The sequence below is a fragment of the Pseudorca crassidens genome, chromosome 2 (assembly GCF_039906515.1).
Source record: "Pseudorca crassidens isolate mPseCra1 chromosome 2, mPseCra1.hap1, whole genome shotgun sequence".
NCBI lineage: Eukaryota > Metazoa > Chordata > Mammalia > Artiodactyla > Delphinidae > Pseudorca > Pseudorca crassidens.
This window is the reverse complement of record NC_090297.1, coordinates 58,454,810-58,598,988: the sequence shown is the minus strand read 5'-3', so window position 1 is coordinate 58,598,988 and position 144,179 is coordinate 58,454,810. Positions and strand designations below refer to the sequence as shown.

General features: G+C 41.0%; 1 protein-coding gene across 5 annotated transcripts; it reads left to right on the top strand.

Moving 5' to 3' along the window:
• The first annotated feature begins 34,201 nt into the window (after nt 1–34,201).
• WLS (Wnt ligand secretion mediator) lies at nt 34,202–140,189 on the top strand. Of its 5 annotated transcripts, none has more exons than XM_067726532.1 (12): nt 34,202–34,568; nt 71,229–71,501; nt 99,774–99,898; nt 104,724–104,885; nt 106,603–106,739; nt 109,687–109,855; nt 111,981–112,078; nt 112,431–112,494; nt 114,220–114,363; nt 115,568–115,651; nt 122,247–122,400; nt 138,801–138,967. In XM_067726532.1, the coding sequence occupies exons 1-12, from the start codon at nt 34,463–34,465 to the stop codon at nt 138,950–138,952; spliced, it is 1,668 nt and encodes a 555-aa protein (XP_067582633.1). In that variant the 5' UTR covers nt 34,202–34,462; the 3' UTR covers nt 138,953–138,967. The 5 variants fall into 5 exon arrangements, with proteins under 5 accessions (XP_067582633.1, XP_067582632.1, XP_067582629.1 ...); XM_067726528.1 differs by lacking the exon at nt 138,801–138,967 and adding an exon at nt 139,248–140,189 and having other exon boundaries at nt 34,204–34,568; XM_067726529.1 differs by lacking the exons at nt 34,202–34,568; nt 138,801–138,967 and adding exons at nt 34,972–35,207; nt 139,248–140,189.
• Nucleotides 140,190–144,179: the final 3,990 nt, after the last annotated feature.

Here is a 144,179-nt window from a genome sequence, read left to right as displayed (position 1 = left end):
TCACCTCCTTGCCAATAATACTGTCCTCTGTTAAGAATGCATGCTCTAAGGAAAGTCTGTAAGACCTTTTGTACTGTCATTGTCTATCCACATATTACAACACTGTGGTATGAAACAAAAGCCTCCATGTAGGCTGACTTCACAGGAAATGTAGTAATGGAAGAATTTGGGCTCTTTCTCGCTAGCTTCTGAGGTTGTGTGTTTGAGGGTGGCTGCCGGTATGTTTTGAGAGAACAGGGAATGAGTAACACCAAAGTAACTGCCTCCAAGCTGGAGATTCCAGTTGTCCTTATTATATACAGTCAGTTTTCAATTACGTGTGCTAATGAGGTCCAGCAAGAGGATGGGTAATTGAAATCCACAAAGAATTCCCAAATCTCATTTAGGAAACAGTTTCAAGCTCCTTTTTGAGCCTGTGAACATGTAAGAACCACACTAGGATAACTATTGTTTCTATTGTTTCCAGCCTCAGATGGAGTGGGAATAACAATGGATGCCATGTTCACCTTGTATTCATCCAGTAGAGCCTTCTCTTTACCAGGTAAACTTTGTGAGTTCTGTTCACTGAGGTATCTTACTTAAGCCCGCAGGGTCCATATGTGGTAGGTATCATCTTTCTATTTTAAAGAAATGAAACTGACTTGCTCCAAGTGCTGCCAGTAAGAAATGGCAGAATCCGGTTCAAACTCAGGTATTTCTAATTCCAAGTAAGTTCCTTTGTAGTATCATCAAAACCTTATGCAAAAGCTAGAAAGACCTGGAAAATGTTCAATTCAGTTGAATTCAGTGCACTTTGAATTGTTAATCAATTCAAATGCTAATTGTTTGAGCTTTAACGTTAGACAACTTGGATTTATTTCTTTCTAATTACGTGTCTATAAGCAAGTTTCTTAACTACTCTTGTGTTTCCATCAACATTCTAATCAGTAAAACTGTGTTGTAGGGAAGATTAAATGAGACAGTGTTTTCAAGCACCTAGTACATCATCTGCATCAAAACATCCTGTTTCCTGTCCCATCCATCAGTTTAGTCCTCATGTCACTTATTTGGCTTTTGTGCTACACTTCCCTGCATTGTTACATGGCACTTTACAGTATCTGTCTGGCCTTTTTTGCTGTTCTCATAAAGGTTGTTGTCAAATTTCCATATTTATATCTTTTCAGTGTATGAAATTGTATACATTGCACATTGATACTCCTAAAAATGACTGTTCTGAGCTAATTTTAGACTTCTTTACATCACCCAGTGAGCAAGAATTTGAACTTTGAAATGGAAGCGCCTCCAGGATGGCCACAATTTTTGTTTGTTCTGTTATATGAAGAGTTGATTGCATTTGCCCTTGAAATTTTAGAATGGGTGAAAAACGGTGATGAATAAAATTGTGAGATGATAGAAGATATACTCTAAGTGGCAGATCTATGGCTTCAAATGGATGTTTATTGAACTTCAGCCTATATCTGTGTTCAGTTGTGAGGGTAAGAAGAAAATGAAAGGTCATCCATGAAACATCGAGGTCTATCTTCTCAGACTGCCTCAAAGGAGAGGAGTTGGGGATATGAAGAGATCTTTAGATTATGAATTGTGAATCTATGTAAAAATTATTGCTATAATTTGAATGCCCAGAGGAGTTCAAGGCTGAGAGAGATATTGCCAAAGGTAGAACTCACACAGATTCCTCCCTCGAGGAGAGAATGCCAGAGTTCAATTCCTTTTGACAAAACTTCAAAAAGAAAAAACCAGAAGTTGCTGCCATAAGGTCATCTTTATAAACTCCTGCTCAATGTTCTGCACAATCTCATTTTGCAAATCCTTTTCCCCACAATGAAATGATGTGTTTTTTCTGTTTATAAGATGCCATCTTTAGAAAGTAAGTTCCTTACAGGCAGAAATATATTTTGTTCACTGAAGAGCTCCAAGCACCCAGATCAGGACCTGGCATGGAATAATCACTTAATAATTATTTACTGAATTTAATTCAAGTAAAGTCAAGTTGGAATAAGATATTACTTTATAAAATTATTTGCTATATTCAATTTTCTCTGTGTTAAATAATCATGTGTACCTGGTGTCACCCAGGAGTTTAAGGAAAGCTAAAATGGAGAATACAATTAGGATTTTATTATTTTAGCTCTTTCAGGTCCAGAAAAGTTAAGCACCAGGTTAGGTTCTGTCTTGCATGAAAGGTGTAATATTGATCAAGTCACTAAACTTCCCTGAACCTGATTTAAGATAGATAAATAATGACATATTTATGTAGCAAACTATTTGTTTATCTATGTATCTGCCTCACAGAATTAGGACACCTTCTAAGAATACATACAATGGACCAAAACAAATTAGATAAACTGAATAAAGAAGTGTATAAATACATGTGTAAGTTTCAAATAAACTATAGGCTAAAGGAGAAGATATGACAAAGAATAAAGCTTTGTTTTTTTCAGTTTTAAGTTAAGAAATAGCACCAACCTTGCAGATTAATGTATTGAATGATTTTATGTGATATTAACTTGTAAGGTTAACACATTTTAGGTCTTTTAGTTGTAATAGTAATTGTAATCTTAAAGATGAGTAGGGTAACTTCATGTTTCCTACCTTCATACCATTTGTGGCATGAATCTCCCCTCTGCACTGTAATCTTTGTGACAGTTGTGGATGCTCAGTGGGTATTACTGAGGGTGACACAGTGTGTGGTAGATTATATGCAAAGATGGCCATTAGCAACACCTCCTAGTCTTATATGTCTGCTGGGCCTCTCCTCTAGAACCGCAGTTTATTTTCCTTTCTCTTAAATCTGGGATGACCTTGTGACTTGCTTTGTCCAAAAGAATGGAACGGAAGCAATATTGCACCAAGCTTTGTGAAGTGTTGAAACTTGTATTTTCACTCTCTTGGGAGCCCTCTGAGACACCGTATAAAGGAGTCCATCTACCCTGCTAGACAGAGAGGCCATAAGGAGAGAAACAAGCCCAGTCATTCCCAGCCATTCTAGCCACCCGCTCTAGCTGGAGCTCCAGTCATGTGCGTGAAACCATCTGAGATCCTCCAGTCCAGGGGAGCCACCCAGCCAAGACCACATGGGGCAGAGAAGAGCTGTCCACCCAAACCCTGGCCAATTTGGAGAACTGTGGGCAAAAACGTGGCTCTTGTTGGAAGCCACTGACTTTTGGGGTGGCTCTCTACGCAGCAATAGATCAACAGCATGGTTTTCCCTGGGCAGAACACCAGCCTCAGAAGTGCCCTATCCAATAGTAGTTTGTTTTGTTTGTTTCACCTGCTATCTCCCATCCTGAGCAACTTCCTCTTTATTTCTTCAATTACCACTCCATTAGCTGTCCATGGATTTTCAAAGAAGATCAGTGATGCTGTGAAAAGGGCCTTGACCTTTGATTGGTACCCCAGAGAAGACTCTCAGGTGTGAGGACTAAGTGAAGATATTTAAATATTTAAAACTCAGAGTTGTTTAACAATACAGAAATGGAAATCTAGGCCTTCTATAGGCCAAATACCAGAAACTGGATGTCACAGTGGCTTGTTTGTGTAAGGCAAAAAGGAAGGAAAATGACATTAATCAGTCCCAGTGGACCGCAATAAGATATTGGTATCGCACAGGAAATGCAACCTCACTTCCCTTATAAAGTGAAAAAGCAGCGTAACACACACAAACATGCCCTTTTTATTTTCAATTTTAATGTATTGTACAATCAATATTTTAATGACAAGGAAAAGAATAAATAAGCCACAGTCTTACCACCAAATGCAACTATTTCGCCAAGTTCTTTTCCAGTCATCTTCCATGTGCGTTAACTGTAAGCCCTTATTTTTAGCTGGTTAATTATCCAGCTTCTCTTGCACAAGGATAAAGACCAATAGGAACTGAAAGCAGTGAGAGAGGCAGGGAAGGGAAATAAGGGAACTGTGCCCCCTGTCTCCATGGAGGCATGGAGAGAAGGTGTTAACGGTTAATTTATTTCTTCATTTATTCAGTCAATGAACATTACTGCAAGTATTTTAAGTACTTTCCATTTCTTAACATTCTTCAGCTGTGTAACTACTTGTTCATTGGTCTTCTGCCCAATTAGACTGTGAGTTATACATGGCAAGATCTGTTTTTATTCACAACTATTTTTCTAGCATTTAATATAATGCCTAGCACTTTGAAGGTATTAAGTAAATATTAGTTGGATTGAAGCACGGGAATGGCAAGTCTAGAGAATATATTTACCAAACCAGAGATGGAAGGAAAGAAGTAAGGAGGAATGGTAGTTGTTAAATAGTGGGTAAGAGACTATGTATTAAAAGGAAAACATGCATGGCCTAATGTACTTTAAAATGTGGTCTATTTGATTAATGCTGCTAGTTAGGATTTGGGTCTTCTGGAAAAAAAAATGATGAAACCATCTCCAGAGACATTGTGTATTCAGTTCATTTAATATTTATATCGAGCTTCTTAACTCAGCATCCTCAAGGAGACCGAAAATGATCTTTGGAATGTGCAGTGATACTCAGGAGGATGGGGTAAGAGCGCTCCCCACTCTCCCAGTCCCAGATAAATCAACATAGAGTGAGTTAAATTTAGGTACGTTCCTGAAGGGCGGAGGAAGCACTATAGAATATTCAGAAAGGAAATATCCTTTCTCATCTCTATCTCCACAAGACTCTAGCAGAGGTTTAAAAAGTAGGTTTGCTATTACAAGGAATAAAAAATATAAGTTAGGGGCTTCCCTGGTGGCGCAGTGATTGAGAGTTCGCCTGCCGATGCGGGAGACGCCGGTTCGTGCCCCGGTCCGGGAAGATCCCACATGGCGCGGAGCGGCTGCGCCCGTGAGCCATGGCCGCTGAGCCTGCGCGTCAAAATTCAGTGGCTTTCAAGAAGATAAACTTTTATTGTGCTCTCTCATAGTAGTCTACAGGTGGGCAGACCAGACCAGTAGACAAATTTGCTCAACAAAATAACTGACATTTAGATTTTTTTTCCATGGATGTTGACCCATCATCCGCTACTGAGGCAGTACTTCTCAAATGTTAATGTGCATTCAAACTACCTGAGGCTCTTGCTAAGATACAGATTCCGGTTCAGCGGGACCAGGATGGGGCCCAAGGTTATGCATTTCTAAAAGGCATCCAGGTGATGCTGATGCTGCTAGTCCAAAGACCGCACTAGGGGTAGCAAGGCCCTAGGGCGGCACCGTCATTATCTGCATTGTCAGAGCTGGGTGGCTGGCATATTTTGATTCCAGTTTTCAGGAAAGGGAAAGAGAACAAGTCCAGGGCAAAAAGTTTCCTTAAAGTGAACAATGTAGAGATTATATGCATACCATCTGTTTATATTCAAAATCAAAGTCTTAGTACGATGGTCATGCTGGGGTTCCAGGGGGCTGGCGATGTGCTTAGTCTCTAGTTGGCAGCCATGTTGCCAGCAAATATGTGGAGTGGAGGAGAAAAGCACTATTACCCTAGGAAAAGAGAGAATGGCTGTTGGGGAACTTTATCAGTCTACACACAAAAACAAAGGAGGCAGGAACGTGTAATGAAGCAATAGAGATGAAATGGAACACCAAGAAATAGGATGTATGAGCTAGATATTACCCTGAAACCTATGAAGACAGCTTTAGCAAAAAGCTATTGGATCATAAGTCTATGGGCACTGACAGAATCCCATTTTAAGTTTTCAACCCCCGGTATGCTTTGCTTGCATGTCCTCTGTGACTTATTCTTGGGGGGTGCTGACAATATGATAGGTAAGTGGGAATGACTCAGAGACTATTCTATTTTATTTTTGGCTGCAGTGAGTCTTAGTTGCTGTGCGCGGGCTTTCTCTAGTTGTGGCGAGCGGGGGCTACTCCTTGTTGCGGTGCACGGGCTTCTCATTGTGGTGGCTTCTCTTGCTGTGGAGCACGGGCTCTAGGCATGTGGGCTTCAGTAGTTGTGGCTCACGGGCTCAGTAGTTGTGGCTCGCGGGCTCTTGAGCGCAGGCTCAATAGTTGTGGTGCACAGGCTTAGTTGCTCCGTGGCCTGTGGGATCTTCCCTGACCAGGGTTCGAACCCATGTCCCGTGCATTGGCAGGCAGATTCTTAACCACTGCGCCACCAAGGAAGTCCCCAGAGACTATTTTAGAGATACTGAGTAGACACTGACATCTGCCTATGGTTTGAGAAAATAGATGTAAACAAAAATCAAGAACATAGCTAAGATGTCATTAAAGACATTAGGCTAAATATTAAGAAAATCCAAGCATAAATTAGGAACTTCTGGACATAGTTAACATGACTTTTTATCCCTGTGACCATCAGTTTACCCGGGACATATTTTGAAATTTGCTTCTGACAGCATCAGAAACAAAATTCATTGCCTAGCCCTTTGATATGACAAATTTTCTCAGAACATTCAGTTGCATAATGAATTTGAGAAGCTTCCAGCAAAGAAAATTACATAACCTTTTCTGATAGTCCCACCTCATTTCAACATTTAATTATCCTGTCTTACATAAGATCTTGTTTGGATCTAACGTCGTTAGAGTGACCATGTTGGAACACTTCTGAAATTGAAATGGGCATTGTTAACAATTATGCCAGAACAATAGGTATAAACCAGGACTGTCCTGGGTAACCCAAGAGATATATAACTTAGTCTAGGTAATACCTATCATATCTTCTTTCTCTCTCTCTCTCTCTCTCTCTCTCTCTCTCTCTCTATATATATATATATATATATATATATATATATATATTATTTCTTCAGTAAAAGTAGGGAACATTAACTGTATTAATAAGGTTCTTTAAGATTGTAATGAATAGTCAGTTGCAGATTGTCTTTGGTAATGAGAGTTTGTTCCAATAAAAATAACAAGAAGGTGTGGCTGGGGAGCTGTGCAATCAGTCACTGTTGACTCTAATCCTATACTTTCAAGAATGGGATGTTCAGCATCATTCAGGATACAGTCTGGGTTCCACTGTCTCTTCCTCTCTGTGTGCCTTTGTTGGGCAGAGATATTGCCAAGTCCAAAGCACTTGGCCTTCATTCACATCAAGCACATTCAAGTTTGCCTTGTTCAATCAATAGTACCCAGGGAACAAAGACAGTTTACCTCATTGAAAATGTTGTGAACTTTAGGTGGGCTTTTTGTAGGAAAAAAACCAAAAAACAAATCTGTTGTGTTGTATATTTCCACTTATGTTTTTTTGCTTTAAATGGAGGAAGCATACAATTGATTGGGATATTCAAAAAGGAAATAACATTCTTTCCTGTCTCTTTTTCCATGTGACTTTGTAAAGGTTAAAAAAGTAGATTGTGGATTGTGGTCCATTATGACCATAAAGCTTATCTGGTCATTTGATTACTCCTTTGTAGGATTCTGTTACCAGAAGAAGTGGGGAGAGTGAATGTGATGGGCAGACAAAAATACAAATACTATCATGCTGGACAAGTGATAAAAGCTGATAGAGTGAAGTAGAAAATGTGTGGAACTTACCCCAGTGATACTGGCAATCTGAACAGGAGCTGCCCTCCAAGATGAGGTTTTAGATTGTGTCTGGAGAGGAATGCTATGTAGAAGGTGTGAACTCAGAATCACATAGCCCAGAGAGGGTTTGATAATGAAAGAACGCATTATGCAGGAAAGGGAGCTAAGGTTATAACCTGGAAAAAATCAGATGTTGCCTTAAGCCACAGAGACTCAATTGGAAGTATAAATATGGTAATGCATATGATAAAGACAATTAAGTGAGGGATGAGGGGATGCAGGGTCAAGGTCAGGGATTTTTGTATATGGCTTCTTGAATTTTGCATATCTGGTAGAGAATATTTCTTTTAAATGTGGGTCCTAGCTTGTTTCACGATAGTGGAAAATAACTCTTAAATAAGTTGAAAAGAACCAAATTAGATAAATTTCTCATTTCAAGGAAGTACAAAGCACTGAGATAGAAATTCCCTTCCATAGACACCCCACTGCCTGGGCGAGGAGCATGAAGCCAGCAAGGAGGCCACGAGTGGGCGAGTGTGATGGTATTTTGGAGGCGAGAGCTCCTTGAGCATTCACTCTTTCCTTGTTGTACCAAGTGCCAACACTATCCATAGTTTTTTGGGTTTTTTTTTTTGTGGTATGCGGGCCTCTCCCTGTTGTGGCCTCTCCCGTTGCAGAGCACAGGCTCCGGACGTGCAGGCTCAGCGGCCATGGCTCACGGGCCCAGCCGCTCCACAGCATGTGGGATCTTCCCTGACCGGGGCACGAACCCGTGTCCCCTGCATCGGCAGGCGGACTCTCAACAACTGCGCCACCAGGGGAGCCCTATCCATAGTTTTTAAATGTGCTCTTCCCCAACAAAGTGGAGACATGCAATAAAACTTTATTGGATGAATGTATGATTGATACTATTCTTTCCCTTTTCCCCCTTCAAATACAAGCGAAGCCTGAATGTCCAACCTTCCCTCTCTCTAACCACTGTGAAGGAACCAAGCCTAGAAACAGAATCAAACCTAAGGTGTTCCTTTTAGTAGTTTCCACACGCTAAATAAACTTTAACCTATTCAACTTGCTAATGTCTAGACCCAGTGTATTCTCTTAATTATATTCCTTTTCAGGGCCAACAGGACCAGTTACTAAGGTATAAGAAGGAGCATGTATAGTTAACCAACTTGAATCAGAGACAGGGATACAGAACCCAGCTACTAATCATGGGTCAAGGGCTTACTATGGCAGAGACTGAGTTGGTATTCACCAAATCTATTTTCTCTTCTCCCTGAAACGTTTTTCAGTCTTGTTTGCAATTAAATGTGGTTATGTTTTAGCTAATAGAATGTGAAAAAAGTGATATGTGCAAATTTTAGATCTGCTCAATAACCTTCCATCCTTCCATAGCATACAATCTTTGTTTTCTTTTCTATTCCCCTGGCTTAGTGATAATAAGCATGGTGACCTGGGATGCCATAGTTTGAAGATAACAGAATCACAAGATGAAGGAAGTCCCAAATCTTCACTTGGAGGAGAGCCACCTGCCTATCAGATGTCTGTTTTGGACTTTATATGAGTAAGAAATGAACATCTTTTGTATTATGTCACTGAGATTCTGGTGTCTATCTGCTGTAGCAACTAGCATCACCTAACTGATTCCTATACACATGAAGAAAGAATCATGGAAATTAGAGCTGGAAAGGGCCTTAGAAATCATCAAGTCCAACTCTCTCAATATTCAGAAGTGTGGCCCAGAAAGGTAAAATATTTCCCCAAGACTAATGAGCTAGTACTAGAATCCATGTGTTATTTATTAGTCAGGATGAACTGTAACTGTACTAAACAAAAAACAGTAATGTATTGGCTCACATAACTGAAAAACTCATGGGTAGGGCTTCATCCAGAGGCTGAGACAATATCATCAGGATTTGGCCTTGCCCCCTCTCTCTGCTCTTCCTTCCACTGGGTGAGCTCTGTTCTTAGGGAGACTCTCCACTTCCGGCAGCAAAATGTCTGCTGGCAGCTCCAAGATACACCCCCAAAAGAAGGAGAGTTTTTCTTTACTGCACTTTAAACAAAAATCCTGGAATAATTGCTTCTGATTGACGTAGCCCTGTCGTATGCCACTCTCAGGACCAAATGCTGCAGCCACCAACCTAGATGACTTGCTAGGTGGCATCGACCCCACGCATAAGATCTAGAAAAGCCAGAGGTCAGTGTTCTTACCTTACATAACTAAATGCACCATCTCTTCCTCACGAGAGCATTGACCATGCATTTACTCATTGTACATTTGCAGTATGCCAGGCTCTGTGCAGGATGCTATAATGGATACAAAGATAAACAAGACACAGGTCCTTCACTCAAACAACTACCAATCTTGTGTGTTTGATAAAACATATACACAAATAATTACCTGGCCACCAGGCAACCATACGAGCAAGCTATCAATCATAACTAGGATATGCTTAGAGCTTATGATTGCAATTTCCTACCATGGGACAACATGTTTGTTAAAATCCACAATCAGTGCCACTAAAAAGAGGAGAAACAGTTGAACTAGGGAATTAAAGAAAGGCCAGTTGAAACATACTTGGGGAAAATAGAATAAAGCTGGTTTTCCCTTGTAATTCCAAATTCCAACTTTAGTTACTAAAACAAAAGCCCAATTCATCAAAAGTAGTTTAAACAAGATAGAAGTGTATTTCTCTCTCATAGAACATTTTAACAATAAATGATAATAAGGCAGCTTCATAGTGTGAAAGGTCTAAATTCCTTCCGTCTGCATCATTCCTGATGGTGCTGTCTCCTCGTGCTTGAAGATGGACTGCCAACACATCTCCTCAATCAGCTTTCGGCAAGCAGGAAGACTGAAAGGTTCAAGGGAAAGACAGGCTTTTTGCTTCTAAAGGTACAACCCAGAAGTTGCAAACATTACTTCTGCTCATATCCCATTGACTACAAAGGAGACTGGGAAATAGCTTTTGTAGCTGAGAGTTCTAATAAGGGACAAAGGGAATGGGCACTAAGGGACGGCTAGCAATCATGCTGCACGGTAGAAATAATGATTTACTATCCATGAATGATTAGGGAGAACTTGTAGGTATTATTTAGTCAACTTCTATTATAGGAAACCAAGATTCAGAGAGGTTGAATGATTTAGCTAAGGTCACACAGCAAATTATTGAGGGAGCCAGGACACAAATTGGTGTTAGTTGACTTCAAATGGTAAATTGTTTTTATCACCCTGTGCTGCCTGTTATTTTATTATTTTTTAAAATACATGCACTTTTTTTAAATTTTTAATGCTTCTAGTACTCTTTGTTTTTAAATTTATTTATTTATTTATTTTTGGCTGCTTTGTGTCTTCGTTGCTGCGCGCGGGCTTTCTCTAGTTGCAGCGAGCGGGGGCTACTCTTCGTTGCGGTGCATGGGCTTCTCATTGCCGTGGCTTCTCGTTGCAGAGCACGGGCTCTAGGCGTCCGGGCTTCAGTAGTTGTGGCACATGGGCTCAGTAGTTGTGGCTCGTGGGTTCTAGAGCGCAGGCTCAGTAGTTGTGGCTCACAGGCTTAGTTGTTCCATGGCATGTGGGATCTTCCCGGACCAGAGCTCGAACCCATGTCCCCTGCGTTGGCAGGAGGATTCTTAACCACTGTACCACCAGGGAAGTCCTGTGCTGCCTTTAAAAGTGCTTTGTCACATAAAGTTGTAAAAAGAAAGTAGTAGTGTAAGTTGTCAATGAGAGCTTTTATAAGAAATGTTAAAAGACAGAAATACTGATTTTTTTTCATTGCATAGTTGATAGAGCTTATATAGATTTTAAGATATTTGGTTGTGTTATTTAATGCAAATTAATATGCAGTCATAAGAATTAAAGTATCACAGAAGTGGTTAAAAGTAAAAATCTTTCCAGGCATGACCGCTGTTAACAATTTGTGCAGAGATCTTCTCAGGTAGATTTTCAAAGGTTCTTGCGTCTATTCCCAAAGTGATGAGACTCCCACCAATATTTTTTTAAGTAGAGTCAAAGGAAAAAGGCAAGTAGATCAGCAGAACCATTCCCAGTCACTGCAAAGTGGGGTGATTCTTTGGTTAGGAGACTTCGGAGGCACCTGGGGTCAGGCCACAGAGAAGTAAAGAGCCAGTACAAGAGGTGGGCACACCTGCAGTTGTCATCTTGCCAACACCAGGACTGGTTGCTTGGCATCAATTCCTCCCTCCATCTCCATAACCCAGCGCCCCATCCAAGCTGATGTTATCCCTGAGGGCACTGCCTTCCTTCCTCCCCAAAGGCTGGCTTCCACAGCCACATTCACTTGGTGGAAAATATTAAGTGTAGGGGCAAAGGGAGAGGAAGAGCACGAGTTTTTTGTGTGATTTTCTGACCATTCAGAGTGACAGCCCAGAACTATATTCCCATTCATTCTGTCTGTCCAAGAGATAGTGTGTGCTGAAAGGCAGAGAGCTCAGTTCAAGGCCTTGTGCCACTATTTACCATACATGTGCCTTGTAACCAGTCACTTAGCTCTCTGAGCCTAAATTTCTTCATGGTGACCAGGGACAATTAATCTTACCGGGTTGAGAAAATTAGTGAGATGCTGTATAGAACACTGTTGTAACTCTAAGCCTTTGTGGAAGAGAGGTTTAAGGCCCTGCTATCAATGGGCTACACTACCTTCTTTCTTGATTCAAGTAATTTCTGATATTAAAAAGAGTAAACATGTGCATATACCATTGAAGTTTGTGTTGAAAAACCCACAAGTTCTAATTTATAAAAATATTTTGAGAAACAGGACATAACAACAAAAATATTAGACTAAAATCTAATATCGTAATTCTTTAGGGACTTAGCAAGCCTCAGGTTATAGGTTTGAAGTGCCCTGGATATTTTTAGCATTAATAAAAGGATTCTTCTTAATGAATAGGCAGTAATTCTGTAACATTATTCTTAATCCCAGAACTAGATCAGAGGGGCTAGTCCTTTTATTCTTTGTTTTTATTGTGACTTCTATTACTTCCATCTTTAGTTCTAAACTTCATACGAAGATTCTCTGGGCCATTACTATGTTGGCCACAAGGGAAATGGATTGAGGAAGCCTAAAAGGTAGGGGTGATAGCCAGCAGGTACCATTAATTCCGGCTAAAAGTGGTGGTTTAAGGCTGGCCTTTCTTCTGATTAATACCTGAACCAGTGCTAACAGGAACCTTTTCATTAAAGAAGCAAATGTCAGTTTGAAAATCAACTCGTTCTTGAGGAGAGGAGAGCAAACTTAAAGCATCTTTACTTTTGGGCAGAAAGGTTTAAATCAAAGGCAGATATGGTTTTTTCTTGGCAGATATGTTTTTCAACTCCCCAAACAAATGTCATTTACAAGTTGACTGAATTGCATAGATTTGCCCTTGAGCTTTGGCCCTGTTTTAAACATAGTTTGGGGTTGCTTATAAAATAAGCAAACAAATGAATCAACCTCCTCCGCTGCTCCCCTCTCTGCAAAGAAACCCAACAAACAAAATCAGTGGTGTCAGGAACGCACTAACCCTTCTTGCTCATAGACATAGCAGCATGTGTGTCTTTCTTCCCAAGATCCGTTTTCAACCAAGAATACAAGCAAGTGCATATCCTAATCCTTACCCTTCCCTTGAAGGTATTCCTGAATCTACATTTTCTGTTTAAATTTGAAAAGCTCTAAGCGGAGATTTTATATATGTGTGTGTGTGTGTGTGTGTGTGTGTGTGTGTGTGTGTGTGTCAGCCCCAAAGTGTTTGAAGACAGCAATTTGTGAATTGGTTATATCTGTTTTCCTTCTTTATTTCTTTCTCTCTTTCTTTTGAAACATTTTAAGCTAGTGACTAATAAAACTAAGATTTTCCAGCTTTTCAACCAAAGATTAGAAACCCTACCCATTTCCTGGCCTCTGATAATTTTGCTTCCATTTATAGGACACAAAGAAAAGACAGCATGGGGAAATCAGTTAAGTCAGAAATTACTTCTCTGTCAGTTGTGCATATTGAAATAAGATATATAGACATATAGAAAGAAAATTATGAGGAAAACAAGAAATTCAGAGAACTCAGTCATTTCTATGATGACTGAATCAAAACAATTATTTAAGCCACTATATCTATCAAGTCTAAGCATAGCTTATATAAATGAGGAATAAAGTTTGAATTACTCCAAACTATCAGGTTATTCTATTGATACTTTTCTACAATACACTGAAATATTCATTATCTGTATTTTAGATTTGCGATTGTGGGTGATCAATTGCTTTCTTTTTTCTTCAAAAAAATTTTGACTCACATATACTACCAAAATTGGTGTTACTTTTTAAATTAGAAAAGTGAATAAAATAGTCAATTTTTATCATTAGAATACTCTTTTCTGTTCTAAAATGTTGATTCCACTGTGAAAAGTAAGAATTAATAGTTGTTGACTTTGCTGTTGTCCTCTACTGTTCAATTAATCTTAGAATTTTTTTTGATGGAATCTTTGTTGGCAAGATACCACAATTCTGAAGTCAGTGTACTTTCATAAAATTGAATATTTCTCTTATGTAATAAGTCTCAGGGAGGTAACAAAATCTAAATTATTCAACCTAGAAAGAGCCTGAATCACCTCTAGTAGAAGCTAAAATTTATAATTTTGTTTAATTTTGCCTTATGCTTATTTTATGAACTTTAGTTTCACCTAAAGAAGAGTCGGGTACCTGATTCTGACCAGAAAATGAAACAAAGACTTAGGCACATTTGCCTTAAACAAAGTAAAGTTTTGAATTTCTGACAGTAATATAACCATTAATATAATATATTTTTTATATTTAGCAACCAGATAATTTCTAAAAAAGATTGACTGATGAGTAACATTAGTAAGAGGAAATCTAATAGTCAATGAAAATTCCCCCAAAGGAAATATCACAACAGTCTTCCTTGGTTTAATTTATGAAATTTTTGATTAATAAACCTGAAATACAAATTTGCCTCCATGACAAAGATGAGCAGTTTATTGTGACCTCTGAATATTAGCAGTCAATCCACAGCAACATTAGACAAGGAACAGTTAAAACATGTTAGCTTTCAGCAATTTAATGTGTTCCCACCATTAAAATGATTATTTCAAACCAGTATCCCTTCTAATGTTTTAATGTCTTAGGAAAAGAAAGCTTCTATTGACTATCTCAACAAATTCAGATGTTTATGATTTTTTCCCAAATTGAGGTTAAGAGTTATTGGAAGTTTTTTAGCAGTAAAGATAATAGGTATGACTGCAAATAAATCATTTTTGTGTATGTGTTGCATTTTTTACTAGAAATGAATTCCGTCTATGAAAAGCAGAACAGTCTGATGTTTAAGAATACAGATCTGTGTCAGAACCTTGGAGTCAAATCTTGCCTCTGCCAATTACTAGTGGTAAAACGTTCAACAAGTTATATAACCCACCTGACAGTTTCCTCATCTGTAAAATGGGAACATCTCATTGGAATGTTGTAATGATTATACAAAATACAAAACTACAGTTTCTTATCCAAAATCCTAAGGCCTAATGTGTTTCAGAATTTAGATAGTATGTTTACAAAGGAAATATGGTGAACATACTGTATATTATGCAATACCCCCACTGGAGTCTGGGGTGGCACTCCAAAATCAAATATGTTGTGTTAGTCAGCTCCTGCCTCAATAATTCCTCATAACAAAACACACCAAAATTCAATGGCTTACAAAAGCAATCATATGTATATGTTTTTTATTTATAGGTCTGTGGGTCAGTTGGCATGACCACTTCAGCCTGTGGGTCACCTGAGCTCAGCTAGGATTGGCTGGGTTTGCTCCAGAAGGGAGCTTGTGGAGGCTGTTCTGCATTTCTTCTCATTCTTCTCAGACCAGCAATTTCCTGGGGCAGTCTTTCTCAAGGTGAATCATAGGAAGGCCAGAGGCAAACCAAATTCAAACCTCACAAGCAGATTTAAAGCCCCTGCTCTCATCACCTTCACTCCATTCCACTGGCCAAAGCAAGCCACATGGCCAAGTCCAGAGTTAGGGAAATACATTTCAGAATGAAGTAAGTGAATTATTTCTGTAATATACTCAAATCTATCATACATATTAACATTTCTTCAGTAAAATATACAAATATACTCATATTAAGTGGAATAAACACTAATTATAAATAACCTCATTATAGTCTGGTTTTCAGAACTTTTTGAATTTTATATTTGTTACTAAGACATTGTGGATCAGTAATGTAGGCAAAGAAAGCACTTTTACAGTGCCTGATAATAGATAGTCTTCTTCTGTGCTCACAGATGATGTATAATCTTTACGGTACCTAGGGACTTAACTATTGAAAACTTTTCCCCATGTCATGCCAAACATATTAAAATGTATTTCTATCCCCTCTTGCATATATGAATAAAATTTAACTGTAACTAGAGGACATAATTCTAGATTGTAATGATGCCTAAACGTTTATTAAGTTTAATTAATTTATTTTAGTTTTCTTCTTGAAGATTGAAACGAGTAATATGTCTTTAAATCTGAAGTACCTACATGTAAACACAACATAGAGCTTACCATGAGCCAGGAACTATTAAACTTCACATGTAGAGCTAATTTAATCCTTATAACCACTCTGTGAGTTAGGCACTATTGTTATCCTCAGTTTGATATCCCCAGATAAAGAAACTGGAGCATCTTAGATGCTCTAAAACTTAAATCAAGTTCACATACCTAGGAAGCTGCAGAATTGGGATTCAAATCCAGGGGGTGCCCACTCTCTTCTCCTTTCTCTAAACCTGTGCTAAGTGTTTTTGTAAACACAAAGAAGCTTAAGTTTTTCAACAGTGGACCAAGAATCCGTTGTGGATAAAAAAAAGTCCCTGTTTGCACATGAATCTAGGACTTCTCCAGCTATCTTTTAAGATTTGGAAGATCTAGTCACTAGTTTACTTTTTGTCAATACCGTTTATCTGTGAGCTCCTGAAAGGCAGGAGGGCCGTGTGCTATACCATCATATTTCCAGCGTCTGGCATAATGTCTGGCATGTAATAGGCACCAAATATATATTTGTTGAACAAAATGAATGACCAAATGAGTAAGCTATACGTAATTAATGCATTTTAAACATGGACCTTTAAGGTAATAGTGTGTATAATTTCCATCAAATCACGTGGTATTTCCACTCATCCTTTTACTCTGCAATTCCTACTCCTGAGACTAAGAGCTGCAGTAAGGATGGCCTCCCCTCTGCTCAAGGCAGGCAAAAGCTACTGCTGGTACCTGATTCCTAATGTTCTCCATGGCACCTTGGCTCTTTCAGATTTCATCTACTTCTTTTGTTGCTCTCACAGGGCCTAACAAAAGCTTCAGACCCACAGGAGGTCCATAAAATAATGCTTATTCAATTGGATTATAACGTCAGTGAAGGCTGTAGATGATGCAAGCCAATTGTGAGAAGACTTGGGGAGTTAAGCCCCAGGGATGTTCCTGCCATTCAGCTAGTGTATCTCATCCACTCCTATTCTGTAATCACTCTGCTTAAAGAACATCTGAACAATTTTCAGGTGGGTTAATTAAACTTCACATTTTCCATTTATTTACTAATTCATACTGCCATGTTTTTAACCAGAATGAGATAGTTACTTAGACTTCAATAATATTCTCCTAAAATAAAGAAAACAAATCTTGGCAATAAAGTTATACTTAACATTTAAGGCCAGCTAATAATTAGTGACTATACCATTTATGTATTCCCTTAGTTTTCTGAGAATCATGTTTCTAAGGGGATTTGAAGTAAAGCTATGGACTTGTATTTAGAGTGGAATATTGCCCAGTAACAGTGCTATCTACCATATATTTATCCCTAACCCTTTTGGCCTAGATTGTAATTAAAAGAGAAGGTTATTACAACAGCGTGGTTATTACTTGTTTCATGTTACAGTAGGTTGGTTGATGTCTTCTTGAAAAATAAAGAACTCAACTTTAAGCTGAGGGATTTTTCTAAATACCCTGATGCCATTCTTGAGTGCACAAAATTATGATTTCTCAGGTTTCAAAAGAAGATAAATCCAAAGATTTATGAAAGAAAAACCATAGAAAACAATACTGCTGAATTACTGGCAATTGAACCAGACAAAAGAGTCAAAATGAATTACATTTATTTTTAAAGCTAAATCATCAAGAAATAGCAAATCAAAAATAAATAAAACAAGAGAAATTTTTATGCTCACAAAGGAGATTTCTTAGCATTTTTCTGGGACTTCAAAGATTCTCACACACATTCACAATTGACAAAAATTTTCCATTGCTTTTTATTTTTTCAAATTTATTTATTTATTTATTTTTGGCTGCGCTGGGTCTTCGTTGCTGTGCGCAGGCTTTCTCTAGTTGCGACGAGCAGGGGCTACTCTTTGTTGTAGTGTGCAGGCTTCTCATTTTGGTGGCTTCTCTTGTTGCGAAGCATGGGCTCTAGGGTGCGTGGGCTTCAGTAGTTGTGGCATGCAGTCTCAGTAGTTGTGGCACACGGGCTTAGCTGCTCTGCAACATGAGGGATCTTCCCAGACCAGGGCTTGAACCCACGTCCCCTGAATTGGCAGGCGGATTCTTAACCACTGTGCCACCAGGGAAGTCCTCCATTGCTTTTTAAAATTAACTATTTTATTACAATAGTAATATAGGCTCAATATTTTAAATATTAACAGAATAGAGAGGTATAAGTAAAACAAAATTTCCCTGCCTTCTGTCCTTCCTACTCTGTAATCCCACTTTCTGGAGATAACTACTGGTAACATTTTCTTCCTTTTACAGCCGTTGAAAAGGTTTCACTTTTACTGTTTGTATTAGTTTGCTAGGGTTACCATAACACAGTATCACAGACTGGGGGCCTTAAACAAGAGAAATGTATTTTCTCACAGTTCTGGAGACCAGAATCCCAAGATTAAGGTGTTTGAAGGGTTGATTTCTTCTGAGGCCTCTCTCCTTGTGTCATACACAGCTGTTTCCTCCCTCTGTCTTCTTGCGGTCTTTCCTCTGTGCATCTCCATCTCTCTGAGTCCTAATCTCTTCTTCTTATGGGGACACCAGTCAGATTGGAGTAGGGCCACCCTAAGAGCCTCATCTTAACCTAGTCATCTCTTTAAAAGTCCTATCTCCATATACAGTCACATTCAGGGGATCTGGGGGTTAAGGTTTCTACATATGAATTTTGGGGAGACACAACTCAGCCCATAACACCATTAAAAGCAATACTACAACAAAATCGTGAAATTCCTGTACATATATCTTCAAAAACCTTTGCAAGTATATGAGTAGGATAAATTTCAACATGGAGGTCAAAGGATATGCTCATTAGTAATTTGGAAAAATATCGATAAATTTCTTAAAATGGTTTATAATAATTTATACTATCAGCAATACATAGAAATATCAGTTTCCCTTTAGCCTTGAACTGACCTAATCTTTTAATTTTTAATTGAATAGAAAAAAATGACAATTTATTCTTGTTTTAATTTGTACAATTTAAAATATGAATATGGTTGGGTATCTTTTCATGTATTAATTGTCTATTAAGATTTTTTTCCATGAACTCCCTTGTGCATTTTTTCTCTTGGGTTATTTATCTTTTATTTACTTATTTGTGAGAATTTCTTGTATATTAAGGATGCTTTTTCATATGTATTACAAATATTTTTTCCAATTTGTTATTGTCTATATTTTTGCCCTTTTTTATTGCATAGTCTTAAAATTGATAAAAACTTAAAATATTAAGGTATAAATTTGGATATTAAATGTTCTTGAATAGCTTGAGAGCTTTGAAAAGTGCTTTAGAAAGGCCTTTCCCATGCCAAAATTGTTTATGTATTACTATTATCTCAAGTTGTCGTCCAGGTATTTTATGGTTTCTTAGTTCACATTTAAGTTTCTTTTTTCACATTTTAATATAGAAGGAGAAGAAGAATACTCAGCTTTATGTACGTCAAATGTTCAACCATTCTCACCAACATTATTTATTCAACAATTCATATTTTCCTAATTTATTAAAGTTGGCTTTTATCACTTATTAAATTCTGAAAATTATTCAAGTTTATTTATGAATTATCTCTTCTGTCTCATTGATCTGTTTGTCTAATCTAAGGTCAGGGAAATACAGTTTTAAATACTTTACTTGTTACTCTCCTCATGATTTTTCTCTTTTAGAATTTTTTCTTACGTGTACATTTTTCACATAAATTTTAGCATCATTTAGTTCAAGTTAAAAAAAAAAAAACAAAACCCAAAACCTTGTTCATATTTTTGATTGATTCAAAGATAACTGATGTCTTTTTAAATATTGACTCCTCTATCCAAATTAAGGTTGTCTTTTCATTTATTTAACTCTTTTTTTAGGTACCTCAGAGGAATTTTTAATTTCTGTGCCTTTCTTGTTATATTAATTCCTAGAATCTCAATATTTCATAGTAATTGTGAATGAGACTTTCCTTTAATTCTACTTTCTGATAGTTAATCATTATGGTAAATAACTGTCTTTTATATTAAATTTGTGATTAACCATATTAATGAATTTTTATTGTGCTAAATAATTTTTATTTGAATTGTTTGTAATTTTTAGGTTTATAATTATATCAATTACAAATTATTGTAAGTTTGTTTCCTTTTTGCTTCTTTTTTAATTCTCTTGTCCAGTTGCACTGGCTAGCATTTCCAAAATAAATATCAAATAATAGTGGTGACTTTTCAATTTTACATTGTACTGAAGGAATTGGCCATAACTATAAGGTAAGAAAACAAAGCTGTAATGTTTGGAAAGGAAGAAGTAAAATTGTCATTATTTGTACATGACATGATTGTTCATGAAAAATTCAAAAGAATCTACAAATAAATTATAAAAATAACTTAATTTTGCAAGGTCACTGGATAGAAGGTCAATATAGAAATATATATATAGGTACTAAACTAGAAAATAAAAATTTTTAAATTACCATTTATAATAGCACCAAAAAATCCAATATTTAAGAACAGATCTAACAAAAGAAGTGTAAGACCTCTTCCCTTAAAATTAAAATATGACTGAGAGAATCTAAAGAAGACTCAAATCATTAGAAGAGACCCCATGTTTATTGATTGGAAAACTTAGTATAGTAAGATGTCAATTCTTGCTAAATTGGTTCAATGCAATCCTCATCAAAACCCAGCGAGTTCTATTGTGGAAATTGACAAGATGATTCTAAAATTTATTTAAAGTTCAGAGAACTTAGGAGAGCCAAGGCAATTTTGAAGAAGAGCTAATCTGGTAAACTTAATTTATATCAAGTTTTAGCATAAAGCTTTAATAATTAAAACAATCTAGTGTTACCACAAATTGAGATAAATAGACAAATGGCAGAGAATACAGATCCCAGAAGAAGACCTGCACAAATATGTTTACCTGATTAGCTACACAGCAACTACTGCAATTCAGTGGGAAAGAAGTGGTGCTGGATCAATTGGCTAGACATACAGAAAAATTAATTTGAGGTGAATCTTAATCTTTTACATGAAAATAAAACAATCGAGCTTCTAGAAGAAAACACAGGAGAATATCTTCATGACCTTGGAGTTAGACAAGGTTTCTAAAAATGGAACATCAAGACAAACTGTAAAAGGAAAGATTGAAACATTGAACTTAAGAATTAACATTAAGAATGTCTATTCATGAAAAACACCATTTAAAAAGAGAAAAGACAAGCCATAGACCAAGAAATGATATCTGCAATACAAATCCTGAAGAAGGGTCTGTATCAAGAATATACAAAGAACTGCAAAAATCAACCAATTTAAAAATGGAAAGAAGACTTGAACAGACATTTCACAAAAGAGGATATCAAATGACCAAAAGTCAACAGCATTAGTCAGCAGGGAAATACAAATTAAAACTCCAAAGATATACTCATACATCCCACCAGAAAGGCTAAAATTAAAGAGCTGATAATGCTAAGTGTTGATGAAGATGTGGAACAACTGGAGCTTACATTGCCAGTATATGTTGGCACACCTACTTTGGAAAATTATTCTACAGTATCTGTTAACATTGAATACAACCATATATCTATAGCCTAGCAATTCCACTTTTGCTATATACCTAGCAGAAAGGAATGATTATGTCCACCAAAAGACATATATAAGAATACTTACAGCAGCTTTATCATAACAGTCAAAAACTGGAAGCAACTCAAATATTGTATAAATTATAACATATTTACACAATAAAATGAAATAAAATACTGCTATATGCAATAACCTGGATGGATCTCACAGACATCATTTGGGGGGAAAAACAGCAGTCAAAAAGATAACAACCCCATATTATGAAGTTCTGAAACAGGAAAAAACATCAATGGTGATAAAGATGAAAAGGGATTAGCACAGGAGGATTGATTGACTGGAAGAGAGCACAGAAGAACCTTTTGAGATTAAGGAAATGTTCTATACCTTGATCTAGGCAGTATCTTATATATGTATTTTCTACAGCTGAATTATGTCCTCCTTCAAAGTCATATGCTAAAGTCCCACCCCCCAGTACATAAGAATGTAACTATATTTGAAGATAGGGTCTTTAAAGTGGTGATTAAATTAAAAGAGACTGTTTGGGAGGGGCCCTAATCCAATATGACTCTTGTTTTTATGAGAAGAAGGGACATCAGGGGTACAAACACACAGAGCAGAGGTCATATGAAGAGACAGTAAGAGACTGGCCATGTTCAAGCCAGGAGAGAAGTCTCAGAGGAATGCAACTCTGCCAGCACTTTAATGTTATATTTACAGCCTCCAGAACTGTGAGAAAAAAAATTTGTTACTTAAGTCACCCCGTCTGTGGTATTTTGTTATGGCATCTCTAGCAAACAAATACAGTATTCATTTGTAGAAATTCATCAATGCGTATACCTATGACTTATGTAGTTTCCTGTATGTAAGTTATATACACATCAATGTAAATTAAAAAAACAAAGTTTCCTCTGGCAGACAACCTAACTTATCCCAAACACATCAGTCCTACTCATCATTGGAAACCTGTATCATAGTTTATCCAGGATTTTCTGCAGAGCTCATCACTCTATCTGATTATCTTTAGCTCCACCTTAGCCTTTTCAGCTACAATATTTTGCTCTATTTTTCCATGACAAGAAGAGGAATGGGAGGGAGAGTGTGGAATTAGCATGATCTTGTTATTTTGGACACTTCAGTGAGCTGCAATTTAGAGTCCCATTTCTAGGTCCATCAGTAACTTTTTGTGCAACCCTGGATTTCTGCCTTCCCTACCTTGTACTTCTGCTTTCCTGTGTGGAAAATGGTGATAATTATAATTGGCCAGACCTCCAAGGTTGTGAAGATTACTAAGATAGTATCTTAAAATTGTACAGAATTGGTGCTATACTAACACAGAAGAAGTGTTATTATTCCCAGTCCAATAACAAACATGGTTTAAAATGATAGCTTTTAAAGATCTATAATCATAATGAGAACATCACTTCTCCACCCTTGTTATGTTCCTATTTCCCATGGCTATAGGTCTCCAAAGCAATATGGTGGAGACACAATGACACATTATACTACCTCTTTTGTATGAGCTTTAGGAGTTACTGTTCTCTGATTTTAATATTGCCTATCTATCTATCTATCTATCTATATATTTTGCCTACTTGGAGAACACCTGCTCATTTTTAAAAACTCATCTAGAGTTATCTTTTTCTCTAAAGACTTATATGAACTCCTTTACTCACTCTTTGTTCTTGCTTCTCAATGCCCATGTTTCCTTATATGGTAATTCCATTCAAACAACAACTACTGCTACTACTACTAGCTACAGCTGCCCTTTACTTAGTGTTGCCATGTTCCAGGCAGTGATCAAAGTTCTTTATATATAGTAAAACTTAAAATCTTGATAGCAATCATATGATGTAGGCATAAGTAATTTAAATGAATTTCCTAAGATCACACAGGAGGTATGTAGCAAAGCCAGGCTTTGAACAAGCTCTATCTTGTTCTAGAGTCTGTGTTTTGTGTTTGTTTTTCTTTTTCTGGCCACACCACAAGGCATGCGGGATTTTGGTTCCCCGACCAGGGACAGAACCTGTGCCCCCTGTGGTGGAAGCACGGAGTCTTAATCACTGGGCCACCAGGGAAATCCCTAGAGTCTGTTTTCTTAACCTCTTTGTAATTCTACCTGTTATACTTCATTGTACTTGTTGGCTTCAATGTCCTTTTCATTTTCTAGATTTTTATTTTCTGAAGAGAAGAAACATTCTCTGGAGTATTTAGTGTCTTTCATACAGTAGGTATTCAATAAGTGTTTGCTTAATAGGTAGATGGTTGACTGAATAAAAGAGACCCTCACTCTCATACTGGAAAGGTACCTAAAAGTTTGTGTTAAATGATCTGAGAAATAGAAAATTCCAAGGAATTCTGAAACAAGCCTTTAAAAGAGTAAAAGTATACTCTTTTGCACTGAGTATTCACTTCAAGGTTTTTATGGGTTTCCAGTTTGAACTTTTATTCAGTTTTCTTTAAGTTTATCTGTATAGGTAATCAAGGAGAAAAATGACACCTACCTCACAGAGGGTGTTGTAAGGACTGAATGAAGTAATACATGTAATATATTCAGAGCAGTGCCTGGTACATAGAAAACCTTAAGGTATGCTACTATCACTGCTATTTGAATCAAAGGCAGAAGAGAGCATCTGTTAAGTGCAAGGACTTTGGTGTTATACTGATGGGGTTCACAGCCCAGCTCCAGTGTTTATTAACTGTGTGATCCTGGGTAAATTACTAATCCTCTCTAAACCAGTTTCCCTAGTGTCTAAAATAGCATAATAGCATGTATCTCAAATGGTTGTTGTGAGGTTAAAATGTTCTAAGTGATATGTATAAGAGTACACTTAGAACACTTAATCCTCACTACAACTATTTGAGGTATATATTTGTATTATACTCTAGTAGTTCTAAGTGTTATATATTTACACATTCTATCTATCTATCTCCCTAACTATCTCACTTCAAACAGGGTCTGTCTAATATACTCTGATATGAGTATTTTGTGTTATTATAATGATGCATTATTTATGATGCCTGGCAGGTAATATTGTCAGTATCTCTTGACTACATTTACAAATGAGAAGTCTTGGATAATTTCTAGGTTTCCATTGAGTCTCTGGATAGCCAGCACTTTTAAACAGACAATGCAACAGGAAAAATACCACGAAATCATAGCTTGGTGACATCGCCTTAGCGGTCAACTAGTCTATCCCAATAATTATGTCACAAGGAGAAAGACATAAGCTAGACTGTGAATTATACACAGTGAGGTACAAAGAAGTGCCTTGGTGAGTCCGGGAACAAAAGGTAGTACAAAAGAGCTATATCTTAGAGTACTCAGTGGAATTTTGCTAGACAAGGGCTTAAAAAGTAGGCTTTATTTGTAGGCAGTGGGAAAATACCATAGAATTATATTCAGAAAGTGAGCAAAACGGATCTGTGTTTTATAATGATCATACGTGGAAACTGTGTGCAGACTGGATTATCTAGATTAAGAAACCAGAGATTGGAGAATTGTTAAGGAAGGTCTTCAGTAGTCCCAATTTGGAGAGATAATGAGGGTCTGGAGTTGCAGAGAAGTGGGGAAGATGGAGAAGAAAAGGTAGCTCATTATGGGTAAGGAAGACAGAATCTGGTCTGGATAACTGATTGGATGTGGGGTAATGAATCAAGGATTGCCCTGAGACATGTAATTTGGGTAATTAGTTGGAAAGTTGGGCCATTAAGTGAGATACGGAAGACACCCGGTTGGTTTGGAGATCCATGTAGGCAGAGATGTCTAGGAAGTGACATCTATAGACTCTATGAGTCTATAGTTCAGTCAAGAGGTCAGGGCTGAAGATCCAGATTTGCCCATGGATTCTATGAGAAGAGATGAGGTAAAGGAAAGAATACTCAGGGATATTACCATTCAAGGAGTGGGCAGAGGAAATGGAGCTGGTGAAAGAGAGCGAAGGGGATGTTAGAGAAATAGGAAGAGAATCGAGAAAGCAAAGTTATTAAAGCTGAGGTACGGAGAGCTTTTCCAAAAGGAGTGTTACATTTCAGAGGCATCAAGTAGGGTGAAGACCAGAGAGGTCACTGGTGATATCTGTCAGAATAGAGAAGAGTAGAGTCAGTGGAATATTGGGTCTGGAATCTAGATCATCTGCAGTAAGTCAGGGTGGGAATGGGAAATGAGGTTATAAAGCCTGCAGATATGAACACTCTTTCCAGAAATTTGATTCACAGCCAAAAGAAAGAAGCCAGTGAAGATGATGGATTAAGGAGAATGTGAAGGATATATTTTAGGATGGAGATTTGAGAATAAGATTGAAGCAAGGTAGGAAAATAAGATCATTAAAGAAGCAAGTTGTAGAAGGTGATGGAAGGTAATTAATAATAATAGCTAACAATTATTGATTGTATACCATGTGCTAAGTACTCTATCTAGGAAGTGCTTTCCACAGGCTAATTCATTTAATCGTTATTCTCACCCTGGAGGCAGGGGCTAAACAGAGCACATACTCTTAACCCTTAGGCTGTGCTGGCCAGCTCTCTAAAATAGGCCGAAGAGCATAAGTAAAGGTTGATATGCACCAGTAAAGTTGTATGCTTTGCCCAAGAGGGGGCTCATTGCTTCTTTGGAGATCAGGCATCGGAAAATATTGATGAGTTTGGAGGCTAAGAATGTTTAAACCTGATGGCTCCTTCCCCCAAGTTCCCCAGTAAAATAGAGCAACTGTTTTGAGAGGGAGGTGAAGAGACAATGATGAGGAAGAAAGATCTGTAAGAATCACTACAGAACCTGGGTTTCTAATAGAATTAAATAAAAAGTCTTCTGAGTAAAACACAGTCCTTTTACCTTAAAAAAATGTGTGACTTAATAGAGTAGATATGACAAGTGCCCAAATAACTACAATATCAGGTAGCATGTGTGAAGGGACATAATAGACATAACTATATGAGGGTTCACCCAAAGGAGATACTGTATCTGCTTATGAGGCAGGAGAATCAAAAAGAATCTCCAAGTATATTTGTGATACTGGAAAAATAGAGTTTCAGCAAGCATTCCTAGAGGCTTAGTATCCCATTCTTTCCAACAGACAGCTCCACAGCTCCGTAAGAGCAGGGTTGTTCCATGAGAGAGTTTTCAACAAGGATTTCAGGGAATTGGAGTTGATGGGAACAAAGCACGGGGGAAGGAAGAGTCCCTGAACAGGAAAGGATGGGGAGGCAAGGGTTGAGAGCACTGAACCTGTTTTCCAACTAAAAAATGTCAGCCACCTCTAAGATTATTCTCCTCTTCTTCCTCCAGCTCTTCTCTAGTTCCTCATTATTGAGTGCTTATCAAATGCCTGGTACTTTACTAAGCTCTCTATACATTGAATGTATTCAATCTTCTCCATAGCTTTTGTGAAGATGTGATCCTCTCTGCTTTATAGGTGACTTAGCTGAGGCTCTAAGAGGTCATGTTACTTGCCCAGGGAATTCCACCCCGATCCATTTGATCTTTATCCTTGCTTCTCACACTGCCTCCAATAATTATACAAACAGCACCTGGCATATAGGAGATATCCCATACATTAATAATGATGATAATAATAATAATTATTAATGGATATATATCCAACAACACGTGGTGCTTTGGGGATTTATCAAGATGTTAAAGTGAACAGAATCCAAGGTACATTTGTGGGAGTGATAGAAAAGGAAAAAATTTATTTGTTTATTTATTTTTAGCAAATCCATTGAACTTAAAATCAGGCAGTTTTAAATACTTTACACAAATTATCCCATTTAATCTGCGTAATGATCATACTTGGGGAGGGTATTATTATTCGCATTTTACAGGTGAGGGTACTGAGTGACGAAACAATTACCCTAACTGGCCCAGGCACACAACCAATAATTGGCAAAGCAAGGATTCAGATCCCAGGTAATCTGGCCCCAGATCCATGCTCTTCACTGCTTCACTATGCCGACTCTGAAGGTTAAATGGAGCCAGAGTGTGGAGGAGCTCGTACACCCTGCCAAGGAAGGCACACCCGCTCTCAGAGCACATTCCCTTTCTCTTTCTCAGATCAGAGTTTCTTCCATGTGTCTTACACCAGTGATTATTTAGGACTTACTATCTTGGCTAATAGAGCCATTGCAGCACCAAGATCCTTGGACACACCTGAGATTATAAGCTTTACGAAAGTAAATCTGTCCTTTTTGTATTTGCATCCCAGCACTTGCCAGATGGTAAATATATAATAAATCTTTATGAAATAAGTGAAAAAAAGTATCATCAAATCATTCAGCCTTCAGGTATCAGATTTCCTAGAAAGGTAAGACATATCAGAAGTAGGAATTTTTACCCATAAAAATGATACAATAAGATGAATAATATTTATAAAGCAACTTGACACTTTGTGTAGAGACAACACAATATCAAACAAAAATATTTTAGGACTCAATCTGCAGCTTAGCTGAGCCAAAATTAATTTTGTTCATTGAATGTCTTTTCCTAATGTATGTTCTTCAAGGATGTTCTCAAAACACTGTGAAATCATGCTTAACAATTTCTTCCATGAGTCATTTGACTTGAAAATTGATCTTCAACTTGGAAAAGCCTTAGTGGCAGATCCAAGCAAGGAAAGAATTGCAAAGATTGAAGGCTTTATTGGAGGGAGTTTGACCCGAGTGAGAGTAAGGTGCTGAAGAAAAAAACAGAGTTGAGTGTGTGAACTAAGTAGTAGCTGAAAAACACTAAAACAGGGCCTGTCTCAGAATTGGCAGGAAAAGGGGTTTCTGAATGATTGTCTCCTGAGGGAAACATGGGAAAGCAGGAGTTAGGCCCCTCAGCCCAATGACAACATGATTTCTATTCACTTCCACAGCCTTATGGGGTTCTTTCTTTGATAAGTTCAAAGGGCATGGCTGACATAAAGGAGGTAAGAACCTAGGCTCTGAAGTGAGCTTTCGAAAGTAGGCTGCATGAGGGCAAGGCCTGTGTTGGGCTCACTGCTCTTCCCCAGGGTCTAGATCAGCCCCTGGCACTTAGAGGAGTTCAGTACATATTTGGTGATTGAATGAATGGAGTGTTGCATCTACTTTAGAATCTTAATTCCCCACGTTACTAGCTCTGTGGCCAAGGGAATATTCGTTACCTTCTCTGAACTGGCTTTCCCCTTTTAAAAATGATAAAAATAGTACCTACCTCAAAAGTTGTCACGTGCATTAACGGTGACAACATATGTAAAGCATTTCATGGAGTGCTTGGTACGTAGGAAGCAATATAAGTTCTTGTTGTTGTTGCTGTTATAATTATTGGTGTTATTATTAGGGGCTATTTGCTGCCATGTATCTGACATTTGGGGAATTACCTGCCCTCCCTCACTCCCAGTCATCCCAGTTTCCGTTGGCTAGTGGGAAGTAGAAATATGAAGTTCCTTGACTTTCACATATTTTATTCTCATACAACCTTTACTTTCCCACATTACACATAGATGCCTGAAGCTGTTTTTATTGGAGATTGTCCTTCATGCTGAGCTGCTTAGTGATGATTCTGAGCTAATTTACAATTAACATGGGGTAAGGACCGGGCTTCGGTCCAAGTCAGGGCCTATTCTCACCCCAGATGGTCTAGGGCTGACGTTAAGTCTGAGCTCCTCTTCTTGCCATTGGCCACCTGTGGGGGGCCTTCTTGAACCCCTGGACAGCCAGGGACTGGGACATGTTCATTGGTCATTCATTCATTCAGCAAAATTTGTGTGCTGACTCTGTGCCACAGTGTTGAGTGCTGTCCACACATCATAGGATCTCTGTCCAGCCTCTCCTCCCACTGCCACTGTCTCTGGGGAGGAGCAGATGGAAAGGAGCTTGTGAGCATGACAGAGCACAAGGTGAGATGGGGAGAGCAGTCGTGAGAGGACGGGGAGTGGGGGAAGCAGTCAGCTCAGACCCCATTAGGCTTATACAGGCTATGAAAACACGCTAAGAGAAAAAGCCCTTTCCTCCACCTCTGCTCCAGGAACCCAGCATGTGTGACCTCTGAGGTTTAAACACTGGAGGCATGTGTGCTCTCTGCCGAAGCTTCTTTCAAGCCTGGGAAACAGCAGGGTGCTGGCTGGCTACTTCAAGTTGTCAGCTGCCTCCCACCAGAGGTCTCTGGAAACCTATAAAGTTTCTTACCTGCCATTCCGGGTTGCAATTTCAAAGAGACAATTTCATAAGAGACAATAATTAGGTGTTTCATAGTTCTTTGGGTTTTTTGTTTGTTTGTTTTTTTTTTCTATCTGGGAACAGAAATCTCCTCCTTTAGAACATGCAAAATGTTTGTTGAGTGCCCACTTTGTGCCAGGCTCTGTGCTAGGCACTTTGTAACATTATTTTGCTTAATGCTCACCACAAACTATGAGGTTATATTATCACTTTTTAAAAATTTTTTAAGAAATAAGAAAAATAAATATCAAAAAGGTAAGTAATTTTCTCAAGTTTATTTACACAATTAGTAAGACTTAAAGTTGGGCATGAATAAGCCTAATGTCTGAAATGTATGAGGAATGTGAAAGAAAACGTGAAATGGAGAACTTCAGGGCAGGTGCTGATGTGTAAAAATGGAGGGGTGGCGGGGTATTTATTAATTAAACAAATTCATCTGAAGATCAGGTTGAAATACTGGTCTTCCAAGCTCTGGGTTCTACATAGTTCCTATCCAAGGTTAGCCTGTGAATGTGGGGGGGAGCTGGGAAGGGTCTTGTGTGTATACACGAAACAAGACAATGGGACTCAGAGAAAGAAGGGAAGGGTGGTTCTGTGTGGAAAAAAAAATAAGCATTTTAAAAGAAACTGAACATATATATATTCAGGGAGTATGTGTATATATATATATATATATATATATATATATGTATACACATTCAGGGAGAGAGACAGAGCAAGGAGAAAAGTGACGCTGAATAATAGAGTGTGAACCCCAAATGCCTGCTCGCATTCACAGGCACTAACTGTGAGAAAATACCAACAACGGAGGAGCTGCAGGGATGCCATTTATGGATAAAAGCTATTTATGAGAAAGAGAAGCCTCAGAGTGGGACTATTACTCTTGTTAGGTCCCTCTGAGAAGTAAATTACGTGTTGGAGTAGGTAGGTGCAACTCTTTTGTATTTCTATGTTACATTTACTGCGATGACAATAATGATATGCCACCCTTGGCTTCCAAAGGGGGCTTTCTCAAATTGAGGAACTGAGCCTCGCTCTGTGCAAGTTGCTGTGCTGGGGCTGTGAGAGACACAAAGGCTCAGGTCATATCTCCTTGTTTTTAAGGAGCTTGCCAGCCACGGGTGACAATACAGCACATATATAGAGATAGCGTGCAAACTTCAGCGCAGGAAAATGTGTCAGATAGGCATTTAGTCAGTGAACGCTATACAGGAATTGGGGGTTGGGAGAGGGGGAGGAATTGCAGTGAATCCACCTTCAGTTAGATATTCATTTATTCATACGTTCGTTCACTCATTCATTCATCCATTCAATAAATATGCACTGCAATCTTTATGACCTTCCATATGACAAACCCTTCAAATAAATCAATGGATAAATCAGGATCCCCATCTTAAAGTCTAGTGACTTGGAGTTGGAATGATCAGTTTCAGTTGGCGGAGTTGGACTGCATCCTTGGATTATCTGTCTTTTGGACAATGTACCTAATGACTCCAAAAAAGTGTTTTACTGGTGATTGGGTGCAGTTTTTAGAATAGAATATCTATATTTAAGGTTCACTGAGTGTTGTTCAGAGTTCAGTACTAGATGTTGGCCTTATTAGCACTTTTGTCAAATAATTAATCACCCAGACTGATCCTAAAATATGCTTCCAAACATAATTATAACATGATAAAATTTTAGAGCTGAGAACAAACCAATTAGTGAACAGTTTCTTCTAAGTGTTCCTAAATAGAATCATCATCATCATCATATCTTGCGAGAATACCATGAGGTAGGTACTATTATGATCTCCATTTTACAGATGAGAAACCTGAGCCTCAGAGCGGGTAAATGACTGTGGAATGGTTTATGGTGATCACGCATAGCAAGAGGCAGAGCTGGGACCTAGGCTACACCCCAGATCCAGCGGACTCAAACACTCATGCTCTCTTCTATGCATCTGTGTTATTCCCTTGGGAAATAAGGATCCGATAGTCACTTTTAATATTCATAAAGACATAATAGACATTGTGAATTTTTTAAAGCAGTTCATGGTGATGAATATTGCATGTTGTCTGCCCTGCACTCAGTTTGGCAGTATTGGTCATCTCAGGCAAGCTAGAAGCATTTATTAGCAATTAGAAATATCTCTTTTTGATAAAAATGGTTATATAAGTGCCTGTTCAAAATAGGGGATCATAGTTGTGGGGAACCAGTATTTTATCCCAAGCCTCTGGTTTCCAGATGTGGACACTGGAACATAAGGAGTTAAGCCAGTTACTCTGAAGAGATGCATTTGGGAGATACAGGGATGGGGTGTGTTGTAGCAGTTGATAGAAAAATGAGTTGAGGACTCATTAATCTTAAATGAGTAAACCAATGCAGCTAGCCAAGAATATCTTATGGATCCAATTCAAACTTGAAGTGCGTGGGACACCCATTTCTTTCTTCTTAAATTGTGAAATGTAATATCAAATGGAGAGTAAATCTTGATATTGAATCCTGTCAACCTTACTTTAGAAATATCCCTTGATATTAAAAAAAGGAATTCTAACCCTAAGGCATTATTATTAAAATGTGTGGAAGTTGCCAGGTTGTTAAGATGAGAACACGGAATGTGGAGTTGACTAGCAGTAAGGTGAGAAGGACATTCTTACTTCTTTTTATGATGCTCTGGAACCAATTCTGACAGGGAAAAAAAAATGATGTAAGATTCTGAACAGGTAAAGAAGGAATGCAAAAATAACCTACGCTGGTCTATCTATGTTTGGGTACCAAAGTGTTGACCGCTATTGTTCACAACAATTCTGTCTGTTTTTGACCATTTGCCATTTGATCTGCTGTTCTTTAAAGTAAAGACGGTTAATCACTATTCAGTGAATAACAGCTAGTCTGGGGCTCCTCCAGGTCAAGGGCAAGTGTCTTCACATCTTGGTATCCTCAAGTACTTAGAAAAGAAAACTTGGGACAAGTTATGGGCGCAATATATGCCTATTGGTTAAAGGGTTAAAGGAAAGAATAAATAAATAGCAACTGTATCCTCAGAACTGTTAAAAACTGTTAGACTCCAAGGAGATGGAATTTTATATATGTATGGTTTGGCACCTGTCCTTAAGGAGTTCCTGGTCTAGCTGGAGATTAGAATTGACTACTTCTATTAAGTGTAACCTGCATGGCATCTTCTATAAGGGCACTGAGAAATCAGGAACAGAGTAGAGGAGGAGACAGGACTTGGGATATTCCCTTGGCATGAAGAGGGTGTAGGTGGAGGCGAGGGACAAGAAACCAGGCAAGTAAGGGGTGGTGGGTGGTGGAAACTGTGTATGTGTGAGAATAGGGTGTTACCAAACCAAGGGTCTGTTGGGCAATGTGAGCTATACTGGCCAAGTGGCTAGTTTATGTAACGTGGAACAGCCAGGCCCAGGAATTTAGACTTGATGGAGCAGGAAATCTCTAGAGTCCCACTTACCTTTCCCCCTGGAAGTTAAGCATAAATATAAATATACCCTTACAAAGAGAGGACAAACATTGTAACTTAATATGTGTTCCCTCTAAGGCAAATAAGGTCTCAGGCTTTTGAAATGCACACCGTGGGCTTGCTTTCACATTCACTTATTTATTCATTCCACAAAACTTTACAGAGGACCTACTAGAGCTAGAATTTTGTTAAGCACCACGGGGGGTACAAAGATGAAGAGCACTCGGTCCCTATCCCCCAGGAGTTTACAGCTGAATGGTGGAGACAAACGTGTACACACAAGTCCTTGCAATAGGAGGTAAGAATGTAAACACAGGAATTGTAGGGGCTTAATGTCCGGAGATATTAAAAGGAGGTGATTAGAAAGTAAGAAAGATTTTTCAGGCGAGCTGGTTTTTAAATGAGGTTTAAAACTCCGATGGGGTAGAATATATTTTCTTTCAAGGCAAGAGCCAGGGTTAAGGCTCTGGAAACCTATGGAGTGGGGGGATAATGTGGTAATGAACAGTGGCCTGATCTGGCTGGAGCGCAGGGTTCCCCAAGGGGTGCAGTGGGGGGATTTAGCTGGCTATTTGCCTAATAACGAGGCTGGGATCAGGCAGAAGGAAGCCCAGCTGAGACTTTATTCCGCATCTCCGTGCTTTGACCTAAGCATCTATTGGGTCCCTTTAAAAGATTCTCCTCCTCTTTCCTAAAGAGAGTTCTAGCAGTTGGGGGTGGGGACCATTTCCTAAAGTCAAGGCGTAAGTTAAAGGTCTGCCGAGCTGCCCACGGGGGATTTAAATCTCGCACCAGAAGAGGAAACGTGTGGGAAGCGGAGTAGGGGGAACCCAGTAAAGAACAACATCAACCCCCAAACGACACGAGCCCCGGGCGGGACAGGTTGCCTTCCAGACCCGGGAGCGGGACACCAGCACCCGCCAGAGCTCGGAGCCCCGCACTGGCGGGCAAGAGGGAGTGGAAGAGCGGGAGGTAGGGAGGGAGGGAGGAAGCGCGAGAGGGAGGGAGGAAGAAAGGGAGGGAGGCGGCGTCATGTGATCCGCTTCCCTGCTCCTTTAAGCGTCCACAGGCGGCGGAGCGGCCACAATCACAGCTCCTGGCATTGGGGGAGCCCGAGCCGGCTGTGTCGGGGGAATCCGTGCGGGCGTCTTCCGTCCCGGTCCCATCCTCGCCGCGCTCCCGCACCCCTGAAGTTTTGCAGCGCCCAGAAAGGAGGCGAGGGAGAAGGGAGCGTGAGAGGAAAGGGAGCAAAAAGCACACCCTAAAACATTTATTTCAAGGAGAAAAGAAAAAGGGGGGCGCAAAAATGGCTGGGGCAATTATAGAAAACATGAGCACCAAGAAGCTGTGCATTGTTGGTGGGATTCTGCTCCTGTTCCAAATCATCGCCTTTCTGGTGGGAGGCTTGATTGGTAAGTGCGAGAGCTGCAAACTTTTCCCCCTTTCTCTCTTTTCGGGCCCCTTCCCTCTTTGCCTCTTCGGCTACTTGTTACAGTATCACTGCCTTGCTTCTATGATCTAATTAGTCCGGCTATTGTGCTTAAGAAAGCAGAGCTCCATGGGGCTCCGTGGGGCACAATCCAGTCTAGTGGCTAAGAGAAAAGGAGGGGGAAAAGTTTTGGCCTAGTTTCAGTATCCACTTGAAAGGAAGGAGGGGGGTAGCGGGGGTGGGAATCTTAAGCATGGCGACGGATCGCGCGAGGAAGCGCTGGGTTACAAAGTTGATTGCCGCTCCCCCCGCTTTTTCCCGCGTTCCCCCCCTTTTCCTCTCGCTTCCCTCCCAATCAGCTCCCGGAGGGCAACGTAATCGACTTTATTAGGAACAACTGAAGAGTCAGAGAACTGCGCCCGGCGCAAACCCAGAGAGCCCTGTTACAGGGCTGTGATCTCTGCATGTGTAAACGCTTTGGGTTGTCTCAGCTGGGGGCTGAGAGTTTGCATTTCGGGTCCTGACCTTCGTGCCCTCAGCTTCCTCGTCGCACTCCCATCCCACGCCCCGCCGTGGCCGTCCGCAAGGTCCGAGCCTTGGCCCGGAGCCTGGATGGGGTGAGGTACGGTGGGAGAGAGTCCTTGGATGGCGCTGCGGGAAGTTGGAGAGGTCGGAGGGGAAAGGCGTATCGGAAAGGTGTTGCTTTTGGCCTCCCGCCCTCTCGCGAATCTCCCCTCCCCCACTTCTTAGAGCTCCGAGAGCCGGTGAGTCGGGAGCCCCGGGTCCTGCCTTGGCGCCTAGGAGGGCGGCCTGCGCCCCCGCCGCAGCCCCCCGCAGGTGACAGCTCCCCCCCCGGGAGACCTCCCCTGGCGTGCACCGCCCGGACCTCTCGAGCCAAACACGCTTCCGGGTGAAGAAGATGGTTTCACGGATCTTCCACTCAAAAATACTCCCTTCTTCTCGCCGTGTCTCCATCTCCATCCATCCTCCCGCCTCTCCGCACACTCGCTTTCCCCTTACCCTCGAGATTTAGGACGTCCCGGCGCAAACTTCAGCGCCAACTTCGCCACGGGTGCGGATGGGAGGCTTGGCTTCCGTATTTCGCAGATCTGTAAAACTTTGCGGAGTGGAGAGTCTACGGAGGGGCTTTCTGCGCGCGTCCCTCTTCCGGAGCCCGCGCGGCGCGGGTGTCGTCGTGGTCGTGAGAGCTGCACAGGCTTGGGCACCTCAAGTCCTGTGCCTGGCGTTTTGTCTCCAGACTTGGGTTTGATGGGAACAAATGAAAGGGAGTCTGGTTTTGTAAATCACCGTAACATCCAAGCTAATTGTTTAAACAAAGGAGAGTGGGTGAACCTTCACCAAGGAGAGAAATTTCTGGAGGAGATCGTGCCTTTCGCTGTGTGTGTATCCACAAAGCAGAAGGAGGTTCGGAGTTTTCCAAGCTCATATCCTCAATTTGGGTCAAACAGCTTAATCTTTTTATTCCTGGAACCCTCCCTCCCACCCCTCCCGTTAGGAGCTCCTGTTTAGCTACGTGCAATCTCCATGTTTCCCTGTATTGGATTTTTCGAGGCTCTTAATACATTCTCTACTGGGAGCTGAAGGCAGCCTTCTCTGTGCCCTCACGGTGATTATGCAGCGGTTACAATTACACCTCTTGTCTCCCTTGATGAGCAGTTGCAGTTAGATGCCATTGGATCTTGTGTGATTTCAGTGGCAGACCATAATTAAAATTTCTTGCACCTTGTGCTTTCAGAATTAAATTGGCCTATTATCCCTGTCTGACCTTCATCCTCTTTGAGGTTTTTGCACAAGCAGTGAACCATTACACATAGTTCCCTGGTATTTGTTGGTGTGTGTTTCTTTTTCTAAAGTTGATCTCGCCCGTTATCCACTGTTGTGGGTTTCTTAGGGCACTTCTGGAACTAGCATAATTTCTGGAATCTTAGTACTGTGGAGAAGGTCCAAGGGCACTGGTGAATGGCTGCTGGACATTGGAGTTTCCATAGGATCAGAACAGTTGTATGTTCAAAGAGGGGTTTGTTTGGAGTAAGTGGTGCCAAGGGTTGTTTTTCCCTGAGAACTTGATTAGTGACCGTATCTGATAACAATCTCAAAAAGTTAGTGATAGGTCTCGATTCCCCTCAGTAAATCAACTGATTTAATTCCATCTTTACTTGAAAAAGAAAACTACCTCTGTATAACACTTCTTGGGGGAAATTGTTGTGTACGTTGACCTCTTACCTCTCCTCCTTCCTCAGTTGCCAAGGCTGTGTCCCTAGTTCTGGCCTGAAGGCTGAAAAGATCAGATCCGTTTCACCGCAACACTTGAATAGTGGCTTAGCCTTTACCTCAACCAGTTATAGAGTAATTTTTTTTTCTGTTAAACAAATCTAAGAACTTAGGTATGCTATAAGACCCAAACATGGGAAATAAATATCAACAAAAGGTAAGTGATATGTTTTCCCTCTAAACTTCCCTAAACTGGAAAGCAGGTGAAACTAAGCAAAGGATGGAACTTCAAGAAAGTGAGTGAGTGGAATCAGTAGCTGAAGAAGAAGTGTGTAGGCTGGAAAGTCTAAGTCCAGAAACCTCCTCTTCCATGCTCCGCAGTGAGAAGAGAACTTCTTCACTGCTCAACCCTATTGATGCGTAGGAAGTCCGGTGTCTTGGGTGTGCAGTGTCTTTCTAATTCATCAACAGAGGCCAAGTGAGAAAGTGAAATCTTCACTTTGAATTGGCCTCGGTATATAATGTTCCTTTTTGATCACTGTTGTTCTAGATGAAAGGAAACATGACAGCCTAGAAAGGGGAGGATCCGAATGGCAAAGCTCCTGATGGTAAGGGTGTAAGTACTCCACGCAGAGGCAAAACAAAAACAATCAACCACCACCCCCGAACAATAATGACAAACCATGCACCCAAGGTGACAGGCAGTTTTTCAGTTAACCAACAGGCTTCAGTCTCCTCATTGGTAGGTTGATGAGTTTGAGATTCCTTTCAGTTGTGAAATTGTATGAATTTTTCAGTGCTTAAGTTTTATGTGGCATTCAGGCTGGTGTTTGGTTGTAGCCTTCTAGAATTGATGGGGAAAAATTTAAACACTAGGTAAAAAGGAAATAAGAGGGATTGGGTTTTGGTTTAGTCAGCTTAAATCCTCCCCTGCTCCAACAGCCTTCTTAGAACCAAGGTTTTTTTTGTGTTTTTTTTTGTGCTTGTTTTGTTTGTTTGTTTTGTGCCAGGGTCTGTATACTGCTAAGCCTTTAATGGGATTTTTCAAGAAGTCTCTGGAAAGCAATATCTTATGTGGTAGAATTTGGGGTACTTAAGAATTCAATGAATTATGCCATGCTTTTGTAAAAACTTTGAGTCATTATAAAATCATGCATCTGATTGTTTTCTTATGTATTGAGAAGGTTTCTTAAGTGGCTAACTTATTTTGTATTTAGAATTCATTTAAAAATTTAAGAACCCCTGAAGGAAAAGAAAATATTTTTAGAGATATAGCTTAATCTTTAGCCTCCTTAAAAATAAGCCTGCAGAAAATTAAAAAAATAATTTTCCTTTGATTTCACGTTTGGTGAGTTTAGTTCATGGAGAAGCAGCTGCAGGGGTGGTGGAAGGGGGGAGGGGAAGGAGACCATGTGTGCTGAAACAACAGTGCAGCCGACTAAAAATCATGAACTTGATTCCCTGGCCTATTATGTGCAATTTGCTCAGCTTCAAATTAGTCATGTCTGGGAGATATAATGGTTGGAAAAGCAGGTCACCGTTCCCACCTGTTCTAAAACTGGTAAGAGTATAAAGATCAGGGTTGGATGAATAGAAAATTATTGCATTGTTTTAAGCATACCCGTAAATTAGAATATTCCAAACTTAAACCCAAATAAGTATCAACAAATTGCCCATTATTATTATTTTAGGAAGGATTGCTTTCTTTCAAAGGCTTAGTATGTTAGCAGCCTTTTCTTGTTTTTTATTGCTGAGAATATTATATGTGTGTATACATGTATAATACACATACATATACACACGTATAATCAGTTTTCTCAATTTTAGCATGGACTTATCTACTGCTTTTCAATGATATAGCCGTATTATTGGGCTATTATTGTTTGAATGGAAACTATGGGTGGTTTTGATTGTGGTCCATTCATATGAAGAGTTTTTGTTTCTGCTACTATCACTTATTTGAAAGGGGCAGGATTTTAAGAAATTTAATAAAATTACAGTTATGCAGAGTATATAAGTGTTTGCTTCTCAATATATTAGGTTTTAAACTCGTTGTGGTATTTATTACATTTTAACATATATTAATAATGCAGTACTTGGCAGTCCTGCAGTGTTTGGGTATCTGTTGAGAAAAGAACTAATGAACTTGCTTTTGGTTGATGTTACTCCACAGTTTTCTGTATTTGATTCTTATTTTGTAAAATTTCATATCTGACTAAACCATGTCATTTTTTTCTTTGTTAACTATCAGTATCTAATACGGTTCGTAGAAGTACTGTGCAACCTCAAAATTTCTTTTGTAAAGAGTGGGAAATTTTTTGTAATTGAAATTGCATTATTTGACTTTTAAAAAACTATCTAAGCCATCATGTTGGTTATTGCAACAAAGTCATGCTAGTGCTAACAGTCTCTAATCATGCTTTCATCTAATCATTCAGTACAGCCTGTCTAGGCTTCTGTTGGAACTTTCCCTTTTCCCTGTTCAAAGTGAGAAACATTTCCTTGAGATAATAGTGTGGCTTTGTAAGGTTTTCAAGTCCCCTGCCTGGAACCCAGATCTAGACTCAAAGCCTTTCCTAGCTAGTTGACATTTTGCAATAATGCAGCCTTAAAAAAAATTTTTTTTTTTAATCCATGTAGACTGAGGAAAGATTCTTACCTTATCTTCCCCATAAAGGTGTTTCTATGGAGATTTAGAATTTGGAATTGTGTGAAAGTCCTTAGCTTAGAGCTCATGTATGTTACCTACCTACTGTGCAAAATATTGATTAGAGCCTAATGTGTACCCAGCATAGTGCTACAATGCTGACTAGGGCTTAGGAAAGAGGGGACTTGAAGCCTGAGTAACCTCGGGGAGCCAGAGGTAGAAAAGAGTCCCTCTTAATCCAAGTTCACTAGCTAAAGATTTCTTATGATGAGGTTTTCAAGATCATGATAATTCTCACTCATTTACTGGGAATTTGAGAACATGTGAAATGAGAAGCCCTGTTAATTATGTCATCAAATAGTTATATTAGTATTTCATCTTAACATATTAATATAACAATATAAATAATACTAAACATGTGTTAAATATGTACTGTGTGCCAGACTTTGTTTAATTTGATTCATGCAAAGCCTTGCCACATTGGTACTGTTGTACCCATTTTACGTATAAGTAAACTGAGGTACAGAAAGTTCTAGAAAAATTGCTCAAGATTACCTAGCTAGTCAGGGTCAAAACTCGGATTGGATTCCAGTCAATCCAGAATTATCAACCATTAGGTGCTCCTGACCCCACTTCCCAAAGCCTTGCCTTCTAGGGCTGAATAGAAATGGTTTGAATGTAGACAGACATGATAAGTAACACTGTAAATGCAACTAATTTCTCATTTCTAACCAACAGGTAACATGTTAAAAGAAAAAGTATCAAATCTGATGATAAGTGAAATGGAGTCCAGCTGTACTTAATAAAGCAGAGCCTTGACCCAGCTAAGGGAGGACAACTTCTGAGAAGTCTATATATGCCAGTCCAACCAATTTCTTACAGGTTCTAACCAGTACCCATAATTCTATGAATAATCCAACTGGCTGAGCAGCCAAGTTCATTAGCCACAAAGTGTTTGAGTTCTGCTACCTTAAGGAAGATTACTCAATTTTATTTTCTCTAGTTAGTGGTTTTAACATATTTATACAGTTATATAAGTCTGGACTTTTTCAAAGGAAGAGGAGAGAAGAAATCAACTGAGGTTGGAGAGGTTTTTTAGAGAGTGTGGATTGGCAGTGAGAGCAGCTGAAAGAAGAGCCTCTTACTGAAAGTTGAAAATTCAGTTTCCCCAAAGGATAATTTTTGTTTATATAGACACCATGCATAATAATGAGGGCATTTCACACCGGAGGCTTCCATGCTGACGCTGTGAATAGGTACATGTCCCATTGGAAAAAATGTTGATGGATTTTCTCTATTGAGAGATTTACTACCCTCAGTTTTGATAGAGACTCTAAGAGATGAAGGGAGACAGAGAGCATCAAGACGTGAAAAGATCATGTCTATTTCATTTGTCTTCTGTTTTCTCTGAGGTGTTGTAGCGGTGGCACAATAGAATAGACAAGTGTGCCAGATGTGTATGGTTCCCAGAAAAAGTGCCTGGATGGGGATGGGAGTGGAGAGGAGGAGCTTGAGGCACTGAAGTTCTCAAACTTGATGATGAAATGTTTTGCGTTTTTCCCTTTTCATAATAGGGCTAATCAAAAAGAATTGATAAATAACAGAAAAGAGCAACTCATATGTTTTAGAATACAGAAATCCTAAGGTTCTTTAGCCCTTTAGCACTACCTCTCCCTCCCCTCCATCCCTCCCACCCTACCATGTTCCACCCATAATTAAATTTTGTTGAGGAGTGAAAGCAATAATCAGAGTGTCATCTGACCAGTAGTGAGGGATTTGGCTAATTATGATTTGTTGCTGTTTTGAAGATTTATTGGGTGACTATGGAAAACATTTTACATGTATTGATTCACTTAATGAACATAACAACTTAGAGGAGCAGGTACTTTCTCCAGTTTTCAGATGAACGTGAGGCTCACTTAAGGAACTTTTCAGAGTTAACAGAGATGGTAAATAAGAGGGCTGGCATTCAAGCCCATGATCCTGAACTGAATCAAGCCATGCTCTCAAGTCTAATGCCACTCTCCTCCTATTGTTCCTTCAATTTCTATGGGAAACAAAGAGTCAAGTGTGATGAAACATTCTACACAGATTCAATAGAAGATGAAAGCTCAGACTAGCTTTTTCTGCTTCTACGCCTTTCCCAGACCACATACTCCCATCACTGCCTGGGTACTATTCACTGACCTAGTTACTTCCTATACAAATGATCCCAATTCCTAAAATATATTAACCTCCTTCACCAGCTATTGTAAGTGTTGGCCAGTGCTTGCAGGCCATGCTGAAGAGGGCTAAACCTGAGGAAATTACACCCCAGCTCCCCCCCACCACCAAAAGAAATTATTACACACAGCAAAGAGTAACTGAGAGTTGTAATTGAAAACTTGTCAAAGAGTTGCTTCGACCTGAATGCCAGCTAGACTTAGTATACACAATAGGTCCTGAATATAGCTGTTAAATACAAGAGAGGGGAATGTGGGTGGGGAGAAGGGAGATAGGAGTAGAATGTGGATTCAGGAAAGGAAAATTAAGGCCCCTATAAACATATGAGAACGTCTCTTTGGGACATAACTTATGCCTGGATTTCCAAAATCTACTTCCTATGTCACCCACTCCTCCCAAGCTGAGCTAGTGTTTCTCTCTACTTGCCTGTTTAAATCCTGGGCCTTCAAGTGCAATTTCTGCTCCCTCTTTTTCTTTTCTACTCTATTCTTTTAATATTCCCTGGTAAAGGGTGTTCTTTCTTCACTGGCCCACAGGAATTATAAGGCCTTCTTAATCTTCTAGTTAATTCCCTGGGTTAACTAAGAGGCTTTATCCATAAACACACATTTCTAAGAAAGCAGAAGAAATTGAAAGAAGATGCCAAGTTATTACATTTGTTTCGGCAAGGCATGATGATTTTTCTTCATGTAGAAGGTAACTGGTCTGTAAATGATTGGTTCAGTTTTTTTTTTTTTCAAGCCCCAGATTAAGGAGGTTAAGCTCATGGGAGCTGGTTGGGGGCCAGTTATCTGCTGCTTTCAGTTTTGGACTGAGCCCCTCCCAGGGAGAGAGTGCCTGGTCTCAGGGCAGCATCATGTAGTGGAGAGGAACTTGGCTGTAACTCTGCAGACGATCTGTGGTCTCCGTGATCGCAAATAAGTCACAAAAGCTCCTTGGTTCTCCCCCTCAACTGTGCTGTGGGGCAGAGGCCTCCTATTTCATGGATGACTGTAGTGAGGAATCCACTATCATGAGGATAAGGCACCCTTTGGGTTTCTCATTGAGCCAGGCCCACCAGAGATCTGATTCCCAGAGGACATTTTGCTGAAACCATCTGCTTAACTTGTATCTGTTTCTCCTACTTTTCTTTCTCTGTACCTCTCTGCTCTTAGATCTGGAAGAATTTAGCCTTGATGTCATTTATTTTCTATTCTTTTTCTTTCTTGAGTCACCACCACTTTGTCAAACACCTCCAGATTCATGGATCTGTTTAGGCAGAGGGAAGTGGATTGACCCAAAGCATTACTCATTTTGGGTTTGAAGGTGCCCAGAGAGGTCATCCTGCTTTCTAACATGAATTCCCATTATAACTGTATGTCTCAGAATGAGCCTTCCCCAAATGGTAGATATTAATATTGTTGCAGATAACTAGCTAAAAAGAACGTGAGTCTAAATCATTGTCCTAAAGCATGCACATTTTGTTCCAGGTTAACTACTTTTGCTTTATAGGCAATTTTAATAGAGCTTGGTTATGCCATTTTCTAAGTCTACAGCAGTTGGGACAATTTGCCACAGAAACTCACTGGCAGCAGAGAGATGTAGATGTGCGGTAGGTACCATGAAGACACAGGAAGAGAAAGGGAGCATGCCCCGGGTTCTGGGGTCTCTGGATATAGGCAAGTCATTTCACACCTAGCAGTAGCACCCCTTCCCCCTCCAGTGGCATCATTACATTATAGGCTGGGGTATGTTAATTGATTCCACTCTAAAGCTTTGTGATCTTATCACTTGCCATGAGTGCAGCTTTTTGGATCCACTGTGTCTGTCCCCTTTGGTGGTATCTGGCCTGAATGGAAGCTGTGAAGCTTGTTGCTATTAAATTGTAAAGATGAAAGGGCCTTGGAGACCGTCTTGTCCTACCTCCGAGTCCCAAGAAAGGGAAGGGGCTCAGTTTACACAATTAGAGGCAGAGCCTTGGTTTAGACTCAGGTTCTAATGCCAGTCAGCCCTCCAAGCATATATCTCTTTCTGCGTTTCAGCGTGAAGATCATCTGATTTCCGTCGTATAGTTAATGTGCAGAAAATTCCCAACTTGTGGTTCTTAAAGCTCTATTGACTTTCCTGTTACTTGAAAACAAAGTAGCAATAAACTTTACTGTCTTCTGCTTGCCTTTGTGTACTTAATGTTCTTAGCTAATTTCTGATGAAGCAATGGGATTATATGGAGTGTTAAGCTGTTCTATGTGTATTCTAAAGAATACCACATAATAATAAAAAACAAAAATAAAGCTAAATTTCTTCCTTGTTTGCTGAGCGGGCGGTACATCCCCTTTCTCCTGCTTGAGAAAATGTAAATTTAAAACTTAAAACTGTGCACTATGGTCCTTACCAATCCAACCAAAAGTGACATACATCCACATGTTTAAAGACTTCGTCAGTCTAAAGCTTCCTTGTCTAAACGTCTGTGACTAACTTTTGTGCTTTCAGGAGATGTTTGTGGCAGGCATAATTCTGAAGTTGTAGTGAGTTTAGGAGAAGTGACATGCCCTGTATTTTCTGGGTCTGTTTTACATACAGAAGAAACAACAAAGTTGCTCATCCTTTGTGTCTGCCATTTCTTCACTCTGAAGGTAATGGCAAGTAGAAAATTCAAATTGCCGAAACAGGGCTTAGAATGTTGAAGGCCTTATGCAGTTGTGTCTGACAAGCATATTTTTGTGATTTCAGAGCTGCCAATATTACAGGGTAGATTCTTCTACTTCTTTTATTTTTACTGAAACTAAGCAGAGTCACAAAGCACTGTTTTTCTGCGTCCTCTGATTTAGCTGTGATGAATTTTTTTTTCTTTTAATTCTCTCTTTAACATGCTTGCCTTCAGGTGATCCCAACCAAAAAGTTGGCATCCATATTTGTGAAACCCAGCCCTCTCTCAAGGCAGATCAAGCCTTTTTTCTGTTCCCTTTACTCCGGGTTCTTATATATTTTATCTGCTGTCATTTAGGTTAGAACTCACCTGAGAACGAAATGCCTCAAATGTAGAAAAGACACATCCCCACATTCCTTTCTTTGCTCTGCTCTGTTGAGCTAGTTCTGGCTTGTGTGAAATGGGCTCTGAGTTCAGCCCCTGCGTGCCTGGGCAAAAGGAAGTTGTAGATAAGATTTTTACTGAGGCTTTGGAAAGAGACTGCACCAGGGGCCTTGCTGTCACTTAAAGAACACATCTGTACTTAGAAGGGATCAGCTTCTTCTGAATTGTGAGGTGGCAGTGGGTGAGGTGGGGAGGGGCTTGTGACAGGCAACTCCAGGGCCTTGGACATACGTTCAGTCACCCAGTCTCCTAACTGTACAGTGTTTGCATGTTCACGAGCCAGCCTGTGTTAAATCCTCAGCCGGCATCGTTCTTTGAACATGCCCAAATGGAACAGAGTTATGCTCTATGAGAATGTGGTGTTTCTGGATAATAGTTGATGAAAGCGAAAGAAACAGAATAATTTGTAGATGCCTAAGATTTTTAAACTTAAAGTATGCTAAGGTCCCCTTTCAGTTAGCATCTTAGTTTTTTCTAGAGATTGGGAGAATTCTCTCATGTCGCTTCTCTACCCCACCTACCTGTTAAAAAAGACAAAGAGGGCTTCCCTGGTGGCGCAGTGGTTGAGAGTCCGCCTGCCGATGCAGGGGAAATGGGTTCGTGCCCCGGTCCGGGAAGATCCCACATGCCGCGGAGCGGCTGGGCCCGTGAGCCGTGGCCGTTGGGCCTGCGCGTCCGGAGGCTGCGCGTCCGGAGCCTGTGCTCCGCAACGGGAGAGGCCACAACAGTGAGAGGCCCGCGTACCGCAAAAAAAAAAAAAAAAAAAAAAAAAAAAAAAAAAAAAGACAAAGAGAGAAAATATAGTTTGGGGGAGGGATGAGCAGTAGGCTTGGGATTTGAACAAAATCAGCACTAGTATATATTTGAGAAGACAACATTTCCAGGTCAGGATGTGGTTAGGTACTGATACCAGCTCTGTCTAGGGAAGCCGACAACTCTGTGCATCTCACGTTAGAGTAACTCTCCCAGCTAAGCAGTGACGTTACAGGAATTTGGAAGTTGCCTTTAATGACTTGCGCTTCTTATAAGATTCCTAGGAAATTGTCACACTGCAAAACAACATGGTGTTGGCTCAGGGTTTTCCATATGATGTTTCTGTTCAAATGATAGACTTACTGATTTAAAGTGATCAGATTTCTAACTGCTGGTATGCGGGTTTTGGGTTGATCGATGGGTGTGATCCGGTTTGTTATCAGACTTGGACAAACCATTTACATTCTATGAGCCAGCCTCAGTTTCCTCGTCTGAACATAAGTTACCTGTGCGTATGTGCTAGATCCATCAATGTATGTGAGACATTTCCCTGAATTAGGAGTCGTCACTAATTAACTTTTTAAGGATTTTTTTGAGTCATCCCATGTCTAGTTAGGCTCATGGCAGCTTATTTCTGCCTCTTAGTGAATTACATAAAATTAGAAACCCAGCAACCCTGCTTCATAGCCTTCCCATTAAGCGTAATCCATGCAAGCCAGCAGTTCAAGAAGCATGTCATCCACACATTTGGTGAATTAGAGCAGTTAACTTACTTTTTGATCCAGTTAGTGATAGTTTTCACCAGGGTTTAACTTGAATCTTAAATTTTGCCTTTTAAAATGCTTGCCAGTATTCACCGCTCTTTATAGCATATATAGCCCAGGTAGCTTGGCTTTTAAATGAATACCACTCTATATGTGGAAGAGAGATTCCATCCATGCTTGCTGCATAGCAAATCCCAGTTGTTCTGTTTTACATTATAAAATTGAAGTCATCATCCACTGGGAAATGTTTTTGCTTCTAGATATAATATAAATGACAAAGACCTTTGAAAGTCAAGCTTCAAGGAAAGAAATGATCTTTTATAAAATATTAACTACTTCTGAAACCTTAGCTAGAGTTATCACACTGTATTATAAGGAATTATAAAGAAAAATAAAGTTAAAATATAATCCCTGTAAGACTATAAGCTACATGAGAGCAAGAATGGTCTAATGTGCTCATCTTTATCTCCAGTGGTTACCACAGGGTAGTGCAGTGTAGGTGTTCAGTAATACTTTTTGAAGAAATAGATAAATGCCTTGCATTTTGGACCTGTTGCAGGGGTAGCTAAAATGCTTCAACTTTAAGGTCAGCCCTAAAATTTCTAACACTCTATTCTGGGCTATTCTTTTATAATTTAAATGAGGACAGGTTTCTTATTACTTACTTGAACTTAAAAGATTATGTCACCTTCATGGTTTATATGATTAGATTTATAAAATTGTAAGTTTGAGGAGTTTTGGGAAGGGACCTTTTCTTGTTATGTTGTATAATAGAAACTAAAGCTCAGAGAAATTGCAATGAAAGAAGATTTGAACCAAGTTTCCTGACTGCTAGGGGAGTGTTTCATTACCTATGCCTAGTGTTGCAGTGATTACTACTAGGTCTGATTTATGTATTCGGTCTTTATTTGGCCATAAAGGCAGCAAATTGACTGTGGTTATCCATACTAGCTGATAAAGTCTGCTGGGAAAAAGGAACACACCCTAGTACATGAATCTTGAATATTCCAATGGGAATGTGGAACCATAATGGAATTTTGTGATTTATTATCTTTAAGAAGTAAGTGTGTTTCTTCTGCTCCCTGAGAGCTGTTTTTTAGGGGCTTCTTTAAGAAGCTCACATAATTTGCTTAATTTTCTATAAACTTTTAAAGATGGAAAATTCATCTTTCAGAGTTTCGCTTCTAAGAGTTTTGCAGATGTATTTATGGTTCTTGTTAGAGATCAGTAATGTATTTGTGATGTCAGCTTTTATAACTGCCCTTGACAAGAAAGCATAAGACATTCAAATAACCACCTCTGCATCCCATTGTGTTCAGCTTGTTGGTCTGGTGGGTGGGAATGAATTCATCCACACGTTCTTCCAGGTTCCTGAACTGTACTGAAACATGCTGTGTGGAATAGGTGCCTGCAGGCAAAGAGGAGCCTGGGCCTGCTGACTTTCCAGTAGAGCCAGGTGGAAAGGTGGGAACAGAGGTTTAAGAAGCAGATGTACACTGAAAGGGAAGAAAGCAAAAACCAAGGAGAAAGCTATGCAAAAGCTGGACTTGGACTCCTCTTAGCCAGACCTTCCAGCTAGAGGTGGAAGCATTGGGGAGGGGACACAGAGCTGACACAAGAGTCAGGGGAGAGGAGGCGGTGGTGATGGAGAGAAAATGGGCTTGAAAGAGGCGACAGGAATTCCTCCTTGGCTGGGTCATCACATCATCATGCAGGCCTTCCCTCTAAAATAATGACGTGTGTGTGTGTGTGTGTGTACACGCTATGAACCTATCCACTGCTCTAAAGGCTAGGTAAAACCACAGCGGAAATGGAAGTTTGCTATTCTAAATATAAGCAAGAGTGTTGCGTTCAGAAGGACTGGATAGAAATCCTGGCTCTACCCCTTGGTGGCTAGGTGGCCTTGAACAAATGATTTAAACTCAGAGCCAGAGTTTCCTCATCTACCTCTTGGGTAAAATGGGAGTGGTAGCCCTTGTGACATTGCTGTGAGGATTAAATGAAATAATCTGTGAAATGAAAAGTGTGTGTACAGTAACTTGCAAATTGTAACCACATAGAATATGCTACATGTTATTTTATTATTAGTCTTATTCTTTTAACCCAAGAATGATTTCCCAGTGTTAAATCACCCAGAGTCCTTTGGGAGCTGACATAAAAGGTTTTCTGCCTGTTCCGACCCTGGACACAATGGTTCAGGGAGATGTAGGTGGCTCTAGAGTTGGGTTTAGATTGCTTGTGTGAAATTATAATCTAGTGACTATAAACATGCATTTTTGTCCCCTCCTAATCTTATTTGTTTTTAAGCAAGAACACAATGATATTAAAGGAATTAAAAGCAAAGAAAAAAAATCCTCCAAAAATGCACCATTTTAATACAATTCTGTGTTAATTTTTTATTTTTTCACACTTCTGTGACTATTTCCAATTTTATATAAAAGAAATGTAAAAGCCTAGTTAGCAGAGGCTCAGACGTTTATTGTTTATGCCTCTACCAATTATGTGTTTTCTTTGGAAATTCAGCAGTCAGTTCCTCCTCTCCTTCTAAAACTCTTCTCTCATACTTAACTCAAGATTGCTTGTTGAACCATTGAACCATGGGAAATTCATTTTCAAAATCTGCTTAATTGCTGTGAGACTTTTAATTTGTTCTGGATGATGGTGCTAATGTCTGGGAACTGGGACCGAAGCCCTCCAAAGTTGTTAATTCAATCAGCCACTGTGCCCTTGCCATGCCTAATGAAGGGAGGGGGGTATCCAGACCCCTCTCACAAAGAGGCTGGGTCCCTCCTGACCACCTCGTCAAAGATGAATAAGAGGGACCCCACAGTTAGGTCGAACACTTGGGGCAAATTACCAGGGTGTCAGTCCACATTATCCAAAGCCCTGGGTTGTGCTTTCCCAAATAATTATTCAGTTGGTTTTATGTAGGAGCCCAGAGTTTTAAGGCATGGTTTTTGTGTGCATGTGTTCACACCTGCTAATCTGCAAAATTCTTTAATCACCAGCGTCTATTTGGCTGTGTCTGCAATCTGTAAGATCATAAACATCACCCCCAGACTATTGATATTCCTGTTAACCACTGAAGTTTTCCATGGCGAGACTGGTGAAAGCTTGCTCTGTCCTCATGATAAATTAGCTTGTTTATTCCTCTTCTGCTTATTTCTATCCTGCTGTTGGTTAGTGTAATGAAGCAGAAGTCCATTGTGTATGTTCATTGGGTAGCGATCCTCTGGCACCAAAGGGGGTAATTGAGTAGAAAGGCAGAATGCTGTTGGTGCATGGGAGAAGTTAACACCACATGAGGTCACCAGGCTTCAAGCTTTAATCAATGTGGACACAATGCAATTGAGATTTTGAAAAGGGTTTGTTTATAGTGTGAGAGTAAGGGTCAGTAGTTAATTTGAAATGCTGTAGGTGTGTTTTCCTTGAACCAAGAAGGTACAGAGCATGTGTCATAGAGGATTGTAAATATCCTCAAGGGAGGGATGTAATTGGGGTGGAGGCTTAAAAAGAAGGGAATTTAAGAACTTCAGTGTGCTTATTATTGACCCATCCATGTTTCATTTAAACTTTTACCATTCTTCACAATGGGAAAAAGACTGTAGGAAAAAACCCTATAAAAGTCCATAGTACAGAGGCACAGCCCTACCAAGAAACAACTTTTTTGGTTTTTTTAGAGCAATGCTTTCCTTTGGGAAGATATTTGGAGTGCTATAAAATATTGCACTAAGAGTACTTAGTAGTACTAATATTACTCTTAGTATTAGCTGCTAATTCTCAAAGAATTCCCACTCTCAAAAGTTTACATCTTTTAGGATTTTTAATTGCTGTGGCTTGAATGAGATAATATGAAAACCCTTAACCCCTCTACTCATTTATGCTGCTGCCTCTTTCCATTTCAGGCTCCAGTCTAAACCAGGCATGTCTGTCTGCTTTTTGGATTATCTTTGACATTTCTCCCCATTATTTAATTACCTAACTTTCAACAGCTAGAAACACCATGCTATTATAATCACTATTCCAATTTGAAAGTAGAGAGGGCCCTATCCTTTTGTTGCAGAGAAACTCTGAAGACCAACGTCTGGTTTTCAGAAATGACTACAGGAAAAGAATGTGAAGGCTAGGCAGAGCCAAAGACTAGACATAGACTCAGAGATGCTTTGTTAAGTGCATGTTAAACCTAGGTGATGACTTCATACTCCTAATACCTCATATTTGTATAGTGCTTTTATCCTTCTTCAAAGCACGTTCATAGAAATGATCTCATTTGATCTTAATAACAGCACTCTGAGACAGGTCAGTCCACCAGGAATATTCACATTTTAAAGTTATGGAAACAGAAATGGAGAATAGCTGGTTTGTGGTTAGTTTTGTTTGAGAAGGGTTGATTTGGTAAGATTTATTTGTGGTGGAGTTACTCTGAGGATTTGAAGATTAATTGCTACTTGATGATATAGGATAAAGTGTTGTAAAAAGCTTAGTTTTTTAATATAGAGAATTACTTCTTACAGAAGTTGCTGTATATTAACCAAACATTACTTTCTGAGCTATCTTCTAGGACAAGTACATGTCACCTGTGGTCCATCATGTTTAATTTCCCCATGTAACACACAGCTGCTCCCTTAAACAATTGTTAAGCAAACATGTCAAAAATATCTCTTTGAAGGAACAACAAATTTTAGCCTGTTGAAGGTGTCCAGATATTTTGACCTTTCCCTGGGCAGATCTGGGTCTTTAGAACCCTATGGAAAATCTTAAAGAAGGAACCAGGGAGCACCTAGAGATGAGAGTGAAATTAATTTCGTAATTTTAGCTAGTAAATGGCGCTGTGGTATGGTCACCCACTTAGTAACTCTTCCATGGTATGCCTTTCTCCCTTAAAGTCATGCCAACAAATACGCATTGAAAAGCCATTTTTGGTGTTGGTATGATAGCCCATAGAATGGATTACCATAATTAGTTTACCTAATCTCCTACTGTTGGACATTGATGTTATTTCCAGTTTGGGGGCTATATAATAGCACTACTGGGAAAACCTCCCTTGTAGTTAAATTTTTATTCATGCCCTTAATTATTTTCTTAGCAATTTCACTTCTGTGAATTTATCTGAGGTCAAAAATCATGCCCATTTTTAAAGATTTTGATAATCTCCATCTCGCCCTTCGAGATCAATGATAACCTCACATATACCTCATAAGTCAATCCTGGGAGTGTCCATATCCCTGCATCTTGGCCTGGGCCCTGGGCATTAATTTTATTTTTAAAAATTTTGCTAATGTGCCAAGAATATTTTTTCTTTTAATTTACATTTCTTTGATTACTGGTGAGGGTGAACCTATTTTCATATGCTTATTGGCTACTTATACTCTTTTGTGACTTACCTGGTTGTTTCCTTCCTTTATATACTATTTTCAAAGTTGATCATCCTTGTAATACAACTTGTTAGAGATTAGGGAAAAAGGGAAGAGTTACGGAGGAGGATGGTTCAGCCTAATTCTGTTGATAGCAGGATCCTGCATTTCCTTTGTGGTACCTCCCCTTTCCCACTCTCAGACCATGAGCTTTAGGAGAATCTTCATCTCTGACTCCAGTTATGGACATGTGACCAAGCCACAGGGGACGCATGGCTCAATTTAGTCTAATCAGAATGAAGTCAGAGATTTGTTGTGGAAGCTACCAGGAAGAGATGTCCTCTCTGTTTATTACTGAACTGAACCCAGATAATATGAGCCTGGAACTGCTGGAGCCCTTCCAATGAAGTCTGAAAATGAAACTAGTAAAATATGATAGAATTCAGTGACCGTAGAGAGATGAGATCTGTTGATATAATTTGATTTCTCAAAACAACCACTATCTAAAGACCATGCTGTCTCTGGACATTTTTCATCTTCACCTTGCTAACTGATTAATTTAATTTTTGCTCAAGCAGCTTTGTGCAGGGTTTCCTTTCTTTTGCAACCAAAAGACCCCAGACTGATTTACTTACTATGCCTTTGGTTTAAAGATAGGTCAATGGAGACTGCTGCTATATCGTAGAAGGTGTATTTGGAGAGTTTGCTCATGTTAGGTCTTTGGTAACAATTAAAAAATAAAATTAGGTATGGAACCAACTTCTGTTAGGCACAGCTCTTCCAACTATAGCAATAGTTGAAATGGTGTGTGTGTGTGTGTTGTGTCACGGTTGGAGCACCAACTGGCTGGTGAAGATCATTAGTGACAATTCTTGGAACTTGGCCAGGCTGTTGGCTTTGAAGCAAAGCTCATTGCAACATGTACTCCTGCTGAGCTAGATGTGTGTGTGAAATGGATGGCAAGAGGATGTCCCAGCAGCTAAAATGAGGTTCTTGATGGCATCACAGGAGAAGCTTAATGACTGCCCAAGCAGGCTAGTATTTGGGGGGATGGTTGGGAAACTTGAGTAGGTATTATGGTGACTCGAGGTTTCTTTGGGGCATCCAGAAATCTGTGAGGCAGAACAAAGGATGAGCTGGCACATGTTACTATGATCCCTGAGCTGGGTTAGTCATGGGCTACAGAAGGAATGCACACATGGATCATGCCTTTGGGCAACTTAACTTTGATTAGAGAGATAAGAGCGATAAAATAAGACAGTCTGTTGTCAAGGTCAAAGTGGGTGAAATGGACTAAGTGCTCTAAGTATTTTTTAGATCAGATATAAAGATTTTTTTGAAGAATTAGGGAGTTTGACCTGGGCCTTTGCAGTGTGGGTGGTCATTGGAAGCACAATTTGATGTACATAATTCAAGACAAGATTCACGTCATTCAGGACACTGAATTAAGAGCAAGCTTAATAGAAAAAGCTATGAGTAGAGTATCAGGAGATCTGGCTCTAGCCCCATTTGCCTCCTTAGACATATCATTTAATCTCTCATGCTTCTTCTTGCCTTTGATTATTTGCTGAGTAGACCTGGTAATGCTTTCCCTTGGCAAATAAAGACAGAGGCATGTCCTTCTCAAAGCCAAATACGTTGGCTTTTTCCACCCATTTCTTTTCTTTTTTAAAAGGCATTAAAGTAAGTCCTCAGAGTCTTTAGGTTACTGGCAGATTAGAAGTTTGTTTAGATGGTGATTAAGGTATATCTTAGAACTTTGCTAAATTCTGGGGAACATACAGAGGCAGAAATCATGATAATCTGCTCATCTGTCATGTCATGGAAAGAAAGCGTGAAGTTAATGAGTTGAGATCTCAGGGAACCTATTTCTCACCAGCTATGAGACTAGGTTTGCTTTTAGTATCTTGTCTGTACCCTACCATAGATCTGTAAATCGGTAAATAAGAGGATGTGTATGAAGGCAAGGCACTTATCTTTTGTAATGTACCAAAGACAAACGAGGTGGCACCGTTTTAGTTGAGTAGACAGGCAGGACATACATTAAAATATCATTAATAAAACAGAGCATGGTGTGGTAAAAATATTAGGTAGTATTAATTGAGCACTTACTATGTGCTAGGCAATGTGCTAAGTGTTTTATATGCATTATGTTGGCCCACTAACATGGTTGAGCTGGAACTAGAATCTTTGTTTCACTTGCTATTTTCATGTTTAAAGGTCTAGAGAGACTGAATGATCCTTAAAGCACTGCTTTGGACTTCTTTAACTCGATAATTGTATTTTCTTTAAAAACTGTAAGTTCGAAAAGCAGTGGAGTTTTGGGGACAAAACCTGGGGGTGGTTGTAAATTGACCAGAAGGTTTACAAATACCCATAAGGACGGGCATTGTGTTAGACATTGTGGGCAAATCCATTCAGCCTAGGGCCTTCCGTCTGTATTTCCCTTTGTGAACTCTTTTGCTGAATGTCCCGTCATCCTTTGTGAGGTGAGGTCCTGTTCATCCTGTCTGCTTTCACGACATAAATGTTTTAGGAACTCTCCACAGACTGGCTGGATTGTCTCTTTGGGCTATGAACAGATTGTGTGGGTGATGAGACAAGTAGGAAAAGACTCAGCAATCAAAAAAGGGGGGTGGAAATCTCTTTCTCTGGCTCTCAGAATGGAGCTTGGACACAAAGGGAACTTCGTTAATCATGCCTCCTTTGTAATCAGAATGGTGGAGGCATTTTTTTTAAACCACTATTATTTTGTCCTCTGTCTCGTCTGAGTGAAACCAATTGTTAATAGCTAATCAAGGGGTTAAAAATTTCCCAGACATGGCCAGGCAGAATCAACTTCACTTGATAAAGTAGTGGGTTGATTCTGGTTGGAACACCAAGTCAGGTGTGGTGACAGGCTTCTTGCAGACATGGTGCTGGTCTGATAGGATACCCTTGTCCAAGATCTACATGGTGGCAGCTTTGTGCTTAGTTGTTGAAGATTTCATGCATGTGTGAGAAATGGGGAAGAGATAGGTAAGACTTGGGGGTTTTGGTGAGTTAGGATTCAGTCACTTTGTAGTACTAAGTCCCTAAAACAAGCACTGAGTGGACAACTCCAAACATCTCAATTTACTGAGCAACTTGGACAGCTTACTTGTTTAATCTTTCTGTAGTTGCTTTCTTAGAAATCAAAGGAGGATAATAATCTTTGGTACCCACTTAATGGGTGTAAAATAATGAGAATGTAAATGCTTTGAGTGCCCTGGAGATGAAGAGATAGGGAAAATTCTCTTAATGTATTATTCATATGTAATACGGTAAGATGAATCAGTATGGTGTTTTTTTTTGAAAACCTGTTATTATTTTAGCACCTCCTCCCTTTTACAAGGGAGGTTGTGTGCCTTAGCAGAAGTTGACTTTGTCATAATTTTATTTGCCAAGACAGGTCCAGCAAATTTACAACGTGGTGGGTTTTCCAAGAGGAAAGGTTGAGGTTAGCCCTGTCCTATCCATTCCCTGAATCTGGTGGTGAGTTGTTTTATAATGAATTGTTGGTTGAGGGCAAGTCGAGGATAGTGAAACCAAAGGCAATATCAGTGTTTAGAAGAAAGCTGTCAACTGTTATTCTAGCTATTCCTTACCTGGATGTTTGTCTATTTTCTTTAAAAAACTGAATGGATTTTTAAAATCAGATAGTGAGAGCTGGCTGTAAATTCCAGGAAAGAGGCATCACAGTGTTATTAGGGTTGGAAGACAAAAGAAAGAGCTGCTTGATTCTTGGTCCTTTTTTAAAAACCCTACTGCCCTACCCCTTCATCTATTCAGAAGAGAAAAACATCCCCCACAAGGTCTTCCCCTCTCATCTGGTACGACCTAAATGATATTTTCTTTCCAGGCAAGATGGGAGTCTACCTCTCCTATTATGGCGATGAACTAATGCTGGTGCTTTTTGCCCAATGGAGATCCCCACCTTTCCCACCCTCCATTTGTCTGTTTTCAGCAGGAATCCGCAATTTCCCAGTTCTTTAGAGAAACGGAGATTCTTGTTTTGTAAGGGGCCTGGGAATTTGTCTAGTCTAACCTCACCCACACTGGGGTCTCCCCAACACAGACGACCTCCCTGGCAGCATTTTTTCCATTCCAGTGACGGTTGCTCAGTAGACAATTAAAATTGTTTAATTTTTCAATCTAGTTGAAACACTGTGATGGTTAAATGTTCTTTCTTATAATTCAATGGAAAACTGGTTTCCATTACCACATTGTATTTTCCACTCATGAATCCTGGACTTTCCTTTTGGAATAATCTAGAATATGTGCTGCTTCCCTTTTGTTAGATGGTGGCCTTTCAAATAATTGAAGATGACTATCATTTCTCTCTGACTTTCCCTTTTCCAGGTGAAAACACCGTTGTCTGGTAAGATTCCTTACCAGAATCTTGCTGTCCCTGTCTGGTGATTGTATTCCCAGTCAAGATTAAGTTTACCTCTGCTACCATGGCAACCAGCTACTGCTTGTTGTTTCTGCTTAGAGGAAACCACCATTTTCCTGTCTTCAGTAGAAAATCCATAATTCAAAAATCAACTTGTTAGTGTCCTTAGAACAAATACGCCTCTATTACTGGTGATCAGCTTCGTTCAGAGAGCACCGAGTTCTACCACAGTCTATGTGCTGGCCTCCCCATTTTAACTCATGTAACTCACGCCAAATGTACTTCGCATATATGTCTGCACTGGTTTTTCTCATTAGGAGAAATAGTGCGACCTGAGACAGAGAGAGACTCTGGACTCAGATGGATTTAGGTTCAAACCCCAGCTCAACCCTTTATTGGCTGTGACCTTGGTTGAGTTATTTACATTTTCAGAGCCTCATTTTACTCATCTCTAAATGGAGATAATGATATCTACCACTTACTGCTGTATAAGAATGAAAATCAATCCAGTTAAATCCCCTAGCCTACTTCCTGGCACATATGAAATACCCAGCGATTGGTAGCTGTTATAATCATTTACAATTTGTAGATGACAACCTGATGCCCTTTGCAGCCAGTCCAGCATGCAGGCAACTGTGATGGTTATGGATTATTCAGAGCCTGGAATCCCCGTAGTTGCAAATTCTGAAAAGGGAGTGTCGCAAATTGGCTTAGTGGGGTATGAATTTTTCTCCGAAGCCCGAGTGATTGGGATAAAGCCGGGGTTCTCAACCAGGAGTGATTTTGCGCCCCAGGGGATATTTGGCAATGTCTAGAGACATTTTTGATTTGCACTACATTCGGGAGGAGGAGAGAAGATGCTCCTGGCAACTAGTGAACAGAAGCCAGGGCTGCTGCCAAATACCCTGTTGTGCCCAGAAGAGCCTCCACATTTATCCAGCCCCAAATGTCAACAGTGCCGGGGATGAGAAACCCTGGGGTAGAGGGATGGCGGCAGTGTAGCCAGGAGTATTAAGAGGGAATAGGCATGTGCAGCTGTCTGATTGTAAAGAGCCCAGGCTTTGAACAAAATATTGAAATAAAATGATGATGAGATAGTGTAGGTATAGCTCTAGCCTCATATGGTCAGCCCCATAATCCTAACTTGCCTTTCTAAAATGTCAATCCTGTCCATCTTCCCCGTGTCATGTGCTGATTAAATAAGTCCTGCCAAAGGTTTGGATGACTTTTTTGCACCTGTTAATCTGTTTTGTTTGTGTTGCCCCCATGTAAAGACATGACTAGCCTAATAGAGCCATCTTGAAGTAGTGATTCTGTCAAAGAAATAGGCAATCCCCCCAAAATGAATTTAAAGTCATATAATAACTTCAGTTCTCTATTCATACTGTGAAACATGGTAAAGAAGACATATAATCTGTAGCACTACTTCTAGAAACCCCCCTTTTCTTCGATGCTTCTAACTTCTCTCTTCCAAAATACCCCTAAAACCTCCTCTGCTAAAATTCCCCCCTAGCCCAAGCCCATCTCTTCCACTTGTCCCTTTTCTCTTGATTGTGTATCATGAAAACTCAAAGAATCCATTTAGCAATAAGTTGAACCCCTGCTGGGGGCTGGTGAGGGCCTGCAACAGAGCAAGCAAAACCAGCATTCTCTCTATCTGCAGGGAGGAGGCAATGGAGTAGGGAAGACCCACATTAATACTTTTGGCTATAGTCATTTTCTAATAAGTTATGGAAATAACTGTGAAAAAAGATGTTATGAAGCCCATTTCACTGAAGAGAAAATTAAGAGCTAATCCTGTGTTCAAACAACAGGCTGCTTAGGATATCCCTGGGATGTTTCTTAGGGAAAGACATCTTAGATGTTCAAGTTAAAATTCTGATAGAATCATCTCCGGTTGCTGAGAACCTCTGTTTTTAATGACCCAAAATTCAGACCTTCTAGTTCCTTGAATGTTTAGATAAACACATCCCTGGTGGAGACAGGATAGAGAGCAAGGAGCATGTCACCATCTCCCACCAGATTATTCTTCTCCATCTGCTGGCATCTGCTGGCAGCTTTCTTATTATCAGTAGTTAACATTCATTAAGGCCTCACTATGTACAAGGTACTGTGATAGGCTCTTTTTACTAACTATTTTATCTTTACAACAAACTTACGAGGTGGGTACTCATAGTAAACTTTTCCAAAGGAGGAAACCGGCATTTTGTAAGGCCATGAAAATTGCCCAACTAAATTGCTAGTAAGAAACAGAGTTAGATTTGATCCCAAGTTTTTCTGAGTCTAGAGCCCTTGCTTTTAATTTCTCTTGTTCTGTTTTTGTAGATGCCTACAGCAACCTAAAGAACCCTTTCAGTGAAAGCATTTCCCTTGCTGCCCTGTAATTGTCATTTTCTCTTATGGAACATTTTTTCATAGAGGGTAAATTTTGAAATATATTAAGAACCCAGCAGTTTAAATGAAAATCTGAATGAATGTTATGAATTGATGTCTCGTTAGCAAATTTTGTCCATGATCTTTTGGCTTAGGGCAGTGTTTGCCATGACTTCCATTTCTTCTGACTAATAGACTCAGCTCTGTTGAGCCTATTTCTATCAACCTGAAAAACAGAGGTTGGACATACTCCAGATTATTTCATTGTGTTGGAATGTCTTTGTGTTGTTATACTGCAAGTGTATGGGCCATTGGCTGGAAGCTGGAATGGAGTTTTGGGTTTTTTTCCCTAAACGTTTTCATTATGATTAGGTTGGACCACCTTCCCATAGTATGTATTACAGGGGTATATTTCATCGTGCTGAATATATCAGTATGAAATTTTACATATACAGTTGGCTCTAGCTTGCCTTTGCTTTCTGGAATAATTTGTTGATGTCAGCAGTTGTTGGAAGATAGAAAACACCCAGAGCCCATTTCGGCCTCAATAAGCACCAGAGAAGAGTAGGAGAGTACAGTCTTTTCCTCTAACAGTTGTGAAAATACAAGGAAAATGAGGGGAGAAGGGGCTAGATGGGCAAGGCATGGCAGCCTGTAGTGTTGGCATAGACATTGATCCTAATTTAAAAGGGTATTTTTCAACCTTAAAAGAATGACTTTCACCATAACATAGAACATATAAATTCCCTTTACAGTCGAAGAATTTCTAAGTTAGGAATGTCTAGCAGTTAAAATACTGCCCTTTACAGTTGAGAGAACTGGGGCCCAAGATTGGTTGAATACTTTGCCTGTTTAGTGGCATATCCAGTACTAGAACTCCGCAATCCTGATTCATTGATAATTCATGAGAATTGATAATTCATTCTGCCAAGGTTCTTATCCTCAAACTTGTAGTAATTCAGGATAGCAGACCAACTTGTGGCCCAGAGTTGGAGCTCTAAATGTCTGAAGAGTGCTCATAGAATATAATGATGGAGAAGGCCCTAAAGGCTGTCTTTCCATCCTCATCCAGTGCTCAAATGTCCTCTGTTCTCTTTGCACTTACCAAGTGTTTCTGGCAGGAGCATTTGTACTCACACAGGTATGAGTAACTCATTGTGTTCAACTGGTCAGGTTAACTTCGGACCATCTGATTTCTATTGCTCTCAGATTTCCTTCCTTAGAACTTGCAACATTGGAACCACCTAGAATAAATCTAACTCCTCTTCCAAATCTTAGTCATTCATGTATTTGACCTTTTATCTGTAACACCCCCTGCATCGTACAGACTGAGCTCTTTAATTTAACAAGCTCTACACCTCCAGCTTCTTTATATTCTGCCTGTCATATGACATATCACTCATTTTCCTTTGATTCCTCTCTTAGCTAATGACATTGCCATCCATCTGCTGCCCATGCAAAGAACTTGGACATCCTTGACTTCTCTGTCTCACTCACGTCGCACGTTAACCAACAGGGCCCACAAATTCTTCCTCCTAACTAGCTCTTCCCTCCAGTCACAATTGCATTTGCCTGTCACCATTCAGAAGCTCCGTGTGTCATCTCAAGACTTCTGATACCATCCTGTGCTCCACAGTTCCTTCAACACCAGAAATCTTCCATTGCTTTTCTTTGCTACTCTCTTGTGAACTTTCATATGTAATTCATTGGACCACAGAGAAAATCTCATTTAGAGCTGCTAGGTAAATAGATCATGATGCCACAGAAGATTCTTTTGCCCAGGTTTCTGTCTGAGCTGTTTTGTAGATTTGATCTCAAAAGTAGGACTTGATGCCTTTAAAAGCAAGTGACTTGTGTAGGGGATGTTAATGAAATGGCCAACAATTTCCCTATATATGTTCTTAGGAATATAGATATTGTTATAAAATCTTCAAATTTGCAGCCACTAATTATATACACTTAAGTCTAAGATGTGAATATTTTATCTCATTTTGTCTCCTATTTTTCTTTCCACCATGCAGGCCTTGATCCCTTCAAGGCAGCACTGGTATAGGGTAAATAACTGTTAAGTTCTATCTTTGTGAACCTCAGTTTCCAGGAAATAATGATAAAGAGTGGTATCTAAACATGCTCCCACAATTTTAATATGGGCTGCAAACCCTCATAGTAAAAAGATAAAGGCTAATAAGTAAACTGGCAATTGAGGCAATGTGGTGTATTGGAAGGCGCAGCAGATGTGAAGTGAGACCGGGGTTCTAGTCCCAGCTCTGCCACTTACCGGTGGGACAAAGCTACCAATCTTCTGCATAGGCAGTGTGGACCATTATAATAACAGCTTCACCTGTTTCCTATGAGGATTAGATGATCCAGGTGTCTGAAAGTGCTTTGTAAAATGCAACGTGCAGTTCACATATTAGTTAGTATTCGTGTTTATTATTAACATTGGTAATATTGATAAAAGTAGAATATCTGTAATTTATAAATAATACATGTCTGATAATAATAAATTATAGGTAATAAACATGTGAAATTATTGTAGAATGTAATAGGTACTTCAGAACAAAGCAGCCATTTCTCCTAGAAGATTTAATTTAGGGGTTTTCTAACCCTAAAGTTTCACTCCAAAGGTGTGCCAGTGGTGAGCTTGCTGGTTCATAGAGCCAGGTGGCCACCTTTGTGTCTTCCCTACCCACGTAGCTGCCAAGAGCAGCTTTGGGGGCCTCTACAGGGGCTCGGAGAGATTTTCCACACAAAAGCTTGTTCACCCTCCATGCTGGGTTTATGAGATCATAGCCAAGGTAGTAAATTATAAGATGCTATAATTCACTTTCCATAGGTGGTCTTGGCTGCATTCCACAGCCTTTTGGCTGAATGGTGGCTGATTTTGACGCACTGGCACAAAGTCAGAAATTCAGCCCAGATGACTGGTTTGCTGAGCGATGAGCAATAGTGTCAACAGATGAGCCGTTTGCTTTTTCTGTGGAGGACTTTTGTGTTCACTTCGTGTGTAGTTTCTAGCGTTTTGAGTATTTTTGAAGCGATGGAGAAACAGTAATTGTAGGTATTTTTCAGAGCTAGAGTTCAGAAATATTTGATGTACCTGTCAAGCTTCTTAATTTAATCTCTGTTCGTTGCCAGACACCAGAGTTGAGGGTCAGTTTTTTTAATCTGAATTCAGGATTGCTCCCCCAATTAGCACGTCTAATGGTTGGCAGATTTTATGTGCTAAAACTCTGGCAGGACTCTTTATGTGCATTTTATTATTTTTTCAAAAAGAGGGAAAAAAAACTGGCACTAATCTTGAGCCTAAAGTAACTTCATGTTTACCACAGCATTTCAAATACTATGTAAGAATTTGGCTCTATGTCCCAAAGCACAGTAATTTTTTTCCTTTTGGTTCCAGCGCTCCTCAATTCCACGGGATCCAAGCCAGACAAGTAATGGAAGCCAAGTGGCGCTTCATGTTTGCTGTGTAGATTCTGACAAATGTAGAGTAATTCTTCTATTCCTCAAAGCTGTCGCATCTTTGGCTCCAGAACAATTGAGGTTGCAGGCTAAGCATTGAAAATCCTCATCAGCCTAAGATGTAAACATACACTATTTTTCAATATTTTTTAAGGAAGGAATGAATTACACAAGTGTTTGCTACAATTTCTGAAACTTTCCTGTCAAAATGTCTGTCATTTATTCATAAGTTTATGTTGTAGGGAACTGTTTTAAAATACGTGTTTGACTTGTGTGTGTACAGTACAAATTACTTTGCATTCATCTCTGCTATGTGGGGTGTGTGTGTGTTTGTGTGTTTTGGTGGTGGTAGGTTAGTGTAGAGGAATGTTCTGCTGTGTTTAAAAATTTAGCTTTCTTAGAACAGATGTTAGCATAATTAACTACTACTTACTGAAAACAGCTGGCAAGGATGAATTACATGTCACTTAGTGTACCCCGTTATGCCCACTGGGGCATAGCTAGGATAATTCTGAAAATTACTTCTCCAGATCTTGGCCCTGCACACCCACTTTTGGTTCTCTAGTGACTGAGATTGAATCATGAAATAATATTTTAGTTAGTAATCTAGTAAGATTTAATTGGTGTGGTTGAAATATAGGAGAATTTTATCTTCAAAGTCAATGGCATAGGTAGAGTGAGTGACCATTACAACTTCAGAGCAATTTATGTGAAAGAATTAACAGACCGAGTCAGTTAATTCTGAAGCACTCAGTTTAACATAACTATTTACACTTTCTTTAGCTGAAAAGTTTTGAAGTTGTCATTATTATGAGACATTCTAAAACTTAGGTACATGCTGTGGTAGATACTAAGAAATCTTTTTAGGAACTGACCTGGAGGGAACAGTAAGCAGAATTGGTCAAGGAATTGCTAGTTGTCTCAAATCTCTCAACTCAACCAGATAATATGATCTGGCTACTTCAGTTGTATAGTATATCCCACATGTATCCTTTTAACTAGAATTAAGGTAGAAGGTTTCTGAGCTTAAGAAAGGCAGGTGCAATCTCTGAGGGAATTCAATTTAATACATTTAAAAGCTAATTTTTATATTTAGCTGAAGATTCCTTTATGTTAAATGAGTGTTTGGGGGGGTGGTTTGAATAAAACTTGTAGTTGTATAAATAACAGGTATTCGTCTGGTCTCCTTGGTTTCTGTGGCCACCTATGTTCCTCTGCCCCTCTTTTCCCCATCCCCTTCCTTGGGAGGGAATCAAAAAATTCTAAGCAAACCCTGGAATTGTCCAAGGGCCTTAAAGGCCCAATGCATTTCATATAAATTCTCATTTAGGCAAGCATAGATATTCAGATAGGCAAAGCTTAGAACCAATTTGAGTATATAATCTTTTATGAACATCTTATACATACCATCCATGATGAACATCTTATACATACCGTTCATAGCCAGGAAATGGAAGTTTTCTTTATATTACAAAGTGAAATAGATATTGAGCCATTTAGCTTTGTAGTTCAGCTGAAAGCTGTGGGGCTTACATTATCCAGCTATTGCTTTCGTAGATACAGACATAGGCCAAGTAATTCTTAGTGCCCCAAACATTAATTCCATGCTTTTAAATCAGCCTCAACTCGTTTTAAAAAATAAAGTCTAATATTCACTTCCTAGTATCCAAAATCTTTTAGGGAACAAAGTAGAGAACAAATAAACAAATTAAATTGTAAAATATAAATAAACCAATTATTCATGTTTATACAGGTCAGAGATCATGACAACAGATTTTGAAGTAAGACCAGATTTAAAGAGTTAAATCAACCTCCCTCTTGGGTCAGTAGAAAGTATCTGCTAGCAATTGTCTGTGTTTTAATTAATTAATTAATTTATTTTCACTTTAATATTTTAATACATCTCTCTTCTAAATATAATTCTGTCACATATTTTTACACCTATATAAACAGCTTAATAAGTTATTTTAAGAAATGGGAATAAAATTAAAGGAAATAACACCTTAAATTTTTATTAATTAGCAAAAGCAAAATAATCAAAAATAAGAGTAATGAACTCTTATACAAGTGCACCATTTTCTACAACAAAGAAAGATAACACTTTCAAGAAAGTAAATAATTGTAAGAATATAAATAATGTACTTTGTTTAAAGAGCTCTATAGTTTACCTGGATCAGACTTATTGCATATGTTTCATAACAGTTTAAAAATTTATCCAGATTTAAATGTTAAGTCCCCAAATTTATAACATTATATATCACATTTCATTCCAGAAGAGAAAATGACCTGGTCTCAGGGATAGTTGCTTACAGCTTGGATATTTTGTAAACTTTTATATGAAGTATTAATACAATTTCTTTCATTCAGACAATTAAAACAATTTTCCTGGAATACAGTAGGGTACAAAATGTGTAGAAATCTTACAGTTAAATGGGATCAAATCAGACAGCAAAGATTTCCCAGACCATAAAATCTATGAAGACAGGAAGCAAGTGATTTAACTTTCAAGATGTTAATTTACAGATCTAACTATTCATTTATGTTTGACATTAAAACAAATTTTGAATAAGTACTGTTACAGCATTTTTTTCTAGGGACAATCTTATACCGGTTGGGTTATTCTGTCAGTTATTATATATTCATTATTAGATCATATAATTAATGGGAGTCTACTCAGCTTTGTTTCATTTCATTAATTGTAAGGGTGTGTTTTTATTTTTTTTAAATGTTTTTCTTCCAGTTTTATTGAGATATAGTTGACATACAGCACTGTATAAGTTTAAGGGGTACAGGATAATGATTTGACTTACATACATCATGAAATGATTGTTTTTTTGTTTGTTTTGTTTTGTTTTTTTGTTTTTTTTTTTTTGCGGTACGCGGGCCTCTCACCGCTGTGGCCTCTCCCGTTGCGGAGCACAGGCTCCGGACACGCAGGCCCAGCGGCCACGGCTCACAGGCCCAACCACTCCGCAGCATGTGGGATCCTCCCGGACCACGGCACGAACCCGCGTCCCCTGCATCGGCAGGCGGACTCCCAACTAATGTGCCACTAGGGAAGCCCGATTGTGTTTTTAAATCAGTGTGTATAGTTTTGTTTTTTCACTTTTGTTAGCTAAGATGCTATTATGAAAATAAAATTCTCTAAAATATTTCTGAAATGTTTGACCATTTTTAATTAAAATCGTTACTTTTTCAATTAGAGAGGTTCTGGTTATTAATGCTTGTAAACATGAATTACCCTTTTAATTGGTCTGTTTTCCACATTCCTTCCCCTTGGAGCCCAAAGCACATTAATCCTGAAATATCATTTCTGTTGCAAGGAAGACAGTCTTCCTCTAATTTAGGTGAAGGCTGTTCTGATAATGGAGACTGCACAGGCTCTTCGGAGACCCCATTGCCTTTTCCCTTCCTTCCGGGGCACCGTGTTGCTCATGTCTGGCCTTGTGGCTACCTATAAGATACCAACAGTGTCTTAGAAGGAAAGATTCCCCCAAATAAAAGTTCTTTGTTATTTGTGGGTCTCTTCATGTCGCTGTACAAAGTGAAGCTGAGACTGTTGGGAACAGAAGCCAAGGCCCCCTAGAGAACTAGACCCCTGGTCAGAGAAAGCAAAGGGCTGTAACAAGGTTAGGGCTGTGCAGCATTTTCACCTAGTAAATGATCTCTTCTTAAATTTAATGCTCAAACACAGACCGTACGATTGGCCTTCGGTATCCTCGGATCAACCAGCCAGGGATTGATCTGCTGATCAGTAGGACCGACTATATTGTGCCATTTTATAGAAGGGACTTGAGCATCCTCAGAATTTGGTATCCATAGGGACCGTGGAAGCAGTCCTCCACGGATACAGAGGGACGACTGTGTTGTGGTTTTCGAGATAGCCTCTGACCCAGCACATGCTCTTCTTCAGCGCCTTCCCTACTCCTGTCCCCTTTTCCACCTGGCTAACTAACACCTGCTCTCTGTGAAGTCTAAGTCCAGGCCTCGGGCAGGCAGCCCTCCCAGCCTCCTTCACAACTGATGCCTCCTGTGCAACATCTGTAAGGGCACGTTTCAATCAGGATGGGCTTCTCTGCCAACTTCTCACCCTCCCACACTCGACTGTGAGCAACTCAGGGTCTGGGACTGTCATTTGTCTCTATCTTTAGGTTGCACAGTGCCCACATAATAGTAATACTCCTAGATAACTGCTAAAGGAAACTTCTTTATTTGTAATAAAGCAAAGAAATAAATAGTCTGTGTTGGCTTAAACGGAGGCCATGTGTCATGTCAGCATGTTGTTTTAATTTTATTTTAACTTTTCTAGGAGGCAACCAAGTCTTGTGTCTCTGTCCAACTCTCTAATTAAAGGTTCTGGCGGGAGTAGGGGCTAATGATTTGATGTTGACTCAACTTTGAGCATGATAGCGGTAGTGGTTGGCCAGATAGTAATTTGTAAACGGGACAGCCATTTGAGATGCCATAACAGGAAGCTGACTGGAGTCAATGAATATTCTTCCAAAAGAAGTACAGGTTTAGTCATTGTTCACTTACATTTTTATTCAAGGTTGCATTGTAATGATGACTGGAATTTTTGCCTCATTCTAGTGAATTCATTTCTCCTGCCTTCCAAATATCTGACTATGGCCCTTTCTCAGGTAATGTCAGGGTAAATATAGTATCACCACAACTATAATTACTTTTTCCTGTAATTATTTATGTATTGTCTGTTTTCCCCATTATTTTTACATTCCACATGGCTGGTGTCTCTTAGGTTCCCTCAAGCACCTAACAGTGCTTCGTGCATAGTAGGTATTCAAGACATATTTGGTGAATGCAGTATGAGCCTTAGTGATGTATGTCACTGAAGGGTCACTGAATTTTTAGAGGCTTCACGTTGTGTTTGTACAGTTTTTCACAGCCTCGAATTAGAAGTCTTATTGATTTCACATCACTTTAAAATTAAATGTTGTGTAGTGTCAGATTTCACAGTTCTCTGCTCTTGTGGAGAGACGGAGGCCAAAAATACTGTGTTGAAATACAGATAAAAAAAGGAAAAAAAATGGCCTATGTTTGACACGGTAAAGAGAACTGGCCTCAAAATGGGGTGGTGTTTTCAAAGAGTGGCTTGTGTTTTATAGCTTCTGTGCCTACTCCCAAAGTTGTGTTAACCTACCATAAACTAACCAGTCCGTAGTGCCTGGGCATATTCATTTTGGGCCAAACTGCTCTGTCTATGAAATTGTACTGATGTAGAAGTAGCTTTGGGCCACTTGTTTTCAACTAAGTGCTACGAATGGGTAGAGGGGACATTTATAATATGTGCTGAAGCAGCTGGATGATATTACATTACTATCCTAGGAGTACTGAGGAGTGGTTATTTTTAGCTTTCACCTGAGCAAACATGACTCAGTTTGTTGACCTGAATCCATCTAGTTCCTTTTTAAGTACACAAACTATTAATCCCTAGAACCACGCTGGCGACTGAGGCCTTCCTTACGTATAACTGTTGGTTAGTTGACTGTGGCTTGTTCAAAGGTCACCGATAATTTCAGCTTCTCCCATTTCATTCTTTTCTCTTACAATAAAATCCCTCACACTTTTTAAAAATTTAAAGACAGAAATCAAAGTTCTTTTGATTTTAGACACTGCTTTGTGATCTACGTAGTCACATTGTTGGCCATAGCTGATGAAAACACCTTCTAGAGTAGGCAACCAGCTAAGAGCTATAGACTTTGTTTTTGGCTTACTTTGATATGCTTTCTACATAAGAAACACCTGGAAATTCACTTTTAGCTGGAGTAGGAAGTTGTCTTGAACTGTAAACATATTATTCAGGGAACATTAACTGTCCATGTTTGAATAACAGAATGTCTGTTTACTTTCTCAAATGATACAAGTGTTTCACCTTTTGAGCACTATTAGAAATGGAAAATGTTGAATTATCTTCAGGTTTTTAAAGTTATACAAAAGGTTTTTTAGACTAGATTTATTCAAGTGAAGAAAAATACTTGTGATTCTTATAGTACAGCTTGAGATGCACTTGCGGCTTCCCAAGTTCATTGCCATGATATTTATGAAAATATTAGTATTCCTGGGATTTTTTTTCTTTATGCAAGAAACACTAGACTAATGAAAGAATGAAAATAATTCAGGCTGCTACAAAGGCAGGCGTTCACCGTGTCCATTAAAAATGCAGCCTTTGTGCCTGTAAAGTGTTCAGCTTCTCTGTTATTAAGTTTGGAATGTGGTTTTGGAGGTTAACTAGGAACTCAGATAGTTATTTTTCATTTTGGTCTAAGGAGGGAAAGACTTGTTTTTCAAAAGGAAAAAAAAAATAAAGAAATGAAAAAAGGTTAGGTTCATTTTGGAAGAATAGAAGTTTTAAAATGTAGTAACTATTTTCTGCAGCAAATAGTCAGTTTGAGTATGTTGGCCAAAAATAGAATTCATGACTTTTGTCTCCCTGTTTATTCTCCAACCACATTAAAAGAAGTTTAGTTAAATGTGCCATTTGGTCTTTGTAACGTTGGTGGGCTATTTAGCAGAGTCAGGATAACCAAAGTTTGATTGGTTCATATTTCTAATAATAAGTGAGATGTCTGATTTTAGATGGATTAGGTGTAGAATGTATTCATGATACAATTTTGAGTTTTAAAGAAAAACTTCCCTGGCCTGGATTAGTGGTGGCTCTGTGTTGTGGTATTCAGGATACTACATTGAAGAACTTTCAGCCAGAGTTTAGGAGTGCTGTGTTTTCTGGTAAGTTTTAGTAGGCATCATCCCAACTTTCTGGGAACGTAACATTTTACTACTCAAAATTTACTGTTAGGATTGATATTTAGGGGTAGAAAAATGTGTATTTGAGCACTAGAAGTAGAGCAAAATATTAATAATACACACTCTTGCATCATAAATGACTTTTCCTCTTGCTTTACATATTCCTCTAGTTGCTATTTGATCTCTGTCAAGTAAGAGATGATTTCTGTTCATAAAGGGTCTGAAAGCACTGTGTGTCAAGTATCATATGTGCAAAATTAAACATATTTAAACCATGCACATAAACCAGATTTATGTTTTCCTTCCACTACTTTCAGAGAAAAGTTTTATAAATAGATTTAAAAATATATTGTAGTAGAAGGATCCACATGAAGAAAACTATGAAAATTTTCAAAGAGATATTAAAATGGACTGCAGTTAATAGAGAAGTGATCACTGTTCTTGGGTGGGAAAACTAAATGTCAGGAAAGGATGCCAACTCTGTCCACATTAATTTATAGATGTAATGTAATTTCAGTCAGATCCCAGCAAAAAATATAAACATGAAATGGCATGGGGGAGGGGTTTTACTCTATCAGATATTGATATAAACCATCAGTTTACGTGACTTAAAACCATGTTGTGTTGGGCCATGAATTTACAGTCCAATACATGGAAATAGACTAGATTGTCCAGAAATATCTATTTGTATACATAAGATAAAGGTGCTGTCATAAGCAACAACAAAGGAGAGTTTGTTCAGTAAAGAATAATTTAAATATTTAGAAAAATGAAACTAGATTCTCACCTCATCCCTTATATCAAAATAAATTCCACGTGGATCAACTATTTAAATATTTAAAAAATGAAATTGTTAAAAATGACTAGAAGGTAAAAGTTTATTGAATTTGGAGATTAGAAAGTCTCTCTATACACAGAAGAATGGGAAAAACATAAAAGTGTGGTTGTACATGAAATCTGGGATTTCTCTGTATTAAAATATGCCATAAACAAATTGAGACAGCAGAGGGAAAAGTTGAGGTAAATCACTAACAAAACATATTAGGCAAAGAATTATTCTTATTTATAGACAACCTTTACAAAACAAGGGGTGGAGGGTTATAGGTAAATTAGAAGAGTGTATTGTGTGATTATTTTGCAACCACTAGTTGAGAAATTTTAATTACATAGAAAATATAATAGCTAAAATTAATTCTATATTTTTTCATGTACTTTCAAGCACTGTTCTGAATACTTTTCATATGTTAATTTGTTTAATGTATACAACGACTCAGAGAGTGTGACAAGATCTGAGACATCGAGGAAGTGATTCCAAGGGAAATCGAAGCCAATGACATTGTGTCTTCTGTCCACAGTCCCCTCCCCTCCATGGAGATGAGTCCTTGGTTCCAGTTCATGCTCTTTATCCTGCAGCTGGACACTACATTCAAGCTATTATTGTTGCCATTTAAGAGATAACAAGACTAATACACAGGTTTAGAAATTCACCCCAAACTTTGCTAGCTTGGATTCATGGTGACACAACCAGAAATGAGAGAGCCAGGCAAGTTGGCTTCACAGCTTGTGTTATTTACCACTGTTCTACCCTACTTTGCTAAGTGATTAAAAAGAAGAAGCTACAAATAGGTATGACCCTATTTTGTAACGATATGTGTTAATATTAGTATGTATTTTAAAGTTATACAAATTAATTCCTCTATAAATTTGTATCTAGTTACACACTCATAGAAAAGACAGATAATACTTTGATATTTTTCCAACAGTGACTACTTCTCTTTAGTGGGATTTTGGGTAACTGTTGTTTTGAACTTCAACATTTCTGTATTTTGCAAATTTTCTGTTAAAATTATGTGACCATTTTATAATCACAAAATTGTGTTGTTAATGTTATATATTTCAAATTTGATGATCCCTCTTGAAATGCATGTATCGTATTTTAGTATACCCTTGAAGTGTCAGTCAGTGTTTGGGTTCCATCCTCTGATAGGTACATTAAATGGGGGCCCAAAGTCAGAAAACTTCTTTCTCTCACTCAAAAGCAGTGTTGCAGAATTTCAGAGTTAAGAAGAATCTTAGAAACCAGCCATCTTGGTTGAATTTTAGAAGCCAACCATCTTATTTCTCAGATGAGGATCCTGAAGCTACTATAGATTTAACCAATTTACCCAAAATTACCTGAGAGTAAGTCATTCAACCAGGCTTCAGACCCAGGTCTTCTGACTTCAGACACTGTGTTCTGTGAAGCCCCAGAGGTCTCCAAGCCCTCAGGCAGGTGGAAAGTGAAGCACAGTTGATTTCTGTGACGTTTGTTTGGAATGATGAGGGAACTGAAGAAAACAAATGTATTCTTTCAATAAATAACCGTCACTGAAAACAATGGGAAGGCTCTTGGGGATGCTTTATGATGCCTCTGGAGGTCACTGAAGGATCCTCACCCGGATTTTGGAGATCTCTTGGTATTAATGACCTCAGGTTATAGAAGGTGGTGTGAAAAATGGAGAGAGGACAGTAGTGGAAAGAGTATTAGACAGACATAGGCACTTCCATGGATGATTCTTCTAAAACAGGAAAATATTCTCTTTTCAGCTCCAGGACCCACAACGGCAGTGTCCTACATGTCAGTGAAATGCGTGGATGTCCGTAAAAACCATCACAAGACAAAATGGTTAATGCCTTGGGGACCCAACCAGTGTGACAAGATCCGAGACATTGAGGAAGCGATTCCAAGGGAAATCGAAGCCAATGACATTGTGTTTTCTGTTCACATTCCCCTCCCCTCCATGGAGATGAGTTCTTGGTTCCAGTTCATGCTGTTTATCCTGCAGCTGGACATTGCATTCAAGCTGAACAACCAAATCAGTAAGTGCATTCTCCCCATCCCTCTCCTATCCTGGAGAATTTCTCTCTTCAGGCTTTTCAGAGCCAGTTATAATAACAGTAAAATAAGAGTATTACTAGTGACAATTATCGACTGCTTTCTACTTACTAGACACTTTTCTGAGTACTCTACCTGAATTAACCCATTTAATTCCTAGAGGTAGGTCTTATTTCATTTTACACATAGAAAACTCAGGCATCGGTGAGACTGCCCAAAGTCAGAAGGCTAGAGAATGGAAGAACTGGAATTCAAAGTCAGGTGGCCAGAGCCCTGCCCTAACCAAGTTTCATAACCCCTCTAGTGCCGAGAGGGGACTCATCCTAGTGGAGTGATTTGAGGGTTTCTGAAAGGTTGCATCTTTGCAAATGTCTTTTCTGGCTGGGCTTTGAGTGAAGCCATTGCCTTAGAAAAATATACCTGTCAAAATGGGAACACCAACCCACAAGCACCCATTTTCCCACAAACCGGGTTATTTTTCTAGCTTACTCAGTTGTGATTCAAGACTCTGAGGGCATGAGGCATATAAACATTTTGTGAGGAGACTATTGGGTGATTTTGGAGAGGAAGATCCACTTGTGGCATCTGAGGACAGTACAGGGAATCTGAAATTGAGAAGGAAGAGAACATTTTTTACTGAAGCAGGATCAGGGGTGAGAGTGAAAGAGAAAAAGGTGTGTTGAAGACAGCTCTGCCTAGGGCCTGTCCATGGATTAAAGCACTTTTTCAATTCTAATTTTCCTGTATCAACAATTATCTTGATACACAATCACATTGATTTTACTCTGTTTAGGAGTTGGAGCAGTATATGTGCCTGGTTGACATTTTATCTGGAACAGATTATGCTAAGATAATTTTTCAGAATGTAGAGTTTCCACCCTACCCCTAATTCCTTCAGTCTCTTACCCATTATTTCAAACTGTTTTTGAGTACCCACTACGGCCACATACCAAATTGATGGCTGGACATGTGGTTACATGTGAAGACACTGTCCTTCAAGGGGCTTATAGTTAAGTGGAAATGACAGGCAAATAACAAGTCATTACAGTATAGTGTGCTAGGTGCTGTGACCAAGGTATACCCAGGAGCTGTGGGAGCATAAAGAAAAGGCTTCAGAGCAGAGAAAGGGAAGGCTGCCTTGGTGCGCATACACACACGGTGTGTGTGTGTGTGTGTGTGTGTGTGTGTGTGTGTGTGTGTGTGTGTAGAGGTGAGCAGACATATCTTTGAGGTGAGTGTTAAATAGTGAAAACCCTGACAGAGTTGGGGTGAGGGTGGGTGCAAGTGGAAGAGCACTTTAGGTAGAAGTAATGGCTGATGGGCACATCTGGACCTTCATAACAGCATTCAAGTGGTACTTCCCACATCCCTATTCTCTTGCCTATTGACTTGCTTACTCATTCATTGCTTGCATAACATATTTGTTCATTCAAGCTTTATTAAGTCTCAACCATGTGTTAAGCAGTGGGTACTGAAGATGCAAGATTGAACAAAGCACTAGGGAAGAAGTGGTTAGGAGAAAGATACTTAAACATACCATAAGGAAAGATAAGTGCTATAACGAGAGGAATATGCCATATAATGTGTGAGATTCGGGCAGGAAACTGCTATGAGGTTAAAAACTGAGACTAAAGCTAGTGTATATATCTTGAGGTTTGGGTTTTCATATTCCTAATTCTAAGAATGTATTCAAGAAAAGGAGAATTACAACAGTTGGAGGAGCCATGGTAGGCTGACATCGGTAGGTTAACTGGCTTATTTATGTTTTGGTGTGAAGGTCCAGGACAGAGTTCTCTGTTATCTGGTTGCCTGTTGTGTATTTCAAGAATAATGTTCCCAGACAGACTCCTAGCTCCAAGTATAAAGGAAATGATTTTCTCTGTAATAGAAATTAAATAATTGCTCCGTAGTGACTGTATTAGTGCTGGGTATAACAAATTATCCTGAAATTTAGCAGCATACATCAATAAGCATGTAGTATACCCCTCTTTCTCTGGGTCAGGGATCTGGGTACAGCTTAACTTGGGAGTCTCTGGCTGAGCTTCTCTTCTGAGGTTGCAGTCAAGCTGTTGTTCTGGTCTGCAGTCTCATGAGAAGGCTTGAAGGCTCGACTGGGGGAGATCTGCTTCATGTGGTCACTCATGTGGTCGTTGGTAGGCCTTGTTCCATCACCACATAGGCCTTGCCATGGGGCTGTCTTACAGTAGGTCCCCCCCACCCCCCAATAAGGGCTAGTGATGAGAGAGAGGCAGAGAGAGAGAGAGAGAGAGAGAAAACGCAGGTGCCTAAGACAGAAGCCACTCAGTCTTAGAAGTGACATCTCATCTCTTCTACTGTATTCTATTGGTTAGAAGTGAATGAGTGAGTCCAGCCCACACTTGAGGGAGATTACATAGGGCATGAATATCGGGAAATGGACATCATTGAGGACCAATGAGTTGATCAATCAAGCCTATATGATGAAGCCTCCATAAAAACCCAGAAGGAGAGCTTCCAGGTTGGGGAATCAGAATGCTTCCACGTGGCACCATACTGGACCCCAAACTCCATGAGGACAGAAGCTCCTTTGTTAGGGATCTTGCCCTATGTATTTGGACGTTGATTTGTATCTACTTTAATATCTTTTGTAATAAACCTATAATCTAATGAATAAATGGGTTTCTGAGTTCTGTGAGCAGCTCTAGCAAATTAATCAAACCTGAGAAGGGGGTTGTGGGAACCTCTAGTTCGTAGCTACTAGGTTAGAAGTACAGGTAACAACCTGGACTTGGCAGCTGGCGTCTGAAGTCTAAGGAGGGGATCATGGGATCCTCCAATCTGTAGCCAGTCGGTCAGAAGCGCAGGTAACAACCTGGGCTTGTGATTAGTGTCTGAAGAGAGGGGCAGTTTTGTGCGACTGAGCCCTTAACCTGTGGGATCTGATGATATCTCTGGGTAGATAGTGTCAGAATTGAGTTGAATTGTAGGACACCCTGCTGGCATCAGAATTGTTGGATGTGTGGGAAATTTCACACCCCATCCTTACTGGTGGTCAGAACCTATCACATATCTTAATAACTTCACAGATGAATTGTTTCCCATCAAATATTAATTCTAAACATCAAAAATGCCTATGTTGGGGCTTCCCTGGTGGCGCAGTGGTTGAGAGTCCGCCTGCCGATGCAGGGGACACGGGTTCATGCCCCGATCCGGGAAGATCCCGCATGCCGCGGAGCGGCTGGGCCTGTGAGCCATGGCCGCTGAGCCTGTGCGTCCGGAGCCTGTGCTCCACAACGGGAGAGGCCACAACAGTGAGAGGCCCACGTACCACAAAAAAAAAAAAAAAAAAAAGCCTATGCTGGTAAGGCTTTAACTAAAACATTGCTATATGTAAATTATATGTGAATGCATCTTATAGTTTTTTTTCCCAAGTACATCTTCAGGTTCCAAAATATATTTTATCTTCATCTAGAAAAAGAGTGGACTAAAGATTCTTTATCTTAGAAACATACTTTAATTTCTTATAACGTGAGGGTCTGCACTTAATAGGGGCACACTAAAAAATTATCTTCCAAGCGGGGGCTACTCTTCGTTGTGGTGTGCGGGCTTCTCATTTATAAGACGTGGTAGGTCTGGGTTTTACCCTGATCCTTATATTAAAGAGTATGTACAGCTGCCGGTTCACTTCTTATATTTTATCATTGTTTGGATGCCTTTCTGACAGCAAGAGATGGGGCAGAAGAAAAAAGATAAGTGTGGTGAACAAGATCCTATTATATGTGGATGGCTTTCTGTTTATCAGAGATTCAGCTCTAGCAATATTACCTCAAATGGAAGGAAAAGTCAGGCCAATCCTGCTTTTTCTTTAAACTTTCCTAGACAGTCTGTGAAATAAGTTTCAGATTTCAAGTAGTAAGAGATTTCACATTTGGACTATGAAATTAAAGTTAGGATTATATGTATATGTGTATATATATATATATGTATTCAGAGTTTTCATGTATCTTTGAAGGGTCTTTGAGCAGATAAAATAATCTAAGGAGTGTATATTTTAAAGGACAGTCATTTGGTGCTAAATTTTATTCATTTTATTTTCAAATTTATTTATCTATTTTTAAAATTATTTATTTATTTATTTTTGGGTGAGTTGGGTCTTCGTTGCTTCGCGCGGGCTTTCTCTAGTTGCGGCAAACAGGGGCTACTCTTCGTTGCGGTGTGCGGGCTTCTCATTGCAGTGGCTTCTCTTGTTGTAGAGCACCAGCTCTAGGCATCGGGCTCAGTAGTTGTGGCGCGTGGGCTCAGTAGTGGTGGCTCTCGGGCTCTAGAGCGCAGGCTCAGTAGTTGTGCTGCATGGGCTTTGTTGCTCCACGACATGTGGGATCTTCCCGGACCAGGGCTTGAACCCGTGTCCCCTGCACTGGCAGGCGGATTCTTAACCACTGCACCACCAGGGAAGCCCTGTTTATTCCTTTTAAACTTTCAAGTTAAGATGATACAGGTTTTGGCTAGGATTTGAAATCTTGACAATCCATCAGAAACTGAATAAGCATTGACATTCACTTTAAAAACTGGTCATTGTTTCATCAACTTCAAGATTTCATCAGACTGATGTTTTTCGGAGGGAAATGATGATATTATAGGGTAATGTATAGTAATAAAAGTGTTTAGAGAATGTGTATATTTTATTTGATCATTGAGAAATACGATATTCCATGCTTATTATTCAATAAAAGTAATCCATACTTGAAAAAGCAATTTTAAACAGAATCCCTACTCTCATTGTTAAAACATAAACATTTAAAAAACCTACAGTTGTCATTCAGTAATAAGTATGAAAAGTAGTAGCCAGTTCAACTTGTAAACGGTGATAATTTTAAAACTATAATCTGCAGGATCTGGGAAGGGAAAGCCAGTTGAATAGAATCTAGTTCTAGATGCTTAGAAAGTGGACCTTTCAGTAAATGCCAATTACAGGTGGCCCTCCATATCTCATCCTTGGATACTGAGGGCCTATTGTACTATGGTACTTTGTATAGGTGACTTGAGCATCCGTAGGTTTTGGTATTTGCTGAGGGTTGGGGGTGGAGGGTGGTCCTGGAAACAATGGATAACGAGGGATGACTGTACAAATTCTGAGCAGACCTTTCTGTTGAGATCTATGTTTGGGCCACTGCTGACTTTTACCTAAACATTTCAGAGGCATGGAATTAGCGTGCTTGTCAGGGCACAAACGTGGTGCTTCTATAGAGCTGAAAGAGACAGAGAACTTCAGGTTTTGCTCTGGAGAGTTAGAAAATGGAGGGAGTGTGAGTGGACTAAAAAGTGTCAAAAAAATGTCAACCTAAACATCTGGTGTCTAGATGGTTGAGCATTGAGAAAAATGAATGCTTATTTATGTGATGGGCTTAGATTGTTCTGTAACAGCAAATTCTGTTATTTGAAAATATCCTCTAGAGTGGGTGTATGTCATTTTTTTTTAAGTGTTTTATCAGTCACTTAATTTATGTATGTATTTGTGAAATACAGGTTTGAGTTGGCTAAAATGGTACCCACTTGTAATGGAATGTCGCTCTACTGATTACAACTGCAAGTCACATACTTAGCATAACCTCAGACTCTACATGGGGCTTCTTTTGAGGAACTTGGGTGGAGAGATCAAAGAAGGAGGGTTTTTTTGACATGTCTCTACCCAGCTTTCAAATCTACTGTTGAAATAGAAGCACTGAAATTCTTTGGCAGAAAGCCTCAAGGTGGATTGATCTGTCTTGAGTAGTAAATCTAGGATTTCAGGGGTCTAAAAATCCCTTAGGCTGAAGAAATACTGATAAATGGTGTGGGATGGGGAAAGCCAGAGCGTTTATTCTGTTCTTAGGTAATGAAGTCATTATGTTTTGCTTTGAACCCCGTGCTGTACGCTATAATTAAATATTGTCTTATTTGCTTGTTTCATTCTTGCAAATGACTACATGTAACGATGGAATTATTTCTATAACAAGTGATTTTTCTTTTCTCAACTGAAAACATTTCTGTACAACATTTCTAATAAAAAAAAAAAGTAGAATGATATTATTACCCAGTCATTTTTCAAGTTAGATGGCTGAGTGTCCTGGGAGGAAATTGCCTAACTTTTTATGAAATGATTGTGTGCTTCCATTTGTGTATCGATTATAGAATGTTAGTCAGACACCACATGAAGACAGTTAGAATAAAGCAACAATCTGCTGACTGTAAAAAATAAACTGTTATGTTATCTAAAATGATTAGGGGCGAATTTATAGAAGGAAGAAAGACGGAATCCTATTGTGATCTTATTGTTGACCATCAGCAAGAGTCATGCTTCTTAATTCTATTATATTTTGAGATGCCTCTTGGGAAGAGTCCACAAAGAGAGCTTAATGGGGCAGAGGATTCTGTACACCATAAAACTACAGCTACTGTGATGGAACAGACCATTGGTAATATGGTATTCACATAACTGGAATTCCATGTTTCATCAGATAATCCTCTTTAACAAACTATACCGAAGCAAGTCACTGAGAAGAAATCTAATTCTACCCTCCCACTCCCATTCCCCCACCTCCCCTAATAGAGACCTTCTTTGATTCATGACCATGTCACAGTCTCTATAAGAAACGTTTCTGATTGGACAGTTTTTATTACAGGCTGGTGACACCAAGATTTTTTAAGTTACCTTTTAAATTTCTTTACCTGCCCCAGAGTCAATGTGAGCAGAAATAGAAACTTCAAATTTTTCCTCTCCTCTCTCCCCTCCCCCTTAAAAAAAGATAAGCTGAAAAAGCTCAAAACACACCGGAAAGATGTGGCAGACTTAAATGGAGTGGGGTTTGAGGTGGTGGGTAAAGGTTAAGAGGTTGTCACTATTTGAGATGGACTTACACGGCCAGTCCTTTTTCTTATGGAGTTGTGTTTCCCCTTCAAACAAAGGCTAGAACCTAGAACTTACAAGCATGACTCAGTCTTACCTACTGACTTGAAACAGAAGAAAACTGAAATCATGGGAGAAGACCATATTTTGTTGATTAACCCAGGATAGTGACTATTAAGGACATCATGTTAGTTTACTCTCATTGATAGATTATCTTTCCCTTTGTGGGAATCATCAGGCACAGCTTTGGAATTAACCATTGTGAACGTGTTTATATTGGCAGGAGCGTGGGAACCTTTGGCTTTGTTTGATTTGGGTGTGATGGGTGTAAGCACGTGACTTGGACAGCATCACTATAAAGCTGTCTGGATCTCTATATCTGGCTCAATGGTTTCGTGTTATATATTTCCAAATGAAAAAATCCAGTTGAGAAACAGAGTTGGCCTCTCAAAACCTTCCCAAGATGTTTTATTAATGTTTATAGTTTGCTTATCCAGTCCCTCCCACTTCCTTCCAGTCATTCATTGATTTACCAGTCAATTTAACATTGGAAGCTAGATCGTTTTGGATTGGTCTTTAGTCTTAGCAAAACACTCCTCTATGATGTTGAATAATTTGCAGTAATTGTTACTAAACATCAACTGTGTGATTGCAGACTCTGAGCACTGGAAGATAGGTTAGAGTGCTGCTGGTCTAATTATCTTCAACCAGGAGTCTATGGGTAGGGTTCAAGGGCCACATGAGCCCCTGATACTGTGTGAAATTTTAGTCATATTTACTTATGTGCATTTTGGGAGTAAAAGGGTTTGTGGCTTTTGTCAGGTTTTCAAATGGGTGTTTGGCCCCAAAATGTTAAAGAACTAGTCGTTTAGTTTACTAGATGAGGAAACCTTACAATACTTGCCCACTGTAGCACAGCTGGCTGGAGACAGAGCAAGATCTCCTGGTGTATATCAGCCATGTAGGCAGGTGGATGGTACCTAGCAACAAGTAGCTACCGTATACAGGGCAGTGAGCCTTCTGCCAAACAGCGGCCTCTAAGATTCTTGGACAGAAGTTGTGCTGGTCTTTCTAAAATGGTGTATCTCTCTGTTTTTTTTTTTTTTTTATCTCCCAAGTTCAGGAAATGTAGTGCAGTCTAGAATCTAGACTAGGAGGTAGGCTGGTCCTGTTTATAGTGCCACAGCTGCAGATCACCCATGTGTCTCATTTCCTGCTCTGAGTTTAGAATATAAATGAGGAGATTCTCTTTGCATCTATAACAAGTATATCCTGGTTACTAAAATAAAAGCCTGGTGACATCAATGAAAAATGGGAGCAGCAGAGCCACCAGCGGCAGCAGATTCCTTGTTGGCGCTCCACTATATAGAAGGTGTCTTTGTGCTGTTACCTCCTCTTCTAATTTGGGGTATTTTTGTTAATATTTAAATGCCAGCCAATCACCACATAGCTAATATGAGGTTATTTTATGGGGAATCGTACCTTTATTTTGGGTAACCTAAGAAAATATGAAGTAAAATTATTTTCTGAATGATGCTTTTCAAAGCAAAAGAAAGTTAGATGGGGAAAGAAAATCCTTTGTTAAGCAAAGCAGAATTCTACTTGCAAAGGTGCCAGGGATTCTACAATGGAAAAAACCACTTTCTTCAACATCTACCTACTGTCTACACGCTGATGCTAGAAATGGTTCCAGTTCCTCTTTTGCTTTAGTAAGTTAGTGCTAATGGTATTAGTAGGAGAGGTAGTAGTAATTCTTTAAAGGAAGAAGAGGTTCTGGTTTTTTCATTGTTCTGGTTTAGGTCGTTTCCTAAAGTAATTGTCCAATGAATCTATCTGTCCTGCCCCACTGGTTATTCATATTATGACCACAAAGGAAAGCCCAGACCTGACCTAACAAGCAAGATTATGTGTTCTTTAAAGGTAAGGGTTGGGGGAAGATTGTAAACATTTAAATTTAGTATCTTCTAAAAAGTTACTGTCAATGTAGAAAAGAGTTTTAATAGTTGAAGTTGTTCAGCAATGAAAAGGCTGTCTCTTCAAGTAGTGAGCAGCCTGTCATTGGTAGTAATCAACCAGAAGCTGGTTGAGGGGGGAATCATAATGATGACCCCAAGTGATAACTTGCATTTGGTGGTGATTTCTTTACAAAGTACTTTTGTACTAGGGGTGCTGGTGGTTGTCTGTGTTGCCAGCCATTTGCTTTGGCCTCATGTCATTTTCCTGCAGAACTTGTCTATCTCTCCTCTCTGAGTGTGGGCTTCCACCGTGCCTGCTGAGTGGGCACCTGGCCACATGATCAGTCCCCCAGCCACAACTGATTGGATTAGGATGGGCCCTTGCCCCAAGGGGGAACAATCAGATTCTCTCTTATAACAAATCGGGATTCACTATTTCTAGGCCCACCTTCATTGGCATTTAAACTGAAAAGTCCTGGGGGCTACCTGGGCAGGAGGTGTTGGAGATGTTGGAGAGAAAAGTTGTTTGGCAGATTGGGAAAATCAGATGCAAAGAGAAAAATGGAGACAAAGGACCATAATTATGGGGTATAATTATGATCAACTGCAAATGATGAATCTCTCTCTGACAGTTTTCTCTTCCTGGTTCTGGTTCCTCAAGCTTGTCAGCACTTTGTGTCCTGAGTTTCTTGAGATACCTTTGTACCAGCTAATTTCTGCTTAAGCTAGCGTGCCTAAAATCCTGTTACTTGCAAGCAAATCATCTCTGATTAAGACAACTTTATTTTATTTCACCTGATCATCTTAATAGTTCTTCTCCCTTCTAAAATCAGAGGAAACTGAGGATGAGAGAAGCTAAATGATTTGTCCAAAGTCCCCCAGCTGAGAAATAGAGGGGTTATAAGTGAAAGCAATCTTGGAACTCTAGTGCCTTCATCCCACTGAGTCTATGGCATGAGTCCATCCATAGTGCCCTGGAGAGCCTTCCTGATCTGAGTGGGAAATCATACGAGATGACTCCTAAGGTTCCATCCACTCTACATCTCTTTTGCGGAAGAGTCCATGACTCACTTAAGATTTTTTGGCTCTATAAAAATCTCATGAGTATCCCTTCAGCTTTGTGAATCAGTTACTTCAAAGACCCTTAAGTGTAACCATTTTAGAAGATGCTGCTCAGTGGGGATGGATGCCTCTTTGTTCGTGGGTGAACTTAGTGTTGAAATGAGTGAGTTTTCTTGTCTTTTATTTTGTTACGTGTTACCTTGTGTTCATTTCTAGTCCTTGGGTAGGCAGACAGGGTTGGTGTACTGGAAGTGTATTTTTAGTCTGACATTAAAAAATGTATCATAGACACCAACACAGGAAACAGTTTTTTAGGTGAGTCAGTATACAAATAACCTCAAAGAGTTTTCATAAAGGGATGGTAGATCTTTTAAATTTAACAGTCCAGTTTCTGAGGCCCCCCTCCCAATGTCCTGCGTTCATTTATTGCTTATTTATTGGGCTTCTACTATGTGCTGGCATTTTTTACTCAGGAATTAAGGTATAAAGATAAGTCCTTATCTTTCATAATACAGTTTCAAAAAACATCATGACCCTTCTTTGTTTACTTCTCTCTATCCTGAAAGACTGAATTTTGAGGGCAAGGACTGTATCTTGTTCATCTTTGGGTCCCTAGCACAGCCCCTGGCACAGTAAATACTTGAGATGTAGTCAAAAGAATTAGGTGCTCACTGTCTAGTTCAGAGAGAAAGAAACAAAAAAATCACACTAATGTGTTCAGTGCTAAGTGCCCAGAATATTCTGTGAATACAGAAGGGGAAATGATGAACTAACTGCGAAGATAGTTTTTTAACTGAGTATTGAAGGGTGGAGTCTTAAAGGAGATGTTGGAATTTGTGACTGTCTACTATCTGATGGCAAAGAAACGATCCAAGGGCAGCCTTATTTTGCTCTGGGAAGCCAGAGTTTTGGGGCCAAATCCCCGACCTATCACTTATAAATTATATGACACTTTTGGTAAGTTTGTGAACTTCCTTATACTTCATTTTCTTTAATCAACAGAATAGATATAAGAGTAGTACCACCCTTATTAGGATTGTTTTAAGGATGAAACTAGAATAAAATACACGTGAGGCCTCTACATAGTAAGTGTACAGAGTAAATGCTCAGTAAAGGTGAGTTATTATTCTTGGACTTGAGCAGAGAGAAGAAACGTGAGTTCTGGAGAGAATATAGTAGCCCAGAAAGAGAGGCAGCAGGGTCAAATGTGCAAAACAAGGACCTGGGTGGATGATGGCCTTAGGCCTTTCATTACTTCAGGACAGTGGTTCTTAACTTTGGATCAAGGACCTTGACCTTGGGAGAAAAATGTGCATAAGCCCCATTCAAATATTTTGTATTCATACTTCAACAGAAGACCTGAAGGTCGTCTGTGGAATTTAGATGTTTATGAATCTCAAGGTAAGAGTTCCAACTTCATGGTATAGGTAGACCCCATGAGTGCCAAATTTCATGTTGATCACCACCTAAGCAATTGGAGAACACCGTAAAATAGAAGTTATGGGAAATTCTCAGCATCCTTAGGAGAATATGTCCACAAGGGATGATTTAATTTTATTTGACTGTAAACATATGAATATGTAAATTAAAATGTTTGGGAATAGAGTAATAAGTCAAGATGGGAGCGGAGGTATGTGGGTGACAAGCTTTTAGAGGTCTGCAAACTGAGATTATAGAAGGTATGTGACTTCTCCAAGGTCATCTGGTTTGCAGCTGAGAAAGGCAGAACTAAGACCCATATTTTTCCACCGTGAAATACTGTGAAATGACGTGTTGTATGCAAAGGACAGTAAATTTACTTGTTAGAAGAATTCTAGATTGGAGAGAAAAGATAAGCTCCTGAAAGATAGAGGGCCAGTCGGTGAGTTGCCTTGATGACCGGGCTAAGAAATTTGGAGTTTGATCCTTGAGAAAAGGAATTGAAAATCACATATTTAGGGCTGAAATGAAATGTGGAATTCAGGATTTGAGACTCATAGCTTGTCCTTTGAATTATACAGCAGCTGGAAATCGAATTTCTTTTTTTTCCATCTGGACTTCTCGCATGGTGGTCTTCCCGACGGGAGGGCATCTGTGAACTTTTTAATGGGAGAAGTCGTAAAGCTGTGTTAGGGCTGTGTTCGCACAAGGCTGGCTTCCGAGGCAGGTAAAATCGAACTCCCCTTTTTCTTTTCAGTTACAGACACAGCCATTGCTGCCACCACCAGCTGAGTGACTCGGAATCTAGGGGTTGCCAGTAATTGTGGGTTTTAAGTCACAGAGGAGAAAGATAAGAGGCAAGCAAGGCTGGTTTTTTCACAATTAAATGTTGCCTCTCGGGCTTCTCTGTCGGCAGGAATCCAAGAGGTCAGGACCCACCAGCCATATTATTTTTCTCCCTGGCTGCCTGCTGTCATTCTTATCCCCTCCTCATTCATGGGAACGAAGAAAAGGTGGGTTGGAAATAAAAAGCTTGTTCTAGCCTACTTTTTCCTTTACGAAACTTGTCAGAAACAAAGCTTTCCCGTGAAATAGACGGGATCCCTTCTGGTAGCTGGCTTTTCCTGCCAGCAGCACAAAGATATTTTTTGGGGGGGAGAGAAACCATTGTTGAAATGCACTTTTGTCCTTTTATAGTTATGACTTTGTTTTTTCTCAAGGACTGCCATGGACTCTGGTATTTTTGTATTTGTTTCTGTTTAACTCATGTTAGTCAAAATCAAGTTTTTATCCCTGGTTGCTCCAACTCCATTATAAGTGCCCTGAGGGCAGGAATTGTTCTACTGTTCTTTGTTTTTACTGCAGTGCCTCAAAGGTAGAAGGCAGTCAAGCAGCTAGTGGTTTAGTTTTCTGCATTCATGAGATGTTAGAACTAGAAGGACCTTAGTCATCATACGTCCAACTTCAGTATTTAATGAAAGAATACAATGTGTACAGTGACTTACTCCAATTGTACAGCTAATTAGTGGCTTTTCTAGAGCAAGAAACAGGCCTCGTCCCCGAACTCATGACATGATAGGAAAGGCCTGGAGTGCTGGAGGTGGGCAAGCCTGGTTCATAGTTTGCCTCCTTCCCAGTTTCCTCATTTTGAGATGCAGGTGATCATTTACATCTGGCTGGCATCTATGTGCAGCTGAAAATGTCTGCACATAATAGGCACTCAAAAATGTGAGCTTTAGGGCTTCCCTGGTGGTGCAGTGGTTGAGAGTCCGCCTGCCGATGCAGGGGACACGGGTTCGTGCCCCGGTCCGGGAAGATCCCACATGCCGCGGAGCGGCTGGGCCCGTGAGCCATGGCCGCTGAGCCTGCGCGTCCGGAGCCTGTGCTCCGCATCGGGAGAGGCCACAACAGTGAGAGGCCCGTGTACCGCACAAAAAAAAAAATATGTGAGCTTTAGAGAATCATTGTTTTATTTCTTTTTAAAATACAAGACTTCCTTTATAAGAAAACACATTTCTTTTTAAAATTTTTATTTTATTTATTTTTTATGTCTTTAGAATAGCCTTTATTATTATTTTTTTAACATCTTTATTGGAGTATAATTGCTTTACAATGGTGTGTTAGTTTCTGCTGTATAACAAAGTGAATCAGTTATACATATACATATGTTCCCATATCTCCTACCTCTTGCGTCTCCCTCCCACCCTCCCTATCCCACTCCTCTAGGTGGTCACAAAGCACGGAGCTGATCTCCCTGTGCTATGCGGCTGCTTCCCACTAGCTAGCTATTTTACGTTTCATAGTGTATATATGTCCATGGCACTCTCTCACTTCATCCCAGCTTACCTTCCCCCTCCCTGTGTCCTCAAGTCCGTTCTCTACATCTGTGTCTTTATTCCCGTCTTGCCCCTAGGTTCTTCAGAACCTTTTTTTTTTTTTTTTTAGATTCCACATATATGTGTTAACATATGGTATTTGTTTTTCTCTTTCTGACTTACTTCACTCTGTATGACAGACTCTAGGGCCATCCACCTCACTACAAATAACTCAATTTCATTTCTTTTTATGGCTGAGTAATATTCCATTGTATATATGTGCCACATCTTCTTTATCCATTCATCTGTTGATGGACACTTAGGTTGTTTCCATGTCCTGGCTATTGTAAATAGTGCTGCAATGAACATTGTGGTACATGACTCTTTTTGAATTACGGTTAAGAAAACACATTTCTGAGATCTCTTTAATGTCAGAAAACGTAGCCCGATTGCTGTTGTGAGAACAACTTAGGAGGGAGAGCAGGTTAATAGGGCTCCTGGTTGGATGCAGCGTAGAATTGCCTACAAGTGGAAACTGGTCCTGCCCACAGATAAGAAAGGCCACAAGTGCAATGCCTTTGCCTGGGTCCCATCAGCCCTCGCTGGAAGGGAGCTGGGTTGCTATGTTCAGCAGTTAGTAAGGGATGCCTGCTGTGCCTGCCTTGCTGAGCAAGAGGCTCGACTGTAGGGGGTGGGAGGGCACGAACGAGAGTCCACGGGCCCAGCTTGCGTCAGGAGTGAGATAAACATAAACGACGGTAGGCGGTGCAGTGGGAGAGGGGAAGGCCAGGGGCTGAGGGAACACAAGAGGCACTAGCACAAGGCACGCAAGAGGACACTGCCCAGGCCTAGTGTTGTTCAGAGGCAAGTTTGTGGAGAGGTGCACAGACAGACCGACAGAGATGAAGGGGGTGCCAACATTACATGATAGGAAAGAGGCTTTCCCAGGAGAGACTGAGGGAGACGGCTGGAGAGGAAGAGCAGAAGAAGGAACCTCCTTTCAGTACTGGTGGCTTTTATTGAGGGAGGGGCCGTTGAGGTCTTCGGGGCCCAACCCAGGGTCCTGGTTTTCTTCTCTCTGTCTCACAGACACACATGCCTTCTCCACCCTCTTTGTGGTGTTGTGAGTCCAACCATCTCCCGGAAGCCTGAGCAGCAGCCCAACATTGTCTCGTTGCTGCCCGGAGGTCAGGGAATGCCCTTGCTGATGATCAAGGGGAGGACCTGCTCTGCAAATAGCACCCCAGTCCCGTGTGCAATAATTCCCCACCTAAGCTGCACGGAGCACATACTCTGTGCAAAGAACACTGGCCTGACTCCAGCAGTGACACAGCTGTTGAAACAGCTTAGTCACCGGGGCGATGGAGGTGGTGTGGCTCGGGAATGTGGGGTGCAGCGATCTGACATTTAGCTGGCTGGCAGCCGCCCTGAGAGCCAGCACAGATCTGTGGGAGAGCTGCAGAGAGAGTCTGCTTCCTGTCCACAAGCATTCCCTTGTTTCTTTTGAAGCCCAACCATAATCCCCTCCCTGGGCAGGACAGACTGGGGAACAAAACGTTTTGGGACCAAGGAGAGGAAAAAAGAAAGGGTGAATTCCTTTGAGACACCTGGTTTCTTTCCCTTAATGATCCATGTTAATTTACTGGATACTTTTTTTTTTTTTTTCCTGCGTCAGGCTAGGCAGAGTGTGATTTAGACTTCCTGAAGGTAGGGTGAGGCAGGGGGAAAGAGCTAATTTATCTAGAAAATGGAGTGACTTTCTTAGCTTTTAAGGTATCCAGGTGATGTAGGAAAAAGTTAAGAAGACAAGTCCTGGCCCTCCTGCCTGATCTTGATTGCATTTCTTCAGCCGTTTCATCTGCCAGAGCTCCTGTCTGAAGGACTCTGGGCAGATCTGGGCACACTACTTCTCTGGTTTCATCAGGATTTGAGGAGGACTAATACACTGCCACAGAGTGACCCCATTCCTCTTCCAGCCCTTTGAAGAAGTGACCTTTGTGTTTTCTCTTTATCCTGGACTTCTTCTGCACTGTTTGTTTTGGGAGTTGTTAAGTTAAATTAGCCATCCCTTTCCTCTCCTGGTTACTGTATGAGAATGCAGCTGTCAGTCTGTGAACTCCGCTGTCGTCTATTTTTAGATTCAGTGTGAATGAAGCTCTCTTCTCTAATTGCATTGGGGGGGAGGGAGAGGGAGAGAGGGAGAGAGAGGGAGAGAGGGAGAGAGGGAGAGAGGGAGAGAGGGAGAGAGGGAGAGGGAGAGGCAGGTAGATTTTCGTAACCATCACACTGGCTATTATTCTAGATGCTCTGTGCGCTGATGGTGTCCTGGGGAGAAAGCAAAGAAACCCACTGTGTGTTTCCCTCCCTTGGCTGTCAAGTTTGTTTTCACTCCACATTTATGTTGATTATGGTCGAATAGGAAAGAGCAGTGTGGCCACATTTGCTTTCCAGTGTTTTAACACTTGCCAGCTTGGATGGTTCTGATTTCTCTAGCTTTTTTAGGAAAAGATTGGCTCATTGTTGAGTTCAAATTCCTTGGAAAATGGGGAAGGTCCTTTTGGTGACCTTTACTATGAGATGAAATAATCTTAAACATGCTGAAAACTGTGTAAATGCAGCGGGCCACAGTTTCTTCTAGATCTCTCTACCCCTTCCCCCACCTTATCCCAGTCTGCCTTTCACACAGCTGCCAGATCTCTTTGCTTAAACATCCTTCTAAAGAAAATGCTGGGACTTCTCTGGTGGCGCAGTGGTTAAGAATCCGCCTGCCAATGCAGGGGACACAGGTTTGATCCCGGGTCCGGGAGGATCCCACATGCCACAGAGCAACTAATCCCGTGCGCCACAACTACTGAGCCTGCTCTCTAGAGCCCACGAGCCACAACTACTGAGCCCACGTGCCTAGAGCCCGTGCTCTGCAACTAGAGAAGCCACCGCAATGAGAAGCCCATGCACGGCAATGAAGAGTAGCCCCCGCTTGCCACAACTAGAGAAAGTCTGCGCGCAGCAACGAAGACTCAACCCAGCCAAAAAAAATAAATAAGTAAAATATTAAAATAAATAAAGAAATAAAATGCAGTGTTCAGAGCACGTTTCTTCTCTTTGTCAGAAAATCCTTCCTCCTCTCAACCTTGTCTGTTTTCTCCACTCCTTTTCCCATTCCCTGCCGTATTGAATTAGTTGATTTCTCTGACTACACTGTCCTATTTTTTGCTTCCATGACTCCCTCTGCCTATAATTTCTTCTCCTGCTTCCTTACCTAGTGAACTCTTACTCATCCTGTGATTCACAGTTAAACATCATCTCTTCTAGATGAGATAATCTAGAAGATCGTGCATTCTATGCTGCATTTCTTGTCCCCCACCTAGCACTCTTGACATCTTTGTGCTGACTACAGTCATCCCTCAATATCCCTGGGGGATTGGTTACAGGATCCACCTGAATATCAAAATTCAAGGACGCCCAAGTCCTTTCTATAAAATGGTGCAGTACAGTCAGCCTTGTATATCTGCAGGTTCTGCGTCTGTATATAGAGGACTGACTGTATATACCTACTTTAGATGTACTACCCACATGAGATAATACTTATTTATGTATATGCCTGCCTTCCCCACCTTACTGTGAACAATCAAGGGCAATGACTTTGCCTTGTATGTCTTTTTCATCTCCACTATTGTGCATAGAAACTAGTAGGTGCTTAAACATATTTGGTGGATTAAAAAATGAATTGAAAAAAAAAATGAATTGGATTGGATGGTCCATTTAGAATTAGAGGTTTCAGAGGTACATTATTCCATCTTGGTGGCCACACCAGCTGTTACGACATCCTGTTATGAGTTCCTGATGGGCTTATTTTCTGTCCTGGAAAAATAGGCTTGAGTAGATTACCAGAGACCTGACGTGTTATACCCAAATGGGTGCTGTACAGTTTTTCTTCTCTGAAGTCTCTTGCCAGTAGTTCCACCTATTCTCTTATCCCTATAGACTTGGGCAGGCATGATACACACCTCAAAGACCCATCTTTTTATTGTTTTACTTAAACCTTAAACTCTAGAACAGGTCAGAGGACTATTTGGTTTCTAGTCCCTGTGGCTACATCCTTTCTCCTCCTTTACCCCTACTAGCCCTCTCAAGCGGAACACTACTGCAACCCCATATTATAATTCAGATGGAGAGGGAGGAAGGAGACGGTGCCTCCCTCAGGCTCACTCCCCTTCCACCCAGTCCCGGGAACAGGCATATTGCTCCTTGATGGGACCCTTGGCCAAATTTGAGGAACATCCTTTTTTCTGAGTGTGTGTGTGTGTGTGTGTGTGTGTGTGTGTGTGTGTGTGTGTGTTGGTGGGGGCGGGTGGGGGGAGAAAGGAAGCAGGCAGTGGGGAAAAGAAAGTGAATGCCACCAGAACACAGCAAACTATAGACTACACACGTTTGTTATAGAGGTGATGGAGTGACGGAGGGAATTTTGGATTGTAGGAATATTTGGAGGAAGAAGAATGATATTCATTAATTTGGCAAATATTTAATGACTATCTGTTTTGTAAAGACATGGGGTGATATAGCTGTGAGCAAAACTGAGGTTGTCCCTGGCTTTCATGAACCTCTCAGTCTAAGTGGGAGGTGGGTAGGGAAAGAGATACAGGTAAATAGGTAGCTGAACTGCAGTAGGATACGTGTTACAGTGCTGGACACACAGGGTACTGTGCGAGCAAGAGGAGGGGCACTTCATCCGTTTTAGTGGGCGAGGGAAGGCGGGAATGAATCTGTGGAATTCTAGAGGATGAGCAGGAGTTGTTCTGGCATGAGTGGGAATGCCAAGCACTATCTGCAGAGTACTGTCTGCAGCCCAGAGGCAAAGAAGCTCTTTTGTAATTCATCCTCTTAAAGGGGACACCTATTAAAAACCTGGTATGCAAGCAGGGACCCCAAGTGCAGTAAGTGTAGGTAACCTTGAGTAGCAGACTTAAAAAAGCAGTCAGCATTTACTGAGTGCTTACTGTATGCCAGGGCTGTGCTGAGTGATTAGCACATTTAATCCTCACAACCGTAGGAGATGGGCATGCTGTTCTCCCCCTTTTATAGAGAGAGAAGTTCAGTGGCTTGCCTACTGTTGTACACCTTGCCTACTTGGCCACCAAGTGGCCAAGGTGGGCCATGATTCCAGGCTGCCTCTCTCCAGAGCCTGATTCCAGGCTGGAGGCAGGATGGCGGGCTAAGGTGACTAGTCTGGGGAGGCAGGAATAGGGAAGAGTTTGCGAGATGAGACCCTGGGATGCTAACCGAGAGTCAGATCTTAGTCTCTCATGCCATTTAAGGAGTTTCAACATTAGACTGAGGGTAATGTAAAGACATTGAAAGTATCTCAGAAATCATCTATCTGGCTACAGTGTGAAACACAGGCATGGGGCATGTGTTTGTGTCATCTAGACCTGAAATGATGGTGACCTTGAACACGGGGAGCGGTGGTGAGGAGAGAGACGGGGATAAATCTGCAAGACTTGATGAGCTGAGAGAATTGACCAGATCTGGTGGTTTGGCTTTCTTTTCTGAACCACAGAAATAAAGCCATCCAGTGGGTAGTGAGCGTGCAGATTGAAACTTAGGAGAGGAATCTGAACTTGAGAGGTGGCTGGTGTCCCAAGAGCAGATGAGACCCCTCAGGGCAAGTGAGCTGAGTTGGAAGGGGAAGGGGCTATTCTACAACCCAGTGAACACCAGGATGTATTTGTTCTATATTCTGTGGTCCTGCAGATTCATTTGTTTACAAAACATTTGATGCCCCAGCTACTTTTCCAAATGTATAGCCTTTAAGCAGTCCAGTAGGGTGCAATATGCGTGAGTGGATGTTTTCTAACTGCAAATGCAAAGGGCCTGATGTGTGGAACATTCCCCTATGCCCTAGTCATGTTTCGTAGACAGCTTACTTCAATTAGGAGATACTGCTTCAGAATATAGCAAGGGATCATTCTGATGATGCTTAGAAAAATGTCTTCCTACATGTGGAAAATATTTCTCCACAACACGAATGCTTGACGTGATGGGGGAAAAATGAGAGAGGTGGTGTGAACTAAACTGTTAGGCTGGTTTGCGAAATAATTGTACTCATTCATTTTATAACTGCTTACACGCAGGCCTCTAGGGCATCTTAAGAAAACAGCGGAGACCAAATTTATAATTAGCTGAGTCCATTTTTGCCAGACCTAACGGTGGATATTGGACAGGGTTGGTTTTTTTATTTCCTTAATTGAAAACGTCAAGAAAATACAAGCCAGGTCAGGGAGTTTTTGATCAGGGTAGGAATGCTGGCATAAATAACCCCAGATTATATGTCTGCAGGAGGCTGGGAGGAGGCTGGTCTGCACAGCCTCCTTCTGAGGTTACCCAAACAAACCTGGTGACTGGTAGCTCCCCTATGTAACGTGGAATGCATCTGAGCATTTTGAAATCTCTTTAATTCTTTCCCAGAACGAGGGCCCAGGGAAATCAAGGTTTCTTAGGGAACTGGAAAGCTTTTGACAACCATAAAATAATTCTTTAATAACTCTTAATGTAACTTGTCCTCCCCCTTTTCCCCTTTATTTCCAGTTAATTGATCAATAATATAACATAACCATCCTAGGACTGGATGGAAAGGGAGTGAGTATTTTTAAGTACCTGTATGCCAAGTGGTCCTGTCAACAGCCTTGAGAAGTAGGTCCCACTATTTCTGTATTGCAGAGGTGGAAACTAAGACATTTCAGGTCTCTTAGCTAGGAAGACATAAAGATTAAATTGAAAAGCAGATCTGTTTGGCCGCCAAGCTCTTTGTACTATCCTGGCTGGCAAATACCTGTTTCTAAAAGTGTAAGTAAGAAGCATTTTGATTACTTTCTTTCTTTTTCCTCAAGGAAGGCTCATCTTTCATCACTTTAGCCCCTCCTCCCAGGGACCATTCTTACCTTAAGCAGCTGCCCTAGGTTTCTTGAGGTGCTCACACTGTTTTCCTAGCTATTTGTCCCCCCACCGTTTTTGGCTTATGCTAAGGACTGGCTCACCTCTCTGGCCTTCCACTTGTCTTCAGAAAACTGATTGGCAAACACTTTTCTCATGAAGGGCAGGGCGTTTGTTCCCCCCCCCCCACCCCCGCGCCCCTGGTACGCGGGCCTCTCACTGTTGTGGCCTCTCCCGTGCGGAGCACAGGCTCCGGATGCGCAGACTCAGCGGCCATGGCTCACGGGCCCAGCCGCTCCGCGGCATGTGGGATCTTCCCGGGGCACGAACCCGCGTCCCCTGCATCGGCAGGCGGACTCCCAATCACTGCGCCACCAGGGAAGCCCAGGGCAGGGCGTTTTAACTCATACAGAGATAAATGCTTCTTAAGGATATGATTGGTCTATACTTCCCAATATGGAAAGGCACAGATCTTTCTGCTTGTAATGATACTCTGCAGTCTGGGTCTGCTTCTCCGGAACCCTGGAGTGCAGGTTCCTCACATCAGAGCACTGCTACCATAACAGGATGGAAATACCGAGTGTGCCTTTCCACACCTCCCTTCCCAGTATTGAGAATGGATCTTCCCTGCAACCAAAATGTGTCTCCAAAGCCATTTGAGAAACGCGAGGCTCCGACAACCCACAGGATAGCAAAGCTGCTGGTCTCGTTTAGGTGTGGAAAACCATGCATTTCAAATCTATAAGTGCCCTATGCTGATATACTTCACAACTTTACCCCATGGAACTGGTATAACCAGCATCCTTGTTTTATAGGGAAGGTTCTCCAGGTGCCAGAGGTAGCCTTGGCCTTCCTGCCATTCTCCCTGGGAGCTCAAATCGGATGCTTTACTTTCATTATCTCTGTGGGGAGGGGAGGGGTGTCATGAGACCAGTGTTTTATTACATGCAACATAGTCATTAAAGCTGAACTTTGTTTCCGAGTCCATTGGAGACAGAAGAGGAAGTGATTCTGGTGGCTGACTTCACAGCTTTGCTGTATTTCTCTGCCTAGTGTTTTCCTTTTTCTGAGTTTTGTGTTCCAGGTTTGGATACGGGTTCATAGTGGGAGGTTCCATGTCCCTGAAACCCGGTAATTATTTTGAATTAAAGTAAGTATAAGACTGACTTTCACTTCCCTAATAAAATGATAAAAACAATAGCTAACCCTTCATGCTTTCTGCACTATTCTAAGGATTTTTCATGTAGTAACTGATTTAATGATCACAGAATCCTAGGAGGCAAGTCCTATTCCAGCAGGGTAAGGAACCTGAATGTTCATGGCAGGGTGGGTAGGGGAGATCACAGAGTCCAGCCAGGGAAGGCTCGAGGGCCACTTGAACCGGCCATTCTCCCTGTGGTTTCTGTAAGAACTATACGCCATGAAACTCTAGAAGCTTGAGCGTCTGATGTTTCTAGGGGTGAAGCTTTCCGAGTCTTGGCTTCTCTGCCTCACAAACAGGAATGATAACACCTGCCTCCAGATGGCAAAGGAAGTAAGGACGTGATGTGTGAGGATTAGGCAGGGTATGTGGTAAAGTTCATGAACCAAAATAGAAAGCTTTAGAAAGAACTTCGCCTAATGCTGAAATGGAAAGAAAAGAACGGCGGTGTGGGGGGAGTAGGAAAAGTGTCCCCCCAAAGAATGACACAGCTTGCCTGATGTCTTATTAGCTGACCTGCACAGAGATTTTGTTTCCTTTCATTTTTAGCGAATTGGTTATTGACATGTAAAGATTGAGAGATGTTGTATAACCATCTGCATTTCTGGCTTCTCTTGAAAGAAGCAGCAGGTCTGGTCGGAAGTCCTGTGCTGCCTTACGATGATGGCTGGAGCAGCTGCCCCCAGTCCACGGGGCTCACTTCTGTCCCTGACTACACACCTGGTTAGGGCCAGATCCACAACATGAACACAACCGTCGCCAGGCTTCCGACTCCACGCTGGGACGGGGCGGGGGGGGGGGGGGGGGGCGTCGCATCACACTCCTCCAGTCAGTTTTCTGAAGTAGTGGTGTGTTTCTCTCCCGTAGAAAGTTGTGTTTGGTCAGAGTTGAGTGGTCTCTGCACGCAGTGTGTTTGATTCAACTGTTAAGTTTCTTTTGAATTCTGTTTCTACCAACAAAGGTAACAGAGGGTGGTGGGGTCTGGGGTGATCCGGACTGAGGTTTAAGGCCCAGCTCTGCAATTACTAGCCATGTACTCTTGGACAATTTATATAACTAACTTCTTTATAGGATGGGTGTGATGACCGAAGGGGACAGTGTACACGTGGAGACTTGCTTTTATTAAAGACCTACCTATTCATATTTTGTGACTAGTTTGAGGGGCTTCTTTCATCACAAGTTACCCAGTTTTCTTTACGCCATACAAATAAGGTGGTTGTCTTTTAAGACAGTTTCAAAATACTTCTCTTTCTCATGTTACCAACAATAATACAACTTCAGGCAAGTCACTTCATATCTGAGGACCTCGGTTTACTCACTAATCAAAAGGAAATATCCATGCCCACTTTATAAGTTGTTTCATGAGGTCATTTAAATGAAAGCACGGAAGTCATGAGGGCCTAACACAGAGTAATTGTACACGAAAACAGTGTTTAAAATTTTTTTTTTTTTTTTGCGGTACGCGGGCCTCTCACTGTTGTGGCCCCTCCCGTTGCGGAGCACAGGCTCCGGACGTGCAGGCTTAGCGGCCATGGCTCACAGGCCCAGCCGCTCCGTGGCATGTGGGATCTTCCCAGACCGGGGCACGAACCCGTGTCCCCTGCATCGGCAGGTGGACTCTCAACCACTGCGCCACCAGGGAAACCCCTTTTGTTTGTTTTTAACAGCATATTTTAAAACAGTCTGGGGATTCCCAACAGGTGGCAATAAGTTTTAAAGCTGGATCAGGCCAGGAGGCCAGTCTGTCTGGCCCTTTCTCTCCCTGAGGCACCTGCTCTCTACCAGGCCCACTCCTAACATTTGTGGGGTACAAGGTAAGAGTACCTATGAAGGCATAGCTGCCACATGTCTAAATATTTTTAAAGTGATAAACTTGGCTTACCAAATTATTAAACCAAATAAGTCTTATCATCCAATTGTAACAAATTTACTTTTGTAATGCACTGGAAGTCTGGATGTGAATTTAAGATTCTTGGATGCCTTGGAATTCTGTGCCAAAAATGTGATGGACCAGGGAGTGTGGGCTTCTAGATGTCTTTTCTTCCCACCCCTGGCTCCATCCCATACAAAGAGTGTGTTTCTGTGTGGACACCCCACCCTCCAAGCTCAGTCTCTGTCTGTATCCTCCTCCAAACAGCAGCCGTTTGAGCATTCCTGAGCCCAAGGGTGCACAAGCAGTCGTGTAGTTCCCTCTGGGAGGCCAGATCTGGGGAAGAGGTCCCCCCCAGTCCCACGATGTGGAAGTAGGCTCAGAGCTGTCTGGGTACCTATTCTGGGGTCCCGAGCTCCTGGACCATGTTCTAAAAATTGCGGAAGGGGTTAGGCTCTTGATGAACATGTCCTCTTCACTTCAGGGTCTTCTCATCCGGAGAGGAAGAGAACAGCTGGAAAAGGGCCAGACCGAGCGGGACCCTTGAAAAGTGTGGCGCCCAGATTCAGGACCCCTCCTGCTGTGCTGTGTCTAAGGCCGGTGCTGCTCTGAACCCTGGTCCTCCAAGGAGCGCAATATGAGAATTGATAACTTCCTTTATACCTTTCAGATTGATACTGTTGAGTTCTGTGGTTCTGGAAGTGCCCTTTAGACAGAGTTGAAAGTCCCAATTCCTAATTACAATGTTAGAAATGAAAAGGAGGTACCCTGGTGCCTAATATTCAACTCACAGATGGGAGCTCTGCTCAGTTCTTTCTTTGGACCACTGAGGCTGCCAAGTGACAAACGGTTGTAGCCATTCTGGTTCCTAACCAAGAGGATGTACAAACTCTGAGCATTGCTTCTGCCAAGCCAGGCGTTCCACAGTTTCTTATACAGACTCTTATTATCCATTCTCAGCCCTGGGTCTCTGCACAGCCTGGTGTCCTCAAGTCCAGAGTCTCCTGGACTATGTGGAGATGGGAAGATGGATGAGAACTGGGGTTCCAGCGATTCTGTGTACAGACTTTGACCCCACTACCCCGTTGTCAGCATCTTGCCTCTTCTGTCTTATGTCACACCTAGTGCTTTCCAGTTCTGAGTGGCTTGGGGGTCTGTTGGACATGTTGGCTCACTTTTCCAAAATATCCCTTCCATGGAGTTTCGGCTGTGCCCATCTCTGTGGCTGTCAGGAAATCCTACTTCATCTGTTTTTCATCTTCGAAAAAATTGTTGCAGTCTCTGGTTTGCTCATGTCACTACCATTTTTTTTTCCCCTTGTGATTTAATATCCTTTGTGTTCTTTTACTGTTTTTTTGTTTGTTGTTTGGTTTTTTTTGGGAGTTTCAGGAGTGAGAGGAGGAAAACATAAGTAGCCAGTTCACCATGTTTGACAGATTTATTATCTTTTGTTAATTTTTCATTGAAGTGTAGTTAATTTACAGTATTATATTAGTTTCAGATATACAGCATAGAGATTCAGGTTTTTTTTTTTTTTTTTTACAGATTATGCTCTATTAACAGTTATTATAAAATAATGGCTATAATCCCCTATGCTATACAACATACCCTTGTTGTTTTTTTATTTTATACATAGCAGTTTGTATCTCTTAATCTCATACCCCTTACATGCCACTCACCCCTTCCTTCTCCCTGCAGGTAACCACTAGTTTGTTTTCTATATCTGTTTCTATTTTGCTATATACATTCGTTTGTATTATTTTTTAGATTCCACATATAAGTGATATCATATAGTATTTGTCTTTCTCTGACATAAGCAAAGCATAATATTCTCTAGGTCCATTCACATAGCTGCAAATGGCAGAACTTCATTCTTTTTTATGGCTGAGTAATATTCCGTTGTGTGTGCTTATGTGTGTATGTGTGTATTTATATATGTGTATATATATATATATATATTTATACCACATCTTCTTTATCCATTTGTCTGTTGGTGGACACTTGGATTGCTTCCATATCTTGGCTACTGAAAATAGTGTTGCTATGAACATTAGGGTGCATGTATCTTTTCGAATTAGTGTTTTCATTTTTTCTGGATATATACCCAGGAGTGGAATTGCTGGATTGTATGGTAGTTCTATTTTTAGTTTTTTGAGGAACCTCCATACTGTTTTCTGTAGTGGCTACACCAATTTACATTCCCACCAACAGTGTACAAGTTTCTTTTTTCTCTACATCCTCACCAACACTTGTTTTTTGTAGACTTTTTGGTGGTAGCCATTCTGATGGGTGTGAGGTAATATCTCACTGTGCTTTGACTTGCATTTCTCTAATATTAGAAATGTTGAGCATCTTTTCATGTGCCTGTTGGCCATCTGTATATCTTCTTTGGAAAAATGTCTGTTCAAGTCTTCTGCCCATTTTTTAACTGGATTGTTTGTTTTTTTGATATTGAGTTGTATGAGCTGTTTTAATATTTTGGATATTAATCCCTTGTCAGTTGCATCATTTGCATATATTTTCTCCCATTCTGTAGGCTGTCTTTTTGTTTTATCATTGCTTTCCTTTGCATGCAAAAACTTTTAAGTTTAATTAGGTCCCATTTGTTTATTTTTGCTTTTATTTCTTTTGCCTTAGGGGACAAATCCAAAAAAATATTGCTGTGATTTATGTCAAAGAGTGTTCTGCCTATGTTATCTTCTTTATGGTATCATGTTCTACATTTAGGTCTTTAATCAATTTTGAGTTAATTTTTGTATATGGTGTGAGGAAATGTTGTAATCTCATTCTTTTACGTGTAGCTGTCCAGTTTCCCCAGCACTACTTATTAAAGTGACTATCTTTTCTCCATTGTATATTCTTGCTTCCTTTCTCATAGATTAATTGACCACAGGTGTTTGGGTTTATTTCTGGGCTCACTATTCTGTTCCATTGATCTATGTATCTGTTTTTGTGCCAGTACCATGCTGTTTTGATTACTGTAGCTTTGTAGTATAGTCTGAAATCTGGGAAGGTGATACCTCCAGCTTTATTCTTTTTATCTCAATATTGCTTTGGCAATTCTGGGTCTTTTGTGGTTCCATATAAATTTTAGGGTTATTTGTTTTAGTTCTGTGAAAAAGGTCATGGGTATTTTCATAGGGACTGCATTAAATCTGTAGATAGCTCTGGGTAGCATGGCCATTTTAACGATATTAATTATTCCAATACAATAGCATGGGAGATCTTTCCACTTCTTTGTATCATCTTCAGTTTCCTACATCAGTATTTTATAGTTTGCAGAGTATAGGTCTTTTATCTTCTTGGTTAAGTTTATTCCTAGGTATTTTATTCTTTTTGATGTGATTCTAAATGGGATTTTTCTTTTTTACTTTCTTTTTCTGATAGTTCATTATTAATGACTGAGGGTTTAAATGATACTAATAAAGGAGCGGGTGCTGATGTTCATGAAGGTTTGGTATATATCAGAATGGCCTCAAATTCCTTCTTTCCTGCATTATTTCCTTCTCTTCCTAGATTTCCTCAGAGAACCAGGGATTCATCACACTGTCAAATTGTCTACAGGCCACACTGGGTCAGTGGAAAGAACAGCCCTAATTTTCCAGACAGCAATTATTCTTATCTTTCCCTTGTGACCTGATATTCAGGTTCCAGAGCCTAGAACTGAGCCCAGTCTCATAACCCCAACCAAGGTCATTTTGGAAATGTAGTCTGTGCTTTTTTTCCTCCATTAAGACTCCTCTGTTCTTGAACTTGCTCAACAGAGTATAAAACAGACAAAATGGGTAGAGGCAGTTTTAATTACTCTAATCTCCTTAATGAGTTCTATGGTGAGTTAAACCCATTCATGGTCCTTATTGATATGGAAGTGTATGTGAACGTTCCTTTGCACAATTATGAACTTATTATTATATTCCTGTCTGTGCATAAGTCTTTAATTTGGAATATTATATTCCTGTCTGTGCATAAGTCTTTAATTTGGAAAAACCCTTTACCTCTTATATTAACTTTGTCCATACTCTGAAGAAGGGGTTTTGAGAAGCAGCAGAGCCTATATTTGAGAGCTTCTTGGGAGTAATTTTAAAAAGGATGCTTTCAGACTAGATTGTGTCCTGAAGAAAGCACCCAAGGTACTTAAATCATGTCTCTGAGGGGTGGCTGAAAAAGTTGGTCATTTTTATCAGAGAGGAGAGGAAACACAGGCAGATGAGTTGCAGGTTTCAAGTGCCTAAGGAACTTTTGTGGAAAAAGGATCTCATCTGCTGTGGGACTCTTACAGGCAGACCTAGGACCAGTGGTGCAAGTTAAGGAGGATGAATGCTGACCGTGAGTTGGAATCTGACCATTTGAACTGCCTCAGAGAGAGTGAGACCCCCGCCTCTGGAGGACTTTAAGTGGATGCTCTTTGACTCCTTGGCAGAGCAGTTGGTTATGGGAGGGGACTCAACGTCCAACTTAGACAGTCGTCCTATGACTTTTAAGTCCTCAGGTTTGGAGAGTCAGGTTTGGCATTTGATAGGAACTGATACGTCTCTTTTGTCTTATTGGTTTCCATGGTAGAGCCTGTAAGAATTTTTAAACTGTTTCCAAAGTATCTTCCCAGAAGCTGTTTCTGAATTGTGCATCCTTTCTCTTGCAGGAGAAAATGCAGAAGTTTCCATGGACGTTTCCCTGGCTTACCGAGATGATATGTTTGCTGAGTGGACTGAAATGGCCCATGAGAGAGTGCCCCGGAAACTCAAATGTACCTTCACCTCCCCCAAGGTAGGGTACCTTGAAGTCTCAGTTGATGGGATTTTTTATTTGGTTTCCAGGTATGTGGGAACGTTTGCTCAGACACATTTCTTGTTCCTAAGCATGCATGAGCCTCAAAGGTTAGTAGTCACCGTCCTTTGTCCTAAAAGAGGGCAATGTAGATATTTCACATCCCTGCAAAGGAGGAAAGAACAGAAGAAGGAATGTCTGTTTGAAGTGATTTAGTTGTTTCTTTGAAATACCTCCATAAAAATAAATTCTTGGTTCTTTGGATATTAACAAAAAGTGTTTGAAGATCATTGCTAAGTTAATTTTAGATGTACAAATCTGTTCATATTGGTTCCATGCATGTGTCTGCTTCTCTGTTTCATCGGCATCTCTGTTGCCAAGTCAGTGTGCAGGTGAGAAGACTAACAATCCCAGAGAACAAACACCACAGACACAAAGAGGACCTGAGGGAGAAATCTAGTTTCCTTTGAGACCTCTCAGTTCTCTTACATACTTTTAGGACTCTCCCTTCTTTGGTTCTTCCAGGAAGACTCATTTAACCACCAAGGGGAGGAAAGCCACTATCCTTCACTGAGAGTAGGGAGACACTTTCTCTTGGACAAAGGCCTTAGATTCTCCAGGAAGTAAAATACAGGCATGGACTCAGTGACCCTCAGAGGATAGTGGGATTTGTCTGTATAAGGACCAAATCAGAATTAGTGAGGGCCCCTTTTCCAGTGCCACATGCTGCCCTCACACATGCCTCCCCAAGATTCTGTCCCCCTCCCCACTCACCACCCCCTTCCCCCCTTGAAAGTCTCTGTGAAGTTGAAATGGAGCCGTAGTTACTGTTACTCATGGCTACTCACATTCCTCAAGAATGTTGACAAGGAGTACCACCTGCTAGGTGATCTCTGATGTCCCTTCACAGACATAAATAGTCTTGTTTTCTTTGCATGAAATGCACGAGAGACCAAACTGCACCGAAGCACATTCCTGATTATGTCATTTGTCACTTGATATCTTCAGGTCAGTTGCTCCTGAAGGATTTGGGCTACTTTGTAGTACTCGCTCTGTTGACTGATTTAGTTCCTCTCTTCTCCTAACATTGGCCTTTCCTAACTTCACTTTTGCCTATAACTGGAAAATTGCGGTTCCCTGTGGAATGGTAAGAATGGCAGGTTGAAGCCTCTGAGGACCATGCCCCTGCCCTGTCCGTCCTGCCCCGAAGAGGAGTAAGATGGGGCCGGGCAGGTTCATGAACATTAGTTAAAGACCTGGATTTGGAGCAAAACATACTTGGCTTCACTTCCAGGCTGTTTCACTTACTGACTGCATGACCTCAGGCAAGCTTGCTTCAACTGTCCAAGCTTCAGTTTCTCCTTTGCAAAATGGGATAATAATACTTGCCCTGGGAATTTTTATAAGCACGAGATGAGATAATGAACCTTATCACTTAAAATCAAGTCTGGGACATGTTTCACCAGTCGGGCCAACAGGACAAAAGATATAAATTAAAGCTCTCATGGGCAAACCATGCACCCTACACATAAGCATCTTTTGGGGCACCTGGTGTTTGTTAATTCTCCCTCCCCAGGTTCCCTATACAAGAGCTATGGGAAGTGTGGTCTAAGGACTAACAGCGTCAGCATCACCTGGTAGCTTGTAGGAAATGCAGGTTCCCAGGGCACACCCCAAACCCATGAATCAAAATCTCAGCATGTAGGACCAAGGAATCTGTGTTTTAACAGGATTTCAATTCCTTCTCTTAAGCTTGATAAAGTTTGAAAGTCACTTCAGTAGACCCTTTGCTGAATGGTCAAATATAGGGTTCCCCCCACCCAAAAGCCATCTGGAATTGTTTTGGGTAGGCCTTTGGGGGCAATCTATAGGTAAAAATGAATGGTCAAGAGAAATTGGAGGTAGCAGGAGAGAGATATGTAATATTTCTAGACCTTTGTATGCAATGGAGGAAATTAATTAAAAGTTGACCTCATCATTCAGAGGTAAGACTGGTTGGCTGTCTAAGCTAAAGGATATAAAGCTTTTGGATATGGAATATCAACCTCAGAAAAGGGAAAAGTCATTTCTCACCTTACGTATACACTTAGAGGGCACTGAGAAGCAGAGTCGGGGGAGGCCGTTAAGAAGACTGCAACTGCTTCTTAATGACAGTTGCTTAATTATCTTTAGGATGTGTTGATCCCTTTCAAGAAAGATATTAAACCTTGAAAAGTGTGAAGGAAATGAATCATCAAATCTATGCTTTTTGATTGCAGTGAAATTTAGACTTGAGTTTGAAGATTAAATGAGAAATTGCTTTAAAGCTTTTTAGTCCCTGGTGGATTGTGAAGTTAAAAAAAAAGTCAAGTTGCCACCTGCTGTAATTTGTCCTAATTAGCCAGGCTTATGCTGGATTTGGGGGAGGGTGGAGGGACGTGGGGGAAAGGAAAAGGAGGGGGGAAGAGAGAGAAGGAAATCTTTCTTCCTAAATGTGCTAAATACTGGCAGAGGCAGAACCACAGTGAATAAGGAAAAGTCCCCAGCAGGATACAGTGAATTTGTCTCTGAGACAGGTAGGCCAGGCCAGGATCCCAGAACCCTGTGTGTCTCTCTCATTTGTTGGACTTAGGTAAATTTATCTCATGTGATGGTGTTACCCTCTCTGTAGAGACAGGGAAGTGGAGGACACATAAAGACCCATGACGGGGCATTAGAAGGAACCCCAGAGATCATATAATTAAACCTTCTTGCTTTACTTAGGAAGAAAGTGAGGCCAAATGAGGTGGATGACCTTCCCCAGGTACCCAGCAAGGGGTGAGGTCAGGACGAGAATTTCAGCCTCCTGGCTTGAAGTTCAGTGCCCTCCTTATCAATGCTTGCCTTCAGGCATGTCTGAGGCAAAACAGCATTCCTTTCTTCCTGCTGCACTCAGAGTCCTCCTCTGCATCAGAGCTGGAGGCTGGACTTGGGAGACCCACGTCCTCAACCCAATTCTGCCATGACTTTTGGACCTTGGGTGAGCCCCATAATCAAGTCAGTGGCATTAGACTAAATAAGTTTTGTTTCCTTCAAACTCTCAGTTTCTATAAATAAGACCCTGACTGGAAACACATCAGAAAACCCACCTCTTGCTGTTACCATAGCAGGTAATCAGCCTCCTGAGTGCAGCTTCATCTGAGCCTGAATTAGAGCCTGTACTGTATTTTCAGTAGTTCTGCAGAGTCCTAATAATAGCCTTGATTTGTAAGTATAAGAGAAAGGAGCAGAGGGGAGAGGAAAACAGATCTATACAGGAAAACTCATCCAACCCGAAGCTGGGGTTTGGAAAAGAAGGATCCTTTCCACAGAAGAATTTTTAAAATCTTATATGCCGTGTCTAATCAGCTGGTAGTTCTGATAAGAGCCCCTTAGACCTTAGAGGATGAAAAATTATCATGATTGATTAGTGATGTCTGCCCTGAATGGGAAAGGGAAAAATGGAAGTGCATAAGCAAGATATTTGCCTGCTCTACCTCTACTTATGTCATGTGTGTCTTCCATTCCTGTACAAAGGTCTGTTTATTGCACTCTAAGCTCTGACTGTCCAGTAAAGAGCCCTCCCGCCCCATCCCCTGCCCCAAGATCACAGAAGAAACAGATTCCTTGGTATCTTCCTTTTGATTTCTCCACTGGACTTTTTACTCTGAAGATTTACAAAAAATGTTGGAGACCCTGAGAATTCAGGCTCAGGAACACCAAATCAGTCCCCCATCACTTCATCAGGAGGTAACAAGCAAACATTGAAGCTGGCATACAAACCCAGCAGTGAAGACAAGACACTCATTTGCTTTATCAGGGAAGAGTCCTCGGTTGCTGAAGCTCCTGCCTATACGTGTCCATACTTACCCGCTTCCCCCACCCCTCAGCTGGGACACATAGCCGTGTGTCCTGTGAAGGTGGAGCAGAATTTAGTTTTCAAAAGCAAGTTGTACTACTTGCCAACCTTCCACTTCCATGTGCTGGCTGGTACCTCTTAAATTGCTTGGCAGGAAGTCCAATAGGCTTTTCTAGAAACTGAGCTAAATTTTTGTTTATTTAATTTCTGCTCCCTCTGCCATCTTGTCTCTTGGGCAGTTAGAAAGCTTTAGAGGCAGAGAATTGCGAGTGGTCATCTCTAGCAAGCTAATCTCATTGTTTCCTTTCATCCCCCTATGTCTTCCCCAAATTCCAAGGGCTCCTTGGGTAGCTTCTTTTTTTTTTTTTTTTGGTCAAATCAATAAAAAGTAGATATTTTCAGCTTCTTGTAGCTTCTCCTGCAGGCCAAAACCATGTAAATAAGTAGTCATCATCCAAGAAAGTGATGAACATTAGCAAGGGCTTCCTCCTGGACATTTGAGTTGACTGTTCCACAGAGCCTTAGACGTCTCCGATGGTATGCTGCAAATAAAATTGTAGCCCTGGTAGACCAGGTTAGTCTGACGTGAGGCTCTAATGAGGACTGAAGAGCTGAGAAAGGTGTCGAAATAGAAGAAATTTCTGCTTGTTACCTAAAATTTCTGGTTCTATCTTGAATGTGGCTGGGTTTTATTTTTATCTTTTTATAAATTTAGTTATTTCTTTTTGGTTGTGTTGGGTCTTTGTTGCTGCGTGCGGGCTTTCTCCAGTTGCAGCGAGTGGGGGCTACTCTTCATTGTGAGCAGCTTGTAGATGCCATGCCTCCAGTGTACCCTATTGTCTGTACCTCTGAGGTATACCTTTAAGCATTAGCTTTTTAGAATTGGTGATATGAGGCAAAGGCAAGACAATTCAGACATAGTCTATTGGAAATAGTGACCATGCCTCAAACCTTCCACTCTTCTTCCAGACCGCAGAACATGAGGGCCGTTACTATGAATGTGACGTCCTTCCTTTCATGGAAATTGGGTCTGTGGCTCATAAGTATTACCTTCTAAACATCCGGCTGCCTGTGAATGAGAAGAAGAAAATCAATGTTGGGATTGGAGAGATTAAGGATATCCGGCTGGTGGTAAGTGAATCTGATTGATCCAGGCAGCCTGTCACATCAGGGCACTGGCTAAGAACACTGGTTGTGAGCATGTGTATTGGAAAGACGCTCCATCTCAATCTTGAATTTTCCATGTCTCAACTATTTCATTAAGAAGTAAGAAGAATAACAAACCCATGGAAATGGAAAGTAATGCAATTATTGTGTCCATTTAAGATTTTATTATGATGATCATGATTATATAGTGAATAACACCAAGATAAAAGTAATTTTTTTTTTTTTACATGTTTCACCTTGCAAGCACAAATGTTAAAGGGAGCAGTCGTGATTTAGGTTCTTTCCATTTTATCTCTTTAGTAGGGGAAAATAAAGAATGTGCAGCATGACTTTTTATATCTAATTTAGTTTTTTTTACATCTAAAAAACAAATACATATTTACTCTAGAAAATTAGAAGCACAAATAAGCACAGAGTAGAACATAAACGTTACCTGTAACATCCTGCCATCTAGAGAAATAACCACTTTGAGGTTATGCTGTATCTCCTCAATTTTTTTCTCTGTGTATATAATCCTTCCCTTACAAAAAAAAAGGCCATCATACTCAACTGACTCTTTCATTCCTTGCTTTTTAAAATTAATTGTATGTATCTTTCCATGGAAGAAATTTTGAGAATATTTAAAATGTCTTAATTTGGGCTTATTCTACATGAAACCCAGAATTTCAGTGTTTCTGTATCTTCATTAGCAAATACTAAAAGCACTTTGATACAGTGGTTTTCAAGAGTTTCTTCACTGTGAAATATGGTGGCTGCTGCTTATGTATATACCAATTTCATGGGCATACTATGTCAGTAGGCACCCACAAAATCTTTTTCATTTCTTGAAGAGAGAATGTGTTTATATGCAACTCCTGTGGCAATGACATCCATTCCACCCCTTCCTCTCCACTAAAGGAAGGATATTGTAACACAAGTAAGGTATAATGAAATTTTATGGGAATAACCTGAAAGCCATTCTAACAAATTTAAAAAAAGGTTGTTATCATTAACAATACTGTATTAATAGAAACAAATCACATTACAACCGTATTCCAACTGTTGGCACAATGTAGGCACTCAATATTTGTCTAATGAGTGTATTAACCAGACACCCACATATTACTGAATGCCCACATATTATTAAAAACGTGATGGAAAATATTTGTGTTGAGATCTGGGATTGATTCACCAATGAATGACAAGGGTATGTGTAAAGTTACATATGTATTCAAGATGTTGATAATATAATACATTTCTCTGAGTTCATAAAGAGTTTGTGACCAAAAAAAATTTAATGGTATATTGTGAATACAGTATAAATATACTTTGTAGTACTGCTTAGCATTCCACAGTACAGATTTACCTTAACACGTTTTACCAATGCCAACATTTTGGGCATCTAAGATAGCTCCAATTTTTCAATGAAAACCTTATAGACAAATCTTTGATCATGTTCTTAATCGTTCCCTTAGGATAGAGTGAGTCTATCTTTATGCCTTTTGATTTATATTTCTACAGTGCCCGAGGAGGGGCCCAGGTGGGTAGGATGAGGACAGTACATGCTGTGAATGTTAGCGCTCATTGATCTTGAAAGTTCAGCAAAAAAGATCTCCATTTACCTCTCCCCAGAATGCATCTGCTGGTAGAAAATAACACTAAGATATATTGACCTTCAAAATTATGATTGGTCTCTATCTAGGGAATTCACCAAAATGGAGGCTTCACCAAGGTGTGGTTTGCCATGAAGACCTTCCTTACACCCAGCATCTTCATCATTATGGTGTGGTATTGGAGAAGGATCACCATGATGTCTCGACCCCCCGTGCTTCTGGAAAAGTAAGAGCTGATTTTGGAGCACCCTTAAGGAACGCTGGCATCCTGTGATTTGCCTGCCATGGACCTGGTTTTGCTGGGGGCCTAGTTCAAGTGGTCAGTGTGTTATCAATACTTGGGCTGGTGATTTGACCGCAAATCAGCCTGGACTCCTTTTTCTCCTTCAGCTTTCATGTGCAAATTATTATTAAATCCTAGGGGTTCTGCTGCTCTCATATTTCCAGCTCTCTGTTGTATCTTTGCTCTTCATTCCCATGTTCTGCATCAGATACTTCTCTCTATTACAGTGGACGAACTGCCTTGCTGCTAACTGATCCCAACCCCTCTCACTGCCAGACGGATGATGTTTCTGTAGACATAGCCCCTTTCTCTCCCACATTATTGACATTTTCCTTTCTGCTGGATTATTCCCATTAATACACAGACACACTCTGCCTTCTCCCATTCTTAGTCAAAACTCTTTGTACTTCCCCCTGAAGCCACCACACCAATTTTCTGCTCCTTTTTACAGCAAAACTCCTCAAAAATCTTGTCTATATATCTTCTCCTCCTGCTTTTTCTTGAGCTCCTTCAACCCCTTATTAAAATTGCTCAACAGAATCACCAGTGACCTCCACATTCCAAATGCAATGCTCATTTCTCAGTCCTCGCTTTTCTTGACTTGTCGTTAGCATTTGGCATAACTGATCACTTCCTTTTTCTTCATAGAGCCTCCTCCACATTCTCATTGTTATTCTCCTTTGCTGACCACTCAGTCTCCATGGCTGTTTCCATCGATTTTTCCGACCTCTTCAACTTTGGACCCGGTCTTTGGACGTCTTCTTTTTCTTAGCTATGCTGCTTTCCCTGGGTGATCTCATTTAGTTTTGTGGTCTTAAAAAATCATCTACACTCTGATGACTCTACATTTACATGGTCAACCTCAGATTCTCCCAAATCTAGACCCAAATATTCTACCTGTTTACTTCACATCTTCACTTACACAGAAATGTAACACATACGAAGAACACTTGTTTTCCTCTCACTTCAAACTTGCTCCTCTTCGGGGCCTCCTGGTCTTAGGAATTGGCAACTCTATCCTTTCAGCTGCTCAGAAGCAGCTGAGCAGACGTGTAGGAGGCATCCTTTACTTCTCTTTCTTCACACGCCTCTTCCAACACACCAGGAAATCTCACCATTTCCATTCCTGCCACCCTAATCTAACTCACCATGATTTCTCATTTCTCACCTGGATTATAGGAAATAGCCTCTTATTTGCTATAAGATGCTCCTCTTGTTTCCATCATTTTCCTTCCTGAAACCTATTCATACAGCAGCCAGACTGTTCCCTTTTAAGTAGAAATTGGATGACGTCAGTGCTCTGCTCAAAGCTCTCTATTGGCTTTTCATTTCCTTTGCTCTGGCCTATAAACCTCGATGATCCCAGCTCTTCACCACCTCTAAATTTTATCTCCTATTCTCTGCACCACCTACCATCCACCTTGATGGTTCTCAGACGTGCCCAGCACGTGCTCACCTTGGAGCCTTTGCGCTTGCTATTCTCTTCATCTGAAGTGCTCTTTCCCAGGTATCATTGTGGCTCAATGCCTCATTTCCTTCAGGACCTGCTATAATTTCTGTCTTAAAGGCTTTTTCCCATCTACCTTATTTAAATTGCACCCGATCTCTCGCCATTCTCCTACCTTGCTTTATTATACTTCTTCATAATACTCATTCTCTATTTATTTATTATCATTCCTCCCATACCCCTCCACTCACCCCATCTGAATACAAGCATCACTAGAGCAGAATTCTTGCCTACTTTGTTTACTGCTATATCCCCAGCATTTAGAATAGTGACTGGAACATAGTAGGAGCTCAATAAATATAAATTTGTTGAATGAATGAATGGAATGATGTCACTCCATTGCTTAACCTTCTTATTGGATCCTCAGTCCTTTCAAGATAATTTTCAAATTCTCTAATGAGGTATGCAAGTTTCTTTACCAGCTCAGCCTTTTTTATTTCTCTGGTATCATGTCCTGTCATTTCCTGATATGTGCCACATACAGAACCCCAAATGCTTCAGGCTGTTCCAGACTCCGGTGCCTCCCTCCAGGCTCTTCCCTCTGCTTGGAATGCCCTTCCACCTCCCTAATCTTGACTCACAACTCAGTTCAATTTCTGTCTCTATCAAAGTGAGAAGTCCTGGTAGCAGCCTGTGCACACTTCTGTCACATTACTTATCACACTTTGTCTGGCTCAGCCACTGAATATACCTCCTTGAAGGAAAGAACTGGTGCTATTCATTTAGGTATGTATGTCCCTAACAAAATGCCCGGTACATGATTTGTGCTTAATAAACATATCACGGGTATGAATGAAAGTGTGAATAAGCCAGTAACAAAATGAATGATATTTTGATAGAGAAGTGGAAATAATAGGAGAAAGGCAAAATAAAAATGAAACAAGCAGCTAAAATAATTTGTATTTCATATTGTTTGGAGTCATGTATTATTGAAACAAATATGCTTGTATACTTTATAGTTGCTGAGGATATCATAATAATGAGTGTTCTTAACGATCAGGTTAACGATAACCTGAATAGGTAAGAGCAGATAATTATATTCAGTGAGGTCTGTTTAAGAAGGCAAGGGAGGGTGAAAACACTGTAGGAAGCTCTTGATCTGAGGTGGCACCAACATAAAGTTCAGAGCATTCGGGAGGTTAGGTTCAGTTACTGTGTAAAAAGATTAATGTAACACTCCTTCATTCTGCAGTGGTGCCAGTGAAAGAAGACATTCAGCATCTCCGTGTAAAAACTCATTATGAGAGCAAAGAAACTGATCATATGGCTTCAGTCCCAATATGTAACATCTCAGTTCCCAAAACTGGGTTTTGATTTTTAAATCAAAAATGTTTTGCCTCCCAGATGAATAAAGTAGTTTTCCTGATATTGTCTCACCATTAGAGTCATCTTTGCCCTTGGGATTTCCATGACTTTTATCAATATCCCAGTGGAATGGTTTTCCATTGGGTTTGACTGGACCTGGATGCTATTGTTTGGCGATATCCGACAGGGCATCTTCTATGCAATGCTTCTCTCCTTCTGGATCATCTTCTGTGGTGAGCACATGATGGTAAGAGCGCCCTGGGGAAGAGGCAGTGGGTGAGGCAGAATAAACTAGTGGTTACAGGAGTAGTGAGCTCAAGAGCCCTGGAGTGAGACTCGTGGTTCAGGTTCCTGCATTACCACTTATAAACTAGCTGACAAGTGACTTGACCACTCGGAATCTCAGGTTCCTCAACTATAAAATGGGTTTTAAAGGCTAATGTATAGGTTTTCCGTGAGGTTTAAATGAGATAACATAGATAAGTATTTAGCAGAAGGTAAACGCACAAACATTCATGATTATCACTCTTTCTTGTCCTTTGGCTTCAGCTCTGCTTGTCCCTAGGACCAAGGTAACCGCCAGAGAATGTGGGCCGTGCTCTTTCCAGCCGGCACTTTGTCCAGGTGGCCTAGTAACCCCAATTACCCTGAAATACTGACCTCCCTGGTCTCAGTTTGCACAGACACCAAATCATATTTCAAGAGGGGTTGAAGATACCATGGATAAAAATAAGAATGGTGCAGTCATCACGTTGTGGCTAGGAGGATAGGCCAGCTGGAGCATGGTCCTTGTGTCAGGCACATGGGCCTCATAGTAGAGCGGACTGTTTTTAAATTCCTTTATGGTTGGATCATTGCTTCTGAAGCCTCGCAGCCCTTCCACAAGAGCAGTGAGCGGAGAGAGAGGCTTTTCCTTACAGCTGGGGTGGGCATGAGGGGTCCTTCAGCCCTCGGCAGCAGGGATGGGAGTTGAGGGGACTCAGGTGCAGCAGCAGGACAGCCAGTCTGGGTGGATTGCCTAGCCTGGATGCTACGGCATGTCTTTTACCTTTCCCTGTTTTCTCACTTTACATTCCTTCATTTTCTGTCTCTTAACATCTTTGTATGTCTATCAAGAGGAATCATTCTTCTTTTTAATGAAGATAGACTTTATTTCTATTTTCCTAACCATAAGAGACCTCTTACACTTGACGTATTTTAATGCATTTAAGTCTTTATTTTGTCCTCTGGGAACTACTCCACCTGAAAAAACACAAGTGATAAGTCACATAGGAATTTAATTCTGAACGAGTTATTTTGTGGATCACAGAACTTCCACTATCTAAGGTATGTAGGGGAGCAGAATTTGCCACTCAAAACCAAAAGATCTCTTTGACGTGTGAATTATTTCTAACTGAAACAATCAAGGTTCAAAAGACTCAGGAAGAAACTTGGACCTTCCCCCTAACTGCCTAAAAGAATTTCAGTAGAGGCCCTGTTGCCTGAATAGAGCTATCACCAGAGACATCTGCAAGAATATGGGCTGGGTGTGGTGGGGAAAACTCTAGGCAGGGCCTCAAAAATCAGTTTACTCCATCTCATTGCGTCTGCAGGGCCCAGCAAACATTTATTTACCAAACATTTGCTTTTCCATCTCCATGTGAATTGCCTTCCTTCCCTTTGAAGTCCCAAACCACTACCCCCAACAGCCTCTTTTGTCTTTAGCTGAAGATGGTATTTAAGAGGTGAGGGTCAGCGGTCTGGTGATTAGGTCAAGGTCTTTATAAAAGCTAAGCAAAGGGTGGATCTATTTTTAGATAATTTATGGAAGATGTTAAGAAAGAGTTGATAAGGCTCTATGATGTAATTTTTTTTAAAAAAAACAAAAAGCTATGTACAACTTAGAGAAATGTTTTCCATTTGTGAACACTATGTTTTTTATCTGTATCATGAAGGAATTACGGAATGGGTGCATTTTTCTCTAAGTAAATTTTCCACCCATTTATCGCTATCAAAAAAAAAGGGAGGTGAGGGTTTTGGCCATTTGGGCAAGTTACTCAGTTTTCCTGGGACTATCCTATGTTATTAAACTTTTGTTTGATTTTCACCTTGTTAATCTGTCTCATGTCAGACCAGCCAGAAGAACCTAGAAGGGTACAGGAAAATATCTTCCTCCCTGACAGGTACAAGGCCTTTCTCTGTGTTCCCTCCTGTGGCATCCTGTCCTTATGAGAACAGGATGAGGGCCCTTATGGATGGGCTCGTATGCTGGTCTAGCACCATGCTTGATACACAACAGGTGGCCAGCAAGGATTGTTGGATGACTGAGTCACCTATAGAATTGCTTTGCTCTCCTACATCTTTATCTCATTTTTCAACTTGGTTTTCCTCAGGATCAGCATGAACGGAATCACATAGCAGGGTATTGGAAGCAAGTCGGACCAATTGCTGTGGGCTCTTTCTGCCTCTTCATATTTGACATGTGTGAGAGGTGAGCAGGGGGATCGTGGGACTCTGGGCTGAAATGCATGTCACCAGGTCCACTCCTAGCTCTTTTGAAAAGGAGAGGGGGTGGTCGGGAGCCTGTAGGATGAAAGCACTGGACATGGTCACATCCTCAGATAAGCACTGGGATTAAATCAGAGACAGAGCTCTTTATAGATACAAAATATTTGAGCTGATTGTATTCTTCAAACTCCGTTTCTCTTTTAAGTCCTCCGTGACTTAGTCTAAATACGGTCTCCGCCCCTCTGGCTGAAAAGCTGAGAGTATGTAAGGAGGAAAGTTCCCCTTTGCCTCTGTATTAATTGTTTCTTGCCTTTCCATCTTGTTTCTCTTTGTAGAGGGGTACAACTCACGAATCCCTTCTACAGTATCTGGACTACAGATGTTGGAACAGAGCTGGCTGTATCCTTTCTTGATGGGCTCAGGGTTTTATTTCGTCCCATAGCCGCCTGGTCCCCAAGATCATTTTCTAAGTCCCGCTGATGCTCTCCATATGTGCTCAGCCAGGGCTTTGATCTTCAGACCAATGATAACAGCACAATCAAGGCAAATAATGAGGAGAATTAATGCTTGCTTTCAAGCCTGGGTGACAGCAGGCCAAATGAGGAGGTAGCAGCACATCCCCACGGCAGAAGAATCAGAGTAGCTGGTCTTACTGCTGCCTGTCTAACTGATCTATTATACACTTGTTTACTGCAGACTGAAGCATGACTAGCTTTTCCCTGGAGCCACGGAGGTTCATCTCTGGGCCCCTGTGGGAGAGCCTGTTTCTGAAGTCGTCTGTGTGCAAGGCTTCTTACAGTGACTTTGGTGTGCTGGCATCCCATGCTGCTGCCATTCATTTCCAAGACCAAGTGGAGATAAGGCTAAGGGGATTAGTTCCAGAGGAGTCGCCCAGGCTTCTGGTTGGTTGGCATAAAGTGTCTGAGTCATCTTTGTGAAGCAGAAGCGACAGTCTTAGCTTATCCCTTTTAGGATGCTGGATTTAAATATTTTATCTTCCTCAACAATATGTTAAGTGCTTCAGGAGAAAAAGACTGTCCTCTGGAGAAGGGGCTTGAGTTGTATTCTTTCTTGATAGATAATATCTTGTCATGTGCTGGTGAATATGCTTTGTTTGGTCATGATCAATAGTATCATTGCTTTAAAGACGAGAGAGTTGAGCTCCCCCTTTCTGCTCCGCACCCCCTCAAATGTGAGCTGCACAACACCAAGAATATTTATAATGTTGAGTCTGCCTCAACCCCTTCATTCTATAGATGTGATAGAGGTCTAAGGAGGCAAATAAATTGTCAGGTCTTGCAGCAAACAACCCTTTTCATCTAAGGGTACCACTGATTTTAGGAAAGAAAGAGAAACTGCATTAAATATATTATTTAATGAAACATAAATGCTGAGTTCCCACTTGTTAAAATTTTTTAAAATATGCAACTTGGCATGGAGCTGGAGTGGAAAAAAGTTGGAGTCTGGTCACCTGCCTCCCAAGCCAGCTCACTCTACCCCAAACCTGGTTGGTTCTCAGATTAAGCTTTGAAGATCGGCCTCAGAGTATATTGCTCCCACCCTCAGCTCCCACTTTGGCCATGAGTTCTTCTGCTCCCCGTTCCATTTGACAAGACTTTTCTCGTGGTGAGAGAAGATCGCAACAAACTTCATCCCTGGTTTTACTTGAAGACCTGCAGTCTCAGGCCCAGTATCCCTTGTAGCAGCAGCTGCTGCTATTGCACCCAACCCCACTCCATCCCCTTCAGATTCCAGGGTATCCCAATCTCCTTATAAAAATCCAGGGACGGGCTTCCCTGGTGGCACGGTGGTTGAGAGTCCGCCTGCCGATGCAGGGGACACAGGTTCGTGGCCCGGTCCAGGAAGATCCCACATGCCGTGGAGCGGCTGGGCCCGTGAGCCATGGCCGCTGGGCCTGCGCGTCCGGTGCCTGTGCTCCGCAACAGGAGAGGCCACAACAGTGAGAGGCATGCGTACTGAAAAAAAAAAAGAAAAAAAAAGATTTTTATCCTCCCGAGAATTGCCTAAATATTTGGAGACAAAGAGTATCGCCCACAGAGATGGGGAGAGAAGTACTGAGTCCTTGGCGATGAGCTGGCCATTTCCTTGACCGGACGCCATCAGATGGCCTTCATCATTGTGGCTGGCATCTGCCTCTGCCTCTACTTCCTGTTTCTGTGCTTCATGGTCTTTCAGGTGTTTCGGAACATCAGCGGGAAGCAGTCCAGCCTGTCGGCCATGAGCAAAGTCCGGCGGCTGCACTATGAGGTGAGCACATCTCTGGGCTCATTCAGGAACTACTTGTTGTGAACACACACACACCCCACTACACCTGGAGATGTAGGGGAGATGGAAGCTTTTATTTCAAATACACAGTGAGAGATTCCCATGTAATGTAGAACCTCTAGGCAAAATAAGAGGCTAAATCCTACTCTGAGAGGCATCTAGCTTTCTGGCTTATCTAGATCTTGGAGTTTTCTGTGGTATAAATGTATTTCTATCCCCAATAAGGAGTAAACTTGTTCAGCAGGTTCTTGAGCTTTGGAATGGAATGTGGGTGTGTGCTGGATAGGAGGCCTGACCATGGTAGAATTGGGAGTTGGCTTGGAGTGAGGCTATATTTAAAGTTCTCTTGCTGAAAATCAGCCTTGAGAGTGGGGTTCAGCCCAGGTGATCTGATTTCCAGACTTCAGTTAACCAACTTTCCCCTAAAATATCCAGCAGGTGCTCGCTCTGTTTATAGATCATGTCCCTAATCAAGAGAAACACACGACAGCCTCACATCGCTAATGCAGGCAACACATTCTTAATTTTTCAAGGATCCCTTAGGCTCATGCCTAAGTGGCTGTCCTTGGAGACATGGGCCTAATTCCTTTGTGCAAAGAGAAACAGAAACTGCAGAACCGCAGGGTTTTTATATGCAGTGGAAATAAGAGCCCCTGAATAAGAGACGTCTCTCCCTGAAACACAGGTTCCCTCAAATCCTCTCAGGAAAGCAGGGGCACTTTCAGAAGCTTTGCCTGTGTCTAGAGCTGGAGTGACACATGAGAAAATTCAATCAAATCCACTTCATGCTGATTAATATGCACATTTCTCTTTGTTCACTGGAGCAGAGTTTTATTACAACCGCAGAAAACTTGGATTTGGTAACTTTGAACCCTTGCAGAGAAGCATAACTAGCTTAGCAGGGAAATTAGCAGCCTCATGACGTGCTGTGAATATAATTTCCCAGGCTCTGGTATCACTGTTTCATGACAGATAAGAACGTTGGAAATATTGGGCCCAGTACATTTTCCAGCCATATTCACCTCTGCAGGAGAAATGTTACTTTGTGAAATTATTTTACTGTTACTCCTAGGGATTTGGTTTTACAGATTTCTTTAAAATTAGCTTTTGGTAGATTTATATATTGAGAAAAGGATTGGTGGTAGCTGGTAGAATGTTAAACTGCTGTTTCTGTCTTTCCTAATAGGGGCTAATTTTCAGGTTCAAGTTCCTCATGCTTATCACCTTGGCTTGTGCTGCCATGACTGTCATCTTCTTCATCGTTAGTCAGGTAAGTTGACCCTGAGAGGTCAGGATGAGAATGTCCTGAAAAGGTGCCTCTGCTTTGCACAGAAAATTCTATAGAGCTAGAATTTAGGAGCAGTGAAAGGAGCAGAGAGGCTGTTATGCTGGGCAGCAGATCAAACCATTGCTTTTAGGCTGCTCTAATCTGGGACTGTTATCACCTGGCCAGAGGTAGACTGAATTTTTCTTTCAGTACAGCCTCATAGGAGGAAAAAGTTGCTAATTAAATTAAAAGCCTGCAGCTAGACTGAAGGGCACTTGTTTCATTTACTTAAGAGAATAACTTTTCAAACCCCGCAGCAGATCACCAACAAGCAAGTATTCATTTGATTTGATCCTTATCTAGCATTAACATAGATCCTTTTACAGTCCATCAGCCATTCTTTGGAACAATTATATTGCCACTTAAACATGAAATGTAATTCAAAATTCCCCTTGATAGAGCTTTATCTTTCTTCTGGTTATTTCCAAAGCTCAACATTTTGCTCTACTTGAAAATCTCAATAATGGTAATGATAATGATTTTTAAATATTGGTAACTTGCTTTGGAAAGTGGAAAGTACTGTTTAAATCATACATATTACGTACCTATTCATACTTTTGAGCTTCACGAAAATCTGATGGGTAAGTAGGATAGGAATTGCTATGCCAGTTTGCTAGAATATGAGGTCTAATGGCCTCAGAGACATTTCTCATTTATGATGTTTTCCAACTGGGTGGGACTATGGATGGATTACTGAACACTTCTAAGGTTTAATTTTCTTATCCATAAAATGGATATAATAATAGCACCACCTGAAGAAGGCGGCTGTAAGGATCATATGAAGTAATGCTTGCAGAGTGATTTGCAGAGGGCCTGGCAAGCTGTGAGCGTGGGTAGCTGCGCTCTTATGAATAGCAGCAGGGTGAGTGCTGTACCAGAGGACATACAGTGAGTTAGGCACCAGAATCCAGTCTTTTGATTTTCTTTGCCAGCTGCTCTGTCATCCCTATATTTGATTAAAAGTGAGAATGTTAGTAGTGCAAACAGAGCCTTAGGACAAGACTTGCCCCATTTTGCTAGCAAGCTTCCTTTTAGGAGAGGGACTCCTAAGCTTTTTTGTGTCCTGGACCCCTTAGGTAACCTTAGGTGAAGGCCATGGCCTTCCAAAGGCCTCTTCCAAAGGCCTCTTCTTTGAATGTTTTTAAATGAACAAAATACTTTGGATTTCAAAGGGAATCATACAGATACATAGATAGATAGATAGGCGATGTACATTTGCAGTTATATATATTACAGAGATTTCAGATATATAAGTGTAATCGATATGAAAATATGATTTCTATTGGTGACAGAATTACAGGTATTGCTAATATTATGGGCATTTGTTTCTTACATTCATAATTGAAAGAAATAGTAACTTTCAGTTAGAGACTGAAAAGACGTAATTTTATAAAAATTTTATAAAATTTTTTATAAAAAATATTTTTTATAAAAAATTTTATACCATTTTAATTTTATAAAAATAAAGAGGTAAAGAAAATAAAGACATAATTTTTTCCCACTCTAGTTCATGGACCCCTTGAATTCTATCCAAGGATACCCAAGGGTACCTCTAATCCCTAGAGCCCTGTTGGCTACACCCACTGAGCAGTGTTAGTGCTGCTGCTGAAGGCTGATGTGAATAGAAAAAAATACAACAAATATACATACACATCTTCAGAGGTTCTGTGCACCACCTCTGCTTTGACCTATAACAGTGCTGTGTTTGTACCAGACTGTTTGTTTATAAAGCCTTGGAAACTTCACCCTCCACTCCAAAGGCAGTAAAAATATTTCAGATTCTGAATGAGTTTTTTATTCAACCAGCTGAGTCTCAAACAAGGGTGTCTGAGACCAGACTTATCCCTTGGCTGATTCCCTCATGTGCCCAAAATGCTTTTCAGTCCTCAAGTCCCTCAGTAATGCACTGTGACACTTAACACAACCAGTTCTGCAAGGCTGCGAGAGCAGGACATACTCCTTGGAGAAACAGAACCTCGAGGAAGATGGGCTGAGGAATAAAAGGTAATACCAAGATATGTTCTCAGGGAGGCAGAAAGAAAGGACCCCTTTGCTCCTAACACGTGCGTCTGCTACTTTAGAAAGCTGAAGTCATTGCCCCATGGCCCCATCCCATCCCACGTACTCTCTTGTTTCTGCAGAGCGTTTCTCCCATCTGAAGGCAAGAGGGATTTTGGGCTGATCTTTAAGCTGGCTACATGTTGCCCAAATTTAATCTGGTACATGTTCCATTAGTACACCGAAGCAAAGGAGGCCAACCTTCCAAGTCGCAGAGTTTGTGGCTTTTCTTCAGAGAAAAAGATTCATATTCTGCTGCCCAGTATTTTCTAACACGGCTGCAGCCTGTGGCTGGCTTTTTATATCTGCTGCGACAGTTGGCCTGGAGTGGATTTCAACTCTAAGGGGGTAGCGATGAGGTCTTTTGGATTCCATTAGCTCTTTACAGTCCTCCTGCTGGGTTATTTTTTTTTCTAAGGTTTATTTATAGATATCTAAGACGTTTTCAGGCATAACTCTCAGTGTCCCAGGTACTGTATTAATACAATCATCAGAGGATTTATTTTTTAATGTCATTTTGGAATGTCTCAGCAATGAGCTCACCTGAAAGAAAACCTATTGGGTAACTTTCTGAAATAGATCCCAGCCTTAGGTAAAAGGAATGTATTAAAACTCCCATTATACTCTCAGGCTTGCTGGGAGAGCTTGCATTTAAGCCTCATGAAATATAATGCGAAGGGATCTCTCCAGGATACTGAAGCTCTGAGGCCAGGAATGAAAGGCCGACGGAAGCTGTGGAATGCAGTGACCTTGAGGCTTTGTAGTTGGGTACTGAGGTGCAGTCTTTTAATGCCTGCCATTTAAATGGCCTCAGTCATAGCAACCAAGTGATGGCACGTCACAGTCTGGTATTTTAGCCCCTTCCCTCTGGAAAAGAAAGAAGCATTCCATTTAGGGATGGCAGGCAGTAGGGAACAGAAGTGCAATGCAGGAAAGATGGTCACTGACCTTCACTAAGGGGATTCCAGGTGCCTGACATTTAGGTCGAGCCACGTGCAGCAAACTCCCAGAGAGCCTTCCCCAGTTCTTTTTTTGTATGTGATCACTTCATTCTGTTACTTACAGAGGAAATGTTTCCAGTAAGAGAGCCTGTGTCTGGGATTTGGAAATCTCGTTGTAAAGTGGAATGTTGGTTGTCAAGACTACTGGGTGTAAAGGGATTTGACCTTCACTTGGCTACAGGGGTATAATTGGGTGGTTTCACACAAAAGTAAATTGTTCAAATGTGAAATCAGGAAAAACGGGGACTTTTAGAATTAAGACTTCAGGCAGAGGGGAGATTCTTTTCTTTTTTTCTGTTTTTTTGGTTGGGGCTACCTGATTTTTCTCTCTGGAAGTTTAAAGGGGGTGACTGTCACCTCTTTGCCTTGCCATTAATAAGATTTTGGATTTACAAGGCCTGCTCTGTTGAGGCTGCTTATTGTGGTACATATTGGTGGGAATGTACTCGGAGCTCAGGATGTCTCAGGCATGAGTAATTGAGAGAGAAGAGGGGAAAGCACAATGGGGTCTCCAAACAGTAGAGTGACATTATGTATACAGTCCGTTTATGCAAATTCAACTCCTTGCCCTCAGCAGGAAGTAATGCATTTAGAGATTACAAATCAAATAGTATGGGTAATTCTGCAACTGCATTTTAAACAAGTGCAGGTGTCCCAAAGCAAGCATGGGACGGGGGCTTGAATCTACTGTTTCCTCAGCCAGTCCTGGTTCCAATGCATCCCTCATAGTATAAGCATCTCATTTCAGTGCTTGTACTGTAAAACTGTATTTTGCATATATATATCTAGTTTGTTATATACCAAACATTACTACATCTGGGATACATAGTTCATATAATTACAGATTTGAATATAAAAACCTGTGTATGTATATGTGTGTATATATATATACACACACATACTGTATAAATATTGTGCTCAATTAAGTGAATTTCAAAGGAAATTTGACCTAATAGTTGCCTCTTAGTCTCTCTAACTAAGAGACTCATCCTATTTAAGATAATATTCCTACTCTTGTGTTGTATAATGGTTAAGAACACCCACCTTTCTGGTGGGTTAGAGCCACACCTTTCTGGCTGAGCAATCCTGGGCAAGATACTCTGTGTCACAGTTTACCACCAGTTGAGTGGAGATATTACCTGCCTACCTCATAGAAGTGTTATTAAGACTAAATGATATCTTCCACGTACAGTTCTTAGTATAGTGCCTGACACATCATTAGCACTGAATAAACGTTAACTATCATTATCCTTGTTATTATTTCTACAAGTCTTAGCTTTGTTAATATCTACGTTGACGATTTGTTTTAAGTGATAATAAAGGAATATAGTAGAGAGCACTATTTAAATGATTTGACCTATTGACTACTCATTAGGTCATTGACTACTCCTTTTACTTTTAAGTGTAATTATTTTGGTTTACTATGGACTGCAATATTTTTTTATTTCTTAGATATTTCCTAAAAGTGACTCTTTCTGTACACCCTTTCTACCTCCCTGTATTTGTGCTGGCATTCTTGCACTCATCCCTGTGCTTTTGCCCGTATTGATTCAACAAATATCTGTCTGTAGCGCGCCATTGTGTACCAGGCATGCAGGGAGGTGTTTCCGTAGATGGATCAGTTATGCCAGTCCCAGCAAGAATCAATTTCAGCAAAGTTGTCAATACTGAGTATTCCCAGCTTATATTATGGGAAGCAGGCTCTCCTGCAGGCCCTTCCCCTAGCTGAGGGGCCCACTGCCTTAACAGAGTAGAAGAAAATAAGAACTGCCTTACTCCACATTACCTTTAGCTCTCCCAGCCTCATTTCCCCTCCTTGATCACATAAAGAAGAGTTCCCTTTGTTATGAGAGCAGGTACATGGATTTCCAAAAACTATCTTAAGGCTACTTCTCCCCTTCCATTAGATGCATTAAAAATCATCTTAAGTATGCTCTAAGTATTGTAATTTTTATAAAGTTAGGATATTCTGTACTTAAAAGTAAGAAGAGTGACATTTGGAGATGTCTCTAAGAAGCAGTCCTAAATAGCTTGAATGCTGGTACATTTTTCTAAAATCATTGATGGTTATGAAATCCTTCTTTGCCATAAAAACTTTCCTGAGCATGTCATATAAAGTGAATTATTTCCCAAAGTAAATAAGAGTTAGTGGTGGTGGTTTGTTTATGAATCACAAAAATGAAAATTATGTATTAACAAGGCCAAACTAAAACTGGCAAGTCTATAATCCATTAACCTGGTTAACTGACACTCTAGGTCTTTCAGAAGGAAATACCTGTCCTTATAGCTTTATTCTGCCTGGGGCCCCTGTGTGTCATGGGTTATACAGAGGGTACCAAATGAATATAGACCCATTGCCTCATAAACAGGAGGTGAAATCAACCTGCTTGTTTAAGTCATTAACATTTAGAGGTAGCTTGCCATCTTACACTTTAGCTCCTAGAAGGAGGGGCTCCTAGATATGGTTTATATAACCCAGCCTCATCACAAGAACATCAGTCCAATACTTTCTTTCACTCCCATTTAAGATTTCCTGGAGCAAGCAGAAGTGGTCAAAATCATTTCATTGATCTCAGAGCTGGCACAAATTATTAGTTCCTCTGCTCAGCAGTTTTCTTGACAGTTCTTAGTGCAATCCATATGTCATCAGCCCTTAAAACAATTACCAAGTCATTAACATAGACAAAACCAGCCCCAAAACGTTCTTGCCAAATTGTAAAGCATATGAAAGCTTCGTAATTACCTTCGTGAGTGACTTACATAGGGTGACATTATGAAATAAGATTTTTTGAGTGTTTGCTGTGTGCCAGGAAATTTCTAGAAATATTTTTACTTAATTCTCCTTAGTAACCCTGCAAGTTTTTGTTTTGCACTTCAGAAAACTGAAGTTTAGAGTCTTAATCCTACTTCTCTTACATTAAACAGAAAGTGGGTGGTAGAGCCTGGACTTGAATCCAGGTCTTTGACTTCAAGCCTGTGTCCTTCTGCTTCTCCATACTGCCCCACTCAGGAAAACTACTCACTCCGAGGACCCATTTGTTTATTTAACCAACCCTGTGGTATATCAGGTGCTGAAGATACGGCAGAAAACAAACCAGAACTGGTCTCTGCCTGCAGGGAGTTTACATCCAGCTGGGAAGACAGGTAGCGGAGGAGGAACTATAATTGTAGATGAGCGTTAAGACTCAAATGCCGTTTCATTAAATTAGGGATAATTATGTGCTGCTGTTTTAGGAAGAGACACTACCCAGGTGATGCTGATGCAGCCAAGATGAGAACCACTGACTTTGTGCCTGACACATAGTGAACCCTCAGTTAACCTTAAATTCATACTAGTATGATTCAGATTAAAAGATGGAATCTTACATGGCCCTTCACTTTCACATATATGGAAGAGACTTGGTGTTCGTGTTAGTTGGTTCCTATGTTGGAGTTGTTTCTTCTTGGTTCCAATTGAATGTCACTCCTTTATCCTGTAGGTGACTGAAGGCCATTGGAAGTGGGGCGGCGTCACGGTCCAAGTGAACAGTGCCTTTTTTACCGGCATCTATGGCATGTGGAACCTGTACGTCTTTGCTTTGATGTTCTTGTATGCACCATCCCATAAGAACTATGGGGAAGACCAGTCTAATGGTGAGTTCCAGCCTCTTTGGCATAGCTTTAATCAGGATAAGTAGGCTTCTGTCTCTACAAGACTTAGATAGCAAAGGCTCTGGGTTCCCCAGTCGAATGTTCCCTCCAAGTGTGAATGAACACCTCCAGGGACTCTGGGGCCATAAGACAAAACGCCAGCATAGGGCAGATATTTCTATTAAGTCCTCATTTAAAAAAATCTTTAAAATACATTGGGAATATTGCATGCTAGTCTACAATATCTCCCAGTCTTAGTACAAAAATTAAATTTACTTTCCTCAATTTTTTGAACAAAATTGACTGTTGGAAAGTGTGCTACATTTATTCTTCTAGTTTGAGAACCACAATCTGAGATATCGGGTGGATGGGGACTGAGCCCTGAGTGGAAGTGGAGCTAGCTTTGTTTTTCCTCTGCTCATTTTCCTGCAAGCCTGTTGACACATCCAAACCGGTAGCTATTCTCCTGTCCCCATAGCCTCCCTCCCCTTAAGTGCTAGTATGTGCTGTCTTTGGTGCTGCTGCAAGGAGCCTTGGAGAACTTAGTCAGTCCAGTCATTTTATAGATGAGGAAACTGAGACCCAGAGAAGGGAGAGGCTTGCCTGGGGTTTCTCTACCAGCCATGGCAGAGGGAAATGAACATTACTGCCTGGGCCAGTGCTGTTAACATGGAAGAGGTGACCTGGTAAACAACACATCTGAGAGCTCCTTTTTCTTTGCATACTTAGGCCTACATTGTCTGGCTCCACCCTTATTCTTTCTTCCCGTTTTCATGTCTGCTTTACCCTGGCCACGTGCCTCCTATTCCCCAAACAAAAGATGCTTTTTGTCAAATCAGAGCCAGTGCCCTTCACTCTGCCCTGAAGCAGAGATCAGGGCTTTAAGGTCTGCATGTCTGCGTGGCACCAAGGGTTGGCCTTGCTCATAGGAAGTGCTCAGCAAGTGTCTGCTGAGTCGATGGATTCATATCCCCCCTCCACCTGGGCCTGATAAAACCCTACTCGTCTTTTGGGTCCATTCAAAATGTTTCCTCCTCCTTCAGACCCATTCCTGATCACCCCAGTTGGAGTCTGGCAAGTTACGTTCAGTAGAATATTGTTGCCATGGGATGTTGGTAGGCTTTAGTAGTCAAATGAGTTTGAGAATCATTGGGTTTTTAATCAGCATTAATATGATTTTACTGCAAGATATCTTAACGCCTTTAGCGCATTAATTTGTACTATGTCTTCTAAAATGGGTGGGGGTAACAGCACTTCCAAATTATTATTTTTTTAAATTATTTATTTATTTATTTGGCTGCGCTGGGTCTTAATTGCGGCGCACGGATCTGTAGTTGTGGTATACGGGATCTTTAGTTGTGGCATGCGGGGTCTAGTTCCCTGACCAGGGATCAAACCCAGGCCCCCTGCATTGGGAGCACAGAGTCTTAACCACTGGACCACCAGGGTAGTCCCACTTCCAAATTATTAAATCATTTGGCCCTGGAAACCTTTTTCCAGGCATGGTATCTTTTGGAACTGGTGTTCTGAAGAGCAGGCCTGGGGGAACATGACTACGCTTTTCACATGACACTCACCGTGTAGGTGTAGTAGATGGGTTTGCCTGTGCCTTCTCTCTCCTGCTGGAACACTTAACTCCTTAAGGGCCAGGATCGGTTCTTAAGGGTGCTTTGAAAACGTTGAGTGCATTAATGCTTTAGAAATAAGAGTTCTATATTAGCTTTCTTATTTCACAGATGGGCCAGTGATCTTGAGATAGGTCATCTTGAGATGAACATGAGGGATGGAGCAGGGACAGGAGGGCCTCTGTGCTGAGGGTCAAGGGTCGTGGAATGGTCTCAGCCACCATCTGTCCCCAGTATTACACCTGCCTCTTCTGTACAAAAGCATCCTAGACACCAGGCCTCTCTTCCTTTCTACTCCATGACTTCCTGTCACACTATCAAGTCCATCTCTGGCATGGGTCCTGGGCAAGGATAAAGACCTTTGGCTCACCTACCCACCTGCCCAACTCTTGGTTTGATTGACTTCCCTTCTACAAAGCTTGTGAGCCAGGTAGCCTTCAGCTTCCTTTCCACTGCTAGCACTCTGTGTTTTACTATATGCATGGTAATGGGAGCATGTAGTCTCTTAGTGGCCCTCCATAATGCCAAAGGAAGGGATTCTGGGCTTGTGAACAAGAATCTTGATTTCATTTCATGGCCATCCTCTTGGACTTTGACAGAAACCATATGGACTTGTCCTTGACTTGAGAGTATTAAGCAGGAACCTAGTAGGTGGAGTTCCTGCCTTCCAGGGAAATACTACCTAAAGCAATGGCTGGACTTCCTGGGATGTTGGAATAATAATCCTAGCGGGTAACAGTTATTGAGTACTGACCGCGTGCTACAGCACTTTATGGACATAAACTATTCTGGTTGTTTTTGCTAGTTTTGGGACTAGTGGTGAACTGCTTCCCTCTCTGTGCACCACTTCTCCCACCTGTACGTGATCTCTTAAAATCTTTTGGGACCGTAAAATTCTATGGTTCTCTTCATTCCCGTTAGCGAGGAAGGGGCAGAAGAGCACCTCCTTTCATAAATTGGTAGCCCAGAGGGTGATTCCGTCACACGTAAGGGATTTCTAAACACTGGTGAGAATTTGCCCAAGCCCAGCACTTTCAGGCACATGGGAGGCCAGAGCTGTGGCCAGGCCTGCAGAGGCAGGATGACTGCCTGCCACCCTGTGGCGTCAGATGCTTGAGCCGCGAGCCAAGTGTTAGGCAGCTCCCATGAGGACGTCTTACTCAGCACAGCAGCCACCCTCCTAGGCTTCGAACCTTGCCATTGAGAATAGAACTTGATTTGTTCCCCAACAGATTTGTTGCTGTTTTTGAAGTCTACACAACACACAGATTGGTAATTTCACAGAAAGCTCAAAAGCTATTCTCAACAGGAGGTCGTATGCACTGCAAAGAAGTGTTTGGAAACTTCTTGCAAAGAAGTGTTTGGAAATGTCCATAGCTGTCCTGGATTGTCATTTATGACAGGGACGTGCCACTGGCATTTAGTGGCCAGATTCTAGGGATGCTAAATGTCCTACAAGGAGCAAAACAGTCCCTTATAGTAAAGAGTTATCCTGCCCCAAATGCCAATAGGGCCCTTGTTGAAAAACATTCAAGCAGTCTAGCAGGCAGACTCTTTTGGGACCCTGTTCTGATCATAAACACAATTTTTAGTCGCACGATTTAGCAGCCGTGCAGTGGTGACATGACCCACTGTGACTTTGCAGAAGCCCGTAAGCCCCTAGCAGCTTGTTGTGCCCTTAGCTTACCTGGCTGGTCCTGTGCCCTGTGCATTTGGAAAGGGCTCTTCCAAGTTGGGTTCTCCGATCATTTTTCTTCTCTGCTCTCTTCCCTTTTCATCTCTTCATCCGCCACCAGATCACACAAGGTATCGTAGGAATTATGGAGCGTTTGTCAAAATTTTGAAGCTCCTTGGAAAAAGCTAATTTGGAATATTACATGGAAACCTAGAAAATGAACTCTCAGAGGGATACACTGTATTTTTTTAAATATATCTTTATTGGAGTATAACTGCTTCACAATACTGCGCTAGCCTCTGTCGCACAACAAAGTGAATCAGCCACGTGCATACATACATCCCCATATCCCCTCTGTCTTGAGCCTCCCTCCCTATCCCACCCCTCTAGGTCATCACAAAGCACGGAGCTGCTCTCCCTGTGCTATGCTGCTGCTTCCCACTAGCTATCTATTTTACATTTGGTAGTGTATATATGTCCGTGCTACTCTCACTTCACCAAGGCTTCCCCCTCCCCTCCGCGTCCTCAAGTCCATTCTCTATGTCTACGTCTTTGTTACTGCCCTGCCACTACGTTCATCAGTACCATTTTTTTGTTGTTGTTGTTTTTAGATTCCATATAGATGTGTTAGCATATGGTATTTGTTTTTCTCTTTCTGACTTACTTCACTCTGTATGACAGACTCTAGGTCCATCCACCTCACTACAAATAACTCAGTTTCATTCCTTTGTATGGCTGAGTAATATTCCATTGTATATATGTGCCACATCTTCTTTATCCATTCATCTGTTGATGGACATTTCGGTTGCTTCCATGTCCTGGCTATTGTAAATAGTGCTGCAATGAACACTGTGGTACATGTCTCTCTTTGAATTATGGTTTTCTCAGGGTATATGCCCCGTAGTGGGATTGCTGGGTCATATGGTAGTTCTATTTTTAGTTTTTTAAGGAACCTCCATGCTGTTCTCTGTAGTGGCTGTATCAACTTACATTCCCACCAACAGTGCAGGAGGGTTCCCTTTACACTACACCCTTTCCAGCATTTACTGTTTCTAGATTTTTTGATGATGGCCATTATGACTGGTGTGAGGTGATAACTCATTGTAGTTTGGATTTGCATTTCTCTAATAATTAGTGATGTTGAGCATCTTTTCATTTGCCTCTTGGCCATCTGTATGTCTTCTTTGGTGAAATGTCTATTTAGGTCTTCCATGCATTTTTAAATTGGATTGTTTGTTTTTTCGGTATTGAGCTCCATGAGCTGTTTGTATATTTTGGAGATTGATCCTACTTCCATTGTTTCATTTGCAAATATTTTCTCCCATTCTGAGGGTTGGCTTTTCATTTTGTTTATGGTTTCCTTTGCTGTGCAAAAGCTTTTATGTTTAATTAGTTCCGTTTGTTTATTTTTGTTTTTATTTTCATTACTCTATGAGGTGGGTGGAAAAAGATCTTTCTGTGGTTTATGTCAAAGAATGTTTTTCCTATGTTTTCCTCTAAGAGTTTTATAGTGTCTGGTCTTACATTTAGGTCTTTAATCCATTTGGAGTTTATTTTTGTGTATGGTATTAGAGAGTGTTCTAATTTCATTCTTTTTTTTTTTGCGATACACGGGCCTCTCACTGTTGTGGCCTCTCCCGTTGTGAAACACAGGCTCCGGAAGCGCAGGCTCAGCAGCCATGGCTCACGGGCCCAGTCACTCCGCGGCATGTGGGACCTTCCCGGACCGGGGCACGACCCCGTGTCCCCTGCATCGACAGGCGGACTCTCAACCACTGCGCCACCAGGGAAGCCCTAATTTCATTCTTTTACATGTAGCTGTCCAGTTTTCCCAGCACCACTTATTGAAGAGGCTGCCTTTTCTCCATTGTATGTTCTTGCCTCCCTTGTCGTAAATTAGGTGGCCATATGTGTGTGGGTTTATCTCTAGGCTTTCTATCCTGTACCATTGATCTATATTTTTGTTTTTATGCCAGTACCATACTATCTTGATTACTGTGGCTTTGTAGTATAGTTTGAAGTCAAGGAGCCTGATTCCTCCGGCTCCGTTTTTCTTTCTCAAGTTTGCTTTGGCTCTTCAGGGTCTTTTGTGTTTCCATACAAACTGTAAAATTTTTTCTAATTCTCTGAAGAATGCCATTGGTAATTTGATAGGGATTGTATTGACTCTGTAAATTGCTTTGGATAGTGTAGTCATTTTGACAATATTGATTCTTCCAATCCAGGAACATGGTGTATTTCTCCATCTGTTTATGTCATCTTTGATTTCTTTCATCAGTGTTTTATAGTTTTCTGAGTACAAGTCTTTCGCCTCCTTAGGTAGGTTTATTCCTAGATATTTTATTCTTTTTGTTGTGATGGTAAATGGGATTGTTTCCTTAATTTCTCTTTCTGATTTTTTTGTTGTTAGTGTATAGGAATACCAGAGATTTCTGTGCATTTATTTTGTATCCTGCAACCTTACCAAATTCATTGATTAGTTCTAGTAGTTTTTTGGTGGCATCTTTAGGATTTTCTATGTATAGTATCATGTAATCTGCAGACAGTGACAGTTTTATTTCTTCTTTTCCCATTTGTATTCCTTTTATTTCTTTTTCTTCTCTGATTGCTGTGGCTAGGTCTTCCAAAACTATGTTGAATAAGAGTGGTGAGAGTAGACATCCTTGTCTTGTTCCGGATCTTAATAGAAATGCTTTCAGTTTTTCACCATTGAGTATGATGTCTGCTGTGGGTTTGTAATATGTGGCCTTTATTATGTTGAGGTAGGTTCCCTCTGTGCCCATTTTCTGGAGGGTTTTTATCATAAAGAGGTGTTGAATTTTGTCAAAAGCTTTTTCTGCATCTATTGAGATGATCATATGGTTTTTATTCTTCAATTTGTTAATATGGTGTATCACATTGATTGATTCGCATATTTTGAAGAATCCTTCATCCCTGGGATAAATCCCACTTGATCATGGTGTATGACCCTTTTAATGTGTTGTTGGCTTCTGTTTGCTAGTATTTTGTTCAGAAATTTTGGGTCTATGTTCATCAGTGATATTGGTCTATAATTTTCTTTTTTGTAATATCTTTTACTGGTTTTGGTATCAGGGTGATGGTAGCTTTGTAGCATGAATTTGGGAGTGTTCCTTCCCCTGCAATTTTTTGGAAGAGTTTGAGAAGAATCAGTTTTAGTTCTTCTCTAAATGTTTGATAGAATTCGCCTGTGAAGCCATCTGGTCCTGGACTTTTGTTTGTTGGAAGAGTTTTAATTACAGTTTCAATTTAATTACTTGTGATAAGTCTGTTTATATTTTCTAATTTTTCCTGGTTCAGTCTCGTAAAATTGTACCTTTCCAAGAATTTGTCCATTTCTTCGTGGTTGTCCATTTTATTGGCATATAGTTTGTAGTAGTGTCTTATAATCCTTTGTATTTCTGTGGTGTCAGTTGTGATTTCTCCTTTTTCTTTACTAATTTTATTGATTTGCGTCCTCTCCCCTTTTTTCTTGATGAGTCTGGCTAATGGTTTATCAATTTTGTTTATCTTCTCAAAGAACGAGCTTTTATTTTTATTGATGTTTGCTATCGTTTCCTTCATTTCTTTTTCATTTATTTCTGATCTGATCTTTATGATTTCTTTCCTTCTGCTAACTTTGGGGTATTTTTGTTCTTCTTTCTCTAATTCCTTTAGGTCTAGGGTTAGATTGTTTACTTGAGATTTTTCTTGTTTCTTGAGGTGAGATTGAATTGCTATAAACTTCCCTCTTAGAACTGCTTTTGTGTTCCATAGGTTTTGGGTCATGATACATAGTGTCCTTCCTTATCTCTTGTGACAGTCTTTATTTTAACGTCTATTTTATCTGATATGCGTATTGCTACTCCAGCTTTCTTGTGATTTCCATTTGCATGGAATATCTTTTTCCATTCCTTCACTTCCAGTCTGTATGTGTCCATAGGTCTGAAGTGGGTCTCTTGCAGACAGGCATATATATGGGTCTTGTTTTTGTATCCATTTAGACAGTCTGTGTCTTTTGGTTGAGGCATTCAGTCCATTTATGTTCAAGGTTATTATCGATATGTATGTTCCTGTTACCATTTTCTTAATTGTTTTGGGTTTGTTTTTGTGGGTCTTTTTCTTCTCTTGTGTTTCCTGCCTAGAAAAGTTTCTTTAGCATTTGTTGTAAAGCTGGTTTGGTGGTGCTGAATTCTCTTAGCTTTGGCTTGTCTGAAAAGCTTTTGATTTCTCCATTGAATCTGAATGAGATCCTTGCTGGGTAGAGTAATCTTGGTTGTAGGTTTTCCTCTTTCAGCACTTAAAGTATATCCTGCCACTCCCTATGGCCTGCAGAGTTTCTGCTGAAAAGTCAGCTGATAACCTTATGGGATTTCCTTTGTATGTTATTTTTTGTTTTTCCCTTTTAATATTTTTTCTTTGAATTTAATTTTTGTTAGTTTGATAAATATGTGGTTTGATGTGTTTCTTTTGGGGTTTATCCTGGATGGGACTCTCTGTGCTTCTTGGACTTGTGTGACTATTTCCTTTCCCATGTTAGGGAAGTTTTCCACTATAATCTCTTCAAATATTTCCTCAGACCCGTTCTTTTTCTCTTCTTCTGGGACCCCTATAATTTGAATGTTGGTGCATTTAGTGTTGTCCCAGCGGTGTCTGAAATTGTCTTCAATTCTTTTCATTCTTTTTCTTTACTCTGCTCCTTGGCAGGTACTTCCACCCTTTTGTCTTCCAGCTCACTTATTCGTTCCTGTGCCTCAGTTATATTCTGTTACTAATTCCTTCTAGTGTATTTTTCATTTCAGTTATTGTGTTGTTCATCTGTGTTTGCTTGTTCTTTACTTCTTCTACAGCTTTCTTAAACATTTCTTGTATTTTCTCAGTCTGTGCCTCCATTCTGTTTCTGAGATTCTGGATCATCTTTACTATCATTACTCTGAATTCTTTTTCAGGGAGATTGCCTATTTCTTCTTCATTTATTTGGTCTTATAGGTTTTTACCTTGCTCCTTCATCTGTGACATATTTTTTTGCCATCTCATTTTTTTTTTTTTTGATGAGTGGGATTGTGTTCCTGTCTTACTGGTTGTTTGGCCTGAAGCTTCCAACACTGGAGTTTGTAGGCTGTTGGGTAGGGCTGGGTCTTGGTGCTGAGATGAGGATTTCTGCGAGACCTCACTCCGATGAGTATTCCCTGGAGTCTGAGGTTCTCTGTTAGTCCAGTGGTTCGGACTCGGAGCTCCCACCGCAGGATCTTTGGCCAGACCCCCAGCTCATGAACCAAGATCCCACAAGCTGCCCGGAGCAGCCAAAAAAAAAGGGGGGGAAGAACAATAACAAAGTAAAAAATAAAATTATACTAAGAAATTAACAGATATGTTAGAAAGAATGTAAAAATAAAAGTAGAGATGAAACAACAACTGGAAGGCAAAACAGAACCATAATAATAAAAAAGAGGAGGAGAAAAGAAGAAAAGGTGGAAAAGGCCTTAGCTATGGAGGGCGGGGCCTAAGCAGGGGTGGGGTTTGGGCAGTGGGCGGGCCCTATGCTTAGGACCCACAGGACTGGAAAAGGCCCTGGGGATGTTGGGGGTGGGGCTTAGGCTCAACGGAACAGAAGGGGCCCAGGTGTGCCTCCCACCTCTGGTCTCAGAGCACTGGGGACCCCACCTGGGAGCTCAGTAGGTTTCCCAGGCTCAAGTGGGTGGGGCCAACTCCCTCTGCTCCTCTCCCGCTCCTCCCGGTCCTGGAGGCCCCCTCCTGCGTGCATCTCCTGATCTCCTCCCCGTCTCCCTCCTATGCCCCCAGGACCCACGCAGCCTGGAGTGGGCCTCTGAGGGCGTAGGACCTGGCCCGAGAATCAGGCAGACTTCTGTGGATGATTGGACAGGTGATGCGCTGGGCGTGCTCCCCCTGATCCAAGCCTCCAAGGGTGAACCCCTTCCCGCTCTCAGCCACCCCTCAAGGGCACCGGTCCTGTCTGGCCTCCACTTCTCCTACCTCCTCAGTCCCCCCACGTCCTACCAGTTCGCTTGGGGGTTCCTCCTGTCACCTTGGGCTTCGAGGTACCCCACCAGCACCCTGCCGGTGCCCAAGTTGTGGGGAGATGCAAACTCCTCATCTTTCCACACTGCCCTACAGTGTATTTTTAAATTCTCCGACTCTCTGGATGGCATTCCTCCTCCTTCCTCAGCCTTCCCATGCTCCTTTTCCTTTCTTGTGGAAAGTTTTTATTTTTAACTGGCTTGGACTCCCTCCTCACTCTAGCTTGTAAGGTCCAGAGCCAAGAATTTGGATCTCTTGCTATGGAGAATGAATCCTAGGTATGTGGCTCTTCTTGCCTTCGTGAGATGGATCCTGAGTGGAGCTCTGGAGAAAGCTTGTTTCCAGGAACTTGGCAAGCAGTTTCTGATGCAACAGGGGCCAGAGGGGCTAAGGAAAGAGAAAAAACCATTGAGAAGTGTTGTTTTGTTTGGGAGATGGAGAGAGATGCTGAGAAATGTGTGTGTGTGTGTGTGTGTGTGTGTGTGTAGGGGGAGTGGATAGGAAGGAAATGAAAGCAGAGAGCACAGACTTTTGTTTCTCCCTTTTGGTTAAGGAATGGACAGAGAGAAAGCGGGCAGCAGGTTTGAGAGAGGGTCAGTTTCCAAAGAACATTTTCTCTCACGTAATTCTGTTTATTGTGTGGCTCGGAAAATGAGCCTTAACAATGAACCAGTGAGTGCCTCAGCGCTTCGCACTGTGCTGGGTTTGAGAGGATGAGTGACAAAGACACATGCTTGTTCTCACAGAGCTAGCAGTCTGATCTAGGCGATAAGACTTCCTCCTCTGCCTCAACATGGGACGTGGCAGGACAGCTCCAGCCAGGGTGTCCAAGCGAGAATGTTTTCATGTTGTCAGCGGCTGATTGGTGCCGCAGGGGTGTGGTTCTCCAGGGTCCTAACTGTCGGTGGATCCACCATAGCTGCAGTGTTGGTATAAACACATTCAAATCAGCCTATATATATATGGTTGTAAAATTAATTTACGTCCATGTTTACTAAACGATTACCCTTAGTTTTGTAAACCATAGAGATCCCAATTCTCAGATTCTTATATCAGAAGAACAGGAATGTTTGTGAATGCTTGTAATCTGTATTTTGATTGGATCATACAGTGGATTTTGAAAGGCTTTATTTAGACTATGTGTGTACTTAATATACGTTAATTAATAAAACTGAATAGTTTTTAATGTGTTAAAAATATATATAATGAGGGCTTCCCTGGTGGCACAGTGGTTAAGAGTCCGTCTGCCGATGCAGTGGACGTGGGTTCGTGCCCCGGTCCGGGAAGATCCCACATGCCGTGGAGCGGCTGGGCCCGTGAGCCATGGCCACTGAGCCTGTGCATCCGGAGCCTGTGCTCCGCAACGGGAGAGGCCACAACAGTGAGAGGCCCGCGTACCGCAAAAAAATAAAAAAAATAAAAATAAAAAATATATGTATATATAATGAGACTATCAATGTATACATATGTATCTGTTTACATATAATCATCTGATGTGTATATATGTATATATGTGTATACATATACTTTTTTTTCTTTAATTTAGCAAAGATACTTTAGACCTTCTCTTTCAAGGACCATTCACATTTTCTGCCGTGCTCCTGATGCCTTTTCATTAAAGCTTTTCCTTTTACCTGTTTCCATAATCAATCTGCGAATCATTCTGGATGTCTTCCCAGGCAGAAACAAACTGCAACACAGGCTGATGTTAACCCTCAGCCCGGAGCAAAGGCTTCATCTCTCAGGGGTACACCATCGATGCCCTGCACACAGGACACACTGTCCAGATCCCCTCAAGTCACCAGTTCATGTAGGGAAAAAAAGTTGGAGTTGCTTATGAAGTCAATTCTTGATACTAGCTTTCATTTTTGTGTTATTTCGTTTATAAAATTCTTATCAGAAGGTTTTAGAAAAAAAGTGAGAAATGGAATTCCTGACTAGATGACTATGACAGAGGGAACAGGAGACACTCTAAGTGCCAACAGGTTCCTTTCTATTTCTATTCCCACTAAATGTCTTCTGTCTGACACATTCTTTCTGCTGGAAGCCACAGCAGCAACCCCAGGCCCTGTGTCTTGGTAGCTACCGTTCAGTGTCAGTTTGGCTTCTGGAGGCTTCTGGAGGCTGCTTGTTTCACAGGAAAGGTGGCTTAGGCTTTTGTTGCCTCAGTAAATGTTTGGTTTGAGTCATGAGGCTTCGACAGTGGCTGCCTTTTGTTGCGATCTTTCCCCTGCTTGTGTGTTAAGTGACACGCACCTACCCATGGCCAGGCTGGCTTCCCCTTGATGTCTGTGAGCAGCGATGGAATCGGTCTTCCCTCCAGGGCTGGACTCAGATTCTGAAGTGGGTCTTGATAGCCTGTCTCTTCACATGGTCTTCCCTCTGTGCATGTCTGTATCCTCATCTTTTTTTTTCTCAGAAGGAGAAATTATGGTTATATTGGATTAGGGTTCACCCTAATGACTCCATTTTAACTTAATCACCTCTTTAAAGACCCTGTGTCCAAATTTAGTCACATTCTGAGGTACTGGGAATTAGGACTTCAACAAATGGATTGGCGGGGAGGTACAATTCAAGCTACGATGCTAAGATTTCATGCAAAATGTCTAGGATTTATTGTTCCCCTCCTTAGAGGTGCCTGGCACTGAGTGTCTGGAGGCACCTTGGAGGTAGATGGGAAACAGCTCACTTCAAGCCTGGTATAAACCAACTTGATCGTTGAAAGGGATTGAGAGATCCCTGAACCCTTCCTACCAAGGCCACTATGCCTTATCCCCCAGAAGGGATCACAAAGGCTGAGTCATCCCAAAGCACACCTGTTTTTTTTTGTTGTTTTTTTTTGCGGTACGCGGGCCTCTCACTGCTGCGGCCCCTCCCGTTGCGGAGCACAGGCTCCGGATGCACAGGCTTAGCGGCCATGGCTCACGGGCCCAGCCGCTCCGTGGCATGTGGGATCTTCCCGGACCGGGGCACGAACCCACGTCCCCTGCATCGGCAGACAGACTCTCAACCACTGCGCCACCAGGCAAGCCCAGCCACACCTGTTTTCTAGCTGAGTGTTTGTCCCTAAACCCCAGTGGGGAATTCCAGTGCTGGGGTGCTGGGCTAGATAGAACCGTGTAGAGCAGAGCAGGGAGGAGCTGGACCGGCCCATGTGAGGAAGTATTGGTGGGTGTTTTTAATGATCACTTACTACATAGCAGATACTGTGCTGGTGATTTACATTCTTTAAAAATTTTTTTTTTTTTAATTTTTAAAGATTTAGAAAACCCACCATCCAGTATTTTGTTAACACCCAAAATGTAGAAAGGATATAATTGTAAACAACAGTCCTTGGCATGGAAATAATTTAGCTTACAAACAATACGCTCTCCTTGATTTTCTCATTTTTCCATGAACCAGAGACATCATTACAGAGAGTTATCATTTGAGCTTAGCGTTGAAGGTGAAAATGGGAAGAGGTTTGTTGTGGGACTGGAAGAAATTCCACAGAAAAGTAAGGAGTGTTATAGAAAGAACATAAACTTTGGAGGTAGACACAGATGGTTTGGAATCCTGGCTCCAATATATACTGTGTATGACCTCAAGAAATAAATATAAACTCATAGTGTGAGAGCTTTCTGGCTTCCACATCTGGGTAATGAGGTATTAATTTGCCTTAGTGGTTGTGAGGACAGAATTAGGTAGCCCTTATTAATATTAGAAGAATGTGGATCTCTCCCAAATTCTGTGAAACCACCTTGGAATTAAATTAGAAGTTTCCCTTCTTTGACTAAAGTAGCCACATTTACACAAGTAATTGTCATTAAAATGCTGCCAGTCTTAGGAAGCTGTGCTCATCATTAGAGTGCAGTTTATGTAGCTTTCTGCATCCCCGGTATGCATTCCAGCAGTTAAAATCAAGCAGCAGCAGCGTATCTGTGGATGTCGTACCATAGATGTGGATCTATTGATAGTCCTTTGAGATTAAATCCCATGGCAGAGATCGGTCTCATTTCACAATGGTTAGAAACAAGGCTTCATCTTTTTTTTTTTTTTTTTTTTTTTTGCGGTACGCGGGCCTCTCACTGTTGTGGCCTCTCCCGTTGCGGAGCACAGCCTCCGGACGCGCAGGCTCAGCAGCCATGGCTCACGGGCCCAGCCGCTCCGCGGCATGTGGGATCATCCCGGACCGGGGCACGAACCCGTGTCCCCTGCATTAGCAGGCGGACTCCCAACCACTGTGTCACCAGGGAAGCCCAAGGCTTCATCTTATTGTTAATTAGCTGAGATGAACTGACATCATAACTAGGAAGAGAGACTTACTGCAAACTGAGGAATTCTTTTCCTTTCATAATTTATTCTTTTCCATTTATTCTGCTCCTACCCCCTAATAAGAAACATATCACATTTTCAGAAGGGTTTGCTTTGTTTTGTTTTGTTGTCTTGGAAGGGAAGAGACTTTGAACATGTTTGTGCACCGAGCAGCAGAAGCTGAGAGAGGGAGGGTAGCAGGTGGAGTGAGACCTTGGCAGAAGAGGAAGTTTGTGGAGTTTGGAGACAAATGGCGGGATCCCTACTCCTGCTATGTCACTGTCATTTTCCCATCTGTTCCCTAAGGGGGAAATGTTGGTCTTCAAGGTACAGTGAAACCACACATGAATCATGGATTTTCCTAGCCAGAGTCCCATTGATCCAGGTCCTCATTCCGGCTCTGCTGGGAGCAAGCCTGGTCACATTAGAGAAATTCATTACCTATTTGAGCCTTGGTGTCTTCACATCTTATTAGGAAATACAGGGCACGCTAAGCCCCTAAAAGTGCATATGGTAAATACTCATAAATAATAGCTCTCCTTACTATCAGTGCACTGATGTTGTGTGCTATAAACTTCCTTTCATCAGATGCAAATGCAAAATTAATATGCTGAACATTTCATCCAAATTACTGTATGTATATATGTATATATCTATGAGAGTAACGTATCGTATGTGGATTTGTACTTCACCGGCAGTCTCAATGGGTGTTGGAAACTTGAATATTTACATAAAGTCAGCATAACCTAAGGTTAAGGAGGCTCATTGCTCCGGTTTCAACCCCACATCACTATTTTTTGTTGTTGCTGTTGTTGTTGCGGCACGCGGGCCTCTCACTGTTGTGGCCTCTCCCATTGCGGAGCACAGGCTCCGGACGCGCAGGCCCAGCGGCCATGGCTCACGGGCCCAGCCGCTCCGCGGCATGAGGGATCTTCCCGGACCGGGGCACGAACCCGTGTCCCCTGCATCGGCAGGTGGACTCTCAACCACTGCGCCACCAGGGAAGCCCCCCACATCACTATTTATCAACTTGGGAAAGTTACTTGACCTCTCTGTGCCTCAGTTTCTTCTTCAAAAGAATGGAAATGATGAAATGGTACCTCTCTCAAAGGGCTGGTAATGAGGATTAAATGCATAAATATTTGTAAAGTGTTTAGAATGGAGTCAGACATAGGACAAGCACTATAACATAGGTACCTGTTAAAATTAAAAAGCCCAAGTAATTTTGGCTGTTTTTACACGTGATGTGATCTTTAACGGTCATACACATTTTCCAGGACCTGCAATTTAGAATCACATTTTAAGCTTAAATAATTGGTGCCTTCGGTTCAATACCTGAGTAGAATTACAATCTAGTATCTATTTCTACGAAGTCTTCAGTGAAAGGGATTCCTTAGGTAAACACTTGGAGGTACTAATGGGTCTACTGGGGTGCTCAGGACTCTCTTTGAAATTTTGATGACTCTCAGACATGCAGATCATGAAATTAGCTTTGAAGTTTTGGTTGGCTCACCCAGATATGCAAATCCAGAACTAGCTTTGACCAAGAAATTTGAGGCTTAAGCCCGTTCTTGACTGAGGAGTGGACTAGAAGTTGCAGCAGTGAGAATGTAAGTTAGTGACCTGGGAAAACTTGCTCATTGTATAATTAATGGTTCCACGTGGCCCCAGGCAGCTCTGTGTAAAGCCTTTAAGCAGCCTTTCCACCCTGTTGGTGCATGCCAAGTGCTGTACCATTGGAGTCTGGGCTGATACCGCTTTGGTACCTGCTCTGCCCCCTGTCCTTGGATTGGACACTTGCTAGAACAGCCCCAAATTGCTATTAACAGTTTCTGCAACAGCTAATGACCCTGCTTCTGGGACTAAAGATTCTTCTGGGTAGAGAATTGCAATTCCAGCATTTCATAAGAGTGATTTAGTTGCACAGCTGCTGAGGGTCTACAGTGAAAAACGAATACCCCGTGGCACACATGAAGGGCACCAGCCTGCAGGGTGACCCCTAGGGTCCTAAGGCCATCAGATTAATGGATGCCCAGCAATTCCTAAACTAGTGACGAGATATTAGTTGGGCCGGTGCTTTCTTCTAAGTAATAGTATGGAATCCCATTTGAAAACAGCACTTGTGTGTTTAATTCCATGCTTTGAAGTAGGAAAAATTGCAGTTCCAGCAACTATGAAATCATATGTGTACAATGTAAGTAAAAAAATAATCCCAGACATAACCTTAACCTTTTGTTCTCCAGCACCCCTCTCTGCAAATATGCCTGTACATGTGCTTCCCACATACAGTCCAACTGAGAACCACTGGGTCTTGGTGTTTTTCGTTTTCCCTTTGCCAACTATATATTCACTTGAGGGTCTTACGGCAGGTAGCAGACTCTAAGGGTTTAACACAGAAACTTATTTTTCTCCTGCTAGTTGAGAAGAGGCCACATTATTCCATTTTAGCAAAGGAATACCTTTGTCCACTGGTGATGACTCCAGAACACTGGTGTTGTGTAGAATCCTGGGGGCAACAGAAAAGTCAGAGCACATTTCTTACGTTTTTTTCCTGGAGGAGAAAAGCCCTAATTATTCCTAAAGGCATTACACGTAGTGCCCTGTCCAATCTGTTGGTAAATATAGGCAGGTCGTCTTTACCTTCACATGGCCGTAGCTGCTTTGTAAATTATTCACAGCGAATGTGTACGTGATTTTGGAGTCAGGCCTACCTTCCTTGGCCTAGTTCCCGGCTCCATCGTGTGTCTGCTCCTCTTCCTGACCCCCCCTCCCAGCTTCCTCACCTGTAAAGCTGGCAAGACCAGAGTTCCTGCCTCGGAGGGCTCTCGTGAGGATTAAATACGGCAAAAACCGCATGGTCGTGTCAATAGACGCAGAAGACGCATTTGACAAATTTCAACCATCACGTATAAAGCATCAAGAATAGCGTCAGGCACAAAGTAAGCTCTATTAAATGTTAATAATATTACGAATAACGTAGGCAGCAAGCTGACTCATCTATCCTTAAAATGTCTTCTCTGGGAGACGGAAATGCTAAGAAATTACTGGCGAGTCCGAGTGCAAAGGGTGGGAGTCAGCCCTACTTTTAGGTGTCTGTGCCCTGGTTTTTTCTCTAAGCTCAGAATGTGAAAGAGCTCTGGTGTTGGGCGGTTGTTACTGAGACGAATCCCAGCTTTCTCCTTCCTCCTTGATCACATCTAACACCAAAAACCCTGTTTCAGGCGATCTGGGTGTCCACAGTGGGGAAGAACTCCAGCTCACCACCACTATCACCCACGTGGACGGACCCACCGAGATCTACAAGTTGACCCGCAAGGAGGCCCAGGAGTAGGAGGCTGCAGCACCCGGCTGGGACTGTCCCCCACGCCCCAGCCCCGCTATCTAGAGTGGGGAGCGTGCCAGAGAGCTCCACGTGCAAATGAATGCTCTGTCTCTTAGCTGTGGTTTACTTGGACCAGCAGCGTGGACGTTTGTCAGCTTGCCTTCTGATGGTAACTCTTGGAGGAAGATTCCTGCAGCCACTAATGCATTGTGTATGATAACAAACCCTCTGGTACGACACATGTTCTGTGATCATTGTTAATTAGTGACATAGTAACAGCTGTAGCAGGTGGTTAGTCAACCTCATGTGTTGGGGGTGCACTCCTTGGGGGATGGTTTGGGCCAGATGGGGTCTATATGGAGTGGAATATTTGATTCTTTTTTTTTTCCTGTTTTAGATTCTAGGATAGAGTTTAACATTCTTTGCTGTCCGAGATGGGCTGGTGTCATAGTCTTCTTAGTCCGTGACCACTTTTTTTTTTCCCTATTTATATCACCAAGTAGCCTATCGAGTTAATATTTAAGTTGTCAATAGATATGTGCCCTTATTTTTTACGGCATAATATAAAATAACTGAATTTCATGAGAAGGTCTGTTACACCAGGGGCATTTCAGCTTTGAAACCAAATCTGTATATCCAATACTAACCAGTCTGTTGGATGTGGGTTTTAAAAAATGTTTGCTAAACTACCCAAGTAGGATTTATTGTATTAAATGGCCTCTGGGTCTGAAAAGCTTTTTTAACCTCTTGCTTAAAATGTGTTTTCTTTTGATAAGATGCTTCAAGCAGCCTCCGAAAGTGTAGATCCGATCATTTAAATAAACCTGTATGTATATGCACACATGTATATGCACACCTCGTCCTCATGCTCAGCCAGAACACGTGCTTGCAGATTCTTTTCCGTGTTGCGTCTATGAGGTAGGGGGAAACAGCTCTATGAAAAATTAAAATATTTTGCCATCAAATCAAAGTGTTTGGGGGTGGTATATATTTCTGGAAATAGGGTAACGTTTTCTGCACTGGATGGTTAACGCTGGCATGTGTGACAGAAAGTGTGGGGGGAAAATGTACATGATTTAGAAGTAAATTATGACCCTCCTACCTATGCCCACTTCCCCAAAGAGCCTGTTTCATTGTATTTTAACTCTGCCATTCGGGAGACAACATGGTACAGCAGAGAGAAAGGATACTGGATCTGAGATTAGAAGGCAGAGTTTCCTAGCAGAGACCCAACATTTATTACACAGCATGACCTTGTTGAAGCCACCTGACCTGGCTGTTCCCTCACCTACGAACTGGCGTTCATAAACTTTAACTGCTCCACGGGGTGGCAGTGCAGACTAAGTCAGTTAATGTGTATGGAAATGCATTTTAAACTCTGAAGCTGTGTAACTCTGTTCTTTCTGGATTTTAAAGACAATTTCGTGAGTGTCCTGTTTTTCAGACATTGATGCCTGGAGGTTTGGGGCACCATCCATTTAATTCACCTACTCGGCACTCCTTCTCCATCCTTTCTTTTCCCTGATTTTGGCTAGAACCATGGTATACAGTGATGGGAGGAATTACTTTGGCTTTGGCTTTTCTCTCAGGCCTTTTCCTGTCCTGGTAAACATTTGATGGTGTCTAATCCAATGCACTCAACATCCACTTCTGATCGACCACTGTGGTGCCAGGAATTAAATGTAGCCCATGCTTCACTGTCTGGAAGGGAAGATGAACTTAAAACATGACAAGTAATCTCCTGCCCCAGAGGATGGATGAGTGTTTCTCCTAAGGAGATGCGGAAAGGGCCTGAGATAGGCCTTAAAGAAGAAGAAGTAAGATTTTACGAGGGCTGAAGGACAAAGGGAACAACAGTAAAAAATCATAGAGGAAGTGAAGAACAGAGAATGTGTGGACAAGGCTGGTCATCAAGGCCTGATTGGCACATAAAAGGAGTGGATATAGCAGAAGATGGGCCCCATGCATCTGTGAGCCAGAATGAGACGGGTCCTTAATGCTATGGGAAGAGCTATCAGACTCAGCCTAGAGTTCTAGGCAGAAAAGTGATATGATCAGAGGTACTGTTGGAGCAACAGAAAGGCTGGACAAGCCCAGCAAAAAGATCACAAACCCTGGAACCAGGGCAATAGTAGAGGACATGGAGAAGAGGGGGTTAATTTTGGAGATAAAACTGGCAAGGCCTGAGCATTCTGAATGTGGACCTCATAAAAAGCAAGAGCAGAGTCAAATTTCAAGCCCTCCTAGGTGAGGGAACGTTAGGGCCCTTGACAGAATTAGGGAGTTTTGGAGAGGAAGTATCAGTGAAACTATTACCTAAGGGTCTGTAAGTACTAGAAGCCAAGTCTAGCAAGCTTAACTAAAAGAGGGACTTTAGTAGAACTTTCTGAGAGCACCCAGCACCAGGAATTCATGGACCTTTCCCCTAAAACACTACCATTAACTAGTCCAAGTCTTTGTCTCTCTCGCTTCAAAACTAGGGGAGGGTGCGTGAGTGGCTCAGTCTCAGGCAGGTGGCTGCCCCTGTGCAGATCACCTGTGATCAGGAAGCCAAGTCAAATGGCTGCTAGCAGCTTACCCTGTGGATTGACATCAGTTTCTAAAGAATGGAGAATCCATTTTGAGCTGGGCACACAATCAGAAAAGATGAATTACAGTGGGCCAGATGAGGAGTTTGGAGTTTTGGGTTTTAAAAGCCATCTTCTGGAGGAATTGACAAGCTAGCAGTTGGAAACGAGAAGAAGCGGACCAGTCAGGGCAGGAGGCTTTGCAGCCATCATCACTGAGAATGAAGTTCAGCTTTGCAGAGCAGCAAAGTGTCAGATAGCTGTGAGTGATGAACCGGGCACAGCCCATTCAAGAGGTGAGAGGAAGAAACTCCATGACTCACAGGAACGCAAGGTGTCAAAGAAGCCAAAGAAAGAACCAGACCCGAGGGAAAAAAGTTCAATACCCTGAGAGATTCAACAGCATTTAAAGATTGAATAAGGCCTGTGGGATTTGGTGGTTTGGACATGTGGGACCTCATGGCAAGGACAGACATTAGAGTGCTCATGATGGGAAGGAAAGAGGTAGGACGGTGGTCCAGGAGGAACCAGAGTCTGGGGAGAGAATGGGACTGAGTTTGTAAACTCTGAGGGGGTGAGAGTCAGCCATGAAGTCAAGACAATGATGAAGTAACATAAGCCCCAAGGAAGGTCAGAGACTTGGGATAAAGGACACAAGCTGATGAGTTAGCTTTGAAGGAGTGAAAGGTCACTTTTATCCAGAGACAGGAGAGAAATAACCGATGGATGTTAGAGGAGAAACTTTAGGGCAAAAGGAGAGAAGTTGCAGCCTGTCCCTTTGTGTGTTCTGTTTTCTCCATGAACATGAAATGAGCTTGGAGTTCTGCTGAAGAAGTTCTCAGTTTCAACAATGCAGGTTGAATACAATGGTTTTCAATCAGTTGGAGACTTCAAGAAACCCTTCAAGAGGCAAGAAAAAGCCTTTATTAAGGACTATCAACCTAGAGCAAAAGTTAATTATTGGCCATGTATGCATTTTACAAATTATCTTAAATTTTTAAAGTAGTTTTGAAGAATATTATGGAGAAGTATAAAATTCCCCAACTATCTGCCTTTAAAAAATAAGAGAATTTACGATTATATTCATCAAACAAGTAAGGTACAATTGCTATTTCCCATAGAAAACAATCAGTTTTATGTTGGTTAAGCCATTGGGTTCACGAGGTGTTAGTCCTTCATTTTCCCCTTAGGGGTAGAAAATGTCCATAAAAATGAAATTAGTGGTTTCTCTCACGACCTCTTGGTAGTTCTAATCATTTCTCAGAACTGAGATGATGTCTCAATTCTGATACCTAAGAGCTGGTGAAGCCTTTGGAAGTCAGACCCCTCGGGGTTCTGGCAGGTACCTTGAGAAGCTCTACAGAAGTGTCAGAAGGGAAGTTGGTCTTGGGTCTCATCCTCGTCTTGGCAGTTCTAGAAACTCTATTTTGTCAACTTTTTCAAACTGATCCAGCTTTGAGAGGCTGCCTGGTCACATCGGGGAGTCTCAATGGATGGCAATTCCCATGCAGTCTCAACAGTGAAGCGTTCGACACGCCTTGTGTCTCCATCATCAAGGACGTGTTCTTCCTTGCTATTGTTGGGTAACCATGGAGGCTAAAAGAGGAAATGGGAGGTTTTCGGTGCACAGGGGATAAAAGCACAGAGACATGAGAGCCCTTGAAAGAAATAACATCTCAACCATGACGAAGCCATACCTCCAAAGGAAATACACACAGCTCCCTGAAGAGTGCTTAACACAGTGTGGGAGTCCAGCTGGGGAGCATTGGTGGGTGAGCCAGTGAACGCACCTCAGCTCATCCCATTCTCTCGGACTGCTGGGGATGCCCTTCTTCCCTTGATTCAATCAGACCCTGCTCCTTTCACTGCCATTCAGCATCGGGATACGTTAGTGCAGTTGATTAGGCTTCATGTGTGGGTGTAGCCTGACTTCCATGAGCCTATGCCTCACTCCCTGTATTTCAAGGTCCTCTCGTACTTTTGTGCTACGGGAACCATTCTGACTTCGGCGGCTTGCTCTTGCCCGTCACATTTTGCTACAGGGATGACTTTCATTGTACAGGGATGACTTGGTTTCTGAGACAGTGTCAGTGGTGCGTTTCTTTCCTCCTGACATCAGAGGGCTCTTCGGGCACTCCTGGATCCACCCCAGTGCCCAGAGCTTCCTGTCTCTATGACCATGCACTTAGCTTCGGTGGTTGAGAAGACCCTTCAGTATTGAGACCCGACCCCCTTTGCGACTTTGGCCTTTTTGTTCTGACTAC

Coding starts and splice junctions, on each gene's coding strand:
- WLS (XM_067726532.1), top strand. CDS start 34,463: ATGGCTGGGGCAATTATAGAAAACATGAGCACCAAGAAGCTGTGCATT. Junction 104,886..106,602: donor TTAAGGATATCCGGCTGGTG/GTAAGTGAATCT, acceptor GTCTCTATCTAG/GGAATTCACCAAAATGGAGG. Junction 106,740..109,686: donor CCCCCCGTGCTTCTGGAAAA/GTAAGAGCTGAT, acceptor TCTCACCATTAG/AGTCATCTTTGCCCTTGGGA.